The sequence below is a fragment of the Lacerta agilis genome, chromosome 1, assembly GCF_009819535.1.
Source record: "Lacerta agilis isolate rLacAgi1 chromosome 1, rLacAgi1.pri, whole genome shotgun sequence".
NCBI lineage: Eukaryota > Metazoa > Chordata > Lepidosauria > Squamata > Lacertidae > Lacerta > Lacerta agilis.
The window spans coordinates 4,608,932-4,753,110 of NC_046312.1; the positions used below are offsets into that span (position 1 = coordinate 4,608,932).

The 144,179-nt window shown below is 47.8% G+C and overlaps 1 protein-coding gene across 1 annotated transcript; it reads right to left on the reverse strand.

Annotated features, from left to right (window-relative positions):
• Window positions 1–39,246: 39,246 nt before the first annotated feature.
• LOC117060323 (maestro heat-like repeat-containing protein family member 2B) lies at window positions 39,247–101,208 on the reverse strand. Its single transcript, XM_033172541.1, has 38 exons — window positions 101,072–101,208; window positions 99,153–99,245; window positions 98,724–98,834; window positions 97,124–97,193; window positions 94,873–94,989; window positions 93,236–93,309; window positions 92,397–92,519; window positions 90,675–90,782; window positions 88,397–88,535; window positions 88,172–88,212; window positions 85,835–85,956; window positions 84,680–84,740; window positions 82,620–82,727; window positions 81,364–81,483; window positions 79,806–79,931; window positions 76,851–77,003; window positions 76,214–76,240; window positions 75,147–75,269; window positions 72,219–72,298; window positions 71,593–71,719; window positions 70,478–70,573; window positions 69,331–69,432; window positions 68,029–68,152; window positions 66,445–66,554; window positions 65,426–65,578; window positions 64,141–64,295; window positions 63,831–63,993; window positions 62,617–62,807; window positions 60,290–60,427; window positions 55,636–55,747; window positions 52,220–52,366; window positions 50,299–50,472; window positions 47,483–47,638; window positions 45,983–46,114; window positions 44,384–44,486; window positions 41,900–41,965; window positions 40,238–40,445; window positions 39,247–39,370 (listed from the first exon to the last, which is right to left on the reverse strand). The coding sequence occupies exons 1-38, from the start codon at window positions 101,195–101,197 to the stop codon at window positions 39,247–39,249; spliced, it is 4,503 nt and encodes a 1,500-aa protein (XP_033028432.1). The 5' UTR covers window positions 101,198–101,208.
• Window positions 101,209–144,179: the final 42,971 nt, after the last annotated feature.

Consider the following 144,179-nt stretch of genomic DNA (forward strand, 5'->3'; position numbering starts at 1 on the left):
ACAAATCTGAAAAAATGTAGTATAAACACCGACAATTAGGAAACCCTTGCCTGTGAGAGCTCCAGTGGGAGAACAGCCTTGACCAAAGGTGTCATGGGCTTTGAATTACAGGTGGGTAGCCGTGTTGGTCTGCCATAGTCAAAACAAAATAAAAAATTCTTTCCAGTAGCACCTTAGAGACCAACTAAGATTATCTGAAGAAGTGTGCATGCACACAAAAGCTCATACCAAGAACAAACTTAGTTGGTCTCTATGGTGCTACTGGAAAGAATTTTTTAATTTTGTTTGGGCTTTGAAGACACTCGAACTCAGGACGCAAGGGAGAAACATGCTAAGGGGAAGGCATGCTTGGCAAATCCACACCGTGATCAACTCCAACCCGGAAACCATTGTCCCCACTATGGAAGGATGTGTGGATCCAGAATTGGCCTCCACAGTCACTTATGGACTCATTGCTAAAACCGTGTTTATGGAAGACAATCTTACTTGGCTACGAGGGATCGCCCAAGAAGAAGAAGCAACCCCCAGTGCCCAGAAAACAGCGCAGAAATTTCAACACTAAGTGGGGAGATGTAGGCAGCCTCCTTCCAATATGGTACAGTCACCTAACTGGTTGAGAGTTCCCACATCACCCCTGCAGCTCCAAATGAGTTTCTGTTCTGGATTAAAGCAGAGTCTTAAGATGACTTGGGCCGGACTCTGCAGTGTCCTCCAGCTCTAACTAGCTGGCTTGGAGGGGATATCTATCTATCTATCTATCTATCTATCTATCTATCTATCATCTATCTATCATCTATCTATCTCTATCTGTCATATCTCTCTCTCTCTCTCTCTCTCTCTCTGTATCTATTTATCTATCTATCATCTCAGGCTTGTGCAGCGTATACACACACACACACACACACACACACACACACAATGGGATATTAGATCTGCACAAGGCATGATGGAGACCAGCAACAATCAGGAAAAGACAGACATAATATTTTACAAGGACAGGAAGAAACACCACAGACAGAATCATTGCCACACACAGGCAGAACAAGGATATAGTTTGAATGCTTCACCTGTAGCTTTAGAAATCACTTAATGTGTCAATATGAATGGAAGTCGTTAATATTGCAGTTGTTGTATAAGGGATTGCTATTTTCACTGGAGTGTAATTTAAATTAATAAGATTTTGGTATGCAGAAATAAAGTAAATCATCAAGCCATCAATTCTAGCATGCGGGGGGACAGGACACCTAAAATTATATAATTTGGCGTCTGAATGATTGGTATTAGCAATTGTACTATAATTTGGCATTGTTATGATGAGGCTATTATTGAATTATTGTAATTGAAAACTAATAAAAAATTTATATATACAGTATATTGCTTGCAGAAAAATGCTCCCCTTAGCCGTTAACTCAAGCCTCACAGGAAGAAGGCAGCATCCTAGATGCAAAAAGCTCGACTAAGGTTGCTGACAAACTGGCGATGGTTCGAGGACCCTGAGAAGATTAAGGGGTTGGGATGTTTTCCTGCAGTCAAGGCCTTCCCAAGCTAGCAATTATGGGCTGCTCTAGCATGCAGCTCAGCGAGGCGTTCAGAAATTGGCACCAGACAGTTTGCAAGCCCAGATCTCAGAGATGTTTCTTCCAGACCCTTCCCAGAAGAGAAATTTAATTTGGATGTCCTGCATTTGCATGAATAAAAAATACCTTACAAGCTCAGAGCTTGCCATCAGCACTGCGTTTGGCTGTCAGGCAGGCCAAAGTTTCCTTTCATTGCAGTTCAGGATGCCCAGGGGAATGTTTCTGGCAGATGGTGATTAGGAATGGGCAAATCTGTCCATTTCAGTTCCCTTTCTGTTCTCGGTTCTCCAACTCAGTTCACCTGATTTCCCCATCAGTTTGTGATTTATTTATTTTTTAAAGACAGCACAATTTGCATGCATTTCCCTCCCTTACATTTTTTCACCACACGGTGCAGTTTTCCAGGCATAACTCAGTCCTCCAGGCATAACTTCCTGCTACCTGGACTGAGTTAACTTCCTCTGTAACCAGAAGTAGGTGTGGTCTCACCTGGGAACAAGATCCCAAGATCAGTCTCCATTTTCTCCTCGTCTCTTCAATGGGCAACAAGCATGTTCTCCTGGCTGTCAGCCAAGAGAACAAAGGAAACTACTTTTTCCCCATGGAAGTAGCAACCACATGTAAATACCTTTACTAAACATGCCTGCCTTCTGTGTAACTCAGGAAGTAATGTGAGTAAACTCTTTTTATTCATTTAAGATACATTGTGTCGTGTGCAGTCTTTTAAGAGGGATATAGGGGACTTATACCAGGAATATAAATAAATATATATAATTTTAGGCTTTAGTAAGCCTTGCAAGCGCATCTGCTGTGTGTGTGTTTTAAAAGGGAATGAAACTCTGCTAAGGAGCTTGCTAACAGAAGCTGGGATAGGATATATCTGACAATATACCCTCATCCACGTTCCTAATCATTCCCACACATTTCCCTGTTATACAATAAATTTCCATATGCTATTTTCACTAATACGCACACTTTCCCCTAACGTACACATTTTTGCATGCATTTCCTGGGTCGCAAATTGCACCACAAAATTCAAATTGAAAATTCAGGCGCGAAATGCGTTTCGCTTTGAGTATTGTTAACGGCGCTTCAAATCTGGTAGGTTTGCATTAAGAGACGGACTGAACCCCATGTTGGCCTCTGTGTCAGACCTCGGCTGCCTGAAGTGACTAACAGCATTTGCATCTGTTAACAACATTGCTTTATCCCAGTAGCTGCAAAGAAACTGTGTTTTTGTTCTGACTGCACCACCTGGGTGACCACATGCTCCAACAGCGATGGAATTCACCCTAGCAAAAGAGATCAAGAGGCCTGTTTTGTATTTCTTAAAATAGGTGCATGGGATCCAGTCATAACCCACTCGTAATGCAATGCCTTGCAGCTATGGACCGTAAGGTCTGTGGGCAAAATCCAGACTCCTGCAGAGTGCCAATTCTCTCCCTTCCACATTGGAAAAATTCAAAGGAAGATAACTCCATGGCCTGTCTTGTGATCGTGGCAGTGGGACTTTTTGAGGGTCCAACCTGCCCCCCCAGCCCATCACCCTCCAAAACATGAGACCCCCGTAAACCCAGTCACTGACTGTCCAACCTGTTAATTTAAATAAACTTTCAATTAAAAAATACTTTATTCGCAGTATAAAATCTCCAAAAATGTGTCCTTCTGAGAATTCAGAAAGCTTAAGGTCATCTTAATGCATGGCAGGTATCATTGTGAGAAGGAAAGAGCAACTTTTAGTTTCCCGTTCCATGAACTTTGGGAATATGACATTATTCGTTACATTTCTTTCTTTCTTTTATATCCCACCCTTTTCTCTATGGAACTCAAGGTGGCTCTCTCCCTCCTCATTAGCTCAGTCGGTAGAGCACGAGACTCGCAATCACAGGGTCGGGGGTTCGAACCCTGTGCTGGGCCAAAGATTCCATGGGGCTTTATTAAAAGCTTTTTGCAGGTTGAGAATTAACTGTTGATCGTTCTCTACTCTGCTGAGATATTAATATAGCACAGTTTGAAGGGACAGGATGCATAAAAACGGAGTCCTTTTGGAATAAAAACAAGCACGTAAATTAAATTCAGACTTTCACTTGCAGAACTTTCTTCAGCAACATCACAAGAGCATCAAAGATACATCCAAACACTTCATGGGCTCGAGCCCCACATTGGACTGGTTTCATGGTTCTATTTTGTTCTTCTTTTTGAACTGCCTTGGAGTCCCCTTTTATTTCCTTTCAATGAAAGCTGGTAGGTACACTGGTCTTTTTCATAAGCAAACACCACCACAAACTCAACCTGCTGGGGCAGCTCAGCTGGTAGAGCAGGAGACACTTAATCTCAGGGTTGTGGGTTAGAGCCCCCTGTTGGGCGAAAGCTTCCTGCGTTGCAGGGCGTTGGATGACATGACCCTCGGGGTCCCTCCCAACTCTATGGTTCTATGATTCTATTTAATCCCCACAACAATCCTGTGGGGCAGGTTCGGTTGAGGGGCAGGGACTGGCCCAGGGAGAGCTTCATGGCTGAGTTGGGATTCGAACCTTGGTCTCCCAGGTTTTAGCCCACCACTCTAACCAATGCACCCCCCATTGGCTCTATAACCTGCTATAACCTCCAGGTTGGTAAAGAGAGCCTTAACCAACCTGGAGTCCTCCAGATGTTTGGACAACAACTCTCATCAACCCCAGCCAAGCTGTATAAAGGTAAAGGTAAAGGGACCCCTGACCATTAGGTCCAGTCATATCCGACTCTGGGGTTGCAGTGCTCATCTTGCGTTACTGGCCGAGGGAGCCGGCGTACTGGCCGAGGGAGCCGGGTCATGTGGCCAGCATGACAAAGCCGCTTCTGGTGAACCAGAGCAGCGCAAGCAAATGCCGTTTACCTTCCCGCAGGAGCGGTACCTATTTATCTACTTGCACTCTGACGTGCTTTCAAACTGCTAGGTGGGCAGGAACAGGGACTGAGCAACGGGAGCTCTCCCCGTCGCGGGGATTCGAACCGCCAACCTTCTGATCAGCAAGCCCTAGGCTCTGTGGTTTAACCCACAGCGCCACCCACGTCCCATATACAGCCAGGCTGTATATCTGAGTCAAAATGGGCTTCCAAGTCCAATACAACTGACCTCTTCCATCACTATAGAAGATCCCCAACATTGACTTTCAAAGAGATGAAACTTGGAACCTTGGCCTACGTCATCATCATCATCATAATTAACACATTCAATTCGTATACTGCCCTTCATTCAAAGATCACAGGGCGGATCACAACAATAAAATACAAAATGAGAACACAAAATGCACGATGAAAACAAGAACAAACACAAACCAGTAACCTTCCCCCTCTCACAGACACATTTAAAAGGCCTTGGGAGCGAATTTAAATCTTCAGTTTGAGCTTTGTGCCCCAATCCCACTCGAACAGCAGTTGAAAATATTGTTTAGATGTAACCAGTCAGAAACAGAAGGGGACATGCATCGGGCTGGGCACCAGCGGCACCCAGGAAGCACAGCAATGCGGAACATCTGCATGCACAAACAGGCATCGCAAATATGGAATAAAAGGTATCTGGTTCCTAGTGAATGCCTAGTTTGCAGCTGTGGTTCCTAACCCAGTAAATGATACAGGAGCCAGGCTCCGGATGGGGCCACTCATCAAATTAATTGCAAACACAACTCACTGAAAGCTTGCAGCCTTACTATCTTGGACGATTTGCAAACCCTGCTTCCCCCCCCCCCCCAGGCAATCACTAATTCAGAATGGACTGCAAGAAGATCAAACCTCTCCGTTCTGAAGGAAATCAGCCCTGAGTGCTCACTGGAAGGACAGATCCTGAAGCTGAGGCTCCAAACCTTTGGCCACCACATGAGAAGAGAAGACTCCCTGGAAAAGACCCTGATGTTGGGAAAGATGGAGGGCACAAGGAGAAGGGGATGGCAAAGGATGAGATAGTTTGACAGTGTTCTCAAAGCTACCAACATGAGTCTGACCAAACTGCAGGAGGCAGTGGAAGACAGGAGTGCCTGGTGTGCTCTGGTCCATGGGGTCCCGAAGAGTCGGACATGACTAAACAACTAAACAACAACAACAAATAAGTTTTAAAAGGGCAAAAATTTCTGAATGAGCACACGAAATTAAGTTATGAAATAAATTTTACATTTCCGTAAATGACCCTTCGTGCCAGCTTTGTCCCCTGCTGTCGACTTGGATTCCTGGGTTATCAGAGAATTGTAGAGTTGGAAGGGACCCCCGAGGGTCTTCTAGTCCAACCCCCTGCAATGCAGGAATCTCAGCTAAAGCATCCATGACAGATGGCCAACCAAACTCCATGGAAGGAGACCATACCACCTTCCGAGGGGAGTTTGTTCCACTGTTGAACAGCTCTAACCACCAGAAAGTTCTGCCTAGCGTTTATGTTATGAGATTTGAAGGAAATGCATGCCTCATCTTTATGGGATGCGAGCAAGGCACTCCGTGTGAGGACTTCCAGCCTGTACGGTTTCCAAAACAAAGCCCTTAAATCGTTCCCTACCTGGTGCCAGAGCAGTTTAGGTGCCGGGTCCTCGCAGCCACTCCATGCTTAATCCCAGACCGTCAGTCGAGTGAGATGGAGAGCCATGGCCCACCATGAGAGAAGCCTTTCAGATGTCCCTCAAGGGACAACGTCCTCTTGACTCGGCCGTACTCCCTGCCGCCCGAGAGATGGTCGGTAGGACAGAAACGGCGGAGAGGATGGAGGTGTCAGAAGACGCCCACTCCAGCCTCTGCTGCTAGCAAAGGCAAGGGTGTTACTCAATGGGAATTACTGTACTATTAAGAGACCTACCCTGTTTTGGTTGGCTTCCAAAGCCTCTCTGGGCATGTCCTTACCTGCTACGAAGGAGGCAGCTCTGAACCATAGAAGATGGGGGGATGGGGAGGAATCTGAAGTTGGTTGGTTTTGGAGGTGAGGCTCAAGGCAAGGGACCCTGGACGCTTCCCTATTTGAAATGGTTGAAATGGGAAGTGTGTGTGTGTATGGGGGGGGGACACACACAGAGCCAATATGTTAACATGGGCTACACACCTGACCCAACGTGCGCACAGGGATGCGGGGAGCTTGTTACTTATGGGCTTGGCTTTCCGCAGCGCAGGTTGGCCTCAAATCAAGCTGCGACTCGTTTTGCCCAAAGACGTTAAGGAGCAGCTGGGATTAAGGAGCCGAGGAGGAATGTGGTTTGCTTAGTCGTGATGAGCCTCGTACTGTACGGAGGCAGAGTCGCACGATGACAGATGGATAATCGCAGCCCCTTCATGTCTAATACCCCGGGATCGTGTGCTCAATCCGAACCCCGTTTGCAATGAGATTGGGAACCGCAGAAGTCACCCTAAGCAGTCATTTGCTTGCTAATTTCTTTAGCATTAAGCAATTAGATTTCCAGAGCCACCGACTTAACATCTGCCTCTGGAGCCCTCCTTGTAGGGCATCCAAAAGCAGGGAAGGAAATTTTCGGAGAAACGTTTTGCAGAAGATTGTCAAGTTTATAGCAGGATGTCGCACTCCCTCCTTTTTCCAAAAAACAAACAAACCCCTAGCTGGTTTCTCCTCACCTGTGCACTGTGGGGACAGCTTTCCCATGAACTAGTCACTATTTGCCACTCTAATTACTGTAAAATGGGAGCAATTGTCCCTTCAAAGGTGTGAAAACTAAGATGGTAAAACACTTTGGAATTTTTTTTTTAAAGCCATGGAGGTAAGGCCTCCGAAACAGAGAGGTTAAATGCACCTTTGCCAAATGCAAATTGCATCCCTTGGGGGAGGGTGTCCAACAAACATCAGGAATGCAGCAAGAGCGGGGAGGGGCAATTTAACCCCTTGCTCCCCTGCTGTGCTCTGGGTGAAAAGGGAATAGCTTCTTTGAAGGCTCTGTTGGCACTGAGAGGAAATCCTACGTTTTGCTTAGAAGCAGGATTAGTCCTGAGATGGACCTTAGTCACTGGCAGAGGAAGCCACTTGGCCGCCTGGGGCGGCAAACCTGCGGGCACCTGGGTGTGTGGTTTCACTCTGTGGCGCTCCTGCGCAGTGTTGCTGCGTACGATGCATGCAAATGCGCATGCTGCTCTGGCACTGCAGGCCCCGGACAGGCCGTGGGGTGGGGCGGCCTCGCTCCGTGGCTTGCTCACAGGCCGCCAAGCTCGGGGTTTGCCGGCGGCGCACGCTGCTCCGTGACGGGCATGTGCAGCGTCACGATGCATGCGCCATATGCAGTGATGCTGCAAGTGCCCGCCACTCTGCGGCGGCACCGGCAAACCCCGGGCAAGCCGTCAGCACGCACCTTTTACCGGGCAGCGGGGCTCAGCTTGGGCGTCGCGGGGCGGGGAGTGCGCCGAGTGTCGCCCCCCTCCAGGGTGGAACCCGGGGAGCCCCACCCTCAACACCCCCACCTTGCTACGCCACTGACCTTAGTCAGACTGCTCTTTCCTAACCTCATTCTCCCGAGCTGCGAAATGTGGGGTACGTACCTTGGCCTACCTTACAGGTTTGTTGCGAAATAATGGACGTGACGAAACGCCTTGGATTGTATCCAACAGCACATCCTTCCTTTGTGACGACTCCTTTGATCTGGCGGAGGCTTCTGTCACTAGAAGGGAAGGGTTGCCAGTTCCTCTTCTCGCTCCTGCTGCATCCAGCATGCCCCCCCCAATCTGCTTTGGTGGGCTTGGGACCCTTGAGAAGTGTGTGGGAGGTGTTGGGGGGGCTGCAAGAAGGGAGGAGAAATCAGAAAAATATGCTTTCTCCCCATTCTGCTGCTGCATGTCCCCCCCCCTGTACTGAACAGGACTTGAACACTCCAAAGGAGTATTGGTGCCCCCCCTCCACACGTTGATGTACTACAACTCCCATCATCCCTGACTCTTGGCCAGGCTGAGTGGGTGGGGCTGGTGGGATTTGGAGCTGAATGATGCTTAGAAGGTTGCTGCTTCCTCATCCCTGCACTAAACTTAAAATTGCTGCGCTCTGAGAGTTGCTATGAGTATTTCTGCGACGCCCCGTTTCACAGGTGAGATTCTGCGTCTGGGAACGACCAGGAAACGCTGGGAGCCCCTGAGAGAAGGGAACAAAAAACGGGTTTGCAAGTGTTTGGATGGTGCCTTTCAAAAGCATCCCACGCCCTGATTCTTTGGGAGATAGGGCGAGTGTCGCAATAAAAATTACGCAGAGCCAAATAAATAAATCTGACTTGCCACTAAACTGTTTTCTTTACCCTTTGGGGTAGAAAGAGCTGTCCGAGGCATAGATTGTCCAAGGCGTTTTGGCAAAGAGCACCATTACTAAAATGGTTGTTTCCATCACCCTCTACGTCCCCCCCCCAGGTCTTAACTGGCCCCTGCCTTGTGTTTAGGAAGGTTGAATGGAAAGGCCTTGGCAGCAATGGTGTAGCTAGCCGCTCGGGTGCCCCAGGTAGCGCTGTTGGAGATTCATTCCCTGTGTGCAGTCATGGGATTGTTGTCTATCACATGACGGTGTGTGTTTTGATCCCACAGAATGGGAAGTGACGGAAGACAGGGTGTTTGTCTTACTGTGTTCTGTGAAGTGGGACTATTGTCTTTTGTTCTTTCTTTTTGCTGTCTGATGCCAGAGAGAGGGGAAGCCATGTTGAAGTGTGTGTTTATATGCAAATAAAGTAGATTAGCCAAGATGCTGAGTTGCTGAGTTCTGTTATGCAACTACGCAAACCTCTGCGGATGCCTAAGTGTGCTGATGCTTCTTGGTATCAGTCGCTGTGATGTTAGGGCTGAGAAATGCTTCTGAAGCTCCCCAGCGATCGCCCAGGAGGGAGGGAACATGCCAGTCGGGCACGTGTCTCTGCCAAGGTCCTACTCATGTGTAGGACATCCTGACAGGTGCATGCGCCCTCCCCCTCAGCTGTAGGGCAGCTGCGGGAGAGGCGGTGGGCAGATACAAGCCCCACGCTGCCGTTTCAGGCAGCGTGGAGTCTGCAGGCACCCAAGCCAACCCGTCATTCCCAGGAGAGACGTGTGGCTCGGGCACGCTGCAGGCCCCTCCGATGTGGCACCAGTGCCTGCCGCTTTTCATTGTGACTGAACTAAAAAGTTCCATGAGCCCCCCCCCCCAAATTCATTTTTAAAACCCACATGTGATGACACCCGGGGACAGACCATACCCAACCGCACACCCCTTCCTATGCCACTGCTTGGCAGGAGGGCTTGGTTCCGTGCCATGCACCATTTCTCCAATGAAAATAATAATAATACCCCACCCACTGTAGCCGAGTAAGATGGTCTTCCATGAACACGGTCTTAGCAGTGTGTCTGTAGGTGATTGTTGGGGCCAATTCTGGATCCACACGTCCTTCCACGGTGGGGACATAGGTTTCCGGGCAGGAGTTGATCAGGGTGAGGGTTTGCCAAACATACCTTCCTCTTAGCGCGTTTCTCCCTTGCGTCCTGAGTTCGAGTGTCTTCAAAGCCCATGACACCTTTGGTAAAAAGGCTGTTTTCCAACTGGAGCGCTCGCAGGCCAGTGTTTCCTAGTTGTTGGTGTTTGTACTGTTTTAAAAGATTTGCCTTGAGAGAGTCTTTAAACCTCTTTTGTTGACCACCAGCATTACGCTTTTCTTTTTAAAGTTCGGAATAGAGTAGTTGCTTTGGAAGACGATAATCAGGCATCCGAACAACATGACCAGTCCAACGAAGTAGACGTTGAAGAATCCTTGCTTCTTCCTGTTCAGGGAAGTTTTTCATGTGTGACATTTTTATGTATTTATGATCTTTGTTGGAAGCTGCCCAGAGTGGCCAGGGAAACCCAGCCAGATGGGCAGGGTACAAATAATAAATCATTATTATCTTCCAGTACACTGGCATTAGTTTGCCTCTCTTCCCAAGTGATGTGTAATATTTTTCGAAGACACCGTTGATGGAACCTTTCAAGGAGTTGGAGATGGCATTTATATGAGGAAACAGTCATTCTCCCAGAGCTACAATTCCTAGCATGCTTAATGAACCACATTTACCAGGGTTCTTTGGAGGAACCATGTGTTTAAAATATATGGTATGGATGGGGTCTTAATTCACCACTGTCGATGGGATGGGACAAGACAGGTGGAATCTACACACATATGAAAAACCATGTGAAAATGTTTTTGTTTTAAAAAAAAAAGTTTCGAAAAATACATTGAATTTACCATAGCTCGCTTTCGCTATCTAGTGTCACATTTCTATATTGCACTTTACAACACACATAAAACATTTTATTTGCAGCTGTATAGCTAAGCCTGCAGATGGTGACAGCAGTCACGAAATTAGAAGACGCCTGCTTCTTGGGAGGAAAGCAATGACAAACCTAGACAGCATCTTAAAAAGCAAAGACATCACCTTGCCGACAAAGGTCCGTATAGTTAAAGCTATGGTTTTCCCAGTAGTAATGTACAGAAGTGAGAGCTGGACCATCAAGAAGGCTGATCGCCAAAGAATTGATGCTTTTGAATTATGGTGCTGGAGGAGACTCTTGAGAGTCCCATGGACTGCAAGAAGATCAAACCTATCCATGAAATCGGCCCTGAGTGCTCACTAGAAGGACAGATCCTGAAGTTGAGGCTCCAGTACTTTGGCCACCTCATGAGAAGAGAAGACTCCCTAGAAAAGACCCTGATCTTGGGAAAGATGGAGGGCACAAGGAGAAGGGGGCGACAGAGGATGAGATGGTTGGACAGTGTTCTCGAAGCGACTGGTATGAGTTTGGCCAAACTGCGGGAGGCAGTGGAGGATAGGGGTTCCTGGTGTGCTCTGGTCCATGGGGTCACGAAGAGTCGGACACGACTGAACGACTGAACAACAACAACAACAACAACAACAACAACAACAACAAAGCATGGGGTTGGCCAAACTGCGGGAGGCAGTGGAGGATAGGGGTTCCTGGTGTGCTCTGGTCCATGGGGTCACGAAGAGTCAGACACGACTGAACGACTGAACAACAACAACAACAACAACAACAACAAAGCATGGGGTTGGCCAAACTGCGGGAGGCAGTGGAGGATAGGGGTGCCTGGCGTGCTCTGGTCCATGGGGTCACGAAGAGTCGGACACGACTGAACGACTGAACAACAACAAGCTAAGCCTGGAGGCTGTCAGCTAAATTAGGGGGTGAAGGGGAGGTTGCAGGGGAAACGCACAGCTCCAGGACCTCCCTGCTGCTGCCCACCTCTCCAAAACCTGCCACCTGAGGCTGCTGACTTATCCTGCCCTGTGGCGGGGCCAGCCCAGGCCTGCAAAGAGGAGGACATTTTTTGCTCTGTCCTTTGAAACAAGAGCCAGTCGCTTGCAATCCAGCCACATATGCAATGCATCTTGCGCTCCGTAATTCAAACCATTTGGTTTCAAGCCGGGGCCAAGGAGGTTGAGCCAAAACACACACAGCTTCAAGACAACTACAGTTTTATGTTGCACAGAGAGAGTTGTGGATACTTTTCTCCATTTGGCTGACACAGGCCGTTCCCATGGTTGGGGGGGGGATATAAATTATGGCGAGGAGGAGGAACTTACGCAACAGCCTGTGGAATACAAAGCCTGGCTGTGCATGAAGTCTGGAGATGCAGGGGGAAGGCAGTGTGAAGTAATGGGTGGAGCGCTGGGCTTTGATTTGGGAGAATTGCCGCTCCTGGCACAAGGACCTGATGTGCTATTGAGCAAGTTGGCATCTTTCGGTCTCAGCTTCCCTGTCTCCAAAATGGGAACATCCAAGCCTGTCTGCAAAACAATCTTTTTTTCCCATTTTTGCAAAATGGTCAGTTCATTACCGAGCTGAGATACCCCCCTGCTCAGCTGGCGGAGTGCCATAAACCAACATTGAAGTGAGCCACAAGAGAGTCGGTGTGGTGTACTTGTGGCTGAGTGTCATACTTAGTCCCGGGAGACCAGCATGGGCGGAGCAAGGTGTGTGCAGTTGAGGTGGACCACCCCGGGTGTCGTCATTGAGGGGGGTGACATTCGGCACGCCGCCCGCCCACAACTCCCGTGTACCCCGAGCCGGCGGGGGAAGGGGGATAGTTGCACTGCTTTTCGCAGCTTTGTTTTGACAGCCTCGCGCTTCCACCCTGGAGCAGGCAGGCAAGCAAGCAGGGAGAGGCCCGGAAGGAGGGAGGCGAGCAAACAAGCGGAGGGTGGAATCCTAGAATCCTAGAGTTGGAAGAGACCCCAAGGGCCATCCAGTCCAACCCCCTGCCAAGCAGGAAACACCATCAAAGCATTCCTGACAGATGGCTGTCAAGCCTCCACTTAAAGACCTCCAAAGAAGGAGACTCCACCACACTCCTTGGCAGCAAATTCCACTGTCCAACAGCTCTTACTGTCAGGAAGTTCTTCCTAATGTTGAGGTGGAATCTTCTTTCTTGTAGTTTGAATCCATTGCCCCGTGTCCGCTTCTCTGGAGCAGCAGAAAACAATGATGACATCCTTTGATATATTTGAACATGGCTATCATATCACCCCTTAACCTTCTCTTCTCCAGGCTAAACATACCCAGCTCCCTAAGCCGTTCCTCCTAAGGCATCGTTTCCAGGCCTTTGACCATTCTGGTTGCCCTCCTCTGGACACGTTCCAGCTTGTCAGTATCCTTCTTGAACTGTGGTGCCCAGAACTGGACACAGTATTCCAGGTGAGGTCTGACCAGAGCGGAATACAGTGCAAGCAGGTACTGCTCTGGCGGGAAGGTAAACGGCGTTTCCGTGCACTGCTCTGGTTCGCCAGAAGCGGCTTAGTCATGCTGGCCACATGACCCGGAAGCTGTACACCAGCTCCCTCAGCCAGTAATGCGAGATGAGCGCCGCAATCCCAGAGTCGGACACAACTGGACCTAATGGTCAGGAGTCCCTGCCCGGTTCTCCAATCTGTTATGGTCATCTTGAATCCCGATTCTCTCTTCTGTGGCATTAGGTATCCCAGTTTGGTGTCATCCTCAAATCTGATGAGCGTCTCCTCAATTCCATCACCCAAGTCGTTTATAAACAGCAAGGGGCCCAGGACAGAACCCTGTGGCACCCCACTTGCCACTTTCCTCCAGGATGATGAAGATTTCTCCCCCTTTAATGTGAAGTAGCTTTAGAGTGCCCCATATGTGGGGCAACCGTTCTCTCGTCTCCCCAGCCCAAACATCTCCTTGCTAGATCAGCACCTGTTTGTGCTGCTTGCGTAGGATTTGCACTCCTCCGTGAATTGCATTTGTGCAGCTCTTCCAGACTGTATATAATGAGCCTCTTTCAATCTGATCCACAAACCAGTTAAACCTGAGAGCTGGATGGAAGCCAATAGCTATTAGGCTTTTAAATAAAAATCACACTGTGGACTCATGTCAAGTTGGTGGGTTGGCCACTTAATTTTATTTTGATTTTACTGTGATTTTGAGCTGTGTTTTAATCAATTGTTTGATGTTGTGTTTTTAATGTATTATATGTTTGGTGTTGAATTATGGTGCTGGAGGAGACTCTTGAGAGTCCCACGCACTGCAAGAAGATCAAACCTCTCCATTCTGAAGGAAATCGGCCCTGAGTGCTCACTGGAAGGACAGATCCTGAAGCTGAGGCTCCAAGACTTTGGCCACCTCATGAGAAGAGAAGACTCCCTGGAAAAGACCCTGATGTTAGGAAAGATGGAGGGCACAAGGAGAAGGGGACGGCAGAGGATGAGATGGTTTGACAGTGTTCTCGAAGTGACTAGCATGAGTTTGGCAGTGAAAGATAGGCGTGCCTGGCGTGTTCTGGTCCATGTGGTCACGAAGAGTCGGACACGACTGAACGACTGAACAACAACAACAACAAATATTTGGTGTTAGCTGCCCTGAGCCTGGCCTTGGCCAGGGAGGGTGGGGTATAAATAAAATTATTATTATTATTATTATTATTATTATTATTATTATTATTATTATTAACAATACCTGGGGATTTCCCCCCTAAGTTATTTATTGATGCTGCTGATGGTAGACCACATCACGGTGCTTCTAAAAACCCCTTACTTGCAGAAAAATGCTTGCTTAGAAAAGGTGACTGGTACCTGTGAGCAGCTACAGAAAAGCACCGCAAAATATCTTTTTTTTTATAAACAATTTTCATTTTCCAATTAATTCAAATTACATCCAATAATACTTCTACAAACATATACTACGTTTCCTTCTGCATCTTTTGTAACAATCCAAATTTCTCTGTCTCCATTCTATCCATAGTTCTTTGTTACATTACAAGTGTTATTGCAATGCCACTTAGCATTTTAACTATTTACAGTGGTTTCTAAGAGAAATTATAAAGATTTCCCCATTCCTTATTAAAGGAACCAAGCAACATTCAGCTTCACTGGATGGCCAAGTTCTAGTTAGTGTGGTTTTGCGATGCAGTTCACTTCGCTCAAAAGCCCTGTACCAAAACGCATATAAAATGTGAATATTTTACACCGATAGTACATTTAGACACCTGTACTTTGAGGGGGGAGGGAGTCCATTTTCATTTGGATATTTTTTTTTTTTGTAAAAAAAACCGTAGATCCACATGAAAAATTGGGTTCTCCCTTGGGAGAGCATGTGTTGCGGTGGGGGCTGGCAAGCCACCTCCCTGGCCGCTGGGCGGGGTTAGCTAGCTGGCCACAGCTTCCATAGGACCCTGAGTGTTGCTGGGGTGAATTAAATATTGCAATATTGTGATGGACCCCCTAGCGTCCTTTATATTGCTCTGCACGCAGGGTGATCCTTCTCTTGGCTGCGTGCTTCGGATCACCCACCCTCCCTCCCTTTATTTTAGGCCTCTGCATTGACCTTGCAACTGCCTGTCATGAGGTCATCTGCTTTTGGGGCAGGGGCCCAGTAGGAATTTTGTCCATTTGGCTGATTGGCTGTTGCCATTTGGTTTCTGCCTACTGCGGTAGCAACTAGTCACAACTAGTTGGTTGGCGGTTAGGCATTGGTTATTGTGTTGGTTACTGGAAGGGTGGTTCCCCCCTCCAGAATGATGATGGTGTGCAGGGAATTCTGTTAAAGGTATCCAGGGGCTCGACATGATTTTGTCCAAACCCCCGGTAGGGGACAGGGCCACGCAAGAGCCCCTGGGACCCCTGGGGAGAGGGAGGGCCCTGCTCCTCCAGGCCTCCTAAACTCTCCCCAGTTGGCATTCTCCCATTGCTGACCGAAAGTCAGCTCTGTCCCGGTGGATAGCTAGTCTGAACCAATGCCTACGCAACTGTTATGTACTGAGTTGAATAGGATCCAAACTGCAGCAGGCTGATTGGTCCTAGAACAATAGGATTGAGATTGCAGCAGTCTGACTGGTCCCAGAACAATAGGATTGAGATTGCAGCAGTCTGACTGGTCCCAGAACAATAGGATTGAGATTGCAGCAGTCTGATTGGTCCCAGAACAATAGGATTGAGATTGCAGCAGTCTGATTGGTCCGCAGGAGCCACCCAATCCAGCTCCAGGTGGAAGTGAATCTGCACTCTGATTGGCATACAGGAGTATCCCGGAATTAGCCAATCACGTGGGGCCCATTGTGTAAATAGTGTATATAAAGCAAACGTTTTGGGGGAACTACAGTCCTCACTACTATGAGCTGAATAAAGAGCATGAAATTCACACTCGACTCCGAGTATCTTTCACTGGCGACGAAGGTGGGATCCCGCTGAGCTGACTGCAACACACAGCACCGCAGCAACGCCACCTGCCGCACAGCTGCCTCGCACCGTGTATCCAGGCTTCAGCTCCGGGTCCCAAGGAACTCAAGATGGCAACAGACAGCAGCTTCTCGCCGTTCAACCCAGCATCAGGAGACTGGGAAGGATATGCCACCCGTTTCACCTTTCTTCTAGAAGCTAAAGGGGTCACCAACGATGCCAAGAAGAGGGCGATATTCTTCAGCGTCTGTGGAGAGGAGACATTCGAAATCGCCCGGGCTCTCCTTGCGCCTGATGATGTCGCTACCGTTCCTTACAAAACAATAGTGGAACGGCTGAAGGGGCACTTCTCGCCACAACCCTCGGTGGTGGCTCGTCGAAATGCCTTCTATGCAAAGCGGCAAGCCCCTGGGGAAACCATAACGGGGTTTGTGACCTCCCTCCGCCAAGCCGCTCGGTTCTGCAACTTCTCAGAGTTGGAGAACATGCTGCGTGACCGCCTCGTCGGTGGCCTGAGGGACGAGAAGCTGCAACGACGCCTCTATGCCAAGAAGGACCTAACGTTCCAGGTCGTTCTGGAGGAGGCCCTGGCAACAGAAGCCGCCGAGAGGTCGATGCAAGAGGCACGGCCGAGTGTGCCGTCCCAACCAAGGGTCCACCAGGAGGACCTCATCGACGATTCAGGATCAGACAGGGAGGAGGTGCACAGAGTACAGCAGCGCACTCAAGCCGTGCACACACCACAGCTGCCTCGACCAGAAGGAGGGAACTGCGCAAGCTGCGGGGAGAATCACGAGAGGAGGACCTGCCGTTTCCGCAATGCCGAATGCAGGCAGTGCAGAAAATCAGGCCACATCGCCCGGGTGTGTCGGGCTCGGCCCACCCGACGCCAGGCATCAGATGACCGCCCCAAGAGCCCCAGGTCCCGGGGCCCAACGCACCAAGGCAACTCGACGGAGACCACGGACTACCAGGTATACCAGTTGCCCCACCCCAACATAGAGAAAATTTATGTAGAGGTACAGATAGAGGGGGCCCCGTGCCGCATGGAGCTGGACACAGGTTCAACCCTATCCATAATCTCGGCACGGACTTTAAGGAAACTGTGCCCTAGTGGGGGTCCCAAACTCAGGCCGGCCCCATTCACCCTCCGGGACTTCCAGAAACGTAAGGTCCCCACAATGGGGGTGGGGACCTTCAGGGTGCAATATCGAGGGCGGACGCGGCAACTGGACTTGCTCGTGGTCAAGGGCTCCTATGTTAGCTTACTGGGATTGGCATGGTTTGGACCACTGGGGCTAGCCGTCACCGGGGTGAACCGCACTAGCTTACAAATGGATGTGGACGCCATATGCAAGGAGTTTCCGGCGGTTTTCGATGGGAAATTGGGACAGTATACGGGCCCCCCTGTTGCCCTACAGCTGGACCCCACAGTACGACCTGTCAGGCTCAAGGCCCGCCGGGTCCCGTTCGCCCTGAAACCCCGTATAGACGAGGAATTGGACCGGCTCGTGGAGCAAGGAGTGCTGGAGCCTGTACCTAATGCCACCTGGGAAACCCCGATCGTCACACCCGTCAAGCCTAATGGTTCAGTCCGCATCTGCGCAGACTACAAATGTACCATAAACAAGGCCCTCATGGCCCACGCATACCCAGTGCCAGTGGTCAGCCATGTCCTCGCCACCCTGGCTGGGTCAAAATTTTTTGGCAAGCTGGACTTGGCCCAAGCCTATCAACAGCTGCCAGTAGATGAAGCCACAGCAGAGGCACAGACGATTGTGACACACAGGGGAGCGTTCAAGGTAAAGCGGCTGCAATTCGGTGTCAGCGTGGCACCAGGCATATTCCAGAATCTAATGGACTCGCTGCTTAAAGGGATTCCTGGCGTCACCCCCTTCTTCGATGATGTGTTGATTGCCGGGCCCACGGCAGAGGAGTTTGAGGACCGCCTTCGCACCGTTCTGCACCGTTTCCAGACGGCGGGTCTCAAGGTGAAGCGGGAAAAGTGTCTACTAGGAGTGCCTCAGGTGGACTTTCTGGGATTTATGGTGGATGCAGAAGGGGTCCATCCGACTGGGGACAAGGTACGGGCCATTTGTGATGCCCCAGCGCCCAAGGGCAAGACTGAACTTCAGGCCTTCTTGGGGCTATTGAACTTTTACCATGCCTTCCTTCCCCATAAGGCAGCAGTAGCAGAGCCCCTACACAGACTCCTGGACAAGCGGGCCCCTTGGGTGTGGGGCCAGCGCCAGGAGGCCGCATTCCAGGCAGTCAAGGACTTGCTCGTCTCAAACTCGGTCTTGGCACACTTCGACGAGAGGCTGCCGGTGGTGCTAGCATGCGACGCCTCACCCTACGGCATTGGCGCTGTCCTTGGACACCAACTCCCAGATGGAAGAGAGGTGCCAGTGGCATACTTTTCCCAGACACTCACCGCAGCCGAGCGGAACTACTCGCAAATCGACAAGGAAGGTCTGGCAATCGTGAAGGGCGTAAAAAAATTCCATGATTTCTTGTACGGGCGGCCCTTTACCGTGGTGACTGATCACAAGCCGTTGCTTGGTTTGTTTGCCCCCGAAAAGCAGACCCCCCAAGTGCTGTCTCCTCGTGTCCTCAGGTGGTCAATTTTCCTTGCCGGCTACCAGTATGTACTGATTCACCGCCCTGGGAAAGCGATGGGCCACGCAGATGCTCTCAGCAGGCTACCACTACCAGAAACAGGCCCCGACCCAGCACCCGCACAAGAGGTTATGAGCCTGGAGCTGCTTCCCGACCGCCCTATTCAGGCACAAGAAGTTGCACACCATTCCAAGAAAGATAGGGTCATCTCCCGGGTCCTGGACTGGGTGTGGAGGGGATGGCCCAGCAGCAGCCCCGGGCCAGAATTCGCTGGCTACACAACCCGTAAACATGAACTGTCGGCCCACAAGGGGTGCCTGTTATGGGGAAGCAGGGTCGTCGTTCCTGAGCCCCTTCGCAAAAGGGTCCTTGCAGCCCTTCACGAGACACACCCAGGGGTAGTGAGAATGAAGGCCCTCGCCAGGAGTTATGTATGGTGGCCAGGGATTGACGGAGAGATAGAGACCTGGGTCAAACACTGCCAGGCCTGCCAAGAATCCCGCCCAGATCCCCCAAGGTCCCCAGTGCAGTCCTGGGAGTCCGCCCGAGCACCATGGTCACGGCTGCACATGGACTTCGCGGGCCCCTTCCAGGGGAAAACATTCTTCATAGTGGTGGACTCCTACACCAAATGGCTGGAAGTCGCACTGGTACCATCCACTTCTACGTCCGCAGCCATCAAGGTACTACGCAGGCTGTTTGCAACCCATGGACTCCCTGACACTCTCGTCTCAGACAACGGAACCGCATTTACGTCAGAAGAATTCCTGACCTTCACAACGCAGAATGCCATCCGCCACATCCGCTCAGCACCATTCCACCCTGCCACCAATGGCCAAGCAGAGCGCATGGTGCGGACCACCAAGGACACCCTACGCCGCATGACGCAAGGGGACTGGGAGTACCGCCTTGCCACATTCCTTCTAGCACAGCACAGCACCCCCAGCTCAACGACTGGCCGGAGCCCCGCTGAGCTACTAATGGGCCGGCGCCTTGCAATCAGACTGGACCGCCTCCACCCCGACAGAGCTCAGGATGAGGTAGTGGTGGGTGAAGGCAGGAACCCCCGGGCCTTTGTGGCCCAAGATCCAGTGTACGCAAAGAATTTTGGGGCAGGCCCAGCATGGGTACCCGCCACAGTCACCAGGGTGACGGGCCCTGTGTCATACGAGGTGCTAACAGAGGGGGGGCAATGCTGGCGCCGCCACTGCGACCAGCTACGGCGACGATTCCCAGGAGAAAACCAGGAGGAGGACAGGTCAGAGGAGTCCCAAGGGAACAGTGGGGCATTGAGACCCGTAGAGCAGGAGGGGCCGGCAGGGGAGGCAGAATCAGTAAATACTGAGAGGACCCGAGAGGCCGAAAGGGCACCGGAACCAGAGCCACGACAGAGCGAGCTGGTTGCGCCAGACCAAACAGCCCCATCACAACCAGCAGCCTCGGAACACGAGCCAGAACCAGAACCCCTGACCAGGGAACAGCCTAGGCCGCAACGCACACGTAGGCGACCAGCGTACCTTGAGGACTATGGATGCAACCTCCCAGGCAGGACTGGAACTTAGAGGGGAGGGGTGTTATGTACTGAGTTGAATAGGATCCAAACTGCAGCAGGCTGATTGGTCCTAGAACAATAGGATTGAGATTGCAGCAGTCTGACTGGTCCCAGAACAATAGGATTGAGATTGCAGCAGTCTGACTGGTCCCAGAACAATAGGATTGAGATTGCAGCAGTCTGATTGGTCCCAGAACAATAGGATTGAGATTGCAGCAGTCTGATTGGTCCGCAGGAGCCACCCAATCCAGCTCCAGGTGGAAGTGAATCTGCACTCTGATTGGCATACAGGAGTATCCCGGAATTAGCCAATCACGTGGGGCCCATTGTGTAAATAGTGTATATAAAGCAAACGTTTTGGGGGAACTACAGTCCTCACTACTATGAGCTGAATAAAGAGCATGAAATTCACACTCGACTCCGAGTATCTTTCAGCAACCACTCACATAATTTGTATTTTAATAAAGTTGTGGCCTAAATTATTGCCAAAAAAAACCAAACAAAAATTATGTCTCTAGTGTGATTTTTTGGGGGGTTGGCTTGGGGACCTCAACACGCAATGGGACAGAATGGACTCCTGAACTAAGATGGGGGAGGGGGACGAAGTGGGTTGGAGTTACCCCGATGGGGGTTCCCTTGCCACGTGTCTGCCTAAGTGTAAACATAGACACTTGATCACCTCCTGGAGATCCTGCAGTCAGATGTCATTACAGCATGAATAATAGAGAGCAGAAGGAAGGGAGGGTCCCATCTGGCTCTTCCATTATGAATGAGTCCCTTTCATTTTGAAAGTGGTCCGGCTACTCTCGGCGGTCCCTCCAGGGAAGCTTCCATTAAGGCAGACTCTCCAGCCTGTCATTAGGCTCAGCGCTGAGCCACAAGACGACTTCGGAGCCAGATAAAGTCCCCCAATCTAGATGGTACGGAGGAGAGAGGAAAAGGATGCTCAAAGGAGCATCCAAACTCAGGACAAGCAGAGCACATTTTTTTAAGAGTGTAAGAACATTAGATGAGCTATTCTGACTGTTGTTGTTCGGTCGTTCAGTTGTGTCCGCCTCTTCGTGACCCCATGGACCAGAGCACGCCAGGCACGTCTATCCTTCACTGCCTCCCGCAGTTTGGTCAAACTCATGTTGGTAGCTTGGAGAACCCTGTCCAGCCATCTCGTCCTCTGTCGTCCCCTTCTCCTTGTGCCCTCCATCTTTCCCAACATCAGGGTCTTTTCCAGTGAGTCTTCTCTTCTCATGAGGTGGCCAAAGGACTGGAGCCTCAACTTCAGGATCTGTCCTTCCAGTGAGCACTCGGGGCTGATTTCCTTCAGAATGGATAGGTTTGATCTTCTTGCAGTCCATGGGACTCTCAAGAGTCTCCTCCAGCACCAAAAGCATCAATTTTTTGGCGGTCAGTCTTCTGATCGCCGCTTTATTCTGACTATAGTCCAACACAATTCCCATCATCCATGCCAGACAGCAGGGCCAGTGGTCAGGAATGACGGGGGTTGTAGTCCAACAACATCTGGGACCCCCCAAGGTTGGGGGAAACGGATCTCTGTGATGCCCTTTGAGCAGGCATAGGCAAACTCGGCCCTCCAGCTGTTTTGGGACTACCACTCCCATCATCCCTAGCTAACAGGACCAGTGGTCAGGGATGATGGGAATTGTAGTCCCAAAACATCTGGAGGGCTGAGATTGCCTATGCCTTGACTTTGAGCATTTGAAACATCGCACACACATTCCGAGGCTCATCATAATTATGTTACAATTGGCAACATTACACCATTACGAGTGGGGATTCGAACCCTGGTCTCTTGGTTCCTAGTCTGACACTCTAAGCAGTACACCATCCTGGCCGTTGGTGCCGCACAGACGAAGAAATAACCAGAGCTGTGCTGAATAACACTCTCCAAGTTCAAACTTGTTGCCTTTCCAGCGTAGTAAAATAAAAAGCATTTTGTGTCATTACACAATGACACTTGTAATGTGGAATTAATTATGGTAATTACGGATATATAACAGATGGGTAATGGTAAAAGATGTAGAAAACTTTATCTTAAATATGGAACCCATGGAGGGAGGGAAGGAGGTCCGAAGGTTCAAAAGAACCTTGTATTTTAATGTTTGAAATGGTTAAAGTTAAAATGTGCAAAATTTTATGTAAAACAAAAACAAAAAATTATATATGAAAAAAGAAATAGCATTTTGTGATCCATCCAAATTTCTTTATTGCCTTGTGGTCCAAAAGCAGTCTTGGCTGGCGTCATCGCTCACATTCTGGGAATAGCAGGCGCGCGAAATAAATTGCGCTTCCATGTTTAAAGTGCATTTGAGGCTCAGAGCAGGCTTTGGTTGTCCTGACGCACAGAGCTGGGGAAGAAGCTACCTCGCGGTTCCCGGGAGACTTGGCTGGATGGCACAGACTCCCAATGGGCTCCCCGGCGAGGCCGAGAGAGAGACATGTCAGCTCACAAACAAGTGCAGCCTGCAGTGTGGCTGTTATAAATAGAAAAGTGGTATTTCAAGGACCGGCGGCTTCTGAGTCCAACTCTCTCCCTCTCTGCCTTTGCTATTTTTTTTGGAGGGGGGGGATGCACCTGACAGCCCAGGTAGGGCACAGAGAGTGGATAGTAGCCATCCATTGGCCCCATCCTTCATCATCTCCAAGTTCTCAGAGGCGATATTTATTATTTTAGTTTCCCCAAGTTCAGGGCCGCTGGATTTAGGTTTGATGAGGCCTTAAGCTACTGAAGGTAATGGGGCCCTTTATATGTCCAACTGTCAACACATTGTCGCTGTTTTCTGTGCTGAATATATGCTATATATGGTAATGGATGGACCTAATAGGTATCTAAAGCCATTCGCACATGTTGGCATGGAACCAGTCCATGCAGAATGTTGTTGTTGTTGAGTCGTTCAGTTGCGTCCGACTCTTCGTGACCCCATGGACCAGAGCACGCCAGGCACTCCTGTCTTCCACTACCTCCTGCAGTTTGGTCAGACTCACGTTGGTAGCTTCGAGAACACTGTCCAACCATCTCGTCCTCTGTCGTCCCCTTCTCCTTGTGCCCTCCATCTTTCCCAACATCAGGGTCTTTTCCAGGGAGTCTTCTCTTCTCGTGAGGTGGCCAAAGTACTGGAGCCTCAGCTTCAAGATCTGTCCTTCCAGTGAGCACTCAGGGCTGATTTCCTTCAGAATGGATAGGTTTGATCTTCTTGCAGTCCATGGGACACTCCAGAGTCTCCTCCAGCACCAGAATTCAAAAGCAGGAGGGAAGAGAGCCAGGGCTGGATTTAGGTTTGATGAGGCCCTAAGCTTCTGAAGGTCATGGGGCCCTTTATATGTCCAGCTGTCAACAACAAATTGTCAATGTTTTCTGTGTTGAATATATGCTATATGGTAATTTATGGACCTAACAGGCATCTAAAGCCATTTGCACTTGTTGCTGGGCAACCAGTCCATGCAGAATGTAGGCACCCTATATATATAGAAAGGAGCAAACCAGTGATATTTGAGGGAGCAGGCTAGCAGCCGGGGCCCATGACTTACAGCATAGGAGCCTACACAACACAAAACACTGTTGCTGTATGCAGGTTTTATTTTATTTGTTTTTTATCATATATTTTGGAAATGTACATCCAGGTTGTTTTTTTCCTTTAATTTTTTTGGGGCCCCCAAGAGAGTGGGGCCCTAAGCTACAGCTTGTTTAGCTTATACGTAAATCCGGCACTGCCCAAGTTCTACGTATTCTATCCATGACAGACCATTGAGGCAGTTGAATGGAAACGGATTCAGTGGAAATGGATTTGATTTGATTGCATGTTTGCACCCCACTTTTCCAGTGACAAATGCCAAACAATTGGCTCAGAACAGTTGCAGTAGCATTAAAAAAAAAAAGAACAACCAGTGCAATCGCTACAACTATCAAACACCACAGCGCATAAATAAATCAAATAACAGCACATTTATTCAAAATGATGAATTAACCAGGAGTCAGTAAAGTCATCAGAATTCAGAATATCAGAAAATAATAATAAAATATCAGAAATCATTCATAATAATGATCAATGGTTCAGTCAGCAGAGCATGAGACTCTTTATCTCATGGTTGTGGGTTCGAGTCCCACATTGGCCAAAAAAGATTCCTACATCTCAGGGGGTTGGACTAGATGGCCCTCGTGGTCGCTTCCACTCGCACAATTCTTTGATTCTATGGAATTCAACGAAGTCACAGCACAGAAATGTTAATTTTAAACAATGACTGGGCACACCTCCAAGTGCTCCTGCAGCTTTTGGGGAAAGTTCAAAAGGTTAGGAAACTGTAAAGCGGTCTCTGTGTTTCTTATTAATGTTTAAACCTTCCATGCCGATAAGAAGCTTTCAGCCTTTGCAAACACAAGTGGCAAAAAAGGCGGGGAATCATCCAAGGGAGGAAAGTTTCCACATTGTGCTTCTCCTTTTTTCCACGCTTAAAACCAGCTGTAAATTCTTTACAAAAGCATGTTGCATTTCATTTCCCCTTCGTGCAACTTGTCCCTTCTTGTTTGCAAATGTTTCTGAACATGACCGGAGCAAAAGAAACAACAACAACAAAAAGTAAAGGAAAGGGGGGGAAAGCTCTGTTGGAGATAAAAACAAACATGTACCCCACTGTCAAGCAGCATGTGGATAACGTTATCAACATAGTTTAGCCACTAGGGGGCTCTGGATTTAATTGTAGTCAACTCCTGCTTTGCAGATGTGGGGCTTCCTGTGAAGGTTGACCCACACATGCCGCTACCCTAATGGTATGAACTTTCCCATAGTGTAAGCAGGTGGGCTGTACTTTTTGATGCCTTGTTTATTGTTTATGTTATGACTACTTATTGTGGGATGTTATCCATTGGAGAAGTCAAATACAACATTCCTTGTTTCCCTAGAGTGGACACAGGCAGGGGGAATGTTACTCCAGCCAGTATAACTTCCACTGGTCTGGAGCCAGCGTGGTGTAGTGGTTAAGAGTGGTAGACTCGTAATCTGGTGAACCGGGTTCGCGTCTCCGCTCTTCCACATGCAGCTGCTGGGTGACCTTGGGCTAGTCACACTTCTTTGAAGTCTCTCAGCCCCACTCACCTCACAGAGAGTTTTTTGTGGGGGAGGAAGGGAAAAGGAGGTTGTTAGCCGCTTTGAGACTCCTTCGGGTAGTGATAAAGTGGGATATCAAATCCAAACTCCTCCTCCTCCTCCTCCTCCTCCTCCTCCTCCTCCTCCTCCTCCTCCGCCTCTTCTTCTTCTTCTTCTTCTTCTTCTTCTTCTTCTTCTTCTTCTTCTTCTTCTTCTTCTTCTTCTTCTTCCTTCCCCTGCATGTAACCTGGGAGATGGGTGTGACCCTGGATGACTCCATAATAGAGCCATCATTCTCTTGATGCCATTTTCTTCTCTTGATGCCGTTCTCTTAATGTATTTTGCTGTCTGCTGGCTCTCAGCCAGCAGCACATGGGCTCTATCCCCATATGGGATAAACTCACACTATGTTCTGCAACTACAAGCTAAAGCCTGCCTTCAGGGATCATACTGTGAACTGAATGTGAGTAAACTTCCTGTTACTTTTAAGGAAAAACTCTTGTAATAATAATAATAATAATTTTATTTATACCCTGCCCATCTGGCTTTATTCTTTTAAGGTGGATCAAAGGGGATTTACAAGGAATAATCCAGTTTGGGGAAGCCAGACTGGATTACTTAACTAAAGGGATTCAAACAAATCTGCAAACTAGCTTCCTGCTGTATTGGGGGGAATCTGCTCTGCTACATGACTCTTTAGTGTGAGTGAAGGAAGGATAATATTTAATCAATATACTAGCCTTAACATTCCCACACTTTTTATCAGGTTTGTAGTTTTGCAATTCTCTAATATATTGTAAGCTGCCTTGAGCACAGTTTTAACTTTGGAAAAGTATCACACAAATGAAATGATTGATTGATGTCCCACGGAGACGAATCCCTGGATCGGTTTCAGTCGTCCCTTGCCACCTTCAAAGCACCTGCGAGCAAAAGTGAGCCATCCCAAGACTGTGCTCGTGAGTTGTTTTGGCACATCTGCAGGAAGCAAGGAGCTTTTCTGCCAATCAGCCCCCAGGCTGCTCTTCTGAGTTCTGCAGAGGATGCTTTGTCCTGGCCTGCGCCAAGAGGTTTCTTTTCCACCCGGGTTAAGAGAAAGTGTGCTTCATGGAGAAAAATGGATCCACGGTTCCCCCAGTAAGGATGGGCATGAGGAGGTGCTGGTCCAAGACATTTTGCTGCCTGAGGCAGCCAAGATAGCAATGCCAGGTATAGAAGTGTGTAAGACAGCACTGTTCCCATTCCTCTGCGGTCCATCTTCCGTAAAAAACAAACAAACCCAAAACTTTATTCATCTAGATGTCCGCTGTAGTGAAACTACATTTGTTGTTCAGTCGTTCAGTCGTGTCCGACTCTTTGTGACCCCATGGACCACAGCACGCCAGGCACGCCTATCCTTCACTGCCTCTCGCAGTTTGGCCAAACTCATGTTAGTAGCTTCGAGAACACTGTCCAACCATCTCATCCTCTGTCGTCCCCTTCTCCTTGTGCCCTCCATCTTTCCCAACATCAGGGTCTTTTCCAGGGAGTCTTCTCTTCTTATGAGGTGGCCAAAGTACTGGAGCCTCAACTTCAGGATCTGTCCTTCCAGTGAGCACTCAGGGCTGATTTCTTTGAGAATGGATAGGTTTGATCTCCTTGCAGTCCATGGGACTCTCAAGAGTCTCCTCCAGCACCATAATTCAAAAGCATCAATTCTTTGGCGATCAGCCTTCTTTATGGTCCAGCTCTCACTTCCATACATCACTACTGGGAAAACCATAGCTTTAACTATACGGACCTTTGTCGGCAAGGTGATGTCTTTGCTTTTTAAGATGCTGTCTAGGTTTGTCATTGCCTAGGTTTGTTTGAAACTACATAGCACCCCTAATTAACACGAAGTTCACAATCACACTGTCGTTATGTTGCCACATCCACATCTTCCAACATTCATAGAATCATACAATCCTAGAGTTGGAAGAGACCACAAGGGCCATCCAGTCCAACCCCCTGCCAAGCAGGAAACACCATCAAAGCATTCCTGACAGATGGCTGTCAAGCCTCCGCTTAAAGACCTCCAAAGAAGGAGACTCCACTACACTCCTTGGCAGCAAATTCCACTGCCAAGCTTCTTCCATTCAGCTTCTTTGAATGTCCAGGAATTCCAGTGTCTAGTTCAAAGACACATTCCAGACTGGGAACACAATGCAAGGAGGGAATCTGGTGAGGGGGATCTGGTGAGATCTCTGGCTGATAGATCTGACCAGGCTGGTCTCCCCTCGCCTTGATATTCATTCTGGAAGGCAGAGGGGCTTTCAGACTCAGGGCAAGCTCTGTCCTCCACCTGGCCGATAGCAGGAGTCCCAGGAGGGGGCTTTCATCCTGCTCTGCAGTCCCAAAGCAGATGCGGACAGGATCGTTTGAGAGGAAGGGTTTGGAAGCGTCTGCCCGATAAGAACTTGCATGTCTGACTGCTGCTAAGTCCAGACACGGCAGGCAAGTGTGAATAACCTTTTAGTACGTGTGATGCAGAACCTGAATCATCACTCTGGGTGATAAGCAGTGCAGCACTGGTATTTTGACCTCCAAAGGGTGCCCAGGTGCATTAGGCTGGTTTGGATATTTCAGGAGAGAGGAGTCCCGTGTTGCAGAGCAGCAGCTCTGAAATGCCCTCTTCCAGAGAGCCGGTGCAGTGTAGTGGTTAAGAGAGCGTCCATTTTGCGCATGCGCAAAGCGCGATATCGCGCTTCTGTGCAGAACGCTTCTGCACATGTGCAGACCGCGCAGACATGTGCAGAAGTGTCCGAAAAACACTTCTGGGTTACCGGAGTACATAACCCAAAAATACGTAAGCCAAATCGGACGTAACCCAAGGTACGACTGTATGTTCTTCCCTGGGAATGTCTGCCTGTGATGGATAGAGCAACTTTTGTACTGTTCCCCAAGAACCTCTATGCTGGGTATTTGGGTAGTTTGTATGGTTTGAGGGTTGGTGGGTGTTATATATTTGTCATTACGTATAAGAAATCCAGGGCTGTCTTAAGTATATGAGGCGCCCTGGCGCGGGCGGCCAACTTGTGCTCCCGCGCTCCGCCGGACAGCTGGATGGTGCTGCTGGCGGGCGCTGCCGGCGGGGCTGGAGGGCGGCGGTGCCTTCCAGGCCATTGCGCCCTGGTGCCTTGCGCCAGTAGGCTCAATGGTTAAGACGGCCCTGAAGTAATCCAATCCTTTTAAAAGAAAGAAAGAAATGTTTTGGAACGGAAAGGTAGCGAAGAAACGCTCAGCTTGGATGCTGCAGATGATCATCCAAGAAAGAGAACGGAGATGGTTTGTCAAAGTCCTTTTCAAAGGGGGAGAAGCCTTCATTCCCTGCCCCCATTGAAGAGCACACCCAGCAGGGCATCCTTATCACAACACTGAGGGTGGGGTGGGGTGGGACCTACAATGGCATCATTGTGGTGAAATCAGTAAACACAGCTGGTTTGTTGACAGCCGAAAACTCTCTACCGGAGCATAATTTTGAGAAATACAACCATTCATTGAGAGCCCAATGATAGATATATGGCATGACTAGCAGTTACTTGCGAGATTACATGGTTTGTCTGGAAACTGATGCAAGGCCCGAAAGCTTTTCTGTTTGCTCGTGGATGTTGCGAAGCCAGATTCTTCTTTGCCGCGGCTGCTTATCTTGAAGTGGAGCAATGAGTGAGGAGGTGATTTGAGAACTTAAGAAACCCTGGCTGCTGAATCAGGCCAAGGGTCCACCTAGTCCAGCATCCCGATTTCACAGTGGCCAACCAGATGGGACAACTGGAAGCAGGACATTCACTTGCAATTCCTGGCAGCTGGGATTTGGAAGCATACTGCCTCGAATATAGCCATTGTGGTTACAAGGGGAGCATAGGAACATCAGACAAGCCTGCTGGATCAGGACAATGGCCCACCTAGACCAGTATCCTGTTCTCACAGTGGCCAGCCAGATACATCTGGGAAGCATGCAAGCAGAAGTTGAGCACATGAACACTTTCCCCTCCTGTGGTGTCCGGCAACTGGTATTCGGAAAGCATTGCTGCCTCCAACTGTGGATGCACAGCAGGGCTGCCAACTTGAATAAAACATTGGGGGGGGGCAGGTAAGCTCACCCCACATAATCAATCACAAGATGCAGCACACACACACACACACACACACACACACACCAGTGTGCTGTAGTGGTTAAGAGCGGCAGACTCGTAATCTGGTGAACCGGGTTCGCGTCTCCGCTCCTCCACATGCAGCTGCTGGGTGACCTTGGGCTAGTCACACTTCTCTGAAGTCTAAACAAAATAAAAAATCCTTCCAGTAGCACCTTAAAGACCAACTAAGTTTGTTCTTGGTATGAGCTTTCATGTGCATGCACACTTCTTCTTTGAAGTCTCTCAGCCCCACTCACCTCACAGCGGGGGAGGAATTGAAAGGAGAATGTTAGCCGCTTTGAGACTCCTTTGGGTAGTGCTAAAGTGGGATATCAAATCCAAACTCCAAACACCATTTCAATGGCAATGGTCGTCAACTTTGCGGGCCCCCAGCCCCCAACTTCGGCTCCTATGAGTTGGCTCCTAAGAGGCATAGCATAGACACCATGGTAAATAGCCATTGAGAGCCTCAATCATCACAAATTTGTCTAATCTTCCTTCAAGTTGATAGTCATCACACAATCCAATATGGCTTGGAGATCTGCAAAGATCCTTGCATGACTTGGTGTCTGGCTTCGGGGAATCAGATCCCTCCCCCGGTGGCAGTAAATAAGCAGATCAAATGAAAGGAGCCTTCTTACCAGATGAGTTCTTTAATAATCACAGCAGGAGACAAAGGAATGCATCTCTCTCTCAAAATGGCGTTGCTCCTAGTAAAGGTTCACCCCCTCCGTCCCCATTAATCTATGTCACTCCTACATCGGGTAATGTGAACTTGTTGCCGGGTTCTATCACTTTCCAAGCCCGTCTAGTCTTAGGAGAAGAGGGGTGGGGATTCAGGAATGCTGTCCAAGGACACTGAATCTGCCAGCTCTCTCTCTCTACTGCCATTTCCTTTTCTAGCTGTCCCTCACCCAGTATTTCCCAGCTTTCCCCCTCTGGAATATGCCCTTCTGCAAACTACTGTCGTAAATCGATACTGTCCTACTGCCCTTGGGAAGGTTCAGGAAAGGGGTGGGGTGGGGGCTCCCGTCATTCCTCCTCAGTCCAGTCCCTGACACTTGGTTCCTACTTGCAGGATCCCAGGGGCATCTGCTTGGCCACTGTGAGAACAGGATGGTGGGGGAGATGTCATCTTGATGAAAGCCACAGCATCTGGCTGTCACCGGAGGCATCTGCTGATAGCAACTAGGACTTGACTCCATGGGTTGGGTTCCATTGCAAGAGCATCCTCCGAGAGCCAAGCCAGTTTACTACCCAGGACAATAAAACCACCCTGCACGCTGTCAGTTTTTTTCTGCCACAGAGCAGGTTCTGTCTTGCCTTACTGATCCTAAAAAAGAGGCATTCATTCACCTGGTTAGAAGATGACACAACGTGACTCACACACTCTTGCGGAATCCAAACCTGTCTGTCTTGACCCAGTCACCTGGCAAACACAAAAGGATGAGCTCTGGAGGTGGTTACCCAAGACATTTCCCTGCCATCTACCAACAAAGCAGATGAGCATCGCCCGTTCTTGGCGCAGCTGGGCATTCAGGGCTGGATTAAGCCACACAAAGCATTCTATAGAGGTAGCCCCTTGGTATAGGAGGTTTGTTTGTTGTTATTCAGTTGTTCAGTCGTGTCCGACTCTTTGTGACCCCATGGACCAGAGCATGCCAGGCACGCCTATCCTTCACTGCCTCTTGCAGTTTGGTCAGACTCACGTTGGTAGCTTCGAGAACACTGTCCAACCATCTCATCCTCTGTCGCCCTCTTCTCCTTGTGCCCTCCATCTTTCCCAACATCAGGGTCTTTTCCAGGGAGTCTTCTCTTCTCATGAGGTGGCCAAAGTACTGGAGCCTCAACTTCAGGATCTGTCCTTCCAGTGAGCACTCAGGGCTGATTTCTTTAAGAATGGATAGGTTTGATCTTCTTGCAGTCCATAGTAGGTTTACTTGACTGTATCCCAATGTGAACGTATGCAGAGGAAGGCAACCAAGATGGTAAATGGTCTGGAGACCAAGCCTTATGAGGAATGGTTGAAGGAGTTGGGGATGAGCCTGGAGAAGACTGAGAGATACTATAATGGTCATTGTCAAATATCCAAAGGACTGTCTCGTGGATGGTGGGTGCAAGCATGCTTTCTGCTGCTCTGGAGGGTAGGATCCCATGGACTCAAATGACAAGAAAGCTACCCGTAAATGTTAGGAAGAACTTTCTGATGGTAAAAGCTGTTTGACAGTAGAATGGACCTCCTCGGAAGGTGGTAGACTCTCCTTCATTGGAGATTTTTAAACAAAGATTCATTAGATTGCAAGGGGTTGGAGTAAATAACACTTGGGCATCCCTTCCAGCGCTACAATTCTATGATTCTATGCAGAACCCCTAGAAGTGTATGGTGTAATCCAAAATGCTAAATGTTCCATACTCTGATCTGAAGATTACTTGGTCCTTTAATTAAGAGGTCACCTTCTTCTCTGTGTTCCTAAAGGATCTGTGGAATCCTTGACTGCAAAGAGTTCATTTCCCATCCAGTTTCTGCATGGTGAAGTATGTGCGAAGCCTCCCAGTCTCTCCCCATTGCACACCTGACCTAGGCCACGTCCTCGGAGGATGCGCAAGTCGTAAAGGGAAGCAGGAATGGGAAAGTGCAGCGTTTTCTGCTACACCGAGCAAATTACCACGCCAATTCATCAAGGCAAACATATGGGGATCTGCTCTCTTCCTGCCTCTGCAACGAAGGCGTTCTTGACTGCAGGGGATGAACTGCAAACCTCTCCAGAAGTTTGCAGACAGCTGAAAGCACTGTTCCCGACTGGTGCAGCTCCTCTCGCCCCTTTGGGTACAACATCGAAGAACCTAAGAGCTTGCTGGAGCTGGCCAGTGGCCCACACAGTCCAGCATGTTGTTGTCACAGTTGCCAACCAGATGCCTGTTGGAAGCCTGCAAGGAGGACCTGAGCCCAAGAGCCCTGTCTCCTTCTGTGGTTTCCAGCAACTGGCATTCAGAAGCCATTCACAACTCTGCCTGGTAACCAATGTCCCCACTGTGGAAGGATGTGTGGATCCAGAATTGGCCTCCACAGTCACTTACAGGCTCACTTTTAAGACCGTGTTTATGGAAGACAATCTTACTCAGTTGTGAGGGATCGCTAAAGAGAAGACAGTTTATATGGGGATGGAGGAAAATAAATAAATTCCATCCCACCTCATTCAGGAGGTTTTACTCACTTATTGGAGTCTGAAAAGGCGGCAGAAGAGCTTTGACAGCATCTCAGATGCCGGTAAGCCTGACCTTCCCAGACTCTCGTAAGCAGCCCTCTGTCTCATGGCGGGAGGTGGGCTGGGGGTTCCCGGAGGTTCCTGACGTTTCACAATTTGCACCTGGACCCCCGGAGCTGAACCCTCGTGTAAGACACAAGCTCACTGTACAGACAAATGTGTGATTTGAGCAGAGCTATCAGCTTTGGGCACCAGAAATCCAAATTTATGAACTTGTATGTTGTTGTTCAGTCGTTCAGTCGTGTCCGACTCTTCGTGACCCCATGGACCAGAGCACGCCAGGCACGCCTATCCTCCACTGCCTACCGCAGTTTGGCCAAACTCATGTTAGTTGCTTTGAGAACACTGTCCAACCATATCATCCTCTGTCATCCCCTTCTCCTTGTGCCCTCCATCTTTCCCAACATCAGGGTCTTTTCCAGGGAGTCTTCTCTTCTCATGAGGTGGCCAAAGTACTGGAGCCTCAGCTTCAGGATCTGTCCTTCCAGTGAGCACTCAGGGCTGATTTCCATAATTCAAAAGCATCAATTCTTCGGCGATCAGCCTTCTTTATGGTCCAGCTCTCGCTTCCGTACATTACTACTGGGAAAACCATAGCTTTAACTATACGGACCTTTGTCGGCAAGGTGATGTCTTTTCTTTTTAAGATGCTGTCTAGGTTTGTCATTGCTCTCCTCTCAAGAAGCAGGCGTCTTCTAATTTCGTGAACTTGTATAAGATACATGAATTGGATACATGAATTTCCATTCTTCCCTCCAAACAATCCCCAAAGTTCCCTCTCCCTTTTGCAAATCTGTATTTCATTTGCCTGTTTTGAAGCTTGCGGCAGACACTGCCAACTGAAACGAAAATACATCGCCTCTCCGTCAACCGAGTCATCGACGGCGGTGTTCGACAAGACTTATTACAAGACCATTTACATATAGAGATGGTGCAATATTCCGAGCGGTGTCAGCCCGGAGGAGCAGCTTAGTTTCTGAGCAAAAAGAGCTGTTGTCTTCCATGGCCTGCATGTGAACCTCCCTGAAACATTTGGCTGACCACTCCGTGGGAAGGACTCTGGACAACATGGAGCCAGGGCCTGATCTAGCAGGGCTCCCGTTCTGCTACTATTTTTTTTAAACTTCTCCAATGCACTTTAAAAATAAAGCAGCAATTAAATTTTTTATTTTTTAAGAAGGTGGGTCCCAAAAATATCCACCTCGTGTGTCAAAAGCCAGGGAAAGAGGGGCATCTTCAACATTCTCCGAAAGCTGTGCAATGAGGATGGCAGACACATATCTATGGGGAAGGAATTCCGCAACTTTGGGGCCACCACAGAGAAGACCCTCGCCCAGGCACCACCTCTTATTTTCAAGTTTTTAATGGGAAGTTTTAAAATGTTTTATCATGGTTTTAATAAACTGTTGGGAGTTGCCCAGAGTGGCTGGGGAAACCCAGCCAGATGGACAGGGTATAAATAATAATAGTCACTATGATTATTATTATTTTTATAAGTGGGTCTGTATCAAAGCCTTGTATCATTGAGTTGTCCTGTTCACTGGTTGGTTGGTTGAACAAAATGCACATGCCTCTAAGTGATTTACAATGGCCAATAAAAACCGTTAAGAATGCCCACGTGTTAGAAATCACCCCAGAACTGACCCTACTAAACATTTTCCAAGACAATAATGGCCACTTACACAACAAGGAACTCATAACCCACCTACTCTCAGCAGCCAGAAACATGACTAAGAACCAGAGCAGGGCATGGAAACGCCGTTTACCTTCCTGCCGGAGCAGTACCTATTTAGGAATAGGAATAATTTATTATTATTGGCCAAGTACATTTTCCAACATACTTGGAATTTGTTTCGGCTACATTGCAATGTAAACATACAGACACTGTTCCTCTCACAATACAAAGAAGTAAAGAAACCCCACCCATATTTTACCTCCCCTTAAGCTATACAACTACGAATTTAACAATTTAATGGCACAAGGGAAAAAACTATTCTTGTGCCTGGCCGATTTTGTATATGAAGTCCTGTAGCGACGTCCAGATGGAAGTAAATCAAGCAGATGATGACCGGGATGTAAAGGATCTGCTACAATTCTCTCTGCTCTCTTCTTTACTCGGGTAGCATAAATTGTCTCTATTGAAGGCAAGCTAACACCAATTACCCTTTCTGCAATTCTTACAGCTCGTTGGAGCTTTTTCTTGTCTCTCTTGGAGGCTGTACCGTACCAAGCTGTTATAGAATTACAGAGAACAGTTTCAATGATGCCTCTGTAGAATTGAATCAACACTTCCTGGGACAATTTAAATTTCCTTAGTTGACGCAGGAAATACAGCCTCTGGTGGACCTTTTTAATAATACTATTGATGTTGCTTGAACAATTTAAGTTATAAGAAATTATAGAGCCCAGGAACTTAAAGGACTCTACTACTACAACCATGTTACCAAGAATGGAAAGTGGTGGCAGAACAGAAGAGTGCCTTCTGAAATCAATTACCATTTCTATTTATCTACTTGCACTTTGACGTGCTTTTGAACTGCTAGGTTGGCAGGAGCAGGGACCAAGCAACGGTAGCTCACCCCGCCATGGGGATTCGAACTGCCGACCTTCTGATCGGCAAGCCCTAGGCTCTGTCGTTTAACCCACAGCGCCACCCGCGTCCCTACTAGACTTACTTGGAGGCAAATGTCTAAGTGCAATGCTGTACTGTCTACTCAAAGGTCAGGAATGCTTTGATGGTGTTTCCTGCTTGGCAGGGGGTTGGACTGGATGGCCCTTGTGGTCTCTTCCAACTCTAGGATTCTAAGACCTTTGGAGTTTAACGGTGCTCAGCCCCTTAGCAACTTTGGCTAAAGCTGTGCAGGCCACGTTCCACTCACTAATTGCAAGAAATTTTTAAATGGCAGCTCTGTGAAAACCTCTTGGTGCAGACAGGCCCCTTTCAAGGGAACAGAAGGCAAGCAAGGGATTCGTTCCAGGATAGCAAGAGCACTGCTGCCATCTCCTGGCTCTTGTGACACATTAATAGGCTGGAAACTCTGCCACAAGAGACAATGGAGTTCGCCTCCGGGGGTGAAGTCAAACTGACCTCTCGGGGCGCAAGCCCAGGCAGTTTGTCTGGGCTGCCCAGATGACAAGACCCCCCCTCTCGGCCTCACTGATGGGGTCCAAAGGAAAGCAGAACAAGTCGTTTGGCACTAGCCGGGCTTCAGGAGTTGCCAGGAGGAGGTATACAAAGAGCCGTCTACAAAATATGCAGATACCACCTTATTTATCATTGAACTCCCTACTGGTGTTGTATGTTCAATCCACAGGAGCCTGCCTTTGCATGAGAAGACAGCCATTAATAGGCAGTAGTCTACTAACATTTGCCCAGTTTAATTAGAGTAGCAATTAGAGCTTTTGAGAAGGGGGGTGGGTGGGGGATATTTCCTGGTGTGTGTGGAAGGGAATCCAGTGTGGTGTAGTGGTTAAGAGCGGTAGACTTGTAATCTGGTGAACCGGGTTCGCTTCCCCGCTCCTCCACATGCAGCTGCTGGGTGACCTTGGGCTAGTCACACTGCTCTGAAGTCTCTCAGCCCCACTCACCTCACAGAGTGTTTGTTGTGGGGGGGGGGGGAGGAAGGGAAAGGAGAATGTTAGCCGCTTTGAGACTCCTTCGGGTACTAATAAAGCGGGATATCAAATCCAAACTCTTCTTCTTCTTCTTCCCTTGTAGGGTTGCCAGGTGTCCACTATGTGAGTGCATAGTCCACTTTTCCACATTATGTTCACTATTTTTTTTCACAAAACAGTGGACATTTTTTTATTATGATGGAATGGTATTTTAATACGTGTTGAAATGTTTGTAAGAAAATATATAATTTAATTTAATCCCCCCCCCCCCGCTTAATAGCCACATTCCTTCAAGGCTATGTGTTGCTGTCAACTGTTGTTTCACCTGCAGCTTTTTGAGCCGATTTTATTTCCTGGGTGGATCTTCTTCCTCTTTCCCAGCCAATCAGGGATCACAGTACGACCATGATAACATTCTTATTGTGTTACAGATAATATTATTATTGTGTTATGTCTTTATTATCGTGTTACGTCTTGTGGGTGTTTCGCTCTTCTCAGGAGGCTTGTGTGGAATGAGGGGCTGTCAGAAAACCACACGTTCTGCAGAGAAGAACCAGGAGAACCTCCAGAATGGATCCCATCCCAGCAGAGCCTCCAAATTTAAAAGGCACCAAACACAAGCCTCGGCTGTCAAGGGAAAATACCAGGAATGCACTTCCTGCCAATTTTTATTCGGCAGCTGTGCTTTCACTTGTACCACACGTGACGTCATATGGTCCCAGCCAATCAGGGATCATATGGTGTCAGGTGTGGGGCAGGTGGCTTGGGGAAAACATCCACAAGGGCTCAATTAGGTCTCCCATGTCTGCCCTACAATTTCGTCTTCAGCCCCTCCATCTCCCGCAGCCTCTGAAAGAAGATTGGATGGCACTTTCTGGCCTAAACAAAATAAAAAATAAAAAAATCCTTCCAGTAGCATCTTAGAGACCAACTAAGTTTGTTCTTGGTATGAGCTTTTGTGTGCATGCACACGAAAGCTCATACCAAGAACAAACTTTCCCCCCCCCCATATAATTTTTTATTGGTTTTATAAAAAATACATTGTTAAAATCCATCACATTATCTTTCATCTTTTAACATTTTAGCTTTTTCAAGCCGTGACTTCCCTCAAACCCTTCACATGATTTTCTAACATTTATTACTTATATTTATACTTCTTAAATCTATCATTGCTATAAATCATCACATTCAACTTGATCACTATAATTTCATATCTGCAACAATATTTCTTCATTAATCTACAAAGCTTCTTGTAATCCTATCAACGTATTTAACTGAGTACAATTGTCTTTTAGATAATCAGTAAACTTAGTCCAATCTCTGATGAATTTCTGGTCCCGCTGTTCTCGGATTCTTCCCGTCATTTTGTCCATTTCCGCATACTCCATTAGTTTCACTGTCCATTCTTCCTTTGCCGGTATTTCTTCCTGTTTCCATTTTTGTGCTATTAAAATTCTCGCTGCAGTTACGGCATATTGAAAAAGTTTAAAATCTTGTTTTTTAAAAAAATATCTGTACCTGTAATTCCCAGTAGAAAGGCTTCTGGTTTTTTAACAAATGTATATTTCAACATTTTTAAAAGTCATGTCCCAGAAGCCTTTTACCACCAAGAACAAACTTAGTTGGCCTCTAAGGTGCTACTGGAAGGATTTTTTAAAAATCTTTTTTTGTTTTGACTATGGCAGACCAACATGGCTACCTACCTGTAACTTTCTGGCCTGAAAGGGTGGTTTTGTCCTTTCAACACAGAACTCACTTTTTGACAGACTCCTCAGCAAAACTCACCTCTCCACAGATATTGCTACTGGCATATCTCGACGCTCATGTCTTCGAGCCTGTCAGCCAATGTAATGAATCAGATCTAAGTTAGGGGATGTTCAGAAAGCCACGGTGTTTTAGGAGTTAATGGGCACCCCAGTTTGAGTGGCAGATACCCCATGGGAGGCGGGACATTCCGCTCTTTAAAAGGAGGGAGCGGCCGTTAGTGGAGGCGAGTGGTGACTGGAAGAAGGAGGGCGTGGGGCCAGGATAGTGGTGTGTAGGTTAGGATAGGTTAGGATACGTTGAAGATGTGTATATGATGCTGAAAGAAAGAGTTTACACTGTTAGGAAACTAAGCTTATGAACCATTGCGGAAACCGTTATGTTCTGTAAGAAATAAAGACCTCTTATTGTTGAGCTAAGAAAATACCATCGTTCATTTGGTCCAGCGAGTTATATAGGCTCTTGAGGAGCTGAACTCGGGGAAAGGACAAAACTGACCTGCAGGGTGATAGTTTGTGTCTTGGAGTTCCCTCAGGAGGGGCTAGCGGGCGGAAACCCTGGTATTGCCACAGAGTTGCAAAGAGGGCTTAGCTAACTGGTATAGTGAGGGGATCTAATGAAAGAGAGACCCCGAACTGTAGGCAAAGGAGAGTTTAACCCTTGAAGCCCAGAGCAGAAGATATAACCGGCCACGGCCGCTGGACAGGAAAACTCCCGTTACTAAGGGACCCCCAGATTATAGATAAAAGGGGATTGAAATAACAGACGAACCTCAGAGGGACAGGTGGGGTGCATTGTAATTTGACCCAGAACACCTGATTAAAAATTCACTTAGTAACGAGGGGAGAGTCTGAAGTGGAGGTTCGTTGCAGCCAACACGTAGGGTAGGAGATTTATAGAAGTACTTTTGCTTGTTTTAACAAAGGAGTTAGGCAGAGAGGTGATAGAACCACAACAGTGAGGAATATATTAATCCACGTAATGCTGAGAGTCATTCGCCTTGGAGGGGTGATGAGGTCTCTTCTCCTGCTGCTGTTGGCCAAATCTGGCCCTCCTCTCGTGAGTGGCAAGGACTTTTGTCACTCCAGATGGCCTGGGAGCAGAGAGAAAGGAATAATATTGCACAGAGACCAACGGGTTGTCGCTTTCTTAAAATCTCAAGATCGTGTCTACAGGTTAGCCATCTCTAATCCACCGAGAAGCAATGATTCCAAACCTTCCTGCTAGCATGAAATGCATTTCCCCCCCGCTGCGCACTGTAATCTCCTATGAACATTTTTTGGTACACATCACTTGGCAGGAGAACCACGTAGCAAAATCCGGAGGGGTTTGCATTTCAAAAGATGGCTGAGATTTGGTCCGCGTCTTGTTACAGAAAGTGCAAATTGGGAATATTTGCCTTTCATGCGAATCAAATTGCTTCTCTTCCCCGTTCTTACTTCAGTGTACACCAGGGGTAGGCAACCTGTTTAGACCACAGCGCCACCCGTGTCCCTACAATAGCTGGGGAAACCCAGCCAGCTGGATGAGGTATAAATAAATCATCATTGTCATCATCATCATTATCATCATCAACAACAACAACAACAATAACAACAACAACTTAATGGAATCTGAAGGACGATTCTAGATGATTTTTTTTAAACAACCAAACCAATCTTGAAACATAATAATAATAATAATAATAATAATAATAATAATTTATTTGTACCCCACCCATCTGGCTAGGTTCCCCCAGCCATTCTGGGTGGCTTCCAACAAATATTAAAATACAACAACAATTGCATTCCCCCTTCCTCTCTCCCCTGCCTTCTTGCTTCCAAAGAGGGATGCTCAAGGAATTTGATCTCTGCAAATTCTGAATCCCAGTGCAAACTTCCCAGTTGCCTCCTGGGCTCATGCGTGGACTGAAAGGCGGTTCCCCAAACGCTGCGAGAGGCACTTACGGGACTAACCTCACTCGAAGAGTTCTTGGACGGAAGCGACTCCCGTGATGGCGCTCGGTTGCAACCAGATGGGGGCAGACTTTTGGGTGATGCTGCTCCTGCTTCGGCCGGCAACTTTCCTCCTCGGCAGATCTCCGCCCCACTTATTGAGCAGGCAGGCAATCACCTCAGAAGCTGCCTCTTGAACGCCATGGCTGGATGCCTCCGCAAGCTTCTCGAGCGCTGAAACAGGAGGGGCAGAGGCGTCAGGGGACCAACTCTTCAAGTAACAAGAGCAGATATGCCAATAGAACCTGACTACTGCTACTAGGAATAGGAATAGGAATAGGAATAGGAATAGGAATAGGAAGGAATAATTTTATTGGCCAAGTACCAACATACTTGGAATTTTGTTTCGGCTACATTGCAATATAAACATACTTTATACAACACTATTCCACTCACAATACAATAACACAGCAAAGGAACCCCACCCATAACTGGCCCCCCCTTCTGCTACATAACTACGAATTTAAGAATTCGGGAGGAAACTGTTCCTGTGCCTAGCCGTTTTTGTATATAAAGCCCTGTAGCGACGTCCAGATGGAAGTAAATCAAACAGATGGTGACCGGGATGCAAAGGATCTGCGACAATTCCCTCTGCTCTCTTCCTAACTCGGGTAGCATAGAGTGTCTCTATTGAAGGCTATATGCTGCTGCTGCTGCCGCCCAGGACTGAGCTGCTGGGAGCCTGAAGGGCCCTGCCCTGCTTCTCTCCACCTGGCTTGGGTCGGGGCCTGACAGACTCCATAAAGGACTGCTGCTGCTGCTGGGCAGAGAGGGCTCCGTTTTTGCTTTTGCTTTTTATTTTATTTTGCTTTTATTTTTTACCTATGTCATTTTAAATTGGGTGAAAGAGGAGAGCGCAAAATATGGTATGAAGCTCAACATCAAAAAAAACATCAAGGCCACTGGTCCCATCACCTCCTGGCAAATAGAAGGGGAAGAAATGGAGGCAGTGAGAGATTTTACTTTCTTGGGCTCCATGATCACTGCAGATGGTGACAGCAGTCACAAAATTAGAAGACGCCTGCTTCTTGGGAGAAAAGCAATGACAAACCTAGACAGTATCTTAAAAAGCAGAGCCATCACCTTGCCGACAAAGGTCCGTATAGTTAAAGCTATGGTTTTCCCAGTAGTGATGTACGGAAGTGAGAGCTGGACCATCAAGAAGGCTGATCGCCGAAGAATTGATGCTTTTGAATTCTGGTGCTGGAGGAGACTCTTGAGAGTCCCATGGACTGCAAGAAGATCAAACCTATCCATTCTGAAGGAAATCAGCCCTGAGTGCTCACTGGAAGGGCAGATCCTGAAGTTGAGGCTCCAGTACTTTGGCCACCTCATGAGAAGAGAAGACTCCCTGGAAAAGACCCTGATGTTGGGAAAGATGGAGGGCACAAGGAGAAGGGGACGACAAAGGATGAGATGGTTGGACAGTGTTCTCGAAGCTACTAACATGAGCTTGGCCAAACTGCGGGAGGCAGTGAAGGATAGGGGTGCCTGGCGTGCTCTGGTCCATGGGGTCACGAAGAGTCGGACACGACTGAACGACTAAACTCTACAACAACAGGTCTTGCAAGCAGAGCTGCTGCTTCCCTCTTTGGAAACCCTGTGGAGGTGACTCTGGGGGGACTTACAGGCCAGCAGAAGCAGCCGCAAAGTCTCGTCTAGCTCTGTGAGCAGCATACATTCCAGAATGACTCCTGGAGGAAAGAAGTCAAACAAGGACACGTCAGGTATCTGATGCCATCTTAGCTATAAAATCCCTAGAGCGGTTTAATAAAAATAATAAAAATAATATATTTTTATTTGTGCCGGAGCCGGGCTCAGGGCGGCTAACATCATAAAACGAACCCAGTATACAAAGAACATAAACACAGGCAATCAGTTAATTAAAATAATCTTAAAATTAGTTCAGAGCAAATTAAAATTTGGACAGATGGAAGTCCATGGGTAAAACTGAGAGTGGTTTAACAGTCAATAGTGCTTTCTGTGGAACTCTGGGAATCGTAGTGCTGGAAGGGGAGCAGGGGTTATCCAACAACTCGCAGCGCCTGTCACAAACTACATTTCCCAGAATTCTTTGGGCTTGGGGAGCCCAAAGTGGTATAATAGTGATACTGGAAAAATAATAAATCAAGATAACAAACTTTTTTTATATATATAAAAGAATGGAAATGGTTGACTGAATATTTACAAACAAACTGTAGACAGATAAGAAGAACATTGGCAGGATAATTGTAATAATCTGCAGTTTTATAAGAGTAGGTATTTAAAGTAGATGAATATATGAGCAAATTAATTTGATTTGGATATGCAGAAAATATTAAAAATAAATTTAAGGAACTGCAGAAAGAGGAGGAAGGAAATCAAGTTTTGAACGGTTAAAATGATTGTAAAGTGATTGAAATGTATAACACTGAAAATCATAAATAAAATATCCTTTACAAAACACAAAGTGGTATAATAGTGTAACATGAGCGGGAGATTTCTGGACTTGTCATAAATCTGGTGAGGACCCTCCTGTAAGCTCCGTCTAAGGGGGAAGGTGCAAATAAAGTACTGTACTTTAAATATTTAACAATAACCACGAATTTTCATGAAGATTTCATGTCTGCTGAAGAAGTCAGAAACCTATTTCCTCTCTCTCCCATGTCTGTTTCTCTGTGTGTATAATACATCAATATGACTAGAACAATCATATCTAGCCTGGTGCCTTGCAGATGTTTTAATCAACCAACCAATCAATCAATCAATCAATCAATCATCAGACTTATTAGCAGCTGGCTATGTGAAAGGTCCCTAAGTGATTTGCAATAAAAAACTTAAACATAATTACATTACACCCAGGGGCAGAGCGAGGGGGGTGGGGGTGGACCACCCCGGGTACCGTCCTGGGGGGTGACATTTGGGGGCCCCCGCCCCATGATTGGCTCGTCCCTTGACCTGCCGCCGGCGCCTGCTTTCCTGCTGGCTTGGCTGAAGTGAGGTATGGGCGGGGCCAGCTTTTTTCTTTTTTTGCTTTATCATTTTTATTGGTTTTACAAACATACAGTATATTATACATATTTTTACTTCATATCCAATCTAATACTTTGGCTTTTATAGCCATGACTTCCTTCAATCCTTCCTTCTGGTTTCAAAAATTATTTCTCTTTTTTTTGTTTTTATACCTCTTAATTCTATCATTGCTTTACTATTCATATTTAACATCATTTTTACTTATTTCATTTTACAACAATATTTCTTCTATAACTACAAAGCCTCTTGTAGGCCTATTAACGTATTTAATTGAGTTTTTTCTTTCAGATAATTTGTAAATTTAGTCCAGTCTCTTATGAATTTTTGGTCTCGCTGTTCGCGAAGTCTTCCTGTCATTTTGTCTAACTCTGCATACTCTGTTAATTTCATTATCCATTCCTCTTTTGTCGGTAGTAGATCTTGCTTCCATTTTTGTGCCACTAGGATTCTAGCTGCCGTCACAGCATACTGAAATTTTTTTTGATCTTCTTTTTTAATTTCTGTACCTGTAATGCCTAACAGAAACGCCTCTGGCTTTTTGGCGAAATTATACTTTAACATTTTTCTCAATTTGTTATATATTTCATCCCAAAATAATTTTACCTTTTTACACTCCCACCACATATGGTGGAAAGAACCGATATTTTCTTTGCATTTCCAACACTTATTGCTACCTTTGTGCATTTTTGCCAATTTAGCTGGTGTAATATACCACCTATACATCATTTTATAGGCGCTGGCTTGGTGGGGAGGTGAGGGGCGGGCCAGCGAGGAGAGGTGACACCCCTCCCTCCCTCTCTGGCCCGCCCCTCGCTCTGCCCAGCCGAGCGCTGAAAAAAGCCCTTTAAAAAAAGGAGAAGGAAAGTTCTTTTTAAAAAGGGGCTTTTTTCAGCGCTGGCTCGGCGGGGAGGTGAGGGGCGGGCCAGCGAGGGAGGGAGGGGTGTCACACCGCCCCGGTTGGCGAAGAGGCTTGCTACGCCCCTCATTACACCATGGACCATTCACATGAAACACAGAGGTTCTCCTGCAAAGACCATGTTCACAGGCAGACAGTGAAAACTACGTCTCCCATCAGCGCCAGGCGGCCTCGCCTCTCTCACCTGACAACTCGAGGGCTCTGATTTGGATCTCTTCCCACCTGCTTTGGAAATAGGCTTTGGTCTTTTTCAAGAGCTCCCTCCTCATCTCTGCGTGGCTGTTGACCTGACATTGACCAAACACAACATTCTCATCAGCTTCCTTGGCAGCCAAAAAAAAGATAAATAAAATGAAAAGAGGCAATAATGATATGACAAAATGGCTCTCTAATTTTAATTTTAATTTATATTTTTTTAAAAAAAAAAACCACAAGCAGATAGATCACACTGTGGTGCCTTTTGTGACAAATTTCCCTTCTGCGAGTTTCATTACCGAACACCGTGCAGTGCGTTTTATAGAAATGAATTATGCAAACAAAATCAACAGGCAGTTCCCATCTCTTCCTTGTCCCCCCGCTTCCGTAATATTCGGTGTGGAGTGACCAGTTTCTGAATTCTTGAGGCCTCCTCTACTCTTAGGAACCAGAGAAGCATGTTTGCCAACCAGGAACCGTTGAGGTTTGTGAGCATTTCAGCCTTGTTAAGTTTCTATGTACGAATATTTGAAGTCCGTCCCTTGAAGAAACGATAACAGTAAAACGGGGATAATGCAAGCTAGCCGCCCGTCGGAAAACAGACGTGGACGCCTAAGAGACTTGAGCACCTTATTGCATTGAACTTTTTGCACATTGAACATTGCACTTTTGGAATCTTAATTGCCTCTTTTGAGACATTTGTACATCGTATGGATTATATCCCCTCCGGTTGTATATACAGGTGGAACTCGAAAAATTAGAATATCGTGGAAAGGTTCATTTCCTTCAGTAATTCAACTTAAAAGGTGAAACTAATATATGAGATAGACTCACGGCATGCAAAGTGAGATATGTGTCAAGCCTTTATTTGTTATAATTGTGATGATTATGGCGTACAGCTGATGAGAACCCCAAATTAACAATTTCAACTTTGGGGTTTTCATCAGCTGTATGCCATAATCATCACAATTATAACAAACAAAGGCTTGACATACCTCGCTTTGCATGTCATGAGTCTATCTCATATATTAAACTCCAGTAGCTAATGAAAACAATTGCTTACATAAATGGACTTTTCCATGATATTCTAATTTTTCGAGTTTCACCTGTATATATATATATATACAGAAAAAGCCCCTTAATCATATATATATATATGATTGAATACTCTCACGATTTGTGTTATTTGTATACACCCTGTTGCAAAATAAAGCTGTGACAACTCAGCGCTAAGGCTTTTAACCATAAGGTTGGTGGTTCAAGCCCACCCAGGGAAAGTTGTGGGCAGGATTCCTGCATTGCAGGGGGGTTGGGCTAGATGACCCCCCGGGGTCCCTTCCAACTCTGCAACTCTTCTATGATTTCTCCTTCGCTGCCGGCTTCCTGCCACAAGGACACTGCACTTATAGCAGGCCATAGGCAAACTCGGTTCTCCAGATGTTTTGGGACTGCAACTCCCATCATCCCTGACCACTGGTCCTGTTCGCTAGGGATGATGGGAGTTGTAGTTCCGAAACATCTGGAGGGCCGAGTTTGCCCATGCCTGACTTATATAGCCTCCTCATTCAGGGATCTCTTTGTCTCTCACCAGCTGCTTGCATATGTGCATGCGTAAATTCGGCAGCCCCAAACTGCTGGCAGTGTACATTTCTTCCATATGGGCTCTCAGCTTCCCTTTTGCCAAAAATGGCACCGAGCGCAGAAATGCAGCTCTGCATGCCTGAAAGAAAGAAGAAGGTGCAGGGTGGGTGGGTGGGGGTGGGAGCAGAACTGCACGGTTTCAGAATCATTGGTAGGCTTCTTCAAAGAAGTGAATGCAATGCAGGAAAATAATAATTTACAGAAACTAAACAGTTTTAAGAAAAACACTCCCTTTCGCTTCTGGGGTTTCTAAGAGCCCATATAGAGCCCTTAAGTAGGTTCCCTATCGGTAGGAGAAAATAACAGAGGCCAACTAGAGAATATTGAGAAGCAAAGCAGCTAGTAAGTCTGATCTTTATTAAACTGTTGCAACAGGGTCCACTGCTCTCCCTACGCAGGGAGTGGGGAGAGGAACGTAGAACATTGGTGTGCAAGCTTTTATATAGACATTTGAAAATTGCCTCCCCTGTAGCTCAAGACCACCACCCCTCCAAACATCATACATATGGTACATCACTCAAGGGGCAGTCTACAGCAGAAAACCTGTCTGCCAGGATACCTGATAATGGTCACTGATTGCTTTTACCTGGGCATCCTGGCCATTCTTTTGTGATGGTAAATACTCAGTTCCTGAATCCAGGTCACAGGCTCACCCTATTCATACACAGATATGCCCTTAAGACAGGATTTGTGAGCAAAGAGACAACAGGGGAGGCTTTTCCCATTTCCTTCCTCCTTGCAGAGAAACATTTGAGGTCAATTTGGGAGAGTCCAAATGGTTTCAGGATTGCTCTCCTGTACGATTTCAGACATACTTACTGTATGTATGTGTTTGCCTTGTAAATTTATGGACATATGAATTAAATATATGAGACCTTAGAATTCCTATAACAGGCATGTCCAACAGGTAGATCGTGATCTACTGGTAGATCATTGGACGTCTGTGGTAGATCACTGGTAGATCATTGGCTTCCCCCAAGGAAGCTGAACAACTGTGGCTCCCCTAAAAAAAGCTCAACATTTTACCTCCTCCTTGAAAAAACTAAACAACTTTGACCCAACCCCCCCAATGACCTTCCTCCTTCCTAAAAAAAGCTCAACATTGACCTGAACCCCCCAAAAGGGGGAAGATCACTGCCAGTTTTTAACTCTGTGAGTAGATCGCAGTCTCTTGGGAGTTGGCCACCCCTGTCCTATAACATAAACATTGAGCATGACAGATTTACTTCTGAGTAGACACATTTAGGATTGCACTGATCTGGGAGGTGCCAGTCTGGCCAGTTATTACGAGAGATCTCTCGGGGGTCAAATTATGCAGGCACCTCTAGTTTGGGCCTCACCCTGTGCCTTCACAATGGGACTTTGCCAGGAGGCAACGGCTATGGAACTATCACTTTCCTTTGGTATTCAGCGACCCAGGTGGGATGGACGGGGCTCTGGGTCTTACCTCAGACACCTTGGGATCGGGGTCCCACTGGTGAATCAGAAGTGGCACCAAACTCTTCCTGGCTTGCTCGGCAAAAAATGTTCTGTACCTGAATTTCGGCAAGCTAGCCAGGATGCCGAAGAGATGGAATGAGGCCTCCCGAATCTCCGCATCAACCTGTAGGCAGGGGGAAAACACCCCCCCCCATTATCATTCTTTATTTATTATTTCATAAAATGCATACACTGTATACAAATGTATGCAAATGATTGGGTAGGCTTGTCTAAATAATAATGTTTTTAGCAGCCAGGCACCAAAAAGTGTACATATAAGAATATAAGGGGGGGGGGGGGGCGGTATGTACAGCTGTACCTCGGAAGTCAAACGCCTTGCGAGTTAAACATTTTGGCTCCCAAACGCCACAAACCCAGAAGTGAGTGCTCTGGTTTGTGAACGTTATTTTGGAACCCGAACGTCCGTTGTGGCTTCTGCGGCTTCCAATTGGCTGCAGGAGCTTCCCGCAGCCAATCAGAAGCCGGTCTTAATGTACAAGTCAGGTAATAAGAACTGTTGGAAGTGCGACAAGGAGGAAGTTTTTTCACATGTGGTGGAAATGTGAGAGTGTTAAAAAAATACTGGGATAAAATTTACAATAAACTAAAGAAAATTTTCAAATACACTTTTAAGAAACGACCAGAAGCCTTCCTGCTGGGAATGGTAGCTGATGACGTTAAGGAAAGCGATCAAAAAAAAATTCTGTATGCAACTACAGGGGCAAGATCGTTACTAGCACAGGTATGGAAGCAACAGCAAATATCTTCAATAGAAGACTGGAGACAAAAAATAATGGAATATGCGGCAATTGCCAAAGTAACAGGAAAAATCAGACAACAAGATGAGGCAATTTTCGACAGGGAATGGAAGAAATTTATGGATTACATAGCAGTAGAGTTGAAATAAATCACATCTGGCATTTGAACTTCTCAAATACATAAAGGGGAAACAAATAAATTAATTATGTATATACATGTTACAAAATCCTTTGTGCGTTGTGTAACTTTTTACGTTTTAAGTAAAACAAAGTGCTGTAAAATATGAATGAAGGAAGACGGCTAAGGAAGATTGGAAGCCATTGTAGATATAGGAAATACATGTGTAAATAGAAATTAGTGAGAATTTAAAAACAGTAAACATAAAATGTGTAACTGAGGAAAAAAAATCAGAAGCCGGTCTTTGGCTTCTGAATATTTTGGAAGTTGAACGGACTTCCGGAACGGATTCCGTTCAACTTCCGAGGTACCACTGTACTGGGGGGGAAATATATATGCAAAAATGTGCATATTGGAGAAATGTTCACTAAACCACTGATGAATTTTCAGGCTTGTGAACAAAAATTGCAAACTGTATTGAAGATGCCTACTTTATATCAAGAGGCAGGGAGTTCCAAAGTGCGGGTGATAAACTATCGAGTTCTTACAAATGTGGAATAGGTATTCCGTGGGACCTGTAGCAGCGCTAATTTCGCCGATCAAAGTGGTTGAGTGGGCAACTAGGGGGTAACCCCTTGCCCGGTAGCAAACTGGCAACATAGCTCAGTAGGTAGAATGTGAAACTCTTAATCTGAAAGTGATGGTTGGGGAGACAGGATCCTCAACCTCTTAATTCCAGTAGCTTGCAGAACATTAGCTCTCCGTGATATAGTGGGAAAGTTTGGAAAATAAAGACGAAAATCCTCCAGAGACCTTCATATTTCTGAAATAAACTTTTTGACGGTTCAAAGCACTTCTTAAAAGTTCTCAGCAACCTTTATGACAACCCTGTAAGGCAGACCAGTGTTGTCCTTTCCCCTATATTGCAGATGGTGGGAGAGAGGAGGGTGAGAGACTGGTTTGCTACAGTGGTGGCCAAACTCTGCCTTCCAGATGTTTTGGGACTCCCATCATTCTTGGCTAACAGAACCAGTGTTCAGGGATGATATGAATTGAAGTCCCAAAACATCTGGAGGGCCGAGTTTGGTCACCACGGGCTTAAGAGTATTGAGTGAATTTGCTCACATGCTTAAAAGTAAAGGACCCCTGGACAGTTAAGTCCAGTCAATGGCGACCATGGAGTTACACCACTCATCTTGCTTTCAGGCCAAGGGAGCCAGCATTTGTCCATAGACAGCTTTCTGGGCCATGTGGCCAGCAGGACTAAGCCGCTTCTGGTGCAACGGAACACTGTGATGGAAACCAGAGCGCACGGAAACGCCATTTACCTTCCCGCCACAGTGGTACCTATTTATCTACTTGCACTTCGTGCTTTCAAACTGCTAGGTTGGCAGGAGCTGGGACAGAGCAACAGGAGCTCACCCCGTCACGGGGATTCGAACCACTCGCCTTCTGATCGGCACGCCTAAGAGGCTCAGTGGTTTACACCACAGCGCCACCCGCATCCCTTAACTACCACCCAAGACCAATTCACAGCTTCCTGGTGGGCCCATTATGCAACATCACTGCAGAGCGTCCCTTCCCTATAGCAGAGGTGAGCTGGCAGCAAGCAATGGCAAGGGCTGTAGCTCATTGGCAGAACGTCTGCTTCGCATGCAAAAGGTCGCAGGTTCAATCCCCATCTGCGTCTCCAGGCAGGGCTAGGAGAGACTTTTGGCTTGAAAGCCCTGGAGTGTCACTGCCAGTCAGTGTAGACGACATTGAGCTACATGGAACCATAGTCTGACTCATTCATTGCAAGGCAGTTTCCTATGTTCATCATGGGAAGATAACTTGAAACACAAAGCCGGATCTCGGGGAAATCGAAATTTTAAGGGGGAGGGAGGGGGGGTTCTATCACTGGCTTACATCACTCAGGTAGGTGGTGGTCTTCGTAGAGATGTCTTTGAACATGAAGCCCACATCCTGCCTGTTTAGGTGAGGAAAGACCAGGGCAAGGGCTCTGAGACCCTCCAGAACCACATTTGCGTCGTACAACGTTCCCAGGAAAATAGCCACAATGGTTTTCTTTTGCTGTTTCACCTGGAAGGGAGGACATTAGATGAGCGCCCATGATATGGGAGATGGGCAAGAGTCCTTTTTCAAAATACTCATGTTATCTTCATGACGGATGCAATGATATAAAGAAGAAAAAAAGGGGGGGGACTTTAAGATCCATAATCCATTATGTGAAATAATTTACGAGGTCAAATTAAATATATCGACCAGCAAGCACACATATACACTTCAGCATTTATTCTTAGTAAATACGCCTGGAAAAAAATTGAAGTCTAATTAAGTCTAAGTCAATACATAAGTGGCTCCTCAAATAACCTCAACTGCCTCTTGGTTTAGTTTATAGCGGCTGCGATTTTTGCCTGCAGTATTGAAGAAAATTCTCCCACTGCTCTAATGAATCCTTTCGTCCTTCCATAAAGAGTTTGAAACATAGGGCAGGGTTCCCCATGTCAGCTGAAGCCCTCAGCAAGGACTTCCATTTGTGCAATGGGATTTCCCCCCTTCTTCCCACATGCACCCCCCAAATTGGCTTGGGTGTGTGTGTGTGTCTGGAGAAACCTCAGTACAGTGCTGTGGGGTGGGTGGGGTGGAGAAAGGGAATTATTCTGTCTGGCAAGCTGAAATGTTGGAATCATAGAATTGTAGACCTGGAAGGGACCCTGAGGGTCATCTAGTACAACCCCTCGCAATGCAGAAATATGTTCCATATGGGGATCGAACCTGTGACCATGGTGAAATCAGCACCACGATCTAACCAGCTGAGCTAAGTTTATGGTAGACCATAAACTTGACATGAGTCAACAGTGTGATACAGCAGCTAAAAAAGCCAATGCAATTCTGGGCTGCATCAATAGGAGTATTGCATCTAGATCAAGGGAAGTAATAGTACCACTGTATTCCGCTCTGGTCAGACCTCACCTGGAATACTGTGTCCAGTTCTGGGCACCACAGTTCAAGAAGGATACTGACAAGCTGGAAGGTGTCCAGAGGAGGGCAACCAAAATGGTCAAAGGCCTGGAAACGATGCCTTATGAGGAACGGCTTAGGGAGCTGGGTATGTTTAGCCTGGAGAAGAGAAGGTTAAGGGGTGATATGATAGCCATGTTCAAATATATAAAAGGATGTCATAGAGAGGAGGGAGAAAGGTTGTTTTCTGCTGCTCCAGAGAAGCGGACACGGGGCAATGGATTCAAACTACAAGAAAGAAGATTCCACCTAAACATTAGGAAGAACTTCCTGACAGTAAGAGCTGTTGGACAGTGGAATTTGCTGGCAAGGAGTGTGGTGGAGTCTCCTTCTTTGGAGGTCTTTAAGCAGAGGCTTGACAGCCATCTGTCAGGAATGCTTTGATGGTGTTTCCTGCTTGGCAGGGGGTTGGACTGGATGGCCCTTGGGGTCTCTTCCAACTCTAGGATTCTATGATTCTAGGATTCTATGATTCTATCCAGCTTGCACAGATAGAACAATCACAAGACCAGGAATTCCACAAAATACATAGCAGAACAAAAACAAACCAATAACCCCCCCCCCCCCACGCACATTTAAAAAGCCATAGGATGTTAATCAGCCAAACGCCTAGCTAAAGAGGAACATTTTCGCCCGGCATCTTCATTGCCTATCTTTAGGCGCCAGGTGAGCCTTCCTGGGGAAAGCATTCCATGAGCAGGGAGCCACTGCACATAAGGCCCCGTCTCTTGTTGCCACCCTCATCTGATGCCTTTGACCCACAGGCGTCCTGCAATAACGCCACCTTTAAAGAGCACAGCCTCACCTTGTCTGCAGCCACGAGGAGAACATTTGCCAGGCCCTTGATTGCCATCTGGCGGGTGCCCAGGTGCTGGTCCCCTGCCCTCTTCACCAGGAGGGGAAGAATGGATTTCAAACGCACCTTTTCTCCTAGCATGGGGTCCCGAATCGCCTGCAAATAAACAGACAGTTTTATTTAGTTATCCTCCCCATTTTATCCTCACAACAACCCTGTGAGGTAGGTTACGCTGAGAGATGATGACAGGCCCAAGGTCACCCAGGGAGCTTCACGGCTGATCAGGGATCCAAACCCTGGTCTCCCAGGATGCAGTCCAACACTCTAACCATTACGTCGCACAATTCACTTTTGTACATTTGAAACTGAGGACTCGGCTATACGGTTTTTATGTGTGGGCTTGCTGATCAGAAGGTCGGCGGTTTGAATCCCCGCGACGGGGTGAGCTCCCGTTACTCGGTCCCAGCTCCTGCCCACTTAGCAGTTCGAAAGCACGTCAAAGTGCAAGTACATAAATAGGTACCGCTCTGGCGGGAAGGTAAACGGAGTTTCCGTGCGCTGCTCTGATTTGCCAGAAGCGGCTTAGTCATGCTGGCCACATGACCCGGAAGCTGTATGTCGGCTCCCTCGGCCAGTAACGCGAGATGAACGCCGCAACCCCAGAGTCAGACACGACTGGACCTAATGGTCAGGGGTCCCTTTACCTTTTTACAAATGTGACACTAGATGGTGTTGATGCGCTAATGGCAAATTCCATATATATATTTTAAAATGCCATTTGAAAAAAGCATTTTCACAGTTTTTTTTAATATTTGTTGTTGTTGTTCAGTTGTTCAGTCGTGTCCGACTCTTCTGACCCCATGGACCAGAGCACGCCAGGCACGCCTATCCTTCACTGCCTCTCGCAGTTTGGCCAAACTCATGTTAGTTGCTTCGAGAACACTGTGCAACCATCTCATCCTCTGTCGTCCCCTTCTCCTTGTGTCCTCTATCTTTCCCAACATCAGGGTCTTTTCCAGGGAGTCTTCTCTTCTCATGAGGTGGCCAAAGTACTGGAGCCTCAACTTCAGGATCTGTCCTTCTAGTGAGCACTCAGGGCCGATTTCCTTAAGGATGGATAGGTTTGATCTTCTTGCAGTCCATGGGACTCTCAAGAGTCTCCTCCAGCACCATAATTCAAAAGCATCAATTCTTCGGTGATCAGCCTTCTTGATGGTCCAGCTCTCACTTCCGTATATATATATATCTGTGTAGATTCAGCCTGTGCCATCCTAACAGCACAGGACCGAAGTGGCAATAACAGGATATCTGAAAGCAGCCCTGTTTAGGGAAGCTTTTAATGTTTAATAGATTATTGTATTTTAATATTCTGTTGGAAGCCGCCCAGATGGGCGGGGTATAAATAATAATATATTATTATTATTATTATTATTATTATTATTATTATTCTATGGGGAGATAGTTTTCTTGGCAAAGAGAACACAAGACAAGCCTGCTGGATCAGGGCTGTGGCCCATCTAGCCCAGCATCCTGCTTTCACAATGGCAAGCTAGATGCCTGTGGGAAACTTGTAAGCAGGATCTGACCACAAGGGCACTTTCTCCTGGCCAGTGGTTTCCGGCAATTGGCATTCAGAAGCATTGCTGCCTCCCGGCTGCAGAGCACAGCCATCCTGGCTAGTAGCTATTGATAGCCCTCTCCTCCTCCATGAACTTGCCTTAATCCTCTTTTTCAAGCCATCCTAGTTGGTGGCCATCTCTGCCTCCTGTGGCAGGGAGTTCCACAGTTTAACTACGTCCTGTGTGAAGAACGACTTCCTTTCAAGTGGCTCCAGGAAGAGAGATATACTGTCTTTTTCGCTCCACAAGACACACTTTTTTCCTCCTAAAAAGTAAGGGGAAATATCTGTCCGTCTTATGGAGCGAATGGTGGTCCCTGGAGCTGAATTGCCCAGGGGCCAAAAGAGGATCATGCTTCTTATTTTACAAAGAGAAAAGGGGGTATTGAAAGGACCCTGTTCAGCAGCTGACCAGCAAGAGATCGGGAGAGAGATAAGAGTCCCGGCTCCCTTTCAGCCCCGCCCTCTATTATTGAATGTGCTGCAGAAGGAGGTTGTTTGTTTCCCCAGCGACATGTGACTGGCTGATTAGATTATCTGTCTGGAAACTGTAGAAAAGGCTCCCTTTCCTTTAGAAGCTGCAGAAATGTGAGTTGAACCCCATAAAAATGGGGCTTTTCCTCTTTGCTTTTCCCCCTTAGCAAAAGGAGCTTTGCTTTTCCTCCTTTGCCAAAAAAGCTGCAAAGCTTTTAGCTGATCCTCAAAAAAATAGGGCTTTTCCCTTTGCAAAAAAGCTGCAGAACTTTTAGCTGATCCTCAAGAAAACCAGGGCTTTTCCCTTTGCAAAAAAAGCTGCAAAACGTTTAGCTGATCCTCAAAAAAACGGGGCTTTTAGAGGAGAAAAACCAGAAAAAATATTTTTTATCTTGTTTCCTCCTCTAAAAACGAGGTGCGCCCTATGGTCCGGTGCACCCTATGGAGCGAAAAATACAGTACTTTTGACTATGGAAGTCCTTTTGATTCTTCTTGCCAAACCAGAAATGTTTGTTGCTGTCGTTTTCTCTCTGCTCCTGCCCTGCGCAATGACAACGCAGAGCCATTCCTGGAAACAGTGGGCTACATCCAGTGCCAGTCCTCCTCAGAGTGAAACCCCTGAAATTCATGGGAATTGCTAACTTTAATTCATTCATTTTAATGGGTCTACACTGATTAGGACTAGCACTGGACATAAGCCAGAGCCCCCAGTTCTTATGTTCAAATACCACGGCACCTTTTGAAAGCAACACCTGAGATGCAGGGGCGTAGCAAACCTCTGCACTGCCCAGGGCGGCAGCGGCGCAGAGGCACTCCCCTGGGGGAGGGGCACGACGCGTGCGCCGTGACGTCGTCGTGATGTCACGACGCACGTGGATGCCGCTGAAAGGGGGGAAAGGGGAAGCTTCCCCTTTTCTGTGGCTTTTTTTCGGCGAGGGGTGGGCCAGCGAGGAGGGGGTGCCACGCTTGTCCCTGGCATGACGACCCCTCCTCGCTGTCCGCCCCTCGGGCCGAAAAACAACAGCGTTCAAGCGCCTGCTTTGCATCCCCCTTTGCCTCTTCGAGTGACTTTTTTTCTGTGCGAGGGGTGGGCCAGTGAGGAGGGGGTGTCATGGCAGCGACAAGCGTGATGCCCCCTCCTCGCTGGCTCACCCCTCGCGCCGAAAAATAACCGCTGGAAGGGGGGGGAAAGGCGGCATGCCCCCGTTCGGGGCCCGCCCAGTGGGGCGGGGTGGGAGGGCTGGCCAAAGTGTCACCCCCCCTCCCCTGGAGCACGGGGCGGACCGCCCCCCGTCCCCCTTGCTACGCCCCTGCTGAGATGCCCAGGCCTTACCTCTGAAAAGAAGGCCGTTCCTGTCAGCCGAAGCTTTTCGGACTCCGAAGTCATCCAGGGGAGTGCATTCTCAATGATCTTGTGGTCCAAAAGTCTATTCTGAAACAGATTTCTATAAGAGGAAAGGAACATTACAAGCTGCTCACTTCCACAGCTGTGTGCGCTAGTGAGGGAGTCTGAATTGGGGTCATTTGAAATACGACCTGAGAGCAGCTTCATCCCAATACAAGGCAATCTCTGCTGCCAAACCAACCCCTCTCTTCCGTAGAGGACATGCGGAAGAGCTTTGTAATTTCGAGGAGTTAGGTGACATGTCTCTTTCCCTTTTACATCCCCGGTTTAAGGTCTGCTGATTTATAATGTGTTTTCCACACACCTGTGTCAGGAGTTTCCTGGATCTCCTGTGTTCTAAGTGCTGATTCATGGGTGTACCCAGGGGGGGCAGGGGGGGCAGCTGCCCCCCTAGAAGCAAAAAAATTAAAAAATTAAATGGTTATCGGCAGCCTAAAAGGAAAAAAAAAAGCTCTCCTCCTGAATAAAAGCTCAACGACTGGTCTTTCTCCCCCTCCCAAAATCTCAATAACAATTGAGCTCTTGCCCTCTTGCCGAGGCACAGTTGGCCACTGTGTGTGTGTGTGTGTGTGTGTGTGTGTGTGTTGCGCCAGTTGTTTCCTCCTCCCTCCTGCTGACAAAGAGCTGGCGTGCCTATCAGAGACCGGATCCTAGCCTGCACCCTGCTTGGTCAAATGGGGATGCAGGTTGAGACTTGGGCAGTGTCAGGGGGCGAATTCATCGTTGCCAGGATTCATCATTGCAAGGGAGCTTGGGAAACTGAGTTCCCTTGCATGGTGAGTAGTTCCTTTGCAAGGACTGAGGATCCTGGGAAACTGAGTTTTTTAGCCATTTGGGGCTTTCTGTTTGGGGGGGGGGAGTTTTTCTGTTTTTTGAAGCTGTTTTTGTTTTTGAACCTGAACGACCATGGCTCCCCCCCCCCCCAGTTTTGACTCTGGGTATGCCCCTGTGCTGATTGGCTAGTGTTGTGATATTATTACAAGCCGAGCTGCAAGAAGCCTCAGCAGCGAGGTCACGTGACTATGAGTCATGTTTTCATCCTGTGGGAAAGCCACCAGCCCTATCAGCTTTCTCACACATGTGATGTTATTGTAATGTACTGTTGTATTTTACTTTCAGTTCTGGCTAGAGAGATGCCAGACGCCACTATAGACAGATCTGAACTCACGAGCTGGCTACGCAGAGACATACTCTGCATTTTAACTGCAATAAAGTAGTTTTAGCCTTCACTGGCTTATGTGTGTTGTTCTTCAAGCTGGGGAACAATCACATATTATCGATGTGCCCCTGGACTCCAGTAGCCAGGAGTGCACAGAGGCTTCGTCCCGCTCTGGGGGTCAGTCTCACAACTTGCCCCCGCGGGAAGTCTCATAACAGCTAGTGGGGAGGATACCCAGTTGCAGTGAGTGGGAGACTCTCAGCTGCTCCACATTAGTCGCACCCGGTATCCTGGGCCGACCATAAGTAATTCCTGTTAACCAGGTGCACTCAATTACATCAAAGTTGGCTATAAAAGCTGTAGGCTGAAGGAGCTCAGTGAGCTTCTTCACAGATTGAGGTACCTGATGCTGCAAGACTGTCGGCCGGGGTCTTTCCATAGCTGTCAACTTTTTCCTTTTTTTAAAGGGGAATTCCCTTATTCCAAATAGGATTCCTCGCAAGAAAAGGGAAAAATTGACAGCTATGGGTCTCTCTCACTGCTCTACCTGGGGCTCCGGGCAGCTAAAGGGGAGACCCTACCTGCCCGCAGACTGTCTCGCCAGAGTGGTGCATGCTCTGGTTATCTCCCGCTTGGACTACTGCAATGCGCTCTACGTGGGGCTACCTTTGAAGGTGACCCGGAAACTGCGATTAATCCAGAACGCGGAAGCTAGACAGGTGACTGGGAGTGGCCGCCGGGACCACATAACACCGGTCCTGAGAGATCTACATTGGCTCCCAGTACGTTTCCGAGCACAATTCAAAGTGTTGGTGCTGACCTTTAAAGCACTAAACGGCCTCGGTCCTGTATACCTGAAGGAGCGTCTCCACCCTCATCATTCAGCCCGGACACTGAGATCCAGCGCCGAGGGCCTTCTGGCGGTTCCCTCGCTGCGAGAAGCAAAGCTACAGGGAACCAGGCAGAGGGCCTTCTCGGTAGTGGCGCCCGCCCTGTGGAACGCCCTCCCATCAGGGGTCAGAGAGATAAACAACTACCTGTCATTTAGAAAATACCTGAAGGCAGCCCTGTTTAGGGAAGGTTTTAATTTGTGACTTTGTATTGTATTTTGGTATTTGTTGGAGGCCGCCCAGAGTGGCTGGGGAGACCCAGCCAGATGGGCGGGGTATAAATTAATTATTATTATTATTATTATTATTATTATTATTATTATTATTGTGTGTGACTCCTGACTGGTATGTTATAATTTGTGTTTTGTATGCCTGCTGTTATTTGTTGACCTTACACAAATAAAGCATTGCTTTTCCTTCACCCACTGGCATGCTTATTGGCTCCAGGTCCAGAAAGGGACCCTGCCCTTGGCAGAACATCCTCCCCTTGCTTTCTCTCAAACATGCCTAGCTGTTGAGCCACTGGCAGAGAAAGAGGAGTAAAAGGGGAGCACACTGCCCCCGGCAGTGCGATCCCGGTGGGGTGCCATCGTGGCTGACCCCCCCCCCCACCTGTGCTGGGTGCCACACCCCTGCGGGTAAAAAAATAAATCTATGCTGCCAATACTCGTGGTAAATCAGTATACAATAAGCAGCACAAAAACGGCGCACACAAATCTACCAAACCATTCCACGTATTGAATTCTATATTGGTAATCCAATCAAAAAGAGAGCAATGCAAAAAGTCAAACAAAGAAGCCACAAACAGAAAACTCATTCAAGTTAGTACAACAGGACAATTTCAGTCTTTAAATGTCTTTAGCCAGGCTCCTGTAGATATTGATGAAAATGGGTCCAGTCAGATGATACGCACAGATGTTAATAGATGAAAGCAAGTCCAATCAGATGGAATACTGAAGATGTGACGCACAAAAATTAGACAGGGTGCCGGCGTTTGTCCCCTGTTTCACCCATGGACAATTTTGGGCTTCTTCAGTAAATTCTTTCGCAGGATTTACTTTTCAGTAATGATATAGAAATTTTTGATTATTTATATAATGAATGTGTAAATGTTAACTAGGTTTGGTTTATATCACCAGTGAAAGTGTGCAAATGTACCAAATCTTTGAGAAAGAATATTTTGAAGAAGAAGACTAGATGTTCTAGTTTAGATGAGATGTAACATGTAAATTGTAAGTATGGATTTTTGTATTTGTCTGTTCAGACATTATTTACAAACTTTGATACCCTTTGCACTGTATGTTTTAATATTAATAAGGTTTGACTTATCCCACCAGTGTATGTATGAATATACAGTAAATCCTGGGAATTCTACCAATATAGAATTCAATACGTGGAATGGTTTGGTAGATTTGTGTGCGCCGTTTTTGTGCTGCTTATTGTATACTGATACACCCCTGCGGGTGGCATGCCACGCCCCTGTGGGAGGCGCACTACACCCCCAGGACATGTGCCAGCCCTGCCCCCGCCTGCTCTCCGCCCCCCCCCCCCCGGTGCCGGAGCATGAAGCTCCACACAAAACAATCTACACAAAGTAACACAGTGGTGATAATAATCTAGCAGTAAACCAACCAAATCACCACAAACTGGCTGAAAAAATGTAAAAAGGAATTTACTAGACTAATAACTGAAGGAGGATTGACCAATGACCATTCAAACAAGCAAAAACGTATTGCAATGCCATGTGCAAATCAATACTGGTTCTGCCAAAAACATGGAATGAATTATATGCACGGTAAATGTTCCAGTGTCTGAATAACAGAACCATTCTGTTTTTAACAGGGTTTTTAAAAGTCTGCTTTACTTTCTATGGTAAAGAGCGCCTTGGTTTTGGAACGCTTTGGTTTTGGAACGGACTTCCAGAACGGATTAAGTTTGAGAACCAAGGTACCACTGTATTACTAATGAATTATTATTATTATTATTATTATTATTATTATTATTATTATTAGCATAATCACCCCCATAACTGGCACTGCTGGGGAATTCTAAGAACCCAAATAACCAGTACAGTTTTGAAATCAGTGGTTAAAATCAGTGCAACTTTAAAACCATCAGTCTACGGATTCCAGTTATTTCCAAACAGGCCTAAACATGCTTCTTGAACTTGGGGACAGTTGTTCAACATCTGGATAAAATCGGTGTCGTTCTGAAAGGTTAAGTCCACCATCTTGATTCTAAATGGCGGGCCATTGTCCAAAAATCTGCTACTTGATCTCAGGAAGCACCCTGCATAATTTGATTGCAATATCTTAGAAGGTGACAAAACGCATAGCCAACAGGCAAACAATTTCCCCAAATATATAGCAGATAGCCTGGAATGTTTCATTGATGGTCTGCTGAACTCTGTATAGGATAACAAAGGATTGTGGCAGTTCCGCAGCTCCGTAGTCCACTGTTCCTGAATATAAGGGGAAGTGTGGCAAACATCAGATGAAGGACTTAGTTCACTAATAAATCCCAAGTCCCTCACCTGGCCAGCAGAGAAACACCCTCCTGGTGGGTTCTAGGATCACCAAGTGAAGTCCAGATGTTCACCTCTCCAAACTCTGCCAGCGATGGATCAGAGATAAGCTTCAACACAAGAGCCTTCAGACTCGCCACAGAAAGTCTGTGGAGCAAAAGGGCACAGAAAGGGCATCTGAATTGGAAGAAGGTCAAAGTCGGATACTTGAAGCAGAACAGGCCAATATTTCAGAACAGACTAAAAATGGTCTGCCACCTCTCTGGTCACCTCTGGTCCTAAAAGCACTGAGCCAGCAGCTGCAGGTGACCTGCTGGGCATATTTCAAGGGGTTAGGATTAATGTGCAAAGCCATAAATGGCTTGAGATCCAACTACCTAAACCTGCCTTCCCCAATATCAACCATTTTAGGCAGAAGAGGCCCTTTAGATTGTGCCACCCTAGATGCTGTTCTGCAGCAGGGTCTTCTTGGTGGTGGCTCCCCATTTGTGGAACCCTCTTCCTGGCGAGATGTGTCTGCCTCTCTCATTATTAACATTCAGGAGCAATTTTAAAAAAAACAGCAGCACACAATTATATTCATCTGAGAGGTTTGATGGCCGAAAGCTATGGCTCCTGGCAACCTGGAAATGAATAGCTGTGAGGGTTACGTGACTGTTTTTTAAATGTTTGTTGATGTACTTAATGTCTTTGTTTTATTTTACAGCATTTTGCTTTCTTAGCTTTTGGCTATCTTGGGCTCCCATTGGGAAGAAGGGCAGGGTAGAAATTGCACAAATTAAAAATAAAAATAAAAAAGACTGTTTTGCGTGGAAAGAAGTCATAAAGAAGGAACTCTGCATGTGCAGCTGTCTAAGAGGAAGCCCAAGATTTGGACTCCTGCATGCTGTGTTCATGGGGTTGTTAGTTCAGTTCCTGCAGGCCGACAAGAGAGGCCTCTGTATATGCAAATTTACTTGTTCAGAAGGGCTGCTGTCACAGGAAAGCACAGAGCTGCAGAGCTAGAATGGACCCCAAGGGTCATCTAGTCCAACCCACTGCAACGCTGGGGTCTCGGCTAAAAAAATCCCTGACAAATGGCCACCCAATCTCTGCTTACAAACCTCCAAGGATGGAGAGTGCACAACAACCCGAGGGAGTCCATTCCTCTGTTAAACAGCTCTTGCTGTCACAAAGTTAATCCTAATGAGCGTTCCCCACATCGAACGGGGTGTGCATGTTGCGAGGTTGCGGGGAGGCCCGCTGAATCACGGTGGCAGCTTCTGGCAGTTGGTCTGGCTTCACCTTCCCGGGGTGGGATACCTGTGGACTCCACCTACTCCAGCAGCCGCCCAATCCTGGCTGGGAAGGTGTTGCCAGGGGGATTGGCCAGGTAGAGGGAGGGATTATACAGTACACACAATAGAACTCGAGTCATACCTGGGAAGCGGCCGTTGGATTCAGAGCTTCCCCACCCTCCACTCCCTCAATTGATGCTTACTTTGCAGGTTTAACCACCCCTTTTTCCCACAGCCACACAGGCGCTGCTATGACAAGGTCGCTGTTAAAGGGCTGGAAAGGAATTTCCATGCATTGGCAGGTTTCGGCTTTCCTGTAGCAATTCGTCACAACTTTGGCGGTTGTAGGCCTTGGGCGGAATCTTTTAGTCATTTACAGGATTGGGGGGGGGGGTGTGGGGCGGTGACCCCCGCCCCCATTGCGGCGGCGATAAGAGGGTTCCCGTTAAAGGGGTCTCAGGGGGAGGCATTGACCAAACGTCCAGGGTCGTCAGTGCCCTCCCCTTCCAGCGGCAGCGAACATAGGGGGGGCGGGCTATCTGCTTGAACATATGTTCTCCAGACTAGCCCACTTCCCAATCATGCTGGATAACCCTGAAGGTACGCAGAACCCCGGCTGCGGGGCTGGGAAGGATAAACGCCCAATGCCTGAGCCAAGGTCTTCCTACATCTGAAATATTAATAAAGTTGTGGCCAATTTAATCCCATAGAACGTTGTCATGAGTCTTTATTTCCCTCAGGGGCTGCCCCGGGGTACAGGGGGACATCGCCTGGCCACGCAATGTTTAGTCAGGATCTTCTTGCTTGTAGCTTGAACCCATCGGTTTGGGTCCTACCTTCCACAGCAAGAGAAAGCAATCTTGTTCCCCTTTCCATGTGACACAGCCGTTCAGTTATTTGAAGACAACGTGTCATATCACCTCTCAGTCTCTTCTTCTCTGGGCTTAACATACCCAATTGCCTCAACTGTTCCTCATAAGGCATGGTACCCAGGCCCAAGATCTATATGTTTCCAGAGGAGGCCCATGCAAAAAGAGGTGGGCAAAGTGGGAGACTGACCTGCAAGGGTTGCCTTCAGACAAATGCTGCTCTCTCAGAAACAGCCTCCGGCGACCTTCGTGAAAGGGCATCTTCTTCTCGAGGGTTTTGCTGACCTGTTGCAGGAGAGTGCAGAACAGCTCTGGGAACAGCTCCTGGATGCCCTCCTCGGTCTGCAGCACGGACAGGACTTCGTAGATGGCGCAAGTGGCCTGAACAGAGAAGCAGCAAGAGAATGAAAGCACACCTCGGTGTGTGAGAGGACGTCTTCCCGTAAACGGGCTTCATAGAACTGAATCATAGGATTGTATAGTTGGAAGGGGTTCCAGTGGTCATCTAGTATCAGACGGCAGAGGAAACAACCCTCACGGCAGGTTGCCAGGAACGGATAAGACAAGGAAAAGTCCTTACCATCTGCTTTTGCTTCTGAGCTCTTTGCTTTCCTACTTTCAAGGCTCGCTGGGTTCTGGGAGGAGGGGGTCTGTAATGCTTTCTAAGGACACTGTGTCCGTCAGCTGTCGCCCTCCTGGTGGTTCCTCATCCTCATCTCCCATGATTTCCCAGCTTCCCCCCCCCCCCATCTGCCTCTGAGCTATGACCTCCCTCAAACCCCTGTTGTAATTCTGAGCTGTCTTCTTCTCCTCTGGAAGGGTTAGGCTGGGGAGGCAGTCTCCACCATTCCTCCTCTGCCCAGTCCTTGACATCTAGTCCAAATTCTTGCAACGCAGGAATCGCAGCTAAAAAAATCGCTGACAGGCAGCTATCCAGCCTTTGCTGAAAAGCCTTTGATAAAGGAGAGTCCACCTTCCAAGACTGCCTGGTTTTCTGACTGCTGTATGGAAAAGCACATGAATGTGACCTTTGAAGAATTTGTAAGTAAAGCACTTTTACCAAATGTGTGGTCTCTTTCTATGCTAAGAGAGAAGAGAGGGACTTTGGAAACAACTTAGGAGGGGAGATTTTGTACTGGAGTTCTCTTGCCAAAGGGTACTTGCCCCAAACCTGGATCTTAGGCACCCTGGAATTCTCTTTTTCATATATACCTATATTTTCCTCTTCAACCAAGAACAAAAAAACAAAACCCCATCAGATTGCTGGTGGGTGTGAGGCTACCCTCGTAGCCAGGCTTTCCTGATGCTCTTGTGTTGTTTCAGTCTACATCAAGCGAGCTAAAATCTCTCCGCTCTAAGAATCCCTCCCTGTTTCTCAACTGCTCCTCACTTCTTCTCACTCACCTTGAGAGGTCCTTCATCTGCAAATTCCATGCTCTCGTTGCTGCCTGGGGAGAAAGGGGCTTCCAGACTTGAAGGCTCTGCCACCCTGGCTGCTAACTTGCATAAAATCAGTAAGGCCTGGGAAGGGTCCTTGCCTAGAGACCTCCAGAGTTCACCCGTTTCACTGCAATGCAACAACGCAGAAGTTGAAGGGGCTTTGTTTTCCCCCCCACAAGCTCACTTAAACCCAATGGGTCCAATTTGTGGGCTCAAATGCAGACGCAGAGTCTCCCCAAATGTACAAAAGCCTCGGCTTAATGCTGGCATGCACCTGTCCATCGGGAGGCGGCGGCGGAATAGGCTCTCGATCACGGTGTCCAGGTGAAAATAGGAGACAGCCGACACAGCTTCCACAAGGACCTGCCGCAGATCTTCCTGCTTGATGGTGGGCAAGCGGCTGTAGAAGATGTCCAAGATCTCTGATACCTGACAGGGGCAATTCAGGTGCATGCGTTGCTATCAGCAGTCCCACTCGTTTGAGTCAATTGCATTCTAGAAATTCCAAATGCCTTCTTAGAAATTTAACGCTACTCTGCTTTCTCTGAACAAAGAAGCATAAGAACCTGCCTTGTCCTGAGCCAGGACACCTGGCCTGCTGGCTCTCTATCATGCTCACAATGGCTCTCCAGGGTTTCAGAGAGAAGCATTTCCCCAGCTCTATATTTCTACATGGTCTTATACAGCCCAAGGGAGTGGGTTGGTCCAAAGAATGTGCACACCATGAACAGATTAACACTGCAATCTTATTTGGGGGAAAGGCTGTAGCTCAATGGCGGAGTATCTGCTTTGTTTTTGCAGAAGTAAAACCAAGTTCAGCTGTACCTTGGTTGCCAAATGCCTTGGAACTCATACATTTTGGCTCCTGAACGATCAAAAACTGGAAGTGAGTGTTTTTGAATTAATTTTGAAGATGAACATCCGATTCTGGTGTGGCTTCTGTGGCTTTCAATTGGCTGCAGGAGCCACACTTTGGTTTCTGAATGTTTTGGAAGTCGAATGGACTTCTGGAACAGATTCCGTTTGAGAAAACCAAGGTACAACTGTACTTCTTTCAGGACCCAGTGGGGCTCTGCCGTGCGGGTTGCTCGAAAACAAGGGTGAGGAACTTCAGCTATGGGGGCTACATGCACCCCCCAAGCCTCTGTACCTGGCCCCCAGGGCTCTCTTTGGCCACACCCCCTTCTACAAGGCCACACCCCTCCCTGGCCCTGCTGTGTGTCCTCTGCAAGAGCTTTTACCTGGCTGGATCTTTTGGAGTGATGGGTACGTGTAGGAAGAACATCCTTTTGCATGGGCAGAAGGTGCGAAGGTGAGAGTCGCATCCATCACTCAGCCAACTTGCCTATCCAGCCCCACCCACAACTGGCATGTGCCCCCCACCCAAGAAGGACTATGAAACAAGATCCCTGCCTCTGCTCAAAAGCTAAAGCCAAGCTTCTACACCTGCCAAAGCCTGCTCCAACAACCAATTGTAGACTGATGCCTTTGGAGACCTGTCTGACACATGTCAAACAAAGCTTATAAAAGCCCCCCCCCCCATGGTGGCAAGGGGTCACCTGGGCTCCCATAGCATCTCCGGAGTCCCAAAGGATGGTTAGCAGCCAGCGGCCAGCAGAAATGGCGCACATTTCATTTCCGGACACCAGGTCTTCCAGGATGACCTCGATGAATTCCAGGGCTTGATCTGGTGGGAAATGCATGCTGACCACCTGTGGAAATGCCAGAAGTAAAGGATTGTGAATCTCTGATCACAATAACAGTTGCACTGAAATGCAACCGCAGTTCATTCTGACCATTGAGGGGGAAACAGTCAAACAAATGGAAGTGGCATGTGCGGTACTCCCTCGAAGGTGGTGGATTTTCCTTTGCTTGAAATTTTAAGACAGAGCTTGGATGGAAATCTCTTTGAAATATACTCAGAGTCAAGTGTGGATTTCATGCTCTTTATTCAGCTCATTGTAGCGAGGAATGCAGTTTCCCCAAAACGTCTGCTTTATATACACTATTTACACAACGGGCCCCACGTGATTGGCTAATTCCGGGATACTCCTGTATGCCAATCGGGTTGCGGATTCACTTCCACCTGGAGCTGGATTGGGTGGCTCCTGCGGACCAATCAGACTGCTGCATTCTGGATCCTATTGTTCTAGGACCAATCAGACTGCTGCATTCTGGATCCTATTCAACTCAGTACATAACACTGTTGCGGATTCTTCATCTCTGATTCCTGTATTTCTGGGGGTTGGACTAGATAATAAGAATAAATTTTTATTTATACCCTGCCCTTCCCGGTTTAAAAACTGGGCTCAGAGCGGCTAACAGCAAATATAAAACATTGATTAAAATGCAAATATAAAACAGCATAAAACACAAGATAAAATGCAGCATCAATATCAATAAAATTCAAAAATTCAGGGGTCATTTTTGGAAACAAAACAAAACGCAGTCAGTGGACATCGAATGATCACCAGGGCTAACTGGCCAAGTTGACCGTTAGGGTCCCTTCCAACTCTGTAGCTCTGTGATTTAATGAAATCTGGTCCATAGATGTTACCCAAATGATCGGGAAATTCACCTTGGCCATTCTGCACGAAGCCTCGAATAGAGCGCTGGGGACATCACCCTTCAGTTCATGACAGGCAGCCAGCATTTCTTCTTCCTCCTCTGCTGTGACTTTTGACTGAGCTGGAAAAAAACGGAGGGGAGAGAGAACAGCGATGGATCTATTTCCTGACCAGTTCATTTCTGGCTGGATAGATTTTGCTGAAAGGACGCATTGCTATGATTCTATGATCAGAGTCTGGCCAATTATGGGTTAAGAGTCCCGAATAGTTGGCTTCTGTTTCCTCGGTAGCAGCTTATAAAAGGTGAGAACCTCATGGTTTCCTTGCATGAGATAGCCATCAGAGCTTGGGGAAGGCTGAGATTCCTGCATTGCAGGGGGTTGGAACAGATGACCCTTGAAGTTGATTCCAACTCTACAATTCAATGATCCTATGAAGGTTACACCTCTCGCTCAGCTGACAGGCAGAAGCAATAATAATAATAATAATAATAATAATAATGATGATGATGATGATGATAATAATAATAATAATACAATAATTTAATTTTTCTGTTTTACAATTTAAAATAGTCATTTTTACATCCTTAAGATTCATTTTACATATCATAAATCTGGGTGGCGCTGTGGTCTAAACCACAGAGCCTAGGGCTTGCCGATCAGAAGGTCGGCGGTTCAAATCCCTGCGACGGGGTGAGCTCCCATTGCTCAGTCCCTGCTCCTGCCCACCTAGCAGTTTGAAAGCACGTCAAAGTGCAAGTAGATAAATAGGTACCACTCCAGCAGGTATAAGATTAAGAATTTCTAAGAGCACTTATGTAGAAGACTATGAAATTAAGATATAGTAAAGTATGCAGAAGTAGTAATTTTTTTGGAAAACAACGGGGTGTGTGTGTGAGGGAAGTCGTTGGGGGGAGGAAGGAGGGATTTTTTTCCACATTTTGTTTATTGTTGATGCCTGTTGAATACAAAATTGTAAAATTTAATTAAAATACTATTTTAAAAAGTACAAATATTCACAAAATGTTTTGTTTAGTCGTGTCCGCCTCTTTGTGACACCATTGACCAGAGCACACCAGGCACTCCTGTCTTCCACTGCCTCACGCAGTTTGGCCAAACTCATCTTGGTAGCTTTGAGAACACTGTCCAACCATCTTGTCCTCTGTCGTCCCCTTCTCCTTGTGCCCTCCATCTTTCCCAACATCAGGGTCTTTTCCAGGGAGTCTTCTCTTCTCATGAGGTGGCCAAAATATTGGAGCCTCAGCTTCAGGATCTGTCCTTCCAGTGAGCACTCAGGGCTGATTTCCTCCAGAATGGATAGGTTTGATTTTCTTGCAGTCCATGGGACTCTCAAGAGTCTCCTCCAGCACCATAATCCAAAAGCATCAATTCTTGTTTAGAAGGAGACAAAATGTTTAGGGGTATGCATACCCCTGCGTACCCCTAGTAAAACAGCACTGCAAGTAGTCATCAATATTCCTTTCCTCCGTAAAACTAAATTGATCACTCAACCAGTCATCCAATCAATCAATCAATCAATCAGAAAGGGGAGTGAAGGGTGGGGGTCCACACTGCCTCCATTCAAAATATCCTCACCTTGTATATGCAAAAGGCAACTAATGCATTGGGCAGCCCACTGCCGGCATCTGATGGAGCCATCACAGGTGTACGGGGCAAGGAAAGCAACCAGTGACCCAAACTGCTGGAAATTTTCTCCATCCTACAGAAAAAGAAAGATGTTAAAAAAAAATCCATTCATTTGAGCCTGCCTGATCTTTATGACCTGCAACAGAGGTGGGTTTTTTTGGGGGGGGGGTCCCCCTCCACACCAGTTGTGAGATGGATGGTGCCCAGGGCTGGGGAGAAATCTGATTCTGATTGACTTTCAATGAGAAGCTACCTGATTTGCCCCTCTCGAACCAATACATGAACTTTCAAACAGGGGCGTAGCAAGGGGGCAAGGGGGGCGGGCTGCCCCGTGTTCCATAATGGAGGGGGTGACAAATCATCAAGGAACAATTTAAAATTTATCAAGGAACAATTTTTTTTTGAATTTTTTTTTTGAAAATGCCTGCTCCGAAGGTCTTATCTGACTATACTAGGGGTTAAATAGCTATATATGAAATTTCATGCATATCGGTTAATATCTTGACCCTCCTACACTAAAATAGCTGTGTACTTGGCTGTTTTCCTATGTCGTGAAGGCTGGAATTTCAGTTCAGAGAACACTTACTCCCAACACTAACCCTGTGGAAAGCCATCTAATTAGACTTTAATATGATTTTGAGATATTTTTAGGAGGTTATTTAATTATTGTTTGATTTTATACCAATGTTATGTATCTGATGTTAGCCACCCTGAGCCCGACTTCGGCCAGGGAGGGTGGGATATAAATAAGATTTTTTATTATTACTTGTTATTATTCCTTTGTAAGAAAATATGAAATAACGTAAAACCATTTTTGCGGGGTGTGTGTGTGTCAATGGGGGGGTTGACAATAAATTTTCCGCACTGGGTACCACCTGACCTTCCCATACCTGGGGGGGGGGGTGACAAAAATGTTTTTGCCCCCGGGTACCAATTTACCTTGCTACGCCCCTGCTTTCAAAAGTCACCCTTCTCTGAATTTTGCACTGAAATTCTCTGACCAAATAATGTGCACAAGCGGGAAAACGTTAGGGGTGTGTGTGTGCAAACATGGACACATCAGTGAAAGTAACAGGGGGAAATGTATTGTATTGCGGGGTTGGTGGGTGGGTTTAGAAATCCTTGCAAAAATGTGTACATTCCGGGCTGTTCACAATTCATTTCTGCGAGCATAAGTTGTTTTAAGTCATTAAGTGGGCAGAGATGTGCAGACTGAGCAGCTGGCAAGCTGGTGAAGGGAAGGAAACTCACGGGGAGCTGAAAGTTCTCCTGGAAGGCAGCGAGGGTCTGGGAGCTTGCCTGCAGTGCCCTCTCGCGGCTACAGTCCGATACGGTGAACCAGGGGTCTATGAGCTGTTGGCGGAGCAGGAAGGAAAATGCAACTGGTGTTAGAAAATCTATTTTTGTTAAATTCCTATCCTGCCCTTAATCTGACAATCACAGGGCAGTTTGCAATATAAAAACAGAGTGCCAATTTTGTCCACCTCATTAGCTATGACTATTCCCACACAGGTAGGACGCGGGTGGCGCTGTGGTCTAAACCACTGAGCCTAGGGCTTGCCGATCAGAAGGTCGGCGGTTCGAATCCCCGTGACGGGGTGAGCTCCCGTTGCTCGGCCCCAGCTCCTGCCCACCTAGCAGTTCGAAAGCACGTCAAAGTGCAAGTAGATAAATAGGTACCGCTCCAGCGGGAAGGTAAATGGCATTTCCGTGCGCAGCTGTGGTTCGCCAGAAGCAGCTTAGTCATTCTGGCCACATGGCCCGGAAGCTGTACGCCGGCTCCCTCGGCCAGTAAAGCACGATGAGCACCACAACCCCAGAGTCGTCCACGACTGGACCTAACGGTCAGGGGTCCCTTTACCTTTACGTATTCTCCCACAGGGCCTTGCCACCGTGATGTTGTCTTTGGAATTCTACTCAATATTGATCCAGGGCAGATTCCAATGTATAGTTAGCAGAGTAAAAACTTAAGCAGAATAGGAAAGATCTCTACACATCAGATCAAGACTTTCTGCACTAAGAAATGCAAACTGACAGGTGTATGCGTTGGTAACCTCGCAGAAAGACTACTGCAATGTTCTCCATGTGGGTCTCCCTTTGAAGACAGTCTGGAAACTAAAAGAAAGTGGGGGGGGGATTCATTCATGAGTAGATTTAGCAGAGCAGGGGAACCTGTGAAGGCAGGGATCCTGGTCGTGGGGGAGGCCTTTTAAGCACCTCCAGCTGCCCGAAAAGGTCTCTAAAGAATCTGGTATCTGTAGAGGTGTGCATACCAATAACAAACTTAGTTGGTCTCTAAGGTGCTACTGGAAGGAATTTTTTTTTATTTAGGTCTCTAAATTGGTTGCCTAATCCAAACTAATGAACGCCAATACAGAGAGTTTCTCCTGCTGCTCACCTGGAACATCTCGACCATCAGCTCAGGTGTTGGGTGGTCCTCTATGATGCTTGCCACAAGTTTCCCGAGGGCGTCCATGGAGCAAGAGTACAGGGACTGAAAGCACAATGCAAGTAGGAAGATCGGAGGGCCAAGCTAGATGGGACGTCTGGAGATCCATGACTGGATCGGCAGCAGTTTTGTTTTTGTATTTTAATGCTCTAATAAACAGCAGCAGAGATCCAGTCGGAACACAGGAAGCTGCCTTGTACCGAGTCAGACACTGGGTCCATTTATCTCAGAATTGTTCAACTGATAGCAACTCCCCAAGGTTTCAGACAGGAGCCATTCTCCCCCCCCCCCAATAATATTTTATTGTTTTCACTTATTTCTGCAAGAAGCAACAATCAATCTTAAACAATCCCTCCCACCCCAGCAGAAGCGCCAAATGGCTATATAATTATGTTTAATGCTTAAGTCATTTCAGTTTTTAAGTGAATTATCATTCCATAAGTCCTTGGAGGCTTATAACCAGTGTTTTTTGGGTTTTTTTTAAGGGAAAAATGGTGCCAGTACTCACCATGAAGTTGGTACAGTAAGTGGCACACTTATTTTATATTTTATATTTTATATTTATTTTTAAAAAGCTATCAAAAATTAAAGGAAAAAAAAACACCTGGATGTACATTTCCAAAATATAAGATAAAAACAAATAAAATAAAACCTACATCCAGCAACAGTGTTTTGTGTTGTGTAGGCTCCTATGATGTTAGTCACGGGCCCCGCCTGCTCCCTCAAATATCACTGTTTTGCTCCTTTCTATATATAGGGTGCCTACATTCTGCATGGACAGGTTGCATGGCAACATGTGGAAATGGCTTTAGATACCTATTGGGTCCATAAATTACCATATAGCAGTTATTCAACACAAAAAACAGCGGCAATTTGTTGTTGACAAAGGACAGCTGGACATATAAAGGGCCCCATGACCTTCAGTAGCTTAGGGCCTCATCAGATCTAAATCCGGCCCTGGTCCCGCCCTTTGGTATGATCTGGGAAGTGGCCAATCAGATGCGTCCAGGAAACCCCCATGTGTATGAGAAAATAGGATCTGGAAATAAACTTTTGCCACCTACCTCGATCTTTAGAGCATCCTCTGCTGTCTCTTTCAGCTGCTCCAGGGAAGGAAGAGGAAACAAACTTTTGATGCTCTGATCAAGGAGACTGCGGATTTCCTCCACGGCCAAACATGGCTTCAGTTTGCTGTCAGGAGGAAGGTGGGCTGATAAGTCACATAGGAGAGACTTGTGGATATCTGAAGAATAGCAGGCTGGACCTCAGTTTGGTTGTGGAACATTTGCTCCCACAAGAGGTAGTGATGGCTGTTACCAAAGTCTCTTAAACAACCCAGTCAGAATCCAAAGAGGAATAGCTCAACCGATAGAGCATGAGACTCTTTAATCTCACGGGTCATGGGTTCCAGTCCCACACTGAGCAAAAGATTCCTGCACTGCAAGGGGTTGGACTAGAGCAGGCATAGGCAACCTGGGCCCTGCAGATGTTTTGGGGCTAGAGTTCCCATCATCCCTGAACGCTGGTCCTGTTAGCTAGGGATCATGGGAGTTGTAGTCCCAAAACATCTGGAGGGCCGAGGTTGCCTGTGCCTGGACTAGAGGACCCTTATTGTGGTCCCTTCATACTCTACAATTCTATGATTCTATGAAAAGAAATTATGTGGAAAACTGCTAAGGAACACACCTACCTCAGGAATGCCAGGGCAGTGATGGCTTGGGGACGAAGTGCAGTATTCAGAGAGTCCAGCGGCTCCTCCTTGATGAAATCCTGAGGACACAAGATGGGCAAAGGGCAAAAGGAATTGGGGGTGGGCGGGGGCATAGCAAGGGGGCGGGGGGGGCTGCCCCAGGCAGCGCTCTGCTGGGGGTGACACTTTGGGCGGTGGCCCCGCCCTCTGGGCTTAAAAAAAAATTAATTAAATTTTTTTAAAGGCTATTTTCGGCACTGCCGGGGTGGAGCCGCAGGGGCGGCCAGTGAGGAGGGGTGTCACCCCCCTCGCTGGCCACCCCTGTAGTTCTGCCCTGGCAGCGCCGAAAATAGTCCTCCCCTTCCAGCGGCTTTTTTTGTCGCGGCATGGAGGCAAGGGACGGGCCAGCGAGGAGTGGTGCCACCCCCTCCTCGCTGGCCCGCCCCTTGCCTCTATGCTGAGCTCCACTGCTAGCTGGCTTGCGGAGCCGGGGCATGGAGAGGGGCGGGCCAGCGAGGAGGGGACACCCCTCCTCACTGGCCTATCCCTCTCCCTGCCCCGACTTGCGCTCTGCCAAGGGAGCCCGGGTGGCAGTGCAGAGACTCCCGAATCTGCCGCCCGGCACCCCTTCATGCAGCGGCTGCTCACGCAGGCACAAGCAGCCGTGCGACGAAGGGGTGCCGCCGCCTGGCACCCCCGGGGGCAGGGCGTCGCGTCGCGTGCGTCATGACGCACGCATGTGAAACGGTGCCCCGCCCCCAGGGGTGCCTCTTGTCTTCCTGCCCTGGGCAGCCAAGGGGCTAAGAACCCCCCTGAGGGTGGGGAAAACCACCTGGCTCAGGGCGGGGCCTGATGGGCTCTATAAAGGACTGCTGCCGCCGCCGCTGCTGCTGGGCAGAGAGGAATCCGTTTTGTTTTGTTTTTTGTTTAAATTGCTGGTTTTTTTTTTACCTATGTCATTTTAAACTGTGACATTAATGCTGTATTCTTAGTTTTAGATTTTGATTTATGTGGAAATTATTTTCCATTTGGCTGTGTATTTTTTTTGATGTGGTTTATTTATTGTTAATGACTTTTGTATTTATGTAAATCTTGCCACGCTTTAAGCCGCCTTGAGCATTGTTTTTTTTTTTAACTGTGGAAAGGCGGCATACAAATTAAAAAATGTAAAAAAATAATAATAATGTAAAAATGTAAAACCCTTGAGGGGCAGAGGGATTTCCTCCACCGACATGCCCATGGCCTCCACGATTTCCAAAGGATACCAAGAAGGGATCAAGCGCTCTTTGCTAAGCCAGTGATTAACTTACCTGAAAGGCTAAGGGGAAATCAAACCACGAGGGAAGGATACAGAGGCAACATTTTAGGATCTTGAATGGCCGTCGCTGCATATAGCCACAAAAGTACATTTGCACTACAGGGCTGACCTCTGGGAAAATAACACCGTTCTGCAAATTTGGAGCAGGAGCTGGCTGTGCACCGTGCCGATTGGTTGGAAGCCCACGATGTCATCAAGAAACTTACCCCCTTACCATCCTAGGATATGGTTACCAGACGTCCCCATTTCCCGGGGACAACCCCCAGATTTACAAATCTGTCCCCTGGCGAAATCCATCCGGATTTCGTTTAATGTCCCTGGATTTATATTTTAAGTGTTGTAGATTGTGGGGGTAGCCTGCAGATGGGAGGGCCGGTAATGCTGGAGTTCCCGCTCCCACCGCGCCGTGAAAAGGGTCCGCCGGCTACGATCTGAAGGTTTAGCTTGTGAGTTCGGAAAGTTGTTAGTTGCCTCTGAAGTTTTCTGCGAGCGTCTGTGAGTTCCAAGAGGTTCCGGAGAAGAAGAAGAACTAAACTAAACGAAGGCCAAAAACTAGACGGCCAAATAAAAGGTTTTAAAACGAAAATGAAATAAACACAATGGAGACTGCAGTCTGGTGAAGAAGCATTTCCGCTACCCTGCGTGGTTGGTTTCAGTTTCTCTTTCTCTCTATGATTGCCACGCAACGATGTTCTTACTCGGCTTGCCTCACGCTTTCTCCACACAACAACATGGAGCGGCCGCTATTTATTGAAGGGTCAACCAACGTCATAACAAGCATATCAACCAATTACAATCCTGTTACTGTGCTAAGTTTAGGCGGGAAACAGACTAGTGACCGTTACCTAATTAAAACTAGATCGCCCTTTTTAACTGCGGAAGGATCCATGCAGTGAGCTGCCTGTCGGATCCTTTTTACTCTTCCTTCCAAGGGCGGAAGGATATTACAAAGTAAACATAAATAAACAGGTGCAAAGGCACCTATAAAACATATTCCCACAGTAGATTAGTAGGGAATGAATGTTGTGTGATTGGTTCAACGGCACAAGACACATCGTATGGGGACTACCGGCGAGGCAAAATGGCGGGTGCCACGGCAGCGAGCAGTTCCTGAAGCTACCAGGCTGGCTCTGGGCGGGCTGCTGAGACCGCCGCTGCCACTACCGAAGGGGAACCGGGGACACCCGGCGCATCAACTGGGGGAGCCACTGACACACACACCCCGTGACCCAAATTGAGCCGGGAGCGAGAGTGCCTGGCCATTCGGCCGACTGCCCAGCGGTGCTCCGGGGCCAAGAAAACCCCGGAGACAACGCTAAAGGAAATGGGAGAGGAGAAGGAGAGGGAGGAGAGAGAAGGAAGGAGAAAAAAGAAGAGAGCAGGCCGGGGTCCAGAGGAAGGCTGCGCGACAGAGGAGACCACAGAAGATATTACTTCTTAATTTTTTAAAATTGCTTTTTTCCATTTTCCAAAAAAAGGAAAAGTGTCCCCGGATTCATTGAAAAAACCTCTGGTAACTTTATCCTACGAGAGGTTCTGCACCTTTGTTAAAAAGTTTCATGCAAAGGCCTCTCTGAGTGATCAGGGCTGCCATAACACAGGTTCCTCACCAACAAGATGTCAAGGAGCTCCTTTTTGCAAGTTAAGATGAAGTTCTGGAAGTCCCGGGTCTCGCAGATAGCCTGGCAGATATCTGTTGTGCTCTCAACAAAGGCCAGCTTGAGATTGGAGTCCTGCGTTGCCAAAAGAAACCATGCAAAAAACAAAAAAAACAAACCCCAAACTATTATATTAGGAAACGGATATGGTATTCAAACATGTTTATATATGGAGGAATTCTCAATAAAATGTGGGTGAATTTGCACAAAGGGGAGAGAGCTCTAGAGCTGCTTTTAAGTTTTCCATTGGTGGCAGCTGGTTGGCCACAGTGAGAACGGGAAGTTGGGCTAGGTGATGCGGGTGGCGCTGTGGTCTAAAGCACTGAGCCTCTTGGGCTTGCTGATCAGAAGGTTGGCAGTTCGAATCCGCACGGCAGAGTGAGCTCCCATCGCTCTGTCCCAGCTCATGCCCACCTAGCAGTTCGAAAGCATGCCAGTGCAAGTAGATAAATAGGTACCGCTACGGTGGGAAGGTAAATGCAGTGGCGGAACTTCATGCTCTGGCACCGGGGGCGGAGAACAGGCAGGGGCATGGCTGGCGTACATCCCCGAGGCATGGCGCACCGTCCGCAGGGGCATGTCGTGTGTCCTGGGGCGTGACACGCTGTCCGCAGGGGTGTGGCATGCATCCTGGGGGCATGGCGTGGCGTCTGTGGGAGGCGTGGTGCCCAGCGTGCGGGGGGGGGGGGAAGCAGCTGTGATGGCATTCCACCGGGATCATGGTGCCGAGGGTGGTGCGCTCCCCCACCCCCTCTTCCTCCACCAGTAGGTAAACGGCGTTTCTGTGCGCTCTGGTTTCCATCACGGTGTCCCGTTGTGCCAGAAGCAGTTTAGTCCTGCTGTCCACATGACCCGGAAAGCTGTCTGTGGACAAACGCCGGCTCCCTCGGCCTGAAAGCAAGATGAGCGCCGCAACCCCATAGTCGCCTCTGACTAGACTTAACCGTCCAGGGGCCCTTTACCTTTACCTTTAACCTTTTACCTGTTCAAGACTCCAAGTCAGATAATTCTTAGCTCACCTTGTTTTCAATGCTGACGCCCAAGACCTGGACAAATGAAATAGACAAATTGCCTGGACAAATTGCCAAATAACAAACACAGCGCAACAGTCAGCCCATTATGTTCTTCTTCAATAAATAATAATAATAATAATAATAATAATAATAATAATAATAATAATTTCTTTATACACCACCCATCTGGCTGGGCTTCCCCAGCCACTCTTTTATTAAAATCTGTATACCGTCCTTCATCTGAAGTTCACAGAGCAGTTCACAGCATAAAAATACAAAACGAGAAGCCAAAATACACAAAGAAAGCAATAATGCACTTTAATGTTTAATAGATTATTGCATTTTAATGTTCTGTTGGAAGCCGCCCAGAGTGGTTGGGGTATAAATAATAAATTATTATTATTATTATTATTATTATTATTATTATTATTATACACACAATTAAACCAATAACCCCTTCTCACAAACACATTTAAAAGGACATAGGTTTTTTGGGTGAGCTTTCCATCCTGCCCACCACAAAGACCTACAATGAAGGTGTTTGAAGGACCTCTTAGTGGTGGCAGGAAGGGGCCCAATGAACCTTACCACCCCCTGGAACCAGCTCTGCGGCAAAGACCACCCTCTCCTTCAAAGCACTTGCCTGGCAGCTCTTCCGGTAATAGCAGAGGACATTCTTCATTATGCCGGCCTCCACCCTGGGCAGGAGGAGCTCCTTAGGGGCTTGGAGAGCCACCTTGCCATAGGTGAGCATCAGCGTTTGGTGGATGTGACCCCGTCTGCCTTGCTGGTAGTCCTGAGCAACAGAAAAAGTCATTGGGCGTGGGTGCTGCTTGTTCCATTTTGGCTGCCTCCGCACGAGCTGTTTAGCTTTAAATCTGAAATCATCGGCCTCGTTTTCACTTTTTGCAGAGAATCTAGACCACACCGTTGCCAGATTCTTGCTACCCCAGTGTTTTCAGCCCTGTCCTCCTTTATTATTTTTGCCAACCTGATTTGCGGATAATTTTTTTTCCAGCCAACAAGCAATTGAAGCACACGTTTGCTCGATTCAAAGTGGCAAAGGGATTTTTGTGGTTTTTCAGTGCTATCGTACCTTTAATTAGTAGCTTCCTTCTTACAGATCCTATTGCTTTATCACCCTTTGATTACTTATTGCCTGTTTGTTTCTTCTCTCTCTCTCTCTCTCTCTCTCTCTCTCTCTCTCTCTCTCTCTCTCTCTCTCTCACACACACACACACACACACACACAATAACTGATCTCCTCTTTTCTTAAAAAGAAACATCCCATGAATTTATTTTAAGGATTATTTCCACAAGCTCACTCATCTGAATTTGGGAGGGGTAAAGGGCCTCGTGAATCTCTGCAAAACATGCAACAGCCTTCACTAAAAATGGGTTTGTAAACACATCACATCAAAACAAAACAAAAAATTAAAAAAAATCCTTCCAGTAGCACCTTAGAGACCAACTAAGTTTGTTCTTGGTATGAGCTTTCGTGTGCATGCACACTTTTTCAGATAGTCAACTTTATCCTCTCCTTCAGCAAGTCCCAAATGACACCCCAAAGGAGATCTTTAAAGAGCAAGTGAGAGGAGGAAACAGAGATGGTTTCGAGGCCCTATAAGTCCAGGCAGGATGCTCCACTGGCAACAAGCCAGGTCTGGGCTAGCGGGAGGTGATGTCTTTCCTGGTGCTGTGCAGAGATAAAGCAGAAATACTGACAGGGAAGCCAATGGGCTTGAGGAGGAATTAAAAAAGAGGAAAGTTTAAAGAAGCAGCAGGGGAGGGAGGAATTCTTGGGAGGCGTTCCACTCTGCTTGCCAAGTAAGCAGTTTAAGGGAACGGAGATAATAAGGTGATGCCTTCTACCTCTCTTTCAAATCAGAACCAGTGAAGGCGGTGAAGGTCCTGTGTGAGTGTCTGGAGGCGGTTGGAGGATGGATGGCGGCTAACGGATTGAGGTTGAATCCTGACAAGACAGGAGGACTGTTCTTGGGGGACAGGGGGCGGGCGGGCAGGTGTGGGGGACTCCCTGGTCCTGAATGTGGTAACTGTGCCCCTGAAGGACCAGGTGCGCAGCCTGGGAGTCATTTTGGACTCACAGCTGCTGTCCATGGAGGCGCAGGTTAATTCTGTGTCTACCAGCTCCATCTGGTATGCAGGCTGTGGACCGTCTCGCCAGCTGTGGACCGCCCGTGGACCGTCTCGCCAGAGTGGTGCATGCTCTAGTTATCTCTCGCTTGGACTACTGCAATGCGCTCTATGTGGGGCTACCTTTGAAGGTGACCTGGAAACTACAACTAATCCAGAATGCGGCAGCTAGACTGGTGACTGGGGGCGGCCGCCGGGACCACATAACACCGGTCCTGAGAGATCTACATTGGCTCCCAGTACGTTTCCGAGCACAATTCAAAGTGTTGGTGCTGACCTTTAAAGCCCTAAACGGCCTCGGCCCAGTATACCTGAAGGAGTGTCTCCACCCCCATCGTTCTGCCCGGACTGAGGTCCAGTGCTGAGGGCCTTCTGGCGGTTCCCTCACTGCGAGAGGTGAGGTTACAGAGAACCAGACAGAGGGCCTTCTCAGTAGTGGCGCCCGCCCTGTGGAACGCCCTCCCATCAGGGGTCAAGGGAATAAACAACTACCTGACATTCAGAAAATACCTGAAGGCAGCCCTGTTTAGGGAAGTTTTTAATCTGTGACATTTTTATATATTTTAATATTTCTTGGAAGCCACCCAGAGTGGCTGGGGAAACCCAGCCAGATGGGCAGGGTACAAATAATAGATTATTATTATTATTATTATTATTAATCATCATCATCATCATCATCATTACTTCTAAGGCAGCCGGGAAAGAAATGTCAGACGAGAAAGCGATTTGGAGAGTGAAACCTAGAACAATAGTAAAGGAACAAGAAATAGAGAGATTGGAGTCAGAATCATAGAAGGGAAGTGACCACCAAGGGTTGTCTAGTCCAGGCATAGGCAAACTCGGCCCTCCAGAGAGCCAGTGTGGTGTAGTGGTTAAGATCGGTGGCTTTGTAATCTGGGGAACCGGGTTCGCGTCCCCACTCCTCCACATGCAGCTGCTGGGTGACCTTGGGCTAGTCACACTTCTCTGATGTCTCTCAGCCCCACTCACCTCACAGAGTGTTTGTTGTGGGGGAGGAAGGGAAAGGAGAACGTTAGCCGCTTTGAGACTCCTTCGGGTAGTGATAAAGCAGGATATCAAATCCAAACTCTTCTTCTTCTTCTTCTTCTCCAGATGTCTTGGGACTACAACTCCAATCATCCCTAGCAAACAGGACCACTGGTCAAGGATGATGGGAGTTGTAGTCCCCAAACATGTGGAGGGCTGAGTTTGCCTATGCCTGATCTAGTAGAACCCCCTGCCATGCAGGAATCTCAGCGAAAGCATCCCTGACAGATGGCCATCCAACCTCTGCTTAAAAACCTCCAAGGAAGGGGAGTCCACCACCTCAATTGAACCTCAACTACTGTCAGAAATGGGATGTTTAACCGGAATCTTCTTTCTTGTAAGGCAGTTCTTAAACCTGTGATGTTTAACACAGAAGAGGAGTCTCTCTTCCTGTTACCTTGTAGCGGCTGATGATGGAGGACATCTTAATTTTCAGACCCATCCCAGCTCCAAATTCCTGCAAGGTGGCTAAGGTCAGATCTAAATGTCCCACAGCCGAGAAAGAAAGGATCTGGATGATCTTCTGTGAAGTGGAACAGAAACAGAAAAGGGTCAGCTGGCCAGCCTTGTCAGGTCTCAGTGCTTTCTGGTTTTTATGTTTAGTTATGTTTTAAGAGATTTCTATACACTGTAATTTTTATTTTATTTTTGCAATTTCTATGTATGCTGCTGAGGAGCTTGGGGTGAGAAAGAGAATATAGATACAGATGAAATAAACAAAGAAATGAAATGCATACTAATCCCAGAGACAAAAACGGATGCCATGAGGTCGAGGCCAAACATTTTGGTGATGTCTTTATGGTTTTTTCAGACCACTTCCAGGTTTGGCGCCATGCGTGTGTGCATGATTGAGCATATGTTGGATGTGCCAAAAATGAGAGTTGCCTGTGTCATGAAATTCTACTCAATATTGATCCAGAGCAGAACTCCAACATATAGTTAGCAGAGTAAAAACTTAAACAGGTTGCAGGATTCCCAAAAAATAGAAGAAGAAGAAGAAGAAGAAGAAGAAGAAGAAGAAGAAGAAGAAGAAGAAGAAGAAGAAGAAGAAGAGTTTGGATTTCATATCCCGCTTCATCACTACCCAAAGGATCATAGAATCATAGAATCATAGAGTTGGAGGAGACCACAAGGGCCATCCAGTCGAACCCCCTGCCAAGCAGGAAACACCATCAAAGCATTCCTGACAGATGGCTGTCAAGCCTCCGCTTAAAGACCTCCAAAGAAGGAGACTCCACCACACTCCTTGCCAGCAAATTCCACTGTCCAACAGCTCTCACTGTCAGGAAGTTCTTCCTAATGTTTAGGTGGAATCTTCTTTCTTGTAGTTTGAATCCATTGCCCCGTGTCCGCTTCTCTGGAGCAGCAGAAAACAACCTTTCTCCCTCCTCTAGATGACATCCTTTTATATATTTGAACATGGCTATCATACCACCCCTTAACCTTCTCTTCTCCAGGCTAAACATACCCAGCTCCCTAAGCCGTTCCTCATAAGGCATCGTTTCCAGGCCTTTGACCATTTTGGTTGCCCTCCTCTGGACACCTTCCAGCTTGTCAGTATCCTTCTTGAACTGTGGTGCCCAGAACTGGACACAGTATTCCAGGTGAGGTCTGACCAGAGCGGAATACAGTGGTACTATTACTTCCCTTGCTATACTCCTATTGATGCAGCCCAGAATTGCATTGGCTTTTTAAGCTGCTGCATCACACTGTTGACTCAGGTCAAGTTTATGGTCTACCAAGGTTCCTAGATCCTTTTCACATTTATATACTTACTTATTTATAAGACTTTGGAGATCCCCAGGGTAAAAAAAAGGGGGGGGCACATTATCTACCTGGCCCGGGCCGCCGCCTGCAAGGGCCTGCTGAGAAGCAGGGTATGTAAGCAAAGAGACAAAGCAAAGAAATCACACCTGAAGCGTTCAGAAGTGCGGACAGTCCCACCAGCATCGTACCTCTCTCTCGAGCCGTTCCATATAGTTTGCATTTTCTATCAAGTGCTTCATCCGACTCTGAACAAAGGCTGGGTCTTCGCAACAGGTCAGGGCAATTCCCAGAGATTTATAGAGGAACCTCTGAAAGGGAAGAATAAGGAAAGGACAGGCCAGGTGTTGATGTCACTGATCACAGTAGGTGCGTCGTGGGAGAAGAACAAAGGAATCTGGGTTATGCTGGGTTATACCATTGGTCCATCTAGCTTAGTATTGTCTACATTACACGAGAGCCTGTGTGGTGTAGTGGTTAAGAGCGGTAGACTTGTAATCTGGTGAACCGGGTTCGCTTCCCCGCTCCTCCACATGCAGCTGCTGGGTGACCTTGGGCTAGTCACACTTCTCTGAAGTCTCTCAGCCCCACTCACCTCACAGAGTGTTTGTTGTGGGGCAGGAAGGGAAAGGAGAATGTTAGCCGCTTTGAGACTCCTTAGGGCAGTGGCATCGCAATGGGGGGCGGGGAGTGTTTTGCCCCAGGTGCCATGTCTGAGGGGTGACAAGAAGGCGCCCCATGGCGGCGCATGACGGTGCGAGCAGCCATCGCGCTGCCACAGCCACATGTGGAGGATCCTCCATTTATGGCTGCAGCCGCGAGCAGAGGATCCTGGCACCAGTGGCAAACTGCTATGTACAGCGCATGTGCGGCGTCGCATGAATGCGCCGTACGTAGTGATGCATGAGAGGCAGTGTGGTGTGTGGTTAAGAGTCCACTGCTCTTAACCACACACCACACTGCCTCTCATGTAATGACTAAGATAGATGGACCAATGGGCTTTTGGCTTGGCTAAGGAGGACTCTCCTATGGTTGGGCGATATATCGATCTATCTTCCAAAACTGGTTTGAAGTCCATATTGTGATATCAGTTTCCTAATTTTTGACCGGTAATATATCACGAATCATGATGTGGAGCCAGTGAAACCAGTCAATGCTTCTGTCGATTCCTGCAGCTCCTGCTAATTCTGCTGGCTCTGCAATCCCCCAGCGAATCATAAGAGTCTGGTGCCAGCAAAAGTTATAATGCGGGGAAAACCGTGAAGCCGGTCAGTGCCTCTACATAGCTCCATCCTTATTTCAGACATCCTGATGTGTCGCGATGTTTAGTTGGTGATATGTCATGATGCTGAAAACCAGATATTGCCCAACCCTAATCCAGACTTCATGCCTTTTGTTAATTAATTAGCAAAGGAACGAGGACAAATGCCTTTGGAGAGACACACACCCTTTCCGGGGACTGCTGGGCATAGCTTTCCATCTGACTTTCCAGTTCTCTGCTCAGATTCTGGGTCCAAGTGTTGTCATCAATGGTTTCCAGGGTTCTTCTCAGGAACTATGCGCAAAAAGCAAAAGCAGGAACAAAATATGTTGTCTACCATCACTTCCCAAATGTCCAGGAAAATCTGAACGTATGGCAACCAATGTAGGCAGTGCCGTTTTTGCCCATTTTACTCAAAAATAGCTCCAAAACATCCAATTTCTTTTTGCCAAAAAAAAAAAAAGCTCAACAACCTTTCTGTCTGGAATGGTAACCCTACATTTGCAAAGAAGGGAGGTGCACTTTTGAAAAACAGGGATGAGGAACCCCAGACCCTTGCGGGAGAAAATTCCCTTTGGGGGTTCAATTTTTGGGGCCTCACACCAGATTAGTCAGGCTTTTAATTCAGAAATGCAATCCCCCTCATGTAGGAAAAACACATCATTCGGCTGTTTATTGCGTGGCAATGTCCCTCCGTCCCCGAAGGAAATAATGACACTTGAGACATGATATAGGTTTAATGGGTGTAAAGGCCACAACTTTATTGGTTACAGATGTTGAGCAGTATTGGCTTAGGAATCGGACCCTAACTGACTATATCTGACCCCAACCCGTGTGTTGGAAGTCCGGGAAGGGTTAACCACCAGGAGGAACCCCAATGATGCGTATCTAGTGGAACTCCCCCTGTGATCACCGTTAGGGGCGTGCCTTGGGCCCTAACCTCCCTAGGCTTCGGACAGGGCCACGCCCCCAGAAACCTTTAACAGAATACCCTTCAAATGAGGGGCAGGTGATGGCGCTACCTCCCCTTCTCACCTCTATTGATGTTTTCTAATGCCTAACTGCCAAACCAAGAGTTGTGACATATTGCTACGAGGTAGGCGAAAAAAACCCCGTTGGCTAGCCCAAGTGGGGAAAAGTCCTACCAGGCCCCCCCAGCCAACCGAGGGGACCAACCAAAGTCCATAGCAAGGTCAAGAGCTAACCTAAAGGGTGAGTGGGTGGGTGAACCAATGTAGCTGGGGGGCCGGGTCGAAAGAGGGAGGATTCCCACCATCTTCTGCTAAAAGGGAAGCAGGGTACGCCCCCCCAGCCGACTGGATTGGTCAGCCTTCAGGCGATGCGGCGGGAATCCAGCCAATCGCACAGGGGCTGAGCTCTCAGGGCCCGCAACACCACCTCCTGCGGATGCGCGGAAGTGGTTTTCTCCAACCAACCACCTTCTCCGTCTCCAACACTTCACCTTCTCTTCCTCCAACCATAGTCCTTGAAAACAGTTACTCCAAGTCTTTAGGACTATACTTCCCATCATTCCTGAACATTGGTCATGCTTGGTCAAACTGCTGGGAACTGTGAGTCCAGCATCAAACTGAGCTGGTTGGACCAATGGTTTAACTCAAGAGCTTAAATCAGTGGTGGCCAAACTTGGCCCTCCAGCAGTTTTGGGACCACAAATCCCATCATCCCTAGCTAACAGGACCAGTGGTCAGGGGTGATGGGAATTGTAGTCCCAAAACAGCTGGAGGGCCAGGTTTGGCCATCACTGGCTTAAATGAAGGATAACCAGCCAGTATCTAGGCCTGTTGAGGGACCCAGGTGGCGCTGTGGGTTAAACCGCAGAGTCTAGGGCTTGCTGATCAGAAGGTCGGCAGTTCGAATCCCTGCCACGGGGTGAGCTCCCGTTGCTCGGTCCCAGCTCCTGCCCACCTAGCAGTTCGAAAGCACGTCAAAGTGCAAGTAGATAAATAGGGACCGCTGCAGCGGGAAGGTAAACGGTGTTTCCGTGTGCTGCTCTGGTTCGCCAGAAGCAGCTTAGTCATGCTGGCCACATGACCCGGAAGCTGTCTGCGGACAAACGCCGGCTCCCTCGGCCTATAGAGCGAGATGAGCGCCGCAACCCCAGAGTCGGACACGACTGGACCTGATGGTCAGGGGTCCCTTTACCTTTTTATCTAGGCCTGTTAAATCTTCAAACCTGCCTTACCACATCCCCACCTGTTGCAGGTGAAATCTCAGCACTTCCTTACCTGCAACAATTGTTTCTCCCATTCCTGGCTCCTGATCTCAGTACTTTCTATGAGAAAAAAGGGGGGGGATTGTGCCACTTGAGCTGAACACGAAACCACTGAATTAATAGCGAATTAACATCATATGATGTTACATAATGATGGTGACAGCAGTCACGAAATAAGAAGACACCTGCTTCTTGGGAGGAAAGCAATGACAAACCTAGACAGCATCTTAAAAAGCAGAGACATCACCTTGCTGACAAAGGTCCGTATAGTTAAAGCTATGGTTTTCCCAGTAGTGATGTATGGAAGTGAGAGCTGGACCATAAAGAGGGCTGATTGCCGAAGAATTGATGCTTTTGAATTATGGTGCTGGAGGAGACTCTTGAGAGTCCCATGGACTGCAAGAAGATCAAACCTATCCATTCTTAAAGAAATCAGCCCTGAGTGCTCCTTGGAAGGGCAGATCCTGAAGTTGAGGCTCCAGTACTTTGGCCACCTCATGAGAAGAGAAGACTCCCTAGAAAAGACCCTGATGTTGGGAAAGATGGAGGGCACAAGGAGAAGGGGACGACAGAGGATGAGATGGTTGGACAGTGTTCTCGAAGCGACTGGCATGAGTTTGGCCAAACTGCGGGAGGCAGTGAAGGATAGGCGTGCCTGGCGTGCTCTGGTCCATGGGGTCACGAAGAGTCGGACACGACTGAACGACTGAACAACAACAACATCATAATAAGAACATGGTAATCTGCTTGTTTTCTAAAATGTCCTTTGGGTGTCAACATTCCAGGCCATTTTGAGCTTTAAAGGTTAATACCAGCATTTGTTGCAAGTGCCACAAAATACCTATTCCACTATTGTAAAGACTTATTACAAGTCACTGGGTGACCTTGGGCCAGTCACTGCCTCTCCGCCAAACGTACCTCACAGGGCTGTTGAGAGGGTAAAATGGGAGCAGAGAACCATGCACTCCACCTTGAGAAGAAGGTGGTATACAAACACATTAGACAGGCAGATATGGCCACCTGACAGCCAGAAATTCAACATTACTCCCAGGCAAAAAAGAAAAGGGGGGTTGTGGTCCTGTCTATCTGGCCAGGGCGAAAGTGTTTCTCGGTGGCCACGCGCAAAGGAGGTTTACCTGTTTGTATCATCGCCTTGCTTAGGAAGGAATCCCAAAGGAATGGGATTTGCTTGGCCCACAGCTTGGTGATGGCCGTGTGGATGTTGCTGTGCAGGGCGTGTAAGAGTTGCAGCGCCCAGCTCCCTCTTTGGTTCGGATTGGACGCCAAGACCTGTCGGCAGGAGAGTGTGAGGGATGAGGGTGTTGCTTTTTCCACAGTGCTGCAACTGCTAGACAACCCCAGGCAGCCCAGACTTGCTTACACTCCTGGTTAGAACAAGCTTGTGGTTAGAATGCTCATAAATAAAGGCAGCTTGCAGCTGGAATATGGTTTATTTCAGGGCCGGCAAGGTTTACCTCGCGTGGGCCGGTTTACTCCAGCGGAGATCCCTCCGTGGGCCAGATTGTGGGTCAGGATTTCTACCATCTGTGCAGATGCGATTTCTGGCGCCGCAGAAGCAAGTCCCCACGCTGTGTTGCGCTGGTTTAGCGCAGCGCACAGGGACTCGCCGAGCAGGCGGCTCGGTTCAGGGGCTGCTTGTGGGCCGGTTAAACGACCCCCATGGGCTGCTTGTGGCCCATGGGCCTTAGGTTGCCGACCCCTGGTTTATTTGTAGGCTTCAGCAGGTATAGAACTCGTTTACATTTGTAACTGGGACAACTAGTCAAAACAAAATATAAAATAAAAAAATCCTTCCAGTAGCACCTTAGAGACCAACTAAGTTTGTTGGTCTCTAATTTAGTTGGTCTCTAAGGTGCTACTGGAATGATTTTTTTAATTTTTTAATTTTTTATTTTGTTTTGGCTATGGCAGACCAACATGGCTACCTACCTGTAACTGGGACAGCTAGTGGTCAGGATGTGTCTCTGTCCCTTTCATCAGTATGTTGATGCATAGGAACATAAACCAAATAAGTAATTGGGTAAACAAGGGAGAGGGGGGCCTTCAAAATCAAGAGTAATGGAAGATGTCAACAGGGGCAGGGAGTTTAGTGAGATAACTAGGCATTCAGGATAGGTTGTAAATTTCTGAGTATCCAGCCAGGAAAAGAGGGAGGAATAATGTGGCCAGGTTAAGAAAATATAAACTGCTTTGGACACCCGCTCTTGCAGGAACGTATTCAATAAACTCTTTGCTGCTTCACCCGTTTTGTTCGGATTGTATTTGAAGGAGCGGGATTAAGGGATTTAGGAGCCACTTCTTACATCTTACAGAGAGGAAGCACAAGGAAGGGCTCTGGAAACAGAATCTGAGCACTCGCCCCTCCATCTATGACTCACAGCAAACAGTTCATAGAATCACAGACTCCTGGAACTCTAGAGTTTGATGGGACCCCAAGAGTCATCTAGCCCAACCCCCTTGCAGTGCAGGAATCACAGCTAAGGTTGCAAAATTCATGGAAGCTTCAATTTAGGAGTTTGGGGCTCCAAAGTCACTATCCGGCACTAGACCTAACAAGTTTGTGCAGTACACAGTGCCAGATTTACGTATAAGCTAAACAAGCTATAGCTTGGGGCCCCACTTTCTTGGCTACCCCAAAAAATATACGTAAAGGTAAAGGTACCCCTGACCATAAAGTCCAGTCACAGACGACTCTGGGGTTGCACGCTTATCTCGCTCTGTAGGCTGAGGGAGCTGGCATTTGTCCGCAGACAGCTTCCGAGTCATGTGGCCAGGATGACTAAGCCGGTTCTGGCGAACCAGAGCAGCGCACAGAAACGCTGTTTACCTTCCCGCTGAAGTGGTACCCATTTATCTACTTGCACTTTGACGTGCTTTCGAACTGCTGAGTTGGCAGGAGCAAGGATCGAGCAACAGGAGCTCACCCCGTCGTGGGGATTCAAACCGCCGACCTTCTGATCAGCAAGCCCTAGGATCAGTGGTTTAACCCACAGCGCCCTTTATATGTCCAGCTGTCCTTTGTCAACAACAAATTGTCACTATTTTTTGTGTTGAATATATGCTATATGGTAATTTATGGACCTAATAGGTATCTAAAGCTATTTGCACATAACAAAATATGCATTTTATCAAAGTAATTGTTGAACTGTAATACAATTAAGAAGTATATTTTTGGGGTGGGATACAGGTGGAGCTGTACGCCTGCTCCCTCGGCCAGTAACGCGAGATGAGCGCCGCAACCCCAGAGTTGGACATGACTGGACCTAATGGTCAGGGGTCCCTTTACCTTTACCTTTACCTTCAGTAGCTTAGGGCCTCATCAAACCTAAATCTGGCCCTGGCAGTACACTTAAATTGAAGTTCCTATATTGATGATCAATAAATACCCTGGGGAAGGGGATCTGATATATTGAAATGCATCGCATATGCTTATTTTATTTTTCAAGGAAAAAAAACCCCTGCTTTTTTTTTACTCATTCCTCACCAGAAGCCTTGCTACCAATCCGTGAGCGCTTGGAAGGCCTACTGAAAAGAAAAACAAGAAGAAAATTCAGTACGCCAGGCTTGGAAGGAAGGTGTGGTTTTCTGCCGTTGGCTTCATCTATAACTCCCCCACTGGCCCACTGGTGGGAAGATAGTGGAGGGTGCCTCTTGGCATTGCCCTCCTTCAAGCACTTGGACCGGCCTTTGACAACCTCCTTCCACAAACCTCCTTTGCAAGAGCCAAGGAAGAGTGTCGCATCGTCCTCTCGGCCGAGGGCCATTTCTTTCAGGCATCTGCAGAGCGGGGTCAGAGTTGGGGTGTATGGAGCTGGTACAACGAAGAAGAGGAGCCTTGGCCACAGAGCCTGCAAAGAGGAGGGAGGGGCAATTGGGTTTTTTGCTCCGATTGGCACTGGGTTCAGTTTACTGGAACCATTGTGTGTATGGGCTCAGCTAGGGCTGAGATCGATATTCAGCAGCTGGGGTCAACGCCAGATTTAGGGTGGTTCCCCTGCACAGGATGCCAAGCAGAGGATGATAATAATAATAATAATAATACAGTGGAACCTTAGTTTCTGAACGTAATCCATTCCAGAAGACCGCTTGACTTCCGAAATGTTCAAAAACTGAAGATCAATGGGCTTGTTGCAAAGTCAATGGGGGGGGGGGAGAAACGTGCCTCAGAAGCTGTTCAACTTCCAAGCTGCGTTTGAAAACAGAAGCAATTACTTCCAGGTTTTTGGTGTTCGGGTTCTGAACTGAGGTTCCACTGTACCTATATTTATGTGGGTACCTACTCAAAGTAATGGCAAACCTAGACAGCATCTTAAAAAGCAGAGACATCACCTTGCCGACAAAGGTCTGCGTAGTTAAAGCTATGATTTTCCCAGTTGTGATGTATGGAAGTGAGAGCTGGACCATAAAGAAGGCTGATTGCTAAAGAATTGATGCTTTTGAATTATGGTGCTGGATGAGACTCTTGAGAGTCCCATGGACTACCAGAAGATCAAACCTATCCATCCTTAAAGAAATCAGCCCTGAGTGCTCACTGGAAGGACAGATCCTGAAGCTGAGGCTCCAAGACTTTGGCCACCTCATGAGAAGAGAAGACTCCCTGGAAAAGACCCTGATGTTGGGAAAGATGGAGGGCACAAGGAGAAGGGGACGACAGAGGACGAGATGGTTGGACAGTGTTCCTGAAGCTGCCAACATGAGTCTGACCAAACTGCAGGAGGCAGTGGAAGACAGGAGTGCCTGGCGTGCTCTGGTCCATGGGGTCATGAAGAGTCGGACACGACTAAACGACTGAACAACAACAACTCAAAGTAAGGCCCAGTGAGTACCAAAATGAATTGTTGTGAAAATAAGAATTTTTTTTGGTGGGCGAGGGCAGATTTTGTCCTTGCTTGGGACATCATATTACCAAAGTCTGCCTCTGTTGGGGTGGAGAAGCTCAGGCCTTGGGGTTCAAATCACACCCCTTCCCAGAAGCCACACCCTCCTGGAGTGATTTTTGTCACTTGCTTGCCCCGAAAGAGGATGGAGAGATCTGTTGGTGGTTCGTATACGCCTCTGTGCAATGCTCCGCCCACTTATGCCTTGGGCCCCGCCCACCACTGACGTGTGGCCCCCAGTAGGATCCTCGTAAGGTAATGTGGCCCTCAGACTGGATCTGTCAATTTCACTTTTCTCCATTTCTCATTGTTCCTTTCTTTTTTCAATAGATTTTATTAAAGTTTGAAAGAATATATGCAAAGGTTGATTTTAAGTATCCAATCACTTTTTAAAAAAATTAAAGAAAAAAGAAAATAATCTAAATAGAAACAAGGGGGGGGGTCCTCATTTTTTCCAGTCTTGAATTCAGTTCTCCACATTTTGCAATTTCTTTTAAAGTCCTCGTGAAAATTCATCAGCGTTTGGGTGTGAATTTCTCTTAATGAACACATTTTGTATGCAGTTTTGACAAATGTGCACATCTTTGCAAGCAATTTCCCCAAATGCATTTTTAAATGTTATTTTCACTAACACCTAACTGTCCTTTGGCAAACTTCCCCCTAACATGAGCATTTTGAAAGGATATGTGAGTTTTGGTTTGCACATTTCATCAGAAATAGCTAATTTGGTCGGTTAGCCCGGGGTAAATAAACTTTTCGAGTAGCACTTTCCCCCAGACCTTGTGGGGGGCTGGACTATATTTTGGAGGGGGAAAAAATGAGCGAATTCCTATGCCCCACAAATAACCCAGAGATGCATTTTAAATAAAAGCACACATTCTACTCATGTAAAAACACACTGATTCCTGGACCGTCCGCGGGCTGGATTTAGAAGGCGATTGGGCCACATCCGGCCCCGGGCCTTAGTTTGCCTACCCATGGGTTAGCCTTTACATGCAAACTGAACTGAATCTCTCCTCTGCGGTATGTGGCCAGGAGCTCTCATGGACAGACCTGTGCTGTGACCCAGGAGGGATCTTCTTCCGTGAAAAATCCATACGAATCACTCACTTTGCTCATCCCTTCCGCAGAGGTGTTCAAATTCTCCAAGACATCGATGCAGAGTTCCTGAATCCGTTCTTCTTTCTCCTTCTGCTTGACCGCAGGGTCTTTCCCAAGCTTTGGCAAGAAAGGCAAAGAGGAGAAGAGGCTTTTGGAGAAGGGGAACGGGAACCTTCCCAACGTTGTTGGCAGGGACAGCGTGTCCCGTTTCTCCACTTGAGGTGAAACAGGAAGCGCCGTCTTGCCCTGCCCTGTTGCTCAAAGCTGTCAAGTTTAGGATTTGAAAATAAGGGATCAGCAGCCTCACCTATCCCGGGGACAGTCACATGGCAGTGGTGGGCGGAGCCAGAAGCAAAATTGGGCGGCACTGGTGTGAATGCGCGCAGTAGGTTTACTGTATTTTGGAAACGCTGCCCGTGGGCTACGACGCCTGTAAGCACAGGAAATGGCTCCCGTTTGCTTTGAGGCTGCAAGGAGGCGAGGTCTTCCCAGTCCCTGGCCAGCAGGGGGAGGGAGAGGAGCTGCTTCCTTTGAAAAAACGGGAAATTAAAGGGATATAACAAATAAGGGATAGCAGCGGGAAACTGCTTGAAATAAGGCAGATTCCCGGGGAAAACGGGATACTTGACAGCACTGCTGTTGCTGCTGCCACCGCTTGCGACTGGCTGGGCACTGAGGAGTGGGCACCGGGAGAAATGGGGCTGGAGGCCGACTTAGAAGAAGGAATCAGTGATCTGGGGGAGCCTGTAGCAGCCAGGAGATGAGAGTCAGAGGCAGGAGAAGGTGAAGGATTGGAGAGTGAAGAACGAGTGCAAGATGTGGTCTGGCAGTCCAGGACTTCCACACCTCCTCCTCCTCCTGCTGCCCCCCCATCTCTCCTGATCCCAGGATCTCCCAGGATCAGGAGAGAATTGAAGAGGGAAGGAACAGAAGCAGGTGTAGTCTGCGCCTGCTTGCGCACAGCTCAGGTGAGGAGGATACATAAACTGAGGTTAATAATAATAATAAATTTTATTATTTATACCCCGCCCATCTGGCTGGGTTTCCCCAGCCACACACCGGGCGGATTACAACACCAAAAAAATTTGTAAAACATTCGGCATTAAAAGCTTCCCTAAATAGGGCTGCCTTCAGACGTCTTCTAAACGTCAGGTAGTTGTATATCTCCTTGACATCTGATGGGAGGGTGTTCCATAGAGAGGGCACCACCACCGAGAAGGCCCTCTGCTTGGTTCCCTGTAACTTTACTTCTCACAGTGAGGGAACTGCCAGAAGGCCCTCGGAGTCGGACCTCAGTTTTTGGGCAGGACGATGGGGCAAATATGGTATACTGGGCCGAGGCCGTTTAGGGCTTTAAAGGTCAGCACCAACACTTTGTGCTCGGAAACGTCCTGGGAGCCAATGTAGGTCTTTCAGGAATTTTCTTTCTTGTAGTTTGAATCCATTGCTCTGTGTCCGCTTCTCTGGAGCAGCAGAAAACAACCTTTCTCCATCCTCTATATGACATCCTTTGATATATTTGAACATGGCTATCATATCACCCCTTCACCTTCTCTTCTCCAGGCTAAACATACCCAGCTCCCTAAAACGTTCCTCATCAGGCATTGTTTCCAGGCCTTTGACCATTTTGGTTGCCCTCCTCTGGACACCTTCCAGCTTGTCAGTATCCTTCTTGAACTGTGGTGCCCAGAACTGGACACAAACATTTTAGCGGCTTGTTTCCTGACTTACTGGATGGCTGATGTGCACAGTGAACTGGCTGAAGATGTAGACAACCATCTCCCACACGGGACAGCCCTCGACGTTTTGAGAGCAAAGGAGCTCTTTAATGAAACGCAGGAGTGCTTTTCTCACCTGTGGCAGTAGGGAAAGCAAAGTCATGTCACCTTTCGAAAGGCGATACCCAGGGGTGTAGCAAGGGGGGGGCATAGGGGGCGGTCCACCCCATGTTCCATAATGGAGGGGGTGACAAATTATCAAGGAACAATTACTGCCCTACTAGGGCGGTTCATAAAAAAAAACTATTTTAAAAAAATGCCTGCTCCAAAGGTCTTATCTTACTATACAAGGGATTATATAGCTATATATGAAATTTCATGCATATCGGTTAATATTTTGTCCCTCCTCCACCAAAATAGCTGTTCACTTGGCTGTTTTCCTATGTCGTGAAGGCTGAAATTTCAGTTCAGTGGAGCACTTACTGTTCCCAACCCTAACCCTGTGGAAAGCCATCTAATTGGACTTCAATTTGATTTTGAGATGTTTTTAGAAGGTAATTTAAATATTGTTTGATTTTATACCAATGTTATGTATCTGATGTTAGCCACCCTGAGCCCGACTTTGGCTGGGGAGGGCGGGCTATAAATAAAAGATTTTTTATTATTACTTGTTATTATTCCTTTGTAAGAAAATATGAAAAATGTAAAACCATTTTTGCAGGGGGGGGGAATCAATGCTTCAGGTCTAGTTTTTGGGAACTCTGCATCATGTTTAGGTTTTTCCTTCCCCATGGGGGCGCAACAGAGTGATCCATTTAGTTTTATGGAGGAGGGTGCTATTGATGGTCTTACCCCTTCACGGTGGTCGTCCAGAAGACATTTCACGGCTTCCACAATTGGCTGTTTCTTATTTCTGCTCTCACACGCTAGAAGAGGCAGGAGATGCAGATCAGATTTCAGTGGGGCTCCAACATGGACATTTGTCAGCTCCATCTCAGACAAGCGCCCATGAAATGATGCGCCCTTCCTTGCAAAACCCACTCAGCCCATTCCCAGCTCTATCTGCCCAACTCAATGGTCCCAAACCGCATGCTGAACTGGAGCTAGGGGCATTGGATCATCAAGTTTGAAGGCATCTCAAGGGGCACCTGACCTCTTCCTGGTTCAGGCCATGGGCTACTTACAGTATCCTTGGTAAGTGGGGTTCTGGGTTCTGTCTGGAAAATACCTAGAGAAAGAGATCCTTAGGGACATCAGGAACATGGCTTCCACCAAGTCAGAACCAAAACAAAGGGGAAGGTGCCAACAGTGGTGGAGGAAGCCTCTCCACCACCTGGGGAGGTGGAGAGGAGGCACCCCCCTGGGGCGGGGCGTCACAACACATGTTGGCTGCACTACGCATGCCCGGAATTTCCGGGTATATGTAGCGCAGCTGGGCCGGCGCTGCTGCTCCCATGGCAAGCCAGCAAGCAAGCATCGGGTCGTGGGGCTGCCCCAGCCATGCTGCTTTATAGCTGGGGCAGCCCCACAAGCCGGCGAACGAGCGGCGGGTTGTGGGGCTGCCCCATCTGTCCGTAAAGAAGCACAGACGGGGTGTCGGGCAGCGGGGGAGTGTCACCCCCTCCCCTGGAACACGGGCCGCCCCGCCCCCTATGCCCCAACCTTCCTATGCCACTGGGTGCCAAGACCATAAGGAACAGCAGACAGCATCACAAGAACCCCAAAGCAACGAAAATGGTATCAAAACCATTTTAGAACAAGACTGCATGGAACGTGAACACATATTTCTTTTAAGCAGTGCATGCACACGAAAGCTCATACCAAGAACAAACTTAGCTGGTCTCTAAGGTGCTACTGGAAAGAATTTTTTATTTTGTTTTGAATAATAATAATGATTATGATAATGATTATGGTGAAACAATTACTGCAAATCATCTCCAGGATTGCATCCCAAATCACGCTTCATTAGAAGAAAATGTAGAACTTCTCTCTCACACATTTCCATTTTACAAACAGTCTTGTTTTCTTGCTTATAAATCAGTTTTTATAGCATTTTCAATGTTCTCGGCTTCCGGTGACTTTCACTCTTCCATTTTATACTGAGACAGATAATTGATCCATCTGTCTCAATACTGTCTACACTGACTTCCGGCGGCTCCTCAGGCAGGGGTAAATACCCGCCCCAACAGATGCCAGGGCTTGAACCTGGCAGGGGTTGGACCTGGAGGAAGCAACCTTCTGCAAAACTACTGAACTATAGCCCTTCCCCAGGTGCTCTGCTCCGCCATCAAACAATTTGTCCCATGATCTATGTGCCTTTCTCAGCTACGTTTTTGCACTGAATGGGGGAATTTCGGGGTTCTGGTAAAAACAAACAAACCGCAAAGCATATCATGCAAAACTGAAGCCTGACCAACCCTACATGGAAACGTTGTATAAATGCTAATGTTACTCTTCTATACACCTAAGCTGTGGATGCTGCTACTTACGGCCGTCATTGCCAATAATCATTTTTAGATGCACTAAGAACCCCACACGGATATATTCGGAGTCCTCCTTCATCTGAGCCTGCAAGAAGTCCAGAGCATCGACGGGACAGCAGCCGACTGCAAGGAAAGGAATGGCAAATTCGGACAAGTTGGACCTCCCATCATCCCTCTTATAGATCATCGTTATCATTATTTTGCAAGTGTGTATGTGTATTTCTCCATCTCCTGAGAAATCTCTATGTGGGACAAGAAGCTACAGTTAGAACTGGATATGGAACAACTGACTGGTTCAAAATTGGGAAAGGAGTACAACAAGGCTGTATATTGTCTCCCTGCTTATTTAACTTATATGCAGAATTCATCGTGCGAAAGGCTGGACTGGATGAATCCCAAACCGGAATTAAGATTGCTGGAAGAAATATCAACAAGCTCAGGTATGCTGATGACACAACCTTGATGGCAGAAAGTGAGGAGGAATTAAAGAACCTTTTCATGAGGCTGAAAGAGGAGAGCACAAAATATGGTCTGAAGCTCAACATCAAAAAAACTAAGATCATGGCCACTGGTCCCATCACCTCCTGGCAAATAGAAGGGGAAGAAATGGAGGCAGTGAGAGATTTCACTTTCTTGGGCTCCGTGATCACTGCAGATGGTGACAGCAGTCACGAAATTAGAAGACGCCTGCTTCTTGGGAGAAAAGCAATGACAAACCTAGACAGCATCTTAAAAAGCAAAAACATCACCTTGCCGACAAAGGTCCGTATAGTTAAAGCTATGGTTTTCCCAGTAGTAATGTACGGAAGTGAGAGCTGGACCATCAAGAAGGCTGATCGCCGAAGAATTGATGCTTTTGAATTATGGTGCTGGAGGAGACTCTTGAGAGTCCCATGGACTGCAAGAAGATCAAACCTATCCATTCTCAAAGAAATCAGCCCTGAGTGCTCACTAGAAGGACAGATCCTGAAGTTGAGGCTCCAGTACTTTGGCCACCTCATGAGAAGAGAAGACTCCTTAGAAAAGACTCTGATGTTTGGAAAGATGGAGGGCACAAGGAGAAGGGGACGGCAGAGGACGAGATGGTTGGACAGTGTTCTCGAAGCTACCAACATGAGTCTGACCAAACTGTGGGAGGCAGTGGAAGACAGGAGTGCCTGGTGTGCTCTGGTCCATGGGGTCATGGAGAGTTGGACACGACTAAACAACAACAGCATGTGTGGGTTTGATTCAGCTCATGTTTAAAAGCTAGCCGACCTAATTCACCATTTCCAAAACAAGATGAGAACACCAACACGTAGCGATCTTTTGCCCTTCACCCTTCTCTGAATTTTGCGATGCAGTTCTCCTGCCAAGCAGTGGGTACAAAAATGCATCTAACGCAGGGAAGTGTGCTCCAAAATGCACCTACTGGTGAAAATTAGATACACAAATGTATTTGGGGACATTGCTTTGTCAGGGTGTGTTATTAGGCCAAATTGTGAGCGCAAAAATATGTGTCCATTAGGAGAAATTTGAACTAAAATTGTGAATTTTTGTGAGCACTAGAATAGATGGGTGGGTGGATAGATGGATGGATAGATGGATAGATGGATGGATAGATGGATGGATAGATGGATGGATAGATGGATGGATGGATGGATGGATGGATGGATGGATGGATGTATAGATGGATTGATGGATGGATGGATAAATGGATGGATAGATAGATAGATAGATAGATAGATAGATAGATAGATAGATAGATCTGATGTGCAAATGTGGAGAAATGAAGAGTGGAAAATGAGAAACTGACAGAAACTACAACTGACAGATTCATCCAAGACCTAAGACCTGACATTTCTGAGGAAAACCAAGAAGGAAATGATATTTTCAGGTCTCTTGTCTGAGGATGTAGCAGCCGGAGCCCTCTCTTGTTGTAGGACTCCCATCAGTCCAACATGGCCTAGTGAATATCTGGGTTTTCCTGTTGAGTTTTTGTATCTTTATTTTAGACCTTGTGTGCTTCTTGTGGAAATTGCTGTTTGGTTGTGTATTTTTTTTTAATGTTTTATTTATTCTTTTGTTGCAATGTATTTTTTTTTCATGCTGCAAGCTTCCTTCAACTGTGGCTTCAACTGTGGAACGATGGCATACAAATGAAAGGGAGTGTGGATATTTAGGGGTGATGGGAGCTGGAGTCCGGCAACACCTGTTGGGTGCATTTATGGGGTGGGGGTGAGGGGCACAGGTTCTCTATTCCTACTCCGGTCCTTACCCAAGTGTGCAAAGGCTTCCATAAGGACATTCCGGTGATCCATGCAGAGCTCCCGGTGTTCAGAAGAGGACTGTAAGAGGAAAAAGGCTGTTGGCTTGAAGGAGCCATCTTTTCAGATCAGGAAAGGGCCAGTCATAGAATCATCGAGTTGGAAGAGACCACAAGGGCCATCCAGTCCAACCCCCTGACAAGCAGGAAACACCATCAAAGCATTCCTGACAGATGGCTGTCAAGCCTCCGCTTAAAGACCTCCAAAGAAGGAGACTCCACCACACTCCTTGGCAGCAAATTCCACTGTCCAACAGCTCTTACTGTCAGGAAGTTCTTCTTAATGTTTAGGTGAAATCTTCTTTCTTGTACAGTGGTGCCTCGCTAGACGAAAATAATTCGTTCTGCGAGTATTTTCATCTAGCAATTTTTTCGTCTAGCAAAGCACCAATGCAAATCGCGGTTTTTGCTAGATGAAAAAGAAAAAGAAAAGAAAAAAATTCGTCTTGCGAGGCAGCCCCATAGACTTTTTCGTCTTGCGGGGCAGCCTTCCGCTAGACGAATGCCTTCGTCTAGCGAGTTTTCCGTCTAGCGAGGCATTCGTCTAGCGGGGCACCACTGTAGTTTGAATCCATTGCCCCATGTCCGCTTCTCTGGAGCAGCAGAAAACAACCTTTCTCCCTCCTCTAGATGACATCCTGTCTGCGGGCTGGATTTAGAAGGCGATTGGGCAGGATCCAGCCCCCGGGCCTTAGTTTGGCTACCCATGGCTTAAATGGTCCCCAAACAGGCCAATTCAGCAATGCTTAAATACTAGTTCACATTAGGAAGATGCAGTTGGTCCATCTTGCTCAATATTGTGTGCACTGAGTGGCCGCATCTCTCCAGGGTTTCAGGCAGGGGTCTCTACTTGTCATCTTGGGGGATTGAACCCAAGACCTTCTGCACACCAAGCAGATGCTCTACCACTGAGCTGTGGCCTGAGATCTGCTTTTCAGTGCCAAGCTGAGGTCCTGAAAGAATACTAAGGACTAACAGAGAAGAATGCATGCCCTGGTCAGCAAACTTTTTCAGCAGGGGGCCAGTCCACTGTCCCTCAGACCTTGTGGGGGGCCGGACTATATTTTTTTTTGGGGGGGGGAATGAACAAATTCCTATGCCCCACAAATAACCCAGAGATGCATTTTCAATAAAAGGACACATTCTACTCACCCCCATCATTCAGCCCGGACACTGAGATCCAGCTCCGAGGGCCTTCTGGCGGTTCCCTCATTGCGAGAAGCGAAGTTACAGGGAACCAGGCAGAGGGCCTTCTCGGTGGTGGCGCCCGCCCTGTGGAACGCCCTCCCATCAGAGGTCAAGGAGATAAATAACTACCTGACATTCAGAAAATACCTGAAGGCAGCCCTTTTCAGGGAAGTTTTTAATGTGTAATATTTTTGTATCTGATTTTTGTTGGAAGCCGCCCAGAGTGGCTGGGGAAATCCAGCCAGATGGGCGGGGTACAAATAATAAATATTATTATTATTGTTATTATTATTATTGTTGTTGTTGTTGTTGTTGTTATTATTATTATTATTATTATTATTATTGTTATTATTATGTAAGCTACCAGATGACACAGGAACGATTCTCCTTCTTGGATCTGCCTTTCCGCTGTGAAGCGTTGGTGCTTGAACCTTTCCATTATCTTCTGTTGCCCTGAAGTACTGCGTGGGACAACCTGGAAGAGATCAAGATACATCGGTACCTCGCTTGCTTTGAAACCACCCCCAGCTTGCATTCCCAGCGCAGACTCAGGTGCTAATTTTACCACGTTGACTGAGAGGTTCCCAGTAGAGGGAGCTCTTGGGGTGTCAACCAACGGAATTGGAGGCCATGTCGACTCTTCTGGGATAAAATTGGCCCAAACCACCCAGGAGCTGCCCTTTGCACAAACGACAAGTGCACGGAGCACCAAGGTCATTTCCAAAGGTGACATGATTTAAAGTTTACAAAGGTCACTTGGGTCAGAAAAATCACCGGCTCCCTGATGTCTTACCTGCTTGAATACAAAATCACAAACTGCCTGGGATATCTTCTTTGGGATTGGGGGTTTGTACTCCTCGCAGACACCCAAAAAATTATTGAGCCTCTAAAAAGAAAAAAGAAAAAGAGTCGGTTCCTGCTCTTATAAACATCTATGACATGGCCCCAGTCAAATACAACATTCCTTGGAGTGGACACAAGCAGTGGGATGTTACTCTAGCCAGTATAGCTTCCTGTTACACCTGGCTGGAGCATCCTCCCCCCTGCGTGGGACCAGGGAGATGGGCGTGACTCTGGCTGACTCCATAAAAGATCCGAGTCACGCAGCCATCTTTGTATCTTGATGCCATGCTGTTCTCCTGCAGCCATTTTGATGCTGTTCTCTTAATGTATTTTGCTGTCCACTGGCTCTCAGCCAGCAGCACACGGGCTCAATCCCCATATGGGACAAACTCACACTTTGTTCTGTAACTACGAGCTGAAGTCTGCCTTCAGGGATCCTACTGTGAACTGAATGTGAGTAAACTTCTTGTTACTTTTCAGGAAAGATTCTTGTGTCTTTATTCTTTTAAGAGGGATCAAAGAGGACACCAGGAAGAATCCAATCTGATCAAGCCAGATTGGATTGCTTAACTGAGGAGATTCAAATGAATCTGCAAACTGGCTTCCTGCTGTATTGAGGGGAATCTGCTCTGCTACATGACTCACTAGGTGTGAGTGAAGGAAGGATAATATTTAATCAACATACACTCTCCTATTATCCTTAACATCCCCACAGGAATAGAATGTACATTTAGGGTTACCACAACCCAAGGATATTGCAGAGCTGGAAAGCGTTCAGAAAAGGGCAGCTTAAATGATCCAAGGGCTGGAGCAATTCTGCTCCAACAACTCAGTGGTAGAACATCTGCTTGGCATGCAGGATGTTGGGGACGGGCTGGGTGAGGAAGAGTGGTGGAAGCTATCCACCCAAGAGCCCCCCAGGGAAGGGACAGGAGAAGATGACTCAGAAGGATGGAGGTAGCTTTGGTTAAAAAACAACAACAGAGGCTTTTTGGTTATGTATTATAGGCCTTGAACTACCAAAAGAAAACAAAAGACTGTTTATGGACGCAACAAGAGCAGCAAGGATGCTTCTAGCCCAGAAACGGAAAGAAGAACCAACCAATCAGAGAAGAGATGCAGACCAAGCTGATGGAATATGCGGAAATGGCGAGACTGACGGGAAAGATCAGAAACCAGGAAGACCAAGTATTTTTTTAAAAGACTGGAATAATTTTTTAACATATTTCAGAGACCACTGTTGAAATCATTGGCAGGAATATAAGGACATTTGTAACGTAACATGAATTTTGAATACTATGATTATATAATAGATAATTACAGTATAAGATTATTATTATTATTATTATTAGAAATGGAACCCATGGAGGGAAGGAAGGAGGTCTGAAGGTTCGAAGGAACCTTTTTAAAAAAACTTTTGGAATTGTTATGTTTGTTGTGTACAACCTCTATGTAAAACCAATAAAAATTTATATATATATATATATATATATATATATATATATATATATATATATACACACACATACAAAATACAAGCTAAAGAAACAAAAGAAGATCACACACCTTATAACAATCTGATCCAATACAAACACGTCATGATAAAAAGACAACTTTAAAATAAACGACTTATATCAAATAATGCAATACTCAATAATCCATTAGGAGACAATAGTACACGAAAAAAAATAAACACCAGCAAATAATAAGAATTAAACAGAAGTTCGCTCTTAGCGATTACAATATATAATTTCTAAAATGTGATTGCTAAAAATAACAGTGAGTCACAGTGCAGAAAATAACACAAATTGAAAAGCAAAGACACACAACTTATAAAATTGGTTTTTAAGAAGAAATATATCGCTTTACTTTGGCAATGAGGAAAGAATCCAAAATCTTGCTGTCTCGGAGGACTTGCGGGATCTTCCTGATGACCTCATCTTGCTTCGCTCTGCAGCGGACCAGAGCTCCTAGCATGGGCCACTGAGCTTTCATCAAGGCTTCTTTCACCTGCAAAGGGCACACATGGAAAGGTTTTCCGTGGGGCTGAGTGCTGCTTTCACACCAGTGCAAAGGTTCTCCAGTGGGTGGTCTCAGACCAGATCAGGGAGCTCTTGGAGGAAAGTGATTTTCTAGACCCATACCATATGGGGTCTGGGCCCGATTTTGGCACAGATCCTGCTTTGCTCACGGTGTATGACAACCTATTTCAGGAGAGACATAGGGGCAATGTATCTCCTTGAATTCATCGACCCCGGGGTCTGTCTGCAGTAGCTGCCTTGTATTGTTAAGTTGCGACCCGCCCTGAGATTTATGCATGAAGGACGATATACAAATTTAATAAATGGAAATTAAATAAACAGTCATCCCAACAACCTGGCTCATAAGTGGCCTGAGACCAGAGAGGTCACTGATTTGTGGGTTTTGTTTTTTTCTTCATTGAAAGCCTTTTACCTTTAAAAACAAAAAGCTTCATTTAGAGACAAGAAAATAATGATCCCATCGGCCCGCGAGGGGAGCTACCGCCCGCTTTGGGAGCCGCTGTGATAAGATGAAACTTTTCTGGTTCTCACCTTCGGTTCCTCGTCATTCAGCCAATCGCCAACCAAACGTTGATAGATGGGGACGACAGGGCTGCAAAGCTGAGCTTCTGTCTCTCTTGGGAATGAACACGCTCTCCAGTTCTTGTAGTAATAGTTTATTGCCACACAGAAATGTTCCATAACTGAATGAGTGAAAAAGAGAGAGAACGCGTCTGAGAAGTGATTGCTTGGCACTGAAGCAATCGGAGGTCGGGGATTGTGGGTGCACACTTGGCCACAATGGAAGACTGACCCTTAGCTCTGTCCCAATTCCTAGGAGCGGTTTAAAAAAATATATATTCATCTTGAGGTGGAAACAGGGCCGTCTCGACCATAGGGGCTGGTGGCGCACCGCGTCAGAGTGCTGGGCCCCCCAGGGGCGCCCCCGCGAGCCTGCTGGCATACCGGGCGCCCCCTCCCCTCCCCAACCCACCCCCACCCCCAGGGGCGGACGGGCGGGCTGAAAGCCAGCCACCCTCGCCTCCCGGAGCCCCCGCTGGAGTGCTGGGAAGGGCGCGAAAAGCCCAGCGCCGCTCCTGCACCATGCCCCTCATCCCCCACTCGCCCACCCCCCTTCCCGAGGGAGGCAGGCGGAGAGGTGGCACGCTGGGGGCACCGAGGGATCGCCGTGCCACGGCGGCCGATCCCTCTAAGATGGCCCTGGGTGGAAATACTGTTATTTCTCAGACCAGTGTCACGGGCACAACAATGGGACCTGATCACAAGATTGGCAAGAATGGGTGGCGCTTGGGCACGGGTGGCGCTGTGGGTTAAAGCACAGAGCCTAGGGTTTGCCGATCAGAAGGTCGGCGGTTCGAATCCTCGTGACGGGGTGAGCTCCCATTGCTCGGTCCCTGCTCCTGCCAGCCTAGCAGTTTGAAAGCACATCAAAGTGCAAGTAGATAAATAGGTACCACTCCAGTGGGAAGGTAAACGGCGTTTCCGTACACTGCTTTGGTTCGCCAGAAGCGGCTTAGTCATGCTGGCCACATGACCCAGAAGCTGAACGCTGGCTCCCTTGGCCAGTAAAGCGAGATGAGCGCCGCAACCCCAGAGTCGGACATGACTGGACCTAATGGTCAGGGGTCACTTTACCTTTACCTAGTTAAATGGGAAACTAATGGCTGACTGCGAAAGTGAAAAGCAACTCTGTATAAGGTACAAGGAGGGTTCTGACGTGTACAGTAAAAAGAAAAATGGGTTGAGCCAGTTGTATTTCATGGGCTGTAGTTGGATGAAAAATGGTGAAGTGCTGGGGTGGCCAAAGGTGGTTGGGGAGAGGGGAAACAACTAAGATGATATATATGTTGCCTATATAGGGTGTATCATCATAGAAATTCTCCCACAGACTCTTTCGGGTCATGCTTTGCTGAATAAAGTCTGGCCGATTGGGGCCGACTGGGGATTCCATACTTGAATGAAGGGGAATTTCCCCCACAGTCTGGCACTGGAAGGAGGACCACAATGATGCCAGGAGAACCGCCCTGGAAAGAGCATTCCGCAATCAGGGGGCCACCACCAAATAGGCCCCGTTCCTCGTTGCCTTCCAAACGTCTCTTGGAAGGGGCGCACAGAGAAAGGCTTAGATGGTGGTCTTTAAGGAACAGTTAGAGTTGAATGGGCTATACTGGAATGGAAGGAAGATGATGATATTCCACCCACCCACCCCCCAAAAAGAAAAAGAATCACTCACCATAACATATTGCTTCTTTCATGTGGCTAGTCATGGGCCACTTAATCATCAACCTTAAATACACACAGGTCAGAGACAAAAACGGGATACACCTGAGTGCTGAGTGAAGAGACACAAGCAACCTTTCGTTAGAGGATGGTAATGATTAATTGCAATTTAGGATCACGAACTCTGGGCAGCCCTTCTGTCATAGATGCTTCTATATGGGACTGAACTTCAGCTGGTTTCGTTATGCAAACACGCAATATTCTGTTGCACCGTGGCCCTTCCTGAGGTTAGATCCCCTAGCGTGCCCTGGGTGAAATTAAACGGAACCAGCTTTGTCAAGTCACTAGTCCTCAGTAAAAAAAAAAAAAATCTTTTTGACAATTTAGAAAAGTTAGAAAATATTTTAAGTGACTTTTCCCAAGAGGCCAAAATCCTTCGTGCTGGGGATACTAGACAGTGAATTCCCAAAGGAAGCATCAACAGTCTTTACGTACATGACTACAGAGGCAAGGGTTTTCTATGCTCCAAATTGGAAGGGGGAAGGAGTGCTAGCTTGGCCCCACAACTGTGGGTGCCCAGGACTGTGGGTGCCATGCAGTTTGCATGGCCTTGGCACCGAAATTTGCAGGTGCCTGGCTCCTTCATGGGGAATTTTGTGAGTGCTCAGGAACCCAGGGTCCAAGGAAGCCAGCACCTATGGAAGGGGGTGAGAACACCCTCTTTCCAAAGGAAGAATGGTTGATGGGAATCTTGGAAGATGCAGATAGGGTGAAATTGATGGTGCTGGTGATAAAATATACAAATTTAGAATCTTTTAAAGAAGACTGGAAACCCTTTTCTTGTCTGTATCAAAAGTTATTTCCCATATGCATAGACAGCAGTAGGGTTTAAAGTGTAAGAAAACAGCAGGAAAAAATTAAGATGGAACCCTAAAATGCAATTGTATGTATTTTGAGTTCAGGACCGGTGCTAGGGTTTCTTGCGCCATAGGCGAGACCACCTTCAGGCGCCCCCTGCCAAAGCCTGTTTTAGTGGGAGGTGGGGGGTGGAGAGGCAAGCAGCGGTTTCTCCGCTGTAGCGGAGAAGCCACTGCTCGCCCGCCCTGCCCCCCGGCAAAGCCTGCTTTAGCGGGAGCCAGGGGTGGTGTAGGGGGGCAAGCAGCACCTCTCCGCTACAGCGGAGAAGCTGCTGCTAGCCCATCCCGCACCCCCGTCCAAGCCTGGCCAGCGCCCCCTCCATTTTGGCGCCCTAGGCGATTGCCTAGTTCACCTAAATGGACGCGCCGGCCCTGTTTGAGTTATAATCATTGATGAGGGCAAGTGGGAAGTCACTAGTTTTGTTGAACTGGAATATAATTGTTGAGTAAAAAAATGCAATAACATATTGTTACAAAAAAAATCACTAGTCCTCAGTGTTTCCCCCCACACCCCATATGTAAATTGCATCCTATCTGAGATGGGAATCAACCCCTTTCCCCCTTCAATGGGAGAACATGCAACAGTGAAGAACTTGAGGGAGCCCTACCGTAACGAGACGCCAAGTCCCCCAGGGTCCTGAAGACCATGTGGTGAGGGAGGATCCCAGTCTTGACATTCTTTTGAAGTCTGTACATCACGTCATTGAAAAGACAGCTTGCCAGAGATAGGAGGACATCATTGGCTTGCTGGACAATTCTCCCAGACGTATCATTCTAAGGAAGCAGAAAGTCTTGTGGGTTTGTGGCGGTCAGTCTGGATTATGCTGGCCAGTTCTTGGCCTTCTGTGCCCCATGAGGGTTGGGATCTAATGGGGGAGGTTGTTGAGGTTCTCAGACAAGTTTATATGTAAGACAATGACCTGAGCTGGCCACTTCAATTTTTTCTTCAGCATCCCCAAATAATGATCTAGGTTGAAAGAACTACAACTAAGTCATGGCTGGCCTTTCTTCCCATGGCTTAGTCACCTTTCCTTAAAAGATTCCATCAATGATGTGTCCAAAAAAAAACTACACATCACTTGGGACGACAGGCGAACTAATGCCAGTGTACTGGAAGAAGCAAAGATCACCAGTGTCGAAGCAATGATTCTTCAACATCAACTTCGTTGGACTGGTCATGTTGTTCGGATGCCTGATCATTGTCTTCCAAAGCAACTACTCTATTTCAAACTTAAAAATGGAAAGTGTAATGCTGGTGGTCAACAAAAGAGGTTTAAAGACTCTCTCAAGGCAAATTTTTTTTAAAAAATGTAGTATAAACACTGACAACTGGGAAACACTGGCCTGCGAGCGCGCCAGTTGGAGAACAGCCTTGACCAAAGGTGTCATGGGCTTTGAAGACACTCAGGACGCAAGGGAGAAACGTGCCAAGAGAAAGGCACGCTTGGCAAACCCTCACCATGATCAGCTCCCACCGAGAAACCTATCTCCCCACTGTGGAAGGACGTGTGGATCCAGAATTGGCCTCCACAGTCACTAATGGTTGTTGCTGTTCAGTCGTTCAGTCGTGTCCGACTCTTCGTGACCCCATGGACCAGAGCACGCCAGGCACGCCTATCCTTCACCGCCTCTCGCAGTTTGGCCAAACTCATGCCAGTCGCTTTGAGAACACTGTCCAACCATCTCATCCTCTGTCGTCCCCTTCTCCTTGTGCCCTCCATCTTTCCCAACATCAGGGTCTTTTAAAACCGTGTTAAAACCGTGTTTATGGAAGACAATCTGACTCGGCTACAAGGGATCACCAAAAAAGAGGAAGAAACTAAAAAGTCTCAAACGTAGCCCTAGCTAGATGGGATAGAGAGCCAGACCCAAGGTTGCCATTTTCAAGGGCAACTCTCTCTTCTTTGAGATGTGCAGTCCTACTCTAATACACTGTACTTAATTGGTTCCGGGTCACTGTACGTAGCCCGAAAAGTACGTAACCTGAAAAATTCGGTTTGCACAAACTGAAAAAAAAAACCACTTCTCTGCATGTGCAGACCACGAAAACAGTCTGTGCATGTGCAAATCGCACGCGCGTCGGGTTGCGCTTCCAGGTTAGAGGAGTTCGTAACCCGAAAAGTACGCAACCCGAAGCGTACATAACCCGAGGTACGACTGTAAACAGGATTTTGTACAACAGTCACTCTTAACTAACCAGAAAAGTCCCTGAAAATTCTTGTGGGGATATTCAGATTAAAGAGTTGCAGTCTCATCCTACTCTGAATGTTCCCGTTGACATTAATGGAATTGACTGCCTTAGTAAAGCATGTCATTTAAGGCGGCGAAACGTAATTTTTGCAAATTTCTTAAGTGAGGGGTCTTAAAAATTATTTTGTGTTCGTGAGGAATTCAAATCTGCTATTATTTTTGTGACTGTACAATGTTTAGCTTGGTGAGTCTACGTTTGATGACGAAGCACAAAAACTGCTTTCGAAAAACCAAATAATTTTAATTTTGCCTACTGGAAGGTTATGCTAAATAATAATATCAATAATAACTGCAAGTACTCGGCAATCATTTCTAATGACGCTATCCGACTTTACACGTTTTATTTACTAAGCAAAACTAAATTATATTAATTTAACCGAAATATATTTTGAATTCTCATGTCGCGTTATAAGCACCACTCATTTTTGGAATTTGAAAGTTTAAAAATTCGACATGCCCTGCTATCTTTGGCCCATCTGCTCTGAGTAGGGCTTTGATACAACCCAAAGCGCTTGAACCCAATGTTCAATTCTGTTCCTACCTCCTTCAGCATCTCCACCAACACATGGATGGCCACATCAATGTTCGGCGGTCCGACCCATCGGATGAGATTTTGGGCAGCCAGGTCGGCATTTTGCTCAGCACTGCAGCAGATGTAGTTGTAAATTTCTGGAAGGCAACACGGGTCATTGTACTGGTTGTCACTGATGGGTGTGCATATCTGATCTGCTGGTTTTGAAGAACCACGAATGCAACAAGCGACTCTTCCTCAAGCTGCCACGGCCACAGGCCTCCCCCTTTGCAGGGGCGGAGCAAGGTGGGTGCGGCCACCCCAGGTGTCACCTCCAAGAGGGGTGACAAAATGCTGTGTGTAACGGACCAACCCTGTGCCTGGATGTGAGCAGGTGCCCAGCACGCGAAGAGTTAACACCCACTCTAAGATGACTGGCAGCACAATCGCAGAGGCGGGTCTTTTCCACCTTTTAAAAGGGGAGAATGGCAGTTGGGGCGGTTGTTGTGGGTTGTGGGTCAGGGAGTGAGGGTGAGAGGGAGAGCGGGTTGGAGGTTAGGCTTAGGTTAGGAAAGGAAAACGTTTATTCCTGTTTAAAGTTGTATCCAAGCTTATGTACCTAATTGAAGAACATTGTAACCGCATTCTACCTTAACTTCCTTGATATTAATGTTACCTCAATAAACATATTTTGTTTGTTCAAACGTTCGTGGACTCTGGCAGTGCGTCAGTACCTCTAGAGGTGTGGTTGAGGGGAAAAGCACATAGAGGTTTCCTTGAGGAAAGGGGACGGGTGGCTTATTTCCCTAACACACAGAGGACTGGGCAGGGAAGCCAAAGGTGCCACGCAGTTGCCAGAAGGAAAGGGCAAGCTGCAGCAGTTTGGGAACCCAGGGCGGGAGAATCCCAAGGTGGCAGGAGTTTCATTTTAAGAACGTGGAGAACTGAGGTACCCCGAGGACTTCTCTCATAACATCATTGTGGGGTTTCATTTTAGTCGTCGGTGAACCCTAGGGAGAGACACAGTCAGGGGAAACGTTATACAGTTGTGAGGGCTCTTGGTGGGACACTGGAAAGGGCTCGTCACACTGTGCGGCACTCAACATCTGTGAGAGATGCTTTGGCTGCCAAAACGGTCCACCTGCCGGCTCAACCTCAGCTGTAGAGCAGCAGGCAGACTCCTATATGTGAACCAATGCACAACCATTCTGCAGAATTTGCACTTCTCCGAAATCTTCAGTGGAGTTCTCCAAACAAGAAGTGTATGGTAATATTATTCTAAGGTAAAGTGTCCCCACAGAAGTATTACTGTATTTTTCGCCCCATAAGACGCACCTTTTTCCTCCTAAAAAGTAAGGGGAAATGTCTGTGCGTCTTATGGGGTGAATGCATGGTCCCTGGAGCCGAATAGCCCAGGGACCAAAAGAAGATCGAGCTTTTACAAAGAGAGAAGGGGGGTGTTGAAAGGCTGCCACTTTACAGCTGATCAGCAAGAGATGGGGGGAGAGATAAGGTCGCTGGCTCCCTTTCTGCAGAGGAGGCTGTTGGTTTCCCCAGCGACATGTGACTGGCTGATTAGATTATCTGTCTGGAAATTGTAGAAAGGGCGTTGAGCTGCTCCTTTTGCAAATGGGTCTCTTCTCCTTTGCAAAAGCAGCAGCACAACAACTTTGAGCTGAAACTTTTGCAAATGGGTCTTTTCTCCTTTGCAAAAGTAGCAGCACAACAACTTTGAGCTGATCCTTTTGCAAATGGGGCTTTTCTTCTTCCAAAAGAAGATGCACAACTTTGAACTGATCCTCAAAAAGGGGGGCTTTCCCCCTTTCCTCCTCAAAAATAAAACTGAGTGCGTCTTATGGTCAGGTGCGTCTTATGGAGCGAAAATACGGTGCTTGAAATAACATCAAAAACTGCATTATATTAGGGGAAATTGCTTTGCAAAGATTTGACACCAGGCAAAATTGCACGCAAAATGCGTATGTTAGGAGGAATTTGCAACAACAACAAAAACCGATGAGCTTTCATAGAATCACAGAACTGCAGGATTAGAAGGGGACCCTCAGGGTCATAACATCCAACCACCTGCAATGCAGGAATATGCAGCTGTCAAACCTGAAACCTTGTCATAACCAGCACCTCACTCTAACCAGCTGACCTATTCAGTTTCACAAGGACTTTATAAATTGCAAACTGATAAGGCAATGCAGAGAACTGAAGACAGGGAAAATGAGGAACTGAGTGAAACGGAAATGGACAGTTTCGCCCATTCCCCCTCTCTCCAGGACCGGTGCTAGGGTTTCTTGCACCCTAGGCAGACCACATTCTGGCGCCCCACGCCCCACGCCAAAGCATGCTTTAGCGGGAGGTGGGGGGTGGAGAGGCAAGCAGCAGTTCTTCCGCTGAATGGAGAAGCTGCTGCTCGCCCATCCCGCCGCCTGCCCCCCGCCAAAGCCTGCTTTAGCGGGAGCCGGGGGGTGGTGTAGGGGGCAAGCAGCACCTCTCCGCTACAGCAGAGAAGCTGCTGCTAGCTCATCCCGCCCGCCTGCCCAAGCCTGGCCAGCGATTGCCTAGTTCACCTTAATGGACGCGCCGGCCCTGCTCTCCCCACATGTCTCCTTCCTTCTCAGATACTTGTAGCTTTAGAAGTTCTTGTCAGGGAACTGACACCTAAACATTAGGAAGAACTTCCTGACAGTAAGAGCTGTCCGACAGTGGAATTTGCTGCCAAGGAGTGTGGTGGAGTCTCCTTCTTTGGAGGTCTTTAAGCGGAGGCTTGACAGCCATCTGTCAGGAATGCTTTGATGGTGTTTCCTGCTTGGCAGGGGGTTGGACTGGATGGCCCTTGGGGTCTCTTCCAACTCTAGGATTCTATGATTCTAATGTTTGCAAAATGGTGAGTAGGTAACAATCAGGACCATTCTCCAGGTGAAAGCTCTATGGTGACAAGGAGTTCTTGCTTATTTTGTTATTGCAATAATTAAATAAAGCATTTTAAAAAAAGAAAGAAAGAAAATAATTCCCGATTGCCAAAGTGGACATTGCCATTTTGGAATTCTGGACATTTGTAACGGATGAACAGCTGACACAAACACCTGGGGAACTGGGGAGCAGATTCCTCAAGGATCAAGATGAGGAATGATGGGGAAAAGGTAAAGGGACCCCTGACCGTTAAGTCCAGTCATGGATGACTCTGGGGTTGCGGCGCTCATCTTGCTCTATAGGCCAAGGGAGCCGGCGTTTGTCCGCAGACAGCTTCCGGGTCATGTGGCCAGCATGACTGAGCCGCTTCTGGCGAACCAGAGCAGCGCACGGAAACGCCATTTACCTTCTCGCCGCAGCGGTACCAATTTATCTACTTGCACTATGACGTGCTTTCGAACTGCTAGGTGGGCAGGAGCTGGGACTGAACAATGGGAGCTCACCCCGTCGCGGGGATTCGAACCGCCGACCTTCTGATCGGCAAAAGCCCTAGGCTCAGTGGTTTAGACCACAGCGCCACCCGCATCCCTTTAGGAATGATGGGAATTGTAGGCCAAAAGAGCTCAAGGGAGGCTAATTGAGAGCGACTGCCTCACCTACCTCCCATTGTCTTTAAGTCACCAGATACATCCATGACGGACACCGTCAGTCAACTATCACACCGGTTCACAGGCCAAAGTGCTTCCTCACAGCTTTGCCAGGAACACGGAGCCAAGTAACAGTGCAATCCCGTGCATGTTTACTAGGAAGTAAGTCCCACTGGGTTGAAGGGGGCTTACTGCCAAGTAAGCATGCACAGGACTGCAGCCCGAGTGGAAAGCAAACACAGCCGGGGCTTCCATTGTGATATGGGTGGTGATGGTGTCATACTTTACAAAAGCAACCCAAACTGGCCAATGGCGGCCCTGGAATCGACGAGGGATTGTTGACACCATGAAGACCTGGAGATTATTGCCTCAGACCTGCACATCAGCCCTGTGAACTTGGATATACACACTGATGCCTCCAGCAGGAAAGTTTTGGCGAAGTTTTGACCCTTCGGATCTTGAACCCCAGGGACCCAGGTGGCGCTGTGGGTTAAACCACAGAGTCTAGGGCTTGCTGATCAGAAGGTCGGCGGTTCGAATCCCTGCCATGGGGTGAGCTCCCGTTGCTCGGTCCCAGCTCCTGCCCACCTAGCAGTTCAAAAGCATTTCCAAGTGCAAGTAGATAAATAGCTACCGCTCCAGCGGGAAGGTAAACGGCGTTTCCGTGCGCTGCTCTGGTTCTCCAGAAGCGGCTTAGTCATGCTGGCCACATGACCCGGAAGCTGTACGCCGGCTCCCTTGGCCAGTAAAGCGAGATGAGCACCGCAACCCCAGAGTCGTCCGCGACTGGACCTAATGGTCAGGGCTCCCTTTACCTTTATCTTGAACCCCATCAGCCCCAGCCAGCATTCCCAATGGTTGGAGATGATGGGAGTTGTAGTTCATCAGCACCTGGAAGGCCACTGATTCCCCACATCTGGATTATACAAATGCCCACACATTTCCTTTTACAAAAAGGGAGGAGAGAGAGAGAGAATATATGAACACCAAAATGGTGTTTAGCTTATTTTTTTACAGTCATACCTCTTCTTGCATACCGCTTCATGTTGCGTTTTTTTGGGTTAAGAATGCGGCAAACCTGGACGTGTTTACTTCCGGGTTTTCCCACGCGTGCATGCGCAGAAGCGCTCTATTGCGCTTTGCGCATGTGCATAAGTGCCACTCTGCTTGCGGATTATAAATGTTTTATTGATGAACTGTTAATCATTTTTTGTGCTGTATCTGTGAAGTTTAGTCTGTGGTTGTTGTCGTTTTTTGTCGCTGGCCTATTAACAGTGTTTTATAGATTGTAATTGTTTTACTGACAATTTGTTAATTATATAGTGTTAATTGAATAATAGAAGAAGTTTTCAGGTGGGTGGTTTTTTTCTGCAGGTATCTTCTGCAACATGTCACTGAGTGCAATAATAGTGAGCAGGTGATGGATTTCTACTGGAGAGCCCACACACACCGTTCTGCCACATGGTGATGTTGGGGGTGCTGTTCTTCCCGAACACCACCATGTTACTGCCACCTGGAGGGGAACTCCAGCGCTACAGTGCAACAAAAGCTGTGCAACAGAAACAGAACCAGGGACATTTGGGATTATGAAAAGTTACAGTGTTTCCAGCAGGACTCCTTTGCCCCTTGAGTCTCTTCCCAGTTCAAGTGGGGTGGGTGGAGGGGTTCGGGGTGGGCTTGACGCTTGGGGCAAATTTGGCCCACGTTGACAGCGGGTACATCATCCCCAGATTTCACGATACATCCTCCAACCAAAAAATGTGTGCAAAACCCAGTATAAAGTAATTTTGCAGCATGAACCAGCAGTGGCGTAGGAAGGGCGGGGTGTAGGGGGCACTCTGCCCCGGGTTCCAGGGGAGGGGGGTAACACTTGGCGGCCCCTCCCACCACTCCCCGCTGCCCAGCACCCCGTCTGTGCTGCTCCACAGACGGCTGGGGCAGCCCCACAAGCCGCCACTCGCCGCGGGAGCTTCAGCACCAGGCGGGATGCACTGTGCATGTGCAGCATATTCCGCACATGCGCAGCCCGTCCTGATGTGCGCCATGACGCCCCGCTTCCTCCGCTACTGTGAACCAGTGACATAGCGTGGGGTTGCCAGCACCCAGGGCTGCACAGAGGGGCGGGTGGGGTGGACAGACACAGAGTGAACATGCACATTCAACTGCCCAGTGGCGTCCACAACACCCAGAAAATCTCAGCCACAGAGCTAAAGAAATAAGAGCCATTCCGTTGTCCGGAGAGGTCACTTGCTGGTTCACACGGAGAAGCCGTTTTCAGTGAAGCCCAACGACAGAAGCACCCAGCCGTATGAGGCAGCACCTGGTGTTGAAATTTTGCGCCACTAAGAAAATTGTGCCTGGAACAACTGCCCCGGTACCCACCCCCATGCTACGCCACTAGCATGAACATAACATGAAAAATATATTCGGTTAGGGAACATGTTTGCCAAAATATTAAAAGAAAGGCACACCAGACTGACTGCTGACGGAGACAGAACACTGGTCTCTTCCGTTGCAATGCTTGCTGGGAAACAACGTCCCTTAATCGTTTGTGAGCTTTGCAGCTAAGCAGGGTTCCGTCCTAACGTTTCTCGGGTACTTAAGCTTTCCCTCCACCATCCGAGAAGTGCCCTTCCCAGATGTCCAAACTTTGGCAAGCCGTGAAACGGCGCTGCTAATTAACACTCGGATCTTGGAATCCACTCTGAGGTCAAACGTCCACCAGCGTTTGCCGGCAGAAAAGATCCCAGATGTTTCCCTGTTTGCTTAGGCAGGCGCCCAAATTTTTTTTGTACTTCATTAAAGGAGAGAAAGAAAAACAGCGGAGATCTGGCAACGTAAAAACACTGGTGCGTGTAGAAAACCCTACTTGAGACGTGACGGGTCCTGTAATATTGCCCTCCAACGGGGTGCGGGTGGGTGGGGAGCTGAGTGATTTAAGGCACACACCACACACACACACACACACACACACACACACAGTCCTGACTGAAGCCTTCCCACTGGGTTCCTCGCCTTTGCCTCCCAGTATCAATGAAGGAATTAAATCATGACATTAAAACACCGAGAGGCTGTTTTCATTGGCGTGGGCCAACATGATCTAATTCAAATGTCACGAAACTTCAGCCATTCCTGGTTCCCCTCCTCGACGGACGGATGAATAATAAAGACCTCTTCGCAGCCAAGGACAGTAAATTTAATATACTGTTTGAATCCTTAATAATAATAATAATAATAATAATAATAATAATAATAATAATGGAGCAACGTGTCTGAAACTTCCCCCTACCAAATCATGTCCTCCACAGCCACTCCCCTACCCCTGATTCCTGACGCACTACTGTCAGGGCGTGTTTTTTTTGTGCCAAACTCGCCAAAAGATATTGATTATGCCTTATCGGTCACATATGCCCCAAGTTTCCGACGTTTGGAGCCCTCCTTGCAGCGAGCCACTTGCTCACAGGTGGTCTGAATTTGGGCAAAGCCCGAACGGAGATTTAATATTTCAGAAGTGCCTGCTCCATCTCAGGGCTCTGTTATTGACACCACATGGGACGCCAGGAAATTAGGCCTTTCTGGGAACGGTTTGCAGAAGTATGCGGCCCGTCAGGCCCTTTCTCGGGGGTGCATTAAGGAGAGAGGTTTCAAGCAAACGAACCTTCCTCCAGATGTCCGCCACAGCACCGCTCCAAATTTCTCTCATGATGGACGCGGCGGGCTTAACAGAGAGGATTGCGGGAGTGGGGTACAGTATCACAAACTCCCCGAGAAGAACAACACCGGCGGAAACTCCTGAGGGACTCAGGCCAAGGGGTCTGAAATGCGTTGTGGGAAAAGCAACATGGGATTCATCTTGCGCCTGAACGTCAGGCAAACCCCTTTCCTCGCCCTTCTCCCCCAAGATGAAATAAGCATGCGGTGAAATTCCTCTCTCTCTCTCTCTCTCCCCCGTCCTCCGCCAGCCCTCGCAGCTACACTCAGGGATAGCCAGCTTTAATTCTTCCTCTTTGCGATACTGTTTATGTTACACACATTGAAGTTAGGACATGTCTTTAATAAGATGGAAATTGGAAGCGAGATGCGAAAAGGTGGGGGGTGTGTGCGCTGGCTGGGCGCCAAGGTTGGAGAGCTCAGTTGGGGGGCCGCTGCACGTGCGCTCACACACAAAGATAGAGAGAAAGCAGATGGAGAGGCGCAAATAAGACGCAGAGGCCGCCTCTTCAGGGTAGGGAGTTCTCTTAAGCGCCAGGAGGGAGGCGGAATTAATGGCACGATTCCTGTGAGCATTTCTGACAGGGCCTAAAAACACCTTGCTCTTCCAGGAGCCAAGGCATAGCCGTCAAGTGTCCCTATTTCCCCGGGACATTCGTGGAATTACAGCAGCTTTCCCCGACTTCTGGTTTCATCCGGGAATGTCCCGTTCTCCCCCTCCAGCGCCGCCGCCAGACACGGGAAGAGGATGAGCCAGCGCTTGCGCTTAGCAGGAGAACATTCGCAAAACGGAAGGGAAGTCATTTCCTCTCCGGAGCAGGGGCAGCGGACACGCGTAACGCTCTTCCCGGCCCCTCTCCGCCACCACCAAAGCTGCCGCCACTGTCATGGCAGCATGAGGTGTGTCGTAGGCAAAGGAAGGGCGCGGTTTAAGGCTTCAACTGCTGCTCCTGGGTTGCTCCCATGCAGGGATTCGAAAGCATTGCGGGCGCAGATCCCTCTCAGCCACCGCAGTGACTCAACATTGCCTGAGCCCATGGAGGCGTCCCTCTTTGTCTTATCTTCCCCCCTCGGTGAGGGCCGGATTTAGGTTTGATGAGGCCCTAAGCTATTGAAGGTGATGGGGCCCTTTATAGGTCCAGCTTTCAACAACAAATTTTCGCTGTTTTCTGTGTTGAATATATGCTATATGGTAATTGATGGAGCTAATAGGTATCTCAAGCCATTTGCACATGTTGCCATGCAACCCGTCCATGCAGAATGTAGGCACCCTATATATAGAAAGGAGCAAACCAGTGATATTTTACGGTGCAGGCTAGCAGGCAGGGCTCATGACTTACATCATAGGAGCCTACACAACACAAAACACTGCATGTAGGTTTTATTTTATTTGTTTATCTTATATTTTGGAAATGTACATCCAGTTTGTTTTTTCTTTAATTTTTATTGGGGGCCCCAAGAGAGTGGGGCCCTAAGCTATAGCTTGTTGAGCTTCTATGTAAATCCAGTGCTGGAAGAGAGTGGGCAGCTGCCCGGTAGGGGCTGTAGCAGGGGAGGCTGACACCCCCCCCAATTTTCTACGGGAAAATGTTGGAGGACGTGCCGGTGATGGCCACCGACTTGGACGTCTTTCAAGGAGGATTAGAGAAAGTCATGGAGGAGAGGGCTGTCAATGGCTACCAGCCATGATTGCTATCCTCTGCCTCCACAGTCAGAGGCAGACATGCTTCTGTACCCCAGTTTCTGGAACCCACAGGAGGGGAGAGATGCTCTTGTGTTCGAAACCTGCTTGTGGGTTTCCCCCAGGCATCTGGTTGGCCACTGTGAGAACAGGATGCTGGACTAGATGGGCAATTGGCCTGATCCAGAAAAACACTTCTTAGGTTCCTTTTTGTGCATTTTTAATAGCACTTCTCCAGGGGGGAAAATATTGTTTATTCTTTTAACATGCCCTGGGTTGCCTTCGATGGCAAGCTTCTCCAGCTAAGGCTGGATCTAGACACATCCAAAAAGCATTTCAGGAAAACGTGTTATAAACCTCAGTGGGAAATCATGTTGGCGAAAGATGGGCCTCCACAGCGCCCTCTGGTGTCGCATTGTTATAACGCATATAAAACGCTTTTTCTTTACTAATGTAGCTGAGTCCAGTATCTCATCACTTGTGTTGACTCTCATGCTTCTATTCTTTGACCTCCTATGACATCAGCATGCCAGTTGCGGCATTGTGACATCATACCAGTCACCATGTGATTCCTGATTGAGTGGGACCACCCCTGTCTGTGTGCTTTTATTTTCTTTATTTAACAGATTTATAACAAACTCTTTTTTTGAGGGGGGGGGAGAGTGGAGCAATTCTACTGTTGTTTGCAAAGGCACCAGAAACAGAAGACAATTTCTTAGGGTTTATGCCAATTTGTGGATTTCAAAAGCAAGCAGGAGGTTAGAACTTATTGGAAGGCACCCTTTCAGCAGCCCAAATTCAAATGTTTATCGCTGAGGAGCAACCAGACAACCATTTTGCTCTCCAGCCACACATTTTGTCATAGCCAGCGCCCTCCACAGAAAATGCCAATGTCAGACATCAGTCATTGCTATTTGTCAATGTATATTTTGTGGGTTGCATTCAGAGTACTACTTTTGTCCTTAAAGTAAAGGTAAAAGTAAAGGGACCCCTGACCGTTAGGTCCAGTCACGGACGACTCTGGGGTTGCAGCGATCATCTCGCTTTACTGGCCGAGGGAGCCGGCGTACAGCTTCCGGGGCATGTGGCCAGCATGACTAAGCCGCTTCTGGCGAACCAGAGCAGCGCACGGAAACGCCGTTTACCTTCCCGCTGGAGCGGTTCCTATTTATCTACTTGCACTTTGACGTGCTTTCGAACTGCTAGGTGGGCAGGAGCTGGGATTGAGCAACGGGAGCTCACCCCGTCACCGGGATTCGAACCGCCGACCTTCTGATCAGCAAGCCTTAGGCTCTGTGGTTTAACCCACAGCGCCACCCACGTCCTTAAAGTACACCCACTGAAATTAATAGACCTAAGTTAGTCACAGCCATCAATTTGAATGGCTCTACTTTGAGTATGACCAATATTAGCCCCCTCAGTACAAAGCCCTACAAAGGACTGTGTTAAAGAATTTTCTGCCAAGGAGTGTGGTGGAGTCTCCTTCTTTGGAGGTCTTTAAGCGGAGGCTTGACAGCCATCTGTCAGGAATGCTTTGATGGTGTTTCCTGCTTGGCAGGGGGTTGGACTGGATGGCCCTTGTGCTCTCTTCCAACTCTAGGATTCTAGGATTCTATTCTATGACTTCCGCTTGTGCAATGGGGATTCCCCTCTCTTGCTCCCATGCTCCCCAAAATTGGCTCTGGTTGGATTGGGAGAGACAATCTGGGGGGATTGTTCCATTTGGCTAGCCCCCCTGGGTTGCGTAATAAGACAGCTCCCTTAGTGATGGAGCCTAGCACCCCTGCAGCTGACTTCCAAAATTTTTACCAGCGATGATGGAGAGGAGGAACAATGGATGCGTTACATCGGAACTGTATTTCTTTTCCTGTGTTAAATCAGTGTTTCCCAAACTTGGGTCTCCAGCTGTTTTCGGACTACAATTCCCATCATCCCTGACCACAGGACCTGCTAGCTAAGGATGATGGGAGTTGTAGTCCAAAGACAGCTGGAGGCCCAAGTCTGAGAAGCACTGTGTTAAATTGTTCCCAGGATTTGATGCTGTTAGAGATTTCAGAGTTGCCTAGGTGCAGAAATGCAGCTGTCTTATCTCCAAGCAATTAACTAGTTGGCAGAAAGCCCAGATGTGCTCTCTCTCAGACCCTTAGCAACGACCTGTGATTGGTCAGTGGAGTTCCTAAAGACTCAGCTCTGTGTGAGAGCTGTGTGGTTAGTGTGTGGTGCAGGTGTTGATGTGGAAAGTGGTCAGTGTAGAGAGAGAGAGACAGAGAGGAAAAGATTTTATGTTTTGTTTCTTTTATTTTGTAAAGTCTGTAAATAGTAACTTTTGGATACTAGTTGCTTCAATCAATAAATACTGTATATAGTTATCCAGTGAGTTGCTGAGTTCCTGCGTTGAGCTGTCTAATCAATTTCACAACAGCCAGAAAAGTCTGCGTCTAACTCTGCGGTGTCCAGGAATACGTTATACTCCTGACACTAAATCTTAAGAGATGCATGGCCCCGCTTGGATTGTAACTTCCCAAACTGATACATCGCCGGCCTCACACACACACTGGCCGGGGACAAACCCTTCCCTTTGCGTTTGCCTCCGTGTGTTAATTCTGCGTTAATGCTCTCCCAAGGCCTCCTTGTCAGCCTCACAGATGGAGGGAGGCTGCGGTATCGTCTCTCTAAATCACGCGTCTCGCGGCGCAGGAGTCGGAAGGCCAGAGGGCCCTCCGGGACGCATTTGCACGTTTTCCGAGGCCCTTTGATGAGATCTTCTGCAGCGGACAGCTCGCCTGCCTTCCAGATGTTACAGTTTAACGATCCATGTTTAGACATGGGGATTTCCTCGGTCTTCGGAGATGAGCAGCCGGTCGATGCGTCTCGCAACACCCACACAGTGCGCTTTCCTCTTCCTGTAAGCTAGAGGACGAAGGATGTCGGAGGAAGCGGGCTCATCCACAGATACGGCAATCCCGTAAAGAAATGCTCTTTGCTGGGTGAGCTGCTCAGCCCCTTTGCAATGCAAATGCGCTATTAAGAACCTGGGGCCATTGATCTAAATTTGCTGGGTGGGTGCAAGGCGGTTAATCGTAGATTAATTGTGATTCCTCTTAATTTCATTTCACTTTTAATTTGTATGCTGCCTTTCTATATTACCATACACAGGGTGTTTTACAAGCTGAAGAAACAGCAAAGATTGAATCATAGAATCCTAGAGTTGGAAGAGACCCCAAGGGCCATCCAGTCCAACCCCCTGCCAAGCAGGAAACACCATCAAAGCATTCCTGACAGATGGCTGTCAAGCCTCCGCTTAAAGACCTCCAAAGAAGGAGACTCCACCACATTCCTTGGCAGCAAATTCCACTGTCCAACAGCTCTTACTGTCAGGAAGTTCTTCCTAATGTTTAGGTGGAATCTTCTTTCTTGTAGTTTGAATCCATTGCCCCGTGTCCGCTTCTCTGGAGCAGCAGAAAACAACCTTTCTCCCTCCTCTAGATGACATCCTTTGATATATTTGAACATGGCTATCATATCACCCCTTAACCTTCTCTTCTCCAGGCTAAACATACCCAGCTCCCTAAGCCGTTCCTCATAAGGCATTGTTTCCAGGCCTTGGACCATTTTGGCTGCCCTCCTCTGGAAACGTTCCAGCTTGTCCGTATCCTTCTTGAACTGTGGTGCCCAGAACTGGACACAGGATTCCAGGTGAGGTCTGCCCAGAGCAGAATATAGTGGTACTATTACCTCCCTTGATCTAGATGCTATACTCCTATTGATGCAGCCCAGAATTGCATTGGCTTTTTTAGCTGCTGCATCACACTGTTGACTCATGTCAAGTTTGTGGTCTACCAAGACTCCTTTTCACATGTACTGCTCTCAAGCCATTGTACACCTTATAACAATCTGATCCAATACGAACAGGTCACCATAGAAACGTAACTTGAAAATAAACAACTTATCACAAATAGAGTAATATTCAATAATAATAATATCATCATCATCGTCGTTCTTTATTCGACCATCAGTCAGAAAAGATACATTCATCCATACAGAATTAAAACATCTAAAGGAACTTTAGAATAAAACATAGCCAGCACTAAGATGAAGCACTAAGATAAACCCATGTCAATGCAATCAATTTTAGTCTTACGACGCTTAAGAGCTAGAAAAAGAAATTTGGCCACCAAGGAAGCTGTTTTCCCCCTAACATTCTTCAACAAATATAAAACCTGTCTTTCTCTGGATAGAGAGCTAAGTTGAGATAAGAGTGGGGCTGTAAGATTTTGCCTGAAATCTGTATAGAAACGGCAGCTCAAGAAAATATGTTCAGTGGACTCTGCCTCTCCCAGGGCACAATGACAAGTTCTCTGGGCGTATGGGACTCCCCTATACCATCCCCACAATACCGCAGATTCGAGGACATTTAATCTAGCCGCTGTGAGGAGTCTACGGTATTCCACATAGTGCATTTCCGCGAGATAAGGAGCTGGTGGAACCTGATAGATCTGCTGCCCCAGGAACATCCCTTGTCTAGCAATATCACTTAGTCTCTGGGAGATCACAGCTCCGTCTTGACTATATGTCGTAGACTCCAGGTAAAGATGTGACAATCCGCAGGCCTGTACTTCATTTATGATCTCCCTTTCCCACGATGATTGGAAATCATCCCTCAGTATCAAGGGGGCCATACCCACTGGTTTAAAGCATAGTTTGAGCCATAGCCGAAGCTTCGCCTTCAAGGCCGCATACCGAAAAGCTTGGCAAATATTCCATAATATTGAAAGCAGCCAGCAGGGGGAGCTGTTGGCTTTCAATACTCCTCCTAAATTTGCTTTCCGGATGGCAGAAGAAGGCAGAATTTTGGGTCCATGTCACAGAAAACACTCATATGTGTCCCCCACATGCATGTATGGCATGACCAGGCTGTGCCAGGGCTGTGGGTGGCTGTACTGTAATCTAGACCCAAAGGCTGCACCCTCTGAATGTTCATTCGGGCACCCCTGGGAGTCTGGGCCAGAATTACGTCAGCCAGAGCAGAGTTAAGCAGAAGAATGGCTTTAGTAAGACTATGTTAACTAAAATTGTTTAGAAGAAATTTCTTTTTGAATGAAGGATTTAATTGTTAGAAAGTATTATAAGATTTTTATGTCTAAGTTACGATTTATTTTGGTTTAAATAAGGTTAAGGATAGTAAGAAACATGACAAATGTTAATAGAATAAGATACAAAGCTACCTATAACGTATATATGATTTGGAAGACAGTGGAGGGAACAGGGGAAGTCCCCTGAATGGAGAAGAATGTAATAAGAGAAGTACAAAGATAAGTGTTAGTTAAGGTTAGTATATGTTTTTTTTCTTTATGTTTGTTTATATTGTTATTGTTTCTATTGTGTCATATATTATGTTTTTATGGTGTGTATGTTTATGTTGATGCTATGTTTTCTTTCTTTGTTTTATGGAAAAATAATAAAATTCTTATAAAAAAAAAAAAAACAGAATTACGTCAGCCGAAGGGGGCGATTCGCTTACCATTTGCACCAAGCCTGGCAGATCCAGAGGGCTACCTATCCCAGGGCTATAGCTTGCAGTCCCAGGTTGCAGCCACTTTGCCGTAGTGGGCATCGAGGCCCGTGCAGACAGCACCCCAAACTCTCCAATGTTTCTCCGATGAAAAAGGGTCATCCCGTTCTACATCACGAAGCTTCTCCCTCGCTGGATCTTGCCGCACACATCGGCTTTATATACACGTCGACACCTGTCACCTTGAGCCAGTGGCAAGCTTTCCACCGATCCTGCCTCGCAGAATGGCTGTAAAGGAAAAAAAATGTGCAATGGAAGGGATCGTGCAGCTACAAAACCTCCCATAGATAAACGGAATGAAATTAAAATTTGGCTGCAAGTTGCTTTGAGTCCCTGTCGTTTGGCTGGGATAACCTAGCCAGATGATGAGTGGGGTAATAATAATAATAATAATAATAATAATAATAATAATAATAATAATAATAATACCACCCAGCCACTCTGGTCAGATAGATAGATAGATAGATAGATAGACAGATAGACAGAGCAGAATTCAGCGGCCAGGTTGCTCACCGGAGCAAGACGGTTTGAGCATATTACACCGATCCTGGTCCGACTCCACTGGCTACCTATTAGTTTCCAGGTCCAACTCAAAGTGCTGGTTTTGACCTATAAAACGGCTCAGGACCTCCCTTTTCCACATGAACCTACCCAGAACCTAGAATCGTCTTCTGAGGCCCTCCTATGAGGCCCTCCTATGAGTGCCCCCTTCTCTAGAGTGCCCCCCTTCTCTAGAAGTCTCTAGACTTCTCTGAAGTCTCTCAGCCCCACTCACCTCACAGAGTGTTTGTTGTGGGGGAGGAAGGGAAAGGAGATTGTTAGCCGCTTTGAGACTCCTTAGGGCAGTGATAAAGCGGGATATCAAATCCAAACTCTTCTTCTTCTTCTAAAGCCATTTGCACATGTTGCCATGCAACCAATCCATGCAGAATGTAGGCACCCTATATATAGAAAGGAGCAAACCAGTGATATTTTAGGGAGCAGGCAGGTCCCATGACTTACATCATGGGAGCCTACACAACATAAAACACTGTTGCTGTATGTAGGTTTTCCAGCAACATCTCCGCTGCCTCCCCCCCCCCCCCCCGGTTCCCCAGATTATGAGTCCACCGCTCTTAACCACTACACCACACTGGCAAATCCCATAGTATATCCATGGTCAGGCATGTCCAACAGGTAGATCGTGACAGGTAGACCAAGCAGGTTTGTGAGCAAGCTGCGGAGTGAGGCTGCCTCGCTCTGTGGTTTGCTCGCAGTTTGACGGGGCGGCGCTCCATGGTGCGCATGTGCAGTGCCGCTCCGTAGTGTGCATGCGTCATGCGCCACAACAAATGTGTGCTATGGAGCGGTGTCCCACCCCCGGGGGCTGCCCCCGGGTTTGCCGCTCCGGGTGGCCAAGCGGCTCCGTTCGCCACTGACAGAAAGCAGCGACAATTTGTTGTTGACAAAGGACAGCTGGACATATAAAGGGCCCCATTACCTTCAGGAGCTTAGGGCCTCAACCAACCTAAAATCTGGCCCTGGCTACAAAAGATTGGAGAGGGAAAGGGATCTCGGGAGCCCCTGTTTCAGAGAGAGAGAGAGAGAGAGAGAAACAGACAGACACACAGAGAGAGAGAGACTCCTGCATTTCCAGAGCCCTAATGCATTTAGCAGGCCCTGGACCGAAGGGCCTGCAGGAACATCTGGGATGCCTCGAAGCAGCCCTTGCCTCTGGGAGGCCGTGCGCAGCCTGTGCTGTGCTAAGCCGAAAACACATCTTCTCGGGGTGTCAGGTTCTCTCTGCTCTCCTCGCATGCCAGCAGCAACGCCAGCACCTGCGAGCGGCAGATGATGAGCCCTCTCTTGGCAGCTGATGCTTCCAGATGCCACAGCCTCCTGCGTTTTTCTCTTCCCCCCCCCAGAAAGAACATCTGGGCCCCGTGAGCTTCCTGCTGGCACCTGAGGCCACACGGCTGCCTCTTGCGGTGGTCTTGGATCCCGGCTGCTGCTGGCACGGAGAGCCTCTTGCCTGCCAAAAGGACACTCGGGAGAGAGAAACCCGGTTTCCCAGCCCAGCACCCCCTTCGCCCGAGAGCCGACAACAACCAACGCCCAGGAGGTTCACGCAGAGAGGGAGCATTTTCGTGGGACACACGGAATGTTCTCTTCCCACCTGGCCCATGACCCTTTCGGAGCAAGTCACCATTTCTGAAAAGAAACATTTGCCTGGGTTTCTTTTATTTGCTTATTTATTTTTAAAGTTGCACTTTTTTTTTAAAGATTCCCATTTCCTGTCCTTTTTTTTTTTGCAAACAAAACATTGTCCTCTTTGTTTTTTAAAAATAAATAATGTATCAAATCCTAGTGCCTTGCAACACATGCAAATGTCATTGGGGGTAATTTGCTGTACATGCTAAGAATGAAAATATAAAAGAGATGATCACACACAACCCTTGTTCTAGAGTCCGTAATAATAATAATAATAATAATAATAATAATAATAATAATAATAATAATTTATTAATACCCTGCCCATCTGGCTCGGTTTCCCCAGCCACTCTGGGCACTCCCAATAGAATGTTAACCATCATCATCATCATCATCATCATCATCATCATCATCGATAAAACATTAAGCATTAAAAACTTCCCTAAACAGGGCTGCCTTCATATGTCTTCTAAAAGTCAGATACTGTCGTTGTTTATTTCCTTGACATCAGATGGGAGGGTGTTCCACAGGGCGGGTGCCACTACCGAGAAGGCCCTCTGCCTGGTTCCCTGTAACCTCACTTCTTGCAGGGAGGGAACTGCCAGAAGGCCCTCAGAGCTGGACCTCAAAGTCTGGGCTGAATGATGGGGGTGGAGACCAGGGCCGTCTTAAAGGGATCGGCCGCCCTGGCACGACGATCCCTCGGGAGGGGGGGTGGGCGAGCGGAGGATGAGGGGTGTGGCGCTGAAAGCCGGCCGCCCTCCGGAGCCCCAGCTGGAGCGCTGGGAAGGGTGCGCAAAGCCCTGCGCCGCTCCAGCGCCACGCCCCTCATTTCCCGAGGGGCGGCCAGCACGGGAGGGAGGTGGGTGAGCGGGGGATGAGGGGCGTGGCGCTGGAGCGGCGCGGGGCTTTGCGCACCCTTCCCAGCGCTCCAGCTGGGGCTCCGGAGGGCAGCCGGCGGGCGAGCGCCCGCCCGCCCACCCATGGGGGCGGGCGTGGGTTGGGGAGGGGGCGCCCAGCATGCCGGCGGGCTCGCGGGGGCGCCCCTGGGGGGCCTGGCGCCCTGGTGCACCGCACCACCCAGCCCCTATGACAAGACGGCCCTGGTGGAGACGCTCCTTCAGGAATACTGGGACCATACCTAAGTAAATGGGATGGATTATCCTTCCTCAGTCATATGATTCTTGCATTGCAAGGCGTTGGACTAGATGGCGCTTTGTGTCCCTTCCAGCTCTACAATCCTGTGGTTGTATGTGCAGAGCAGGGTCCTTGTCTCTCATTCTCCAGCCAAAGGGAGAAGTAGGCAAGAGGCGTCGAAGAACCACAATGAAGATCTTCAACAGAGAGTCTGTGCTGAGAGCTTCTGCTGCCTGAGGTTAGCACCCAAATGACAGCTCTCTCTCTCTCTGTGATGGCCTGGGAGTCAGACTCTGATGCTGAACCTGAGGGATCCCAGCCTGCACAGGATTCCCCGCCTCCAGAACCAGCTGAGCCGGGGCCAGGGCTTGAGCCTGAAGGATCCCCACCTGTGCTGGATCCCCAGGTGCAGGCATCAGCGGAGTCTGCTCTGGCTCCTGATGGGAGGGAGGACCCATTGCCTGCAGGTGCTCCACTCCCAGCCTCTTCAGAGGAAGCTGAGGCAGCCCCTGGGTCCAGTAACCCACCAGCCTCTCCTGAGCTACAGAGGCTCAGGGCAGAGAGGCGAAGGGAGTTAAGTGCCTACAGGAGGAGTGCTCGCCTCCAGGCCCGGAGGAGAGGCGAGTCTCCGGAGGATCGGGACCGCCCTAAGCATAGGGCCAGATAAAAGCCAGCCAGACCCAGCCCAAGTTGCGTGAGCAACTTAGTTGCAAGCATGTGCTCAACCTGCAACCTTGTGCCTGAACCTGCCTTGGACCTTGACCTGCTCCCTGCCTTGCTCCCTGCCGGACTGACCTCCTTTGGACCCCTAGACCCAGGACTGGACTTGGACCTCGCTTCATGGACAAACCCTTGGGGCCAGCACACTCTCTCTCTCTCTCTCTCTCTCTCTCTCTCATTTTATCTGTCTGGCACCCTGCCTTGATATCATTGCTGGATTTACGTATAAGCTAAACAAGCTATAGCTTAGGGGCCCACTCTTTTGGGGGCCCCCAAGAAAATTATAGGGGGGGAAACATGGATGTACATTTCCAAAATATAAAATAAAACCTACATACAGCAACAGTATTTTTTTGTTGTGTGGGCTCCTATGATGTAAGTCATGGGCCCCGCCTGCTAGCCTGCTCCCTCAAATATCACTGGTTTTCTCCTTTCTATATATAGGGTGCCTACATTCTGCATGGACGGGTTGCCTGGGCAACATGTGCAAATGGCTTTAGATATCTATTAGGTCCATAAATGACCATATAGAATATATTCAACACAAAAAGCAGCAACAATTTGTTGTTGACAAAGGACAGCTGGACACATAAAGGGCCCCATGACCTTCAGTAGCTTAGAGCCCTAGTCCTAGGACTAACCCGTAGTGAGGCACAACCCAAATTTTGTTGTTGTTCAGTCGTTCAGTCGTGTCCGACTCTTCGTGACTCCATGGACCAGAGCACACCAGGCACCCCTATCCTCCACTGCCTCCCGCAGTTTGGCCAAACTCATGTTAGTAGCTTCGAGAACACTGTCCAACCATTTCATCCTCTGTCGTCCCCTTCTCCTTGTGCCCTCCATCTTTCCCAACATCAGGGTCTTTTCTAGGCAGTCTTCTCTTCTCATGAGGTGGCCAAAGTCTTGGAGCCTCAGCTTCAGGATCTGTCCTTCCAGTGAGCACTCAACAGCCCAAATTACACCTCGTTTTTTGAGCCTACGGGGGTCACGAGACACAGGTTCAGGGTGCCTGTCGTTTCTGCCCGCCTTCACCCTCGCCCACCTCCCTGTCTCAGAAGCGCCGCCCCGATAAACGCGCTCCGCTGGCGATTAGGGGGAAGTGACCTCATGGGCTCGCCTCTTCGCCCGCAAGAGGTTTCGGCTGCAACGCGACATTCCACCCCTCTTGCTCTGGTTTACGCCAAAACCCAGCCCCGTGGCCTGCAGATCCTCAGCGTTAAGAGCGGAGAGAGGCTGACCTTGACAACCTCATTTCTCATTCCTTTCTTGTTATAGGTAATATAGTCGAGAAATGTGGTTTTAATTAGGGCACTAATGAAAACTGAAAATCCAGACAGACACTTGACAAACTCTGGTTCGCTTTATATTACATTTGTGCTAACTACAAAGTATCCAGCTGGGGGTAACTTTATCTCCCCTTCCCTTGAGCATCCGCCAGACTTAAGCTGGATAATTAATGTGTACTTTGGCTGGAGGTCAGCTTACAGTTGGTTGAGTGGTGTTTTTTTGGCATATATATATATATATATATATATATATATGGTTTTAAAAAGACATTGTAATGAAACAAATATGTTTAGTACCTCCTTCGCTTGCATCCGGCGGGAACGCTCAGAACCTGCGGAGTGAGATGCGCTGACCAGAGGAATAATCGAAAACCTACTAACAAGGCGAGATTGCATGTTTCGTTTCGTTGAGGCCGCACCGGCTTTAATGGCAAGCAGAGATGACGGAGGCAAACAATCGGTGGCACCCTTTGGAACCGTCCCGCTTCAAGCAACACAGGAGAGGGGGCGCTGGTGGGGTCGGCGGCTACGATTTTATTATTATTTCGACCGCCGACCAGTTCCAGCTCCCATACAATATCAGGGAAGTCATGACACACGATAGGGATGCATTTAAATTTGGAATTGGGTATAACAGGGACGATACAGATATGTTGTTGTTCAGTCGTTCAGTCGTGTCCGACTCTTCGTGACCCCATGGACCAGAGCACGCCAGGCACGCCTATCCTTCACTGCCTCCCGCAGTTTGGCCAAACTCATGCCAGTCGCTTCGAGAACACTGTCCAACCATCTCATCCTCTGTCGTCCCCTTCTCCTTGTGCCCTCCATCTTTCCCAACATCAGCGTCTTTTCTACAGAGTCTTCTCTTCTCATGAGGTGGCCAAAGTACTGGAGCCTCAACTTCAGGATCTGTCCTTCTAGTGAGCATTCAGGGCTGATTTCCTTCAGAATGGATAGGTTTGATCTTCTTGCAGTCCATGGGACTCTCAAGAGTCTCCTCCAGCACCATAATTCAAAAGCATCAATTCTTCGGCGATCAGCCTTCTTGATGGTCCAGCTCTCACTTCCATACATTACTACTGGGAAAACCATAGCTTTAACTATACAGACCTTTGTTGGCAAGGTGATGTCTTTGCTTTTTAAGATGCTGTCTAGGTTTGTCATTGCTTTTCTCCCAAGAAGCAGGCATCTTCTAATTTCGTGACTGCTGTCACCATCTGCAGTGATCATGGAACCCAAGAAAGTGAAATCTCTCACTGCCTCCATTTCTTCCCCTTCTATTTGCCAGGAGGTGATGGGAACAGTGGCCATCTCCTGGCAATTACAGATATAACAGCAGTTAAAAAATATATGTAAGTTAAATCTTAATCACTAAAATATAAACAAAAATGGTCATTTAAGGCCTTAGTCATTATGGTAGCACGGCTTGTTCCCTAAGTTTTATGGCAGTTGCACAGAATTTGACCTGGTGGGGTCATATGTGGCTGGGGAAACCCAGCCAGATGGGCAGGGTATAAATATTTAAATTATTATTATTATTATTATTATTATTATTATTATTATTATTATTATTATTATTAATTTGTGTACTTAAATTTGTACCCCACTTTCCCACCAAATGGTATAGCAAGAAAGCACATATCAGTTGCCAGGCCATTTCCAGGCCCAGTTAAAGGTGCTCAGGTTAGTTTGGAAAGCCCTAAATGACCCAAGGCCCCAAATCTCTGAAAGACAGCCTCGTTCTCCACAGACCTTCCCCGGTCCGCAGAGAGAAGTCCAGGGGTGGTGGCCCAGGACAGGGTCTCCTTGGTACAGCTCCTAAGTTGTGGGCTTCACTCCTCACAGATGCCCATCTGGCTTCTTCACCATATAACTTTTGCAGAAGTCGCACCTTTTTTGCCCTGGCCTTTGACACCTGAGATGTGACTGTAATCAAGTTTAAACTGATTTTAATATGTTGGGACCTGCCCTGGGGCCTGCTGGTGAACGGCAGATAATAATACTAGAATCATAGAGTTAGAAAAGACCCTGAGGATCATCTCTTCCAACCCCCTGCAATGCAGGAATCTCAACACGCGCTCCCCCATCCAATTGTAAACCATACCAGACCCCGCTTAGCTTTGCAAACGTAATAGCAGTTTTATTGCTGCATAACAATTCTAATTCTAATTATAATAAAGGCTGTTGCTGTTTAGTCATTTAGTCATGTCCGACTCTTTGTGACCCTATGGACCAGAGCATGCCAGGCACTCCTGTCTTCCATTGCTTCCCGCAGTTTGGTCAGACTCAATAATAGAATTTATTGCGTTAGCCATTTGGCCACAGCACATAGAAAAGAATCCAGGTAGAAACCTGCCGCAATTATACAAAAATATCTTAGGTACATTTGCAAAACAACAGATATAAAATCATGGTAGATAAAACAAGATATGGTAAAGGCAGTAATAAATCACGTAGCTATGGGTATTTCAGAATGTTTACAAATGTCCAGGGCTAAAAGAAGTTAACCTATCGAGGTGGCCCTGAGTTTCAGGGTCTGCAAAATATAGATGGCCACACCGCGGGTAACCATGGGGTTGGCGTCCACCAATAAGTATTTCATGCAGTCATCTTCCATGACGATGGGCGGGGGAATTAATAGGAAGAGCCTCGGTCTTATTCAGTCATATAAAAAGCAGTGAAAGAGCTTGCCAGGCACTCCTGTCTTCCATTGCTTCCCGCAGTTTGGTCAGACTCATGTCGGTAGCTTCGAGAACACTGTCCAACCATCTCGTCCTCTGTCGTCCCCTTCTCCGTGTGCCCTCCATCTTTCCCAACATCAGGGTCTTTTCCAGGGAGTCTTCTCTTCTCATGAGGTGGCCAAAGTACTGGAGCCTTGGCTTCGGGATCTGTCCTTCCAGTGAGCACTCAGGGCTGATTTCCTTCAGAATGGATCAGTTTGATATTCTTGCAGTCCATGGGACTCTCAAGAGTCTCCTCCAGCACCATAATTAATTAAGTAAGCAGTGGCAATGTCTACTGTTCCTCACCAAGTGCACCTAGTCAACCATCCATTAGAGCTGGCATGGGGAAGCTCTGGCTCATCAGAAGGCGGACTCCCAACTGCCATCAACCTTGGCCATCATGGATAATGGTCAGGGATGATGAGATTTGCAAAAACCATGGGTTCGCCATCCCCGTATTGGAATAAACCAGGGGCTGCCAACTCCCAAGAGATTGCGATCTACTTACAGAGTTAAAAACTGGCAGTGATCTACCCCCTTTTTGGGGGTTCAGGTCAAAGTTGTTCAGCTTTTTTGGGGAGGAGGAAGGCCCATTTTTTAGGCATTCAGATCAAAGTTGTTCAGCTTTTTTTTTTAGGGAGATGAGAAGCTCCAGTTTTTTTGGGGATACAAGGCAAAAATATTGAGCTTTTTTTAGGGGAGCCAAAGTTTTTGAGCTTCTTTGGGGGGGGCAGTGATCTACCACAGACGACCAGTGATCTACCGGTAGATCACAATCTACCTGTTGGACGTGCCTGGAATAAACCATTATTTTGCGCAGGGCACAAAGCCCGCTGGCATCTTTCGCAAACTGTGAGTACACCCCACCCCACGGATAATCCTTCGCAACATGCCGTGTTGACGCAATTGGGGGGGGCGGGGGACTTTGGAATCCACCTTAAAGTTTTATCTAGTGCGCTTTAGAACTGGGTGAATTATCGTCGGCGATTTAAAATGCAAAGACAACCAAAAGTGACAGGGATTAATTTCTCCACACAGAGACTTATTCAAAATTCTGTCTGGATTAAAGCAGGAAACGCATTCTTTGCCCTCCTATTAAAATACCGGAGGAAAGATTAGATTTTGCTCCCGTTGGTCTCAAACGTTTCTTTGTGAGGAGATGAGATCGCACATGTCCGTCTGCGGTACCGATATTCTCCAGGAGGTGTCACAAAGCCTCCTGAAATCTTCAGTGTTGTGAATTTGATTTATAAGGTTGATTTTTCATGCCCTAAAAAAAAGAAAAAGTCCTAAAATGTTTCGAGATGTTGGCTGCCATCGCCTGTGGAATACCTGATTTCAGTTCAATCAAGCATGTAGCCCAGCACATGCAGAAGGGCAGGCGAGGTGGGAGTCGGCCCATAAAATAGCCGAAAAACTCCCTGTGAACCACATTCCTGATCCGTGTCAAAACGGCCAGTATTTATTTCCCAGATTTATATCCCTTCCTATGCTGTAAAAACAATTCCAGCGTGGGTCGCGGCACAGAAGAATGGATAAAAAGCAACGAGAAACAACGGCAAAAACCGTACAGAATCACAATACACACAATTTCACAAAGGAAAAGCGTCTATCTGCCCCGGATGTGGCAATAATCCTGACTCAAAATGCCTGGCAGAAGAGGAGTGTTTTCAGCAGGAATGGAAACCAGCCTAAATCAGAGTTTGCCTTATCCAGAGAATCATAGAATTGGAAGAGACCCTAAGGATCGTCTAGTCCAACCCCCTGCAACGCAGGAATATACAGCTGCCCCTTATGGGGATCGAACCTGCAACCTTTGCATTATCAGCACCATGCTCTAGCCCAGGGGTAGGCAAACTAAGTCCCGGGGGCGAGATCCGGCACAATCGCCTTCTAAATACGGCCCACGAACTGTCTGGGAATCAGCGTGTTTTTACATGAGTAGAATGTATGGTTTTATTTAAAATGCATCTCTGGGTTATTTGTGGGGCATAGGAATTTGTTCATCCCCCCCCCCCCTCAAAAAATATAGTCTGGCCCACCATATGGTCTGAGGGATGGTGGACTGGCCCATGGCTGAAAAAGGTTGCTGACCCCTGGTCTAGAGCATGGGTAGGCAACCTAAGGCCTGGGGGCCAGATGTGGCCCAATTGCCTTCTCAATCTGGCCTATGGACGGTCTGGGAATCAGCATGAGTAGAATGTGTCCATTTATTTAGAATGTGTCCATTTATTTAAAATGCATCTCTGGCTTATTTGTGGGGCATAGGAATTCATTCCCCCCCCCAAAAAAAAACAATATAGTCCAGCCCCCCACAAGGTCTAAGGGACAGTGGACCTGCCCCCTGCTGAAAAAGTTTGCTGACCCCAGCTACCTAGTTGAGCTTATTATTAATATGTATTAATTAAATCTATGTACCGGTGGTACATTGTACCAGCCTTCATCCAGCAATCACAGGGCAGTTTACAACCTACCTTATTGTGGGAGCACAGGGTGCCATCACTGAGCAGGCCCTGCTATGATTCCCAGTAGCTGGGTTTTGCACAGTGATGGACCAGAGCACGCCAGGCACCCCTATCTTTCACTTCCTCCCGCAGTTTGATCAGACTCATGTTGGTAGCTTCGAGAACACTGTCCAACCATCTCATCCTCTGCCATCCCCTTCTCCTTGTGCCCTCCATCTTTCCCAACATCAGGGTCTTTTCCAGGGAGTCTTCTCTTCTCATGAGGTGGCCAAAGTACTGGAGCCTCAACTTCAGGATCTGTCCTTCTAGTGAGCACTCAGGGCTGATTTCTTTGAGAATGGAGAGGTTTGATCTTCTTGCAGTCCATGGGACTCTCAAGAGTCTCCTCCAGCACCATAATTCAAAAGCATCAATTCTTCGGCGATCAACCTTCTTGATGGTCCAGCTCTCACTTCTGTACATTACTACTGGGAAAACCATAGCTTTAACTATACGGACCTTTGTCGGAAGTTATGGGAAAGATGAGGTCCTGCTTGCCCCCCCCCTTTGTGTTGAAGGGGTTAATTAGCAAACCTGTATATATTTACCTGAATGTATTGTTAGTCCAGAAGTATAAAAGAACTCTTTAAGCTTTTCTTTATGAAACCTCTCTGTAAAGCTGTGAACTTTGATCTGCATTGCACTTCTTTCTGGCAAGCTATGACTAAGAGTCTGGAGATAACAGTAGAAGGCTGACCTTGCACAGAGAGGAACTATTGTCTAGGTCAGAGATAGGATGGCCTTGCTGGAGTGCGCATGAACCAACTCAGGGCTAAATATCCTTTTGCCTTATATGTACAACAGGAAATGTTCCTTATATGGACAAGAGGAAGATTCCTGGGGTGGGGAGAGCCAGAGAACTGTCTATAAGAACTGTCTGAAAATTGACTAGTTTTGTACTTGCTTGGATGTCTGAACTCCGCAAGTGCCTCTGCATGCAGAGAAAATAAATCTTTCTCTCTCTGAAGTCAGCAGCCTCAGGTGTCTTTTCTGCTTCCATGTTTTCTTACCGGGCGCAACCGTAGGAACCCGAAGGGGCAAATAAGGCTCCAGTGTTTCAAGCAAAGACCACAAGGCATGCAGCAGAGACAGATTATTATTACCATTATTATTACTTTGTTACATATCTTCAGGTGCCAAGCAAAAGCATTCCTCTTCTCCCTGGCTAATTGGTTAATTAAACAATCTATGGCCTATTAAACTGGGAGGGGGTGTCCGTGTTATTGTTACTGTTTGTTACAATGTTACGAAAGTGCCAACTTGGTCCTGGGGCCGTGGGTGCCATGACCCTGGCACTGAAATTTGTGGGTGCCCACCCCCTTCATGGGGAATGTTGTGGGTGCTCAGGCACCCAGGGCCCCAGGGAGTTGGCACCTATGCAATGTTATGTATTTTCATGTTTTTATATTGTAAACTGCCCTGTGATTCTCAAATGAAGGGCAGTATAGAAATTTAATTAATTAATTAATTAATAATACTTCATCATCACACTTTATTACCTGCCCTTCACCCTAAGGTCCCAAGATGGGTTGCAACAATTAAAACAGGTCCAAAAAATTATGGAACAACACACACAGTGGGGGTCTGAGGTGCTGGTAAAAGCAAAAAGGAATACCTTATGCATTTTGACCAATATGGTCCTCCTCGGAAGTAGAATCTTGAGACATTCTCAAGAAATAACCAGAGAAATTGCTTGCAGGAAACCTCAGAACCCAGTGAGAAGATTCTGTAAAAAAAAGTGGGTGCACAAACTTCAGTCGATCATAGAAAGCAAATGACTGAATGGAATGGGAAAGTTGGTCCTTTCTCTGCCCATCATAACTTTAACATCCACATTTGCCAGTATGCCCTCCCCTTCTCTGACTGATGATGCCAGTGGTTTCTCCTGAGTTCTCCCTCAGCTGTTCCCCCTTGTTGGAGGACAGAGCTGTGTATACTACATAGGTAAAAAAAGAAGAAGGTAAAGGACCCCTGGACGGTTAAGTCCAGTCAAATGCGACTATGAGGTTGTGGCGCTCATCTCGCTTTCAGGCCGAGACGGTGTTTGTCCACAGACAGCTTTCCAGGTCTTGTGACCAGCAGGACTAACCCAATCTGGTGCAATGGGACACTGTGATGGAAACCAGAGCGCACGGAACCGCCGTTCACCTTCCCGCCACAGCGCTACCTATTTATCTACTTGCACTGGTGTGCTTTTGACCTGCTAGGTTGGCAGGAGCTGGGACAGAGAAACAGGAGCTCACCCAGTCGCGGGGATTCAAACCGCCGACCTTCTGATCGGCAAGGCTCAGTGGTTTAGACCACAGTGCCACCCACGCCCCTTACCTTGTATACTACATAGACTTTCTTGGGCCCCCTAACCTAGTCTGCTCTCTCAGGTGCAGGGAAAGATGTTATCCAATTGCTAGTTTAGAATAGGGGTACCAACTTGAGTTAAATATTGGAGGGTAAGCCCCACCCTGTATAATTGATCGCAAGATGTAGCTCATGCAAACCATTTCAGTGGCAATGCCCACCAACTTTGTGGGCCCCTGGGCCCCTCAAATAATTTATTGGAGGGGGGCTGGAGGGACCTCAGCTCCTAGGAGTTGGTTCCTATGGTTTGGAACAAGATTCAGCTGCCACTGCTGTTGGCTTCTGTGTGTGAAATGGAGAGGAGAAATCTCCTTCTCCTTCACTTCTGGCAGCAAAAAGGTCTTTTGCTGACCCTGGGCATCTAGACATTGTGTCTTGTACTTGTTGAGCTTTTGAGTGGTCTCCAAGGGCAGCCCCATGTTTGACACATTACAGTAGTCCAAACCAGATGTTGCCAGGGCATGAAGAACTGAGGTCAATCTATCTCCATCATGGAGGAGTCACAGCTGTGATTGTTACAGGTGGGTAGCCGTGTTGGTCTGCCATAGTCAAAACAAAAACGAAAATTCTTTCTAGTAGCACCTTAGAGACCAACTGAGTTAGTTGCTGGTATGAGCTTTCGTGTGCATGCACACTTCTTCAGATCTGAAGAAGTGTGCATGCACACGAAAGCTCATACCAGCAACTAACTCAGTTGGTCTCTAAGGTGCTACTAGAAAGAATTTTAGCTGTGATTGTATCAGCCATGGCTGATGGAAGGTTCTTTGTGGGTTTGTAACTATAGGACCAGATCCAAGGGAAACCCTATAGCTGCTAACCTAGTGGTGCATCTCTACCCAGGAAATGGCCAACGACTGAGCAGGCAGCCTAGGGTGGATTCAAAATGGCAGACCTGGCTAGATATCTGCTTGAATTTCTAAGCAAATGGTGGATCCCAAAGCCTGCAATAGCTGCAGAGAGAATTGCTGAGGCCTCTCGTACCTGGGCTGGAGGGTTTTTATGGTGGCCAATACTCAGAAACTCATTCAAGCAATAAATTTACTTGCCTTTGAGTTTACAAGGCTATAAACATTGAAGACCTTTGACCCCGGCATTTACCAAATACGTTTGCTGCAGTTGTGTTTATGGACAACTATTTATAGGGAAGTATTTTGCACCAAATTCCACATGCAAAGGAATAGCCAGTTAATTTTGCAGCTCTCCCTCGCCTTTCCTTTTCCTCTCCATCTTTACTTCCTGACTGCTTTACTTTGCTTTATTGGAGGAATCAGGCTCCAGGAAAATTGGCATTTGACTGGGGGAAATTAATTTAGAACTCATTTCAGTTTCCAGAGAAGAGTTTAAAGGTAAAGGGACCCCTGACCGTTAGGTCCAGTCATGTCCGACTCTGGGGTTGCGGCGCTCATCTCGCGTTACTGGCCGAGGGAGCCGGCATATAGCTTCCAGGTCATGTGGCCAGCATGACTAATCCGCTTCTGGTGAACCAGAGCAGCGCACGGAAACGCCGTTTACGTTCCGGCTGGAGCAGTACCTATTTATCTACTTGCACTTTGACGTGCTTTCGAACTGCTAGGTGGGCAGGAGCTGGGACCGAGCAACGGGAGCTCATCCCAACGTGGGGATTCGAACCACTGACCTTCTGATCAGCAAACCCTAGGCTCCGTGGTTTAACCCACAGCGCCACCCACATCCCGAGAAGAGTTTAGGTACACTCATAGAATCATAGAGTTGGAAGAGACCACAAGGGCCATCCAGTCCAACCCCCTGCCAAGCAGGAAATACCATCAAATGCTCAGTGCTCAGTGCTCAGACCACTCAGATACTCAGTGGTCCCCAAAATCTTTGGGGTGGTGTGAAAATGGAACTGAAATGAAAATATCTGACAAACCCTCAATCTGAGTATAGTGAGAAGAGTTTAGGTATACTCAGATTGAGGGTTTGCCAGATATTTTCATTTCAGTTCCGTTTTCATGCCACCCCAAAGATGTTGGGGACCACTGAGCATATTTCTAAATTTCTTACGGACCATTATGGTGTGCCAATAATAACATTAGATTAATAAGAATCATGAAAGCAAAATGTGTTTTTCTCTGTTTGCATTTCCCCCTCCAGAAATATAAAATAAAACCGTGGCATTGTTTATGTCAGGGCCACGAAGAGGTTATGGATTGGTGTACCTAACCCTAATTGAGGATCCTTGAGCCCTGTTTCTGAAAGAAAGAACTGGTTGCTCTGGAACCAGAGTTTGTGCTCCAGGTTCAGCCAGAGCTGGAAGGGCAGCAGGTAAAAAATACCGAGGACAGTAGATGGCCAGACTCCCAGTATTCACCCTGCCCTTCCTTGTTTGGGTTCTCAGCAACCAGGAAAGTGGGTTCCAGTTAAGGTTGTTGTTGTTGTTCAGTCGTTCAGTCGTGTCCGACTCTTCGTGACCCCATGGACCAGAGCACGCCAGGCATGCCTATCCTTCACTGCCTCTCACAGTTTGGCCAAACTCATGCCAGTCGCTTCGAGAACACTGTCCAACCACCTCATCCTCTGCCGTCCCCTTCTCCTTGTGTCCTCCATCTTTCCCAACATCAGGGTCTTTTCCAGGGAGTCTTCCCTTCTCATGAGGTGGCCAAACTACAAAGTACAAAGTCCAGTTAAGGTAGTACTTAGCAAAGTGGTGTAGGGACAGGTCAGAAAGGTTGGTGCATTCAGGGCTTTTTAATTTAGAGAAAAGGTAGCGTGATAATTTATACAATTACCCATAGCAAGAAGAAAGTGGATAGAGAAAAGTTTGTTCTCCCTCTCCTGTAACATTAGAACTTATGAAGATCCAATCCTAGAATCCTAGAATTGTAGAGTTGGAAGGGACTTGCCAAAGGTAATGTCTTCGTTCATAAAACAGGTAAAAAGGTAAAGGTAAAGGACCCCTGGGCAGTTATGTCCAGTCAAAGGAGACTCTGGGGTTGCAGCGCTCATCTCACTTTCAGGCCAAGGGATCCGGCGTTTGTCCGCAGACAGCTTTCCGGGTCATGTGGCCAGCAGGACAAAACTGCTTCTGGCGCAACGGGACACCGTGACGTAAACCAGAGCTCACAGAAATGCCGTTTACCTTCCTGCCGCAGTGGTACCTATTTATGTACTTGCACTGGTGTGCTTTCGAACTGCTAGGTTGGCAGGAGCTGGGACAGAGAAACGGGAGCTCACTCCGTCGTCGCGGGGATTCGAACTGCCGACCTTCCGATCGGCAAGAAGCTCAGTGTTTAGACCACAGCGCCACCAGCATCCCTAAAATACCCTCTGCCCGCTTTTGCCTGTAATCTACCTGCCTATCTTAGGCACATGGTTCTCGGGATGCTGCCCAGAAGGTAACAGGGTCCTTGGATTGAATAAACCTCCCTCACCCCCTGCTCTACTCAAAGGCGAGCCAAGGAATTGCCGTTGCCTCTCTCTGCGAGTTTTTTGTGCGCCCGTTTCTCATGGAAAGGGGCAGCTGTTACAGTGCGGATGTGGCACCCTTAAACCCCGGCCAAAATGAGAATAGTATTTTGCTGGCAAAGGTTAGCAGCCTTAATGCAAAGTGAAGACTCCAGAGGGGCCTCTTACGCTGCAGGTTTTATACTTTAATGAGGCAGATATTTAATCAATTTTAGAGTACATTGGTATCTGCGTTTTGCATGTGTTTCAAATAACTATGAAATTTATACGCAGATGAAGTAATTCAAGCATGGCCGCACTTCAGAAGGGCATATGGTCCTTAGCCGAGTGTAACACAAAGAGGGCTGGGGACCCATCAAAGGGGGCTGGAGGGGAGGAATTTCTTGCAGCTGGGTGACACTCCCAAGAAGCCCGATATGCTTTCGTTATGATTCAGAACCCAGCCTAGAAACAGTTGTTGCTCATGCACCCAGATTTCCTTCGCTCTCTCCTTCGCCAGTAAGGCCGAGGACTAAAGGAGATGCAACATGGGTCGCATTCAAACCATGCATGTAAGGCACATACCTGCCTCCCCACAAAGAATAATGGGAAATGTAGTTTACCCCCATAGAACTACAATTCCCGGTGCACTGAACATACCGCAGTTCCCAGGATTCGATGTCTGAGGGCATCCTGATCAAGTTTGCAGATGACACCAAATTCGGAGGGGTGGCTAATACCCCAGAGGACAGGATCACGCTTCAAAATGACCTTAACAGATTAGAGAACTAGGCCAAAGCAAACAAGATGAATTTTAACAGGGAGAAATGCAAAGTACTACACTTGGGCAAAAAATAAAATAAAAGGCACAAATACAGGATGGGTGACACCTGGCTTGAGAGCAGTACATGTGAAAAGGATCTAGGAGTCTTGGTAGAAGAAGAAGAAGAGTTTGGATTTGATATCCCGCTTTTCACTACCCGAAGGAGTCTCAAAGCGGCTAACATTCTCCTTTCCCTTCCTCCCCCACAACAAACACTCTGTGAGGTGAGTGGGGCTGAGAGACTTCAGAGAAGTGTGACTAGCCCAAGGTCACCCAGCAGCTGCATGTGGAGGAGTGGAGACACGAACCCGGTTCCCCAGATAACGAGTCTACCGCTCTTAACCACTACACCACACTGGTAGACCACAAACTTGACATGAGTCAACAGTGTGATGCAGCAGCTAAAAAAGCCAATGCAATTCTGGGCTGCATCAATAGGAGTATAGCATCTAGATCAAGGGAGGTAATAGTACCACTGTATTCCGCTCTGGTCAGACCTCACCTGGAATACTGTGTCCAGTTCTGGGCACCACAGTTCAAGAAGGATACTGACAAGCTGGAACGTGTCCAGAGGAGGGCAACCAAAATGGTCAAAGGCCTGGAAACAATGCCTTATGAGGAACGGCTTAGGGAGCTGGGTATGTTTAGCCTGGAGAAGAGAAGGTTAAGGGGTGATATGATAGCCATGTTCAAATATATAAAAGGATGTCATATAGAGGAGGGAGAAAGGTTGTTTTCTGCTGCTCCAGAGAAGCGGACACGGAGCAATGGATTCAAACTACAAGAAAGAAGATTCCACCTAAACATTAGGAAGAACTTCCTGACAGTGAGAGCTGTTGGACAGTGGATTTTGCTGCCAAGGAGTGTGGTGGAGTCTCCTTCTTTGGAGGTCTTTAAGCAGAGGCTTGACAGCCATCTGTCAGGAATGCTTTGATGGTGTTTCCTGCTTGGCAGGGGGTTGGACTGGATGGCCCTTGTGGTCTCTTCCAACTCTATGATTCTATGATTCTATGAAGCCATGTGTATGATGCAGCGTATGGTGCAGACATGACCTAAATATTCCTTTATTCATGTGTCTGCCTTGTTCTCTGGTGTCTCTGATGTGGGGCAGCCTTCCTTTACGGGAAGTGATGGGCCTGGCCTCTTGCAAGAAGGATACCAAGGGAGGAGAGGCTTCCAGCTCAGCACCCAGCTCTTATCCCACCTGCTTATCAGGCAGCAGATTTCTAGAAATCACCTTTGTTTGTGACATTGCATTCAAATTTTACTTTGGAAACTAAGTTTGTGGAAGAGAAGCATCATTTCACGGGTGGGCAACTTAGACTACCATTTTGCTGTATTTAAAGGGGGGGCAAATCTGTCAATTTTGGTTTCAGTTTCTCATTTCCCCACTTATAACTTTGGCTCCTTGTGTTTCTGCAGTGATTTGCAATTACCTTTATTAAAAAAAAACCCGAATGAGAATTCCTTAGTGTTTTAGTGCGAATTTCTGGTAATATACGCAATTCCACTTGATGTGCACATTTTTGCAAAGCTACTTCTCCTCATATAATGCATTTTTGCGTGTTATTTTCACTAATATTCCCATTGTTATGCACAATTTAGCCTGTTGTTGTTTAGTCGTTTAGTCGTGTCCGAATCTTCGTGACCCCATGGACCAGAGCATGCCAGGCACTCCTGTCTTCCACTGCCTCCCATAGTTTGGTCAGACTCATGTTAGTAGCTTCAATTTACCCTAGTACTTTACAATTTACCCTAGCAGTTCCATTTTTTGTACCCATCAGAGGGCTGGAGAAGGGCATTGCAAAATTCAGGGACGCGCGAATTGGGAAGAATGGCTGTGTTTCGATTCATGTATTCTCCTTTGAATGTGAGCTGAATTGAATTCCACTCCTACCCTTAGTTGTACCTTGACTGAGAAGCCTGGGGGAAACTGTGTTTCTCCATCCTAACCCAGTGGAGCAATGGTGCCTATTGGGGAGAGGAACTGAGCTCTCCACTTCCTGCAACTTCCTCTTGAATAACTTTTCTCCTCTGAGCCACTTCCCTTCTGGTATCAGAACTAGGCTGGGAAGAAAGTGCTCCAAGCGTCAGAAAAATGAGGAAGGGTTTAGCTCTCCCCACCCCCATACACGTTCTGTTGTAAAATGCAGGCCCTTTCCAAATTGTTGCTTTCTTGATCATTCGTGTTGATTTGTCTGCACAAATACTGCAGGGAGATTTGACCAAGACGGGTGTTTATTCAGTATTTGCTGTGTTTTGTTTACGGGGAGGTTAGACAGCAAGGAGAATTTGTACATCTTCATGCAGAGCAGATGGCGTTTAAAAAGGAATAATCCGGACACAAGAGCTTTTTTGGACAATGGTGGGTTTGTTTGTTTGTTTTTGCAAATGGATAATTGAGACTCTAGAGAGTCCCGTGGACTGCAAAAAAATCAAACTTATCCCTCCTTAAAGAAATCAGCCCTGAGTGCTCACTGGAAAGACAGATCCTGAAGTTGAGGCTCCAGTACTTTGGCCACCTCATGAGAAGAGAAGACTCCCTGGAAAAGACCCTGATGTTGGGAAAGCTGGAGGGCACAAAGAGAAGGGGACGACCTAGGATGAGATGGTTGGACAGTGTTCTCGAAGCGACTAGCATGAGTTTGGCCAAACTGTGGGAGGCAGTGAAAGATAGGCATGCCTGGCGTGCTCTGGTCCATGGGGTCACGAAGAGTCGGACACGACTGAACGACTGAACAACAACAAGCTGAGGCTCCAATACTTTGGCCACCTCATGAGAAGAGAAGACTCCCTGGAAAAGACCCTGATGTTGGGAAAGATGCAGGGCACAAGGAGAAGGGGACGACGGAGGACGAGATGGTTGGACAGTGTTCTCGAAGCTACCAACATGAGTCTGACCAAACTGCGGGAGGCAGTGGAAGACAGGAGTGCCTGGTGTGCTCTGGTCCATGGGGTCACGAAGAGTCGGACATGACTAAACGACTAAACAACAAGTTGGGCATTGGGCTCCATCATCTTCTTTTCTTGTATCCTTAGTGCTGCTTCAGTCCCTGGAAGCTGGCTGCTGCCCAGTTCTCTCTCACGATCCCCCCTTCCTCTTTTCCGCCTGTGCAGGGATGCTATTGCACCAATTCAGAATTCTTTTCGAAAAGTCCTCAGGACTGTAACTCCAGCTCCAAGGCGGCCAAGCAGGAGCAGGAGCAGCTCTCAGCCTAGTGCTTAATCTCGCACCTGCTATGGAGCAAAATTAGAGTGCCGTTTATCAATGTAGCTTCGTTCGAAACAGAGCCCTGGACTGGGGATAAGAGATAGCAACTCCCCCATGCTGTCTCGGGGCCAGAGCTGCAAAAGCAAGGACTGCTGCTGAATAAAGTTCATGAGTTAAAAGGAGCTGCAGAAAACACTGGCGGCAGATTAACTCTGCCAGTCCTGCCTTGGGCATCTGGGGCGCGGGGCTGGAGAAGGAAGCTGGTGTCCTGATAAATACTACAGGGATGCGGCTAGGTTTGGGGGAACATTTAGTTTGCTTAGAATTCTGTTGTTGTTGTTGTAGATTTATTTATGCCCCACATTGTCCCTTGATGGCTTACAGGTTAATTCTGTGTTCAGGGCGGCTGTCTACCAGCTCCATCTGGTACGCAGGCTGAGACCCTACCTGCCCACGGACTGTCTCGCCAGAGTGGTACATGCTCTAGTTATCTCCCGCTTGGACTACTGCAATGCGCTCTACGTGGGGCTACCCTTGAAGGTGACCCGGAAACTTGGTCCTGTATACCTGAAGGAGCGTCTCCACCCCCATCGTTCAGCCCGGACACTGAGATCCAGCACCGAGGGCCTTCTGTCAGCAGGGGCGTCGCTAGGGGGTGTGGTGGGGCGGTACGCCCCCGGGCGACAGGGGCCACAAGCGGCGGGTGGGGGCGACAACGGCGGGTGGGGGCGACAAGCGGCGCCCCTCCCGCCACTCCCCAGGCAACGCCGGTCACCCCGGGAGCAGCAGCGCTGCACGGATGGGGTGCTCCCTCGGCCGTGCGCTGTTGCTCCCGGGGCGACCGGAGCGAGCGGCGGCGCATGGGGGTGACAAGCGGCAGCCCCTCCCGCCATTCCCCAGCGCTGCCGCTCCCTCCGTCACCCCAGGAGCAACAGCGCACGGCCGAGGGAGCACCCCGTCCGTGCAGCGCTGCTGCTCCCGGGGTGACCGGCAGCGTGGGGAGTGGCAGGAGGGGCCGGCGCTTGTCAGCCCCACGCGCTGCCGCTGGCTCCGTCCCCCCGGGAGCAGCAGCGCACGGTGTGTGCGGTGCTGCTGCTCCTGGGGCAACAGAGCGAACGGCGGCACGTGGGGGTGACAAGAGGCAGCCCCTCCCACCATTCCCACGCGCTGCCGCTCCCTCCGTCACCCTGGGAGCGGCAGCGCACGGCCCGACGACGGAGTGCGCCTGCACGCGCAGGTGCACTCTGTCATCGGATCGCCGCTTCCACAGCCTCCTTTTGAGCCGGAGAGCTTAAAAGCGAGCTCTTCGGCTTAAAAAGGGCTGCACAATGTGATGTCACGACGCCCCGCCCCCGGGGCATTTCCTTTGCCGCCCCGGGTACCGCGGAGCCTTACTCCGCCACTGTCTGTCAGTTCCCTCACTGCGAGAAGCAAAGCTACAGGGCAGAGGGCCTTCTCAGTAGTGGGAACCAGGCAGAGGGCCTTCTCGGTGGACAGACACCGGTTCCTCCCCTTGCCCGAGCTCGGCACTGGCGGGCCAAATAGGGACATTTTGGGATCATTCCAACAAATTCCGCAAGGAAAACACTGTTACGGAAATTACAGGGGGGGTCACCTAAGCAAAGTATCCTCCCGAGTAAACTTATTGGGGTACAGAGTGCTGCCCTTAAGGGAACCCATCTCTCTGCCACGATCCAGTAGGTGAGAGACCACGTACACAGGGAAATGCCTCAGCAGGTAATCTCTGGGTGCTTCAGGAAGCCACTGGGCTAATATCCCTCAACCGGAATCCCATTGTTCTCTCCCAGATAAGTGCTCAAGGTATCCTTGCCAATACTTAACACCCATTCACATTGGCCCAGGGCTATCTCCCTGATAATGCTCTGTTTCCCCCATATGCTAATCTTGTTTTTCCTATATGTTAATCATGTATAACCCTCCCCTTTCATGATGTAGTAATGACGTTTCCGAACTGTATTCTGGGATATGATAGGAGTTTTTAAAAGTTCTTGTAATGCTGCTCTTGGTGTGCAGTTTTACCTTATTGCACAATAAACCCTGTTCTGTCCTTTGCTCCAGTGGCTGGACTTCTTTTATTTAACTCCACAGAAACCAGTGGGCTTATCCCCAAGGGCCAGGTGCCTGGGCAATTCCAC

What these genes read in the sequence shown, in the direction of transcription:
- LOC117060323 (XM_033172541.1), bottom strand. Translation starts at nt 101,197, where the DNA reads ATGAAAGCTCAGTGGCCCATGCTAGGAGCTCTGGTCCGCTGCAGAGCG. An exon ending in ATTCTTTCCTCATTGCCAAA is followed by an intron (nt 99,246 to 101,071) that starts GTAAAGCGATAT and finishes TTTTCTTTTTAG; the next exon opens with AGGCTCAATAATTTTTTGGG. An exon ending in AGCTCCTTGACATCTTGTTG is followed by an intron (nt 72,299 to 75,146) that starts GTGAGGAACCTG and finishes TTGTGTCCTCAG; the next exon opens with GATTTCATCAAGGAGGAGCC.